This window comes from Pan paniscus, chromosome 10, assembly GCF_029289425.2.
Source record: "Pan paniscus chromosome 10, NHGRI_mPanPan1-v2.0_pri, whole genome shotgun sequence".
Lineage (NCBI taxonomy): Eukaryota > Metazoa > Chordata > Mammalia > Primates > Hominidae > Pan > Pan paniscus.
In genome coordinates, this window is record NC_073259.2 from 13318156 (window position 1) to 13460690 (window position 142535).

Genomic DNA, 142535 nt, shown 5'->3' on the forward strand with positions numbered 1-142535 from the left:
TGTGATCTCGGCTCACTGCAACCTCCACTTCCCAGGTTCAAGTGATTCTCCTGCCTCCCACTCCTGAGCAGCTGGGATTATAGGCGTGCGCCACCATGCCTAGTATTTTTAGTAGAGATGGGGCTTAGTAGAGATGGGGTTTCACCATGTTCGTCAGGCTGGCCTTGAACTCCTGACCTCAGATGATCTGCCTACCTCGGCCTCCCAAAGTGCTGGGATTACAGGCGTGAGGCACCGTGCCCAGCCGACAGGGTCTGATTTCTAGAAAATCCAAATCCTGAAAACACACTGACACCCACCCCCCACATCACACACACACACACAAACTAAGGTCCCTTGCAATCTCAATCACTATCCCTGCAAAATTCAAACTCGCAAGAATGAAAGCCACACTCCATTTTCTCCATTTGTTTGTAAGGTTGGTTCTGCACAGACAGATGAAACTATTCCACCCTGCAGAACTGCTCTATTTTCAGTGCATTTTATTTACCTGGATCCTAAGGACCACTGTCTTCACCGGATTAGTCACCTCTGGGTCAGGTCCTTCTTCCATTTGAGATTTGAAACCAAACAGCTTTGTTCCTTTTTAGTTTGTGCCACTTTCTAAGTTGTGTACCTAAGACATGTCACTTACCCTCTCAAAGTGTCAGCTGGTTTATACATAAAACGGGGGAATATGTGATGTAGCTATCATCATAGGCCTGAAATGTCCATTTCAGTTCTTACTAGTCTAAGCCTTCTCTAGCCTCTGTTCCATATTCTCTGCCAAGGGTTAAATCTCTATTTTCTTTTTTTTTTCTTTTTGAGATGGAGTCTTGCTCTGTCGCCCAGGCTGGAGTACAGTGGCGCGATCTCGGCTCACTGCAAGCTCTGCCTCCCAGATTTACACCATTCTCCTGCCTCAGCCTCCCAAGTAGCTGGGACTACAGACACCCACCACCAGCACGCTCGGCTAATTTTTTGTATTTTTAGTAGAGACGGGGTTTCACCGTGTTAGCCAGGATGGTTTCAAACTTCTGACCTCGTGATCCACCCATCTCGGCCTCCCAAAGTGCTGGGATTACAGGCGTGAGCCACCACGCCCGGCCAAATCTCTATTTTCATAAGATGCATCTGCAAGGGAATAAAATAGTCATCAGAGCCTAACTGCTTTTGGATAAGGTGAACTTGGAAGGGTTAGAACAGGAGCAGATTATTCTCTGTCGATAACTGTCCCTTTAACCTGTTCTGTTGACTTGCCTTGCCCTGACCCCAGAGGAAATCTCAAGCAGATCCCAGAGCCTTTCCAGTCTCTCTTGCTTCCTAACAAATAATTACCTTTATTTAGGTATTTAAAAATCCATTCTCGGCCGGGCACAGTGGCTCATGCCTGTAATCCCAGCACTTTGGGAGGCCGAGGCAGGAGGATCTCTCTCTCTCTTTTTTGGGGGGACGGGGGGTGGGAATGGAGCTTCCCTCTTGTTGCCCAGGCTGTAGTGCAGTGGCGCAATCTCAGCTCACTGCAACCTCTGCCTCCCAGGTTCAAGCCATTCTCCTGCCTCAGTCTCCCAAGTAGCTGGGATTACAGGCATGAGCCACCGAGCCAGGTCTTCTCTGTTTCTTTTTTTTTTTTTTCTTTTTTTTTGAGACGGAGTCTCACTCTGTCGCCCAGGCTGGGGCACAGTGGCGCGATCGAGGCTCACTGCAAGCTCCACCTCCTGAGTTCACGCCATTCTCCTGCCTCAGCCTCCCCAGTAGCTGGGACTACAGGTGCCTGCCACCATGCCTGGCTAATTTTTTTGTATTTTTAGTAGAGACGGGGTTTCACCATGTTACCCAGCCTGGTCTCGAACTCCTAATCTCAGGTGATCCAGCCACCTCAGCCTCCCAAAGTGCTAGGATTACAGGTGTGAGCCACCGAGCCCAGATTTCTCTGTTGCTTTTTTTTTTTTTTTAGAGAGGGAGTCTTGCTTTGCTGCCCAGGCTGGAGTGCAGTGGCATGATCTCGGCTCACTGCAAGCTCCGCCTCCCAGGTTCCCGCCATTCTCCTGCCTCAGCCTCCTGCGTAGCTTGGACTACAGGCACCCACCACCATGCCCGGCTAATTTTTTGTATTTTTTAGTAGAGACGGGGTTTCACCGTGTTGGCCAGGATGGTCTCAATCTCCTGACCTTGTGATCTGCCCACCTCGGCCTCCCAAAGTGCTGGGATTACAGGCGTAAGCCACCGCGCCCGGCTTTTTTTTTTCTTTTTTTGTATTTTTTAGTAGAGACTGGGTTTCACCGTGTTAGCCAGGATGGTCTTGATCTCCTGACCTCATGATCCACCCGCCTCGGCCTCCCAAAGTGCTGGCATTACATGCACGAGCCACCATGCCCAGCCCTTTTTTTTTTTTTTTAAGACAGAGTCTTGCTCTGTCGCCCAGGCTGGAGTGCAGTGGCTGGATCTTGGCTCATTGCAACCTCCACCTCCCAGGTACCAGCGATTCTCCTGACTCAACCTCCTGAGTAGCTGGGACTACAGTTGCATGCCACCACACCCAGCTAATTTTTTTTTTTTTTGGAGATGTAGTCTTGCTCTGTCACCCAGGCTGGAGTACAGTGGCACAATCTTGGCTTACTGTAACCTCTGCCTCCCAGGTTCAAGAGATTCTCCTTCCTCAGCTCCTAAGTAGCTGGGATTACAGGCATGCGACACCATACTCTGCTAATTTTTTTGTATTTTTAATAGAGATGGGGTTTCACCATGTTTGTCAGGCTGGTCTCGAACTCCTGACCTGATGATCCGCCTGCCTCGGCCTCCCAAAGTGCTGAAATTACAGGCGTGAGCCACTGTGCCCAGCCTAATTTTCGTATTTTTTAGTAAAGACGGGGTTTCACCATATTGGCCAGGCTGGTCTTGAACTCCTGACCTCGTCGTCCACCCGCCTCGGCCTCTGAAAGTGCTGGGATGACAGGCGTGAGCCACCGCACCCGGCCTTCTCTGTTGCTTTTTAAGATCTCTTCCCTGTGAGTGCCTATTCCCCGAATTTGCTTTTTGGGAACTTATCTCTTACAGCTGGCCTGTGGAACTCCCTCCTCAGCCCCCAGCTTCTGAGAGTCTGTGTTCCTTTCAAGAGGAGCTGCTAGGATGGAAGACCTGTAAGGCCATAGGCAGCAACTCTAATGTGCCCAGGACAGCTCAAAAGCAGCCCCTATCAAATGTTTACTCCCCTAGCTTACCTGCATCTGAGGGGACTACCAGCGACCATGACGAACAGAGACCTCCTGTCCACATTTAGCCACCGTGGACAGCTCTTGATTGCCTCTCACTTTTCAACATTGTCATGCTTGAGTCAGGTGTCGGATCCTGGGTATCCCCGAACACAAAAGTCAAACTTTGAGTGATTTTTTTTTTTTTTTTTTGAGACAGAGTCTTGCTCTGTCACCCAGGCTGGAGTGCTGTCGCGTGATCTCAGCTCACTGCAACCTTCACCTCCTAGATTCAAGCAATTCTCTTGCCTTAGCCTCTGGAGTAGCTGGGGTTACAGGGGTGTGCCACCACGCCAAGCTAATTTTTGTATTTTTAGTAGAGATGGGATTCCACCATGTTGGCCAGGCTGGTCTCGAACTCCAGACCTCAAATGATCCGCCCACCTCAGCCTCCCAAAGTGCTGGGATTACAAGCATGAGCCACCGCACTCGGTCTTCAGTGATTCTTTAAAATTCTCTTCTATGCCGGGCGCGGTGGCTCACGCCTGTAATCCCAGCACTTTGGGAGGCTGAGGCGGACGGATCACGAGGTCAGGAGATCGAGACCATCCTGGCTAACATGGTGAAACCCCGTCTCTACTAAAAATACAAAAAATTATTAGCTGGGCGTGGTGGCGGGCGCCTGTAGTTCCAGCTACTTGGGAGGATGAGGCAGGAGAATGGTGTGAACCCGGGAGGCGGAGCTTGCAGTGAGCCGAGATCACGCCACTGCACTCCAGCCTGGGTGACAGAGCAAGACTCTGTCTCAAAAATAAATAAATAAATAAATAAATAAATAAATAAATAAATGAAATGAAATAAAATAAAATTCTCTTCTCTTAGCTGAGATTAACAAAGTGGTTAACAAGTGGTTAACAAGTGGTTTCTTCTACCAGAGTGTGAGGCTGGTTGTGTGACCAGGTAAGAGTATAGTCGGAGGCCAGGCACGATGGTTCATGCCTATGATCTCAGTACTTTGGGAGGCCAAGGCAGGCAGATCTCTTGAGGTCAGGAGTTCCAAACCAGCCTGGCCAACATGGAGAAACCCTCATCTCTCCTAAAAATACAAAAAATTAGCTGGGCATAGTGGCACTTGCTTGTAATCCCAGCTACTTGGAGCTGAGGTAGGAGAATCACTTGAAACTGGGAGGTGGAGGTTGCAGTGAGCCGAGATCACACAACTGCACTCCAGCCTGGTGACAGAGTAAGACTCTGTCTCAAAAATAAATAAATAAATAAATAAATAAATAAATAAATAAATAAATAAAATGGGCTGGGCAGCGGTGGCTCACACCTGTAATCCCAGCACTTTGGGAGGCCAAGGCAGGAAGATCACCTCATGTCAGGAATTCGAGGCCAGCCTGGCCAACATGGTGAAACCCTGTCTCCACTAAAAATACAAAAATTACCCGGGCGTGGTGGCAGGTGCCTGTAATCCCAGCTACTTGGGAAGCTGAGGCAGGAGAATCGCTTGAACCTGGGAGGCGGAGGTTGCAGTGAGCCAAGATTGCACAATTGCACTCCAGCCTGGGGGACAAGAAAGGAGACTTCGTCTCAAAAATTAAAAAAAAAAAAAAAATAATAATAATAATGGAATCAGGGGTCTCACCGTGATGCCCAAGCTGTTCTTGAACTCCTGAGCTCAAACAATTCTTCTGCCTTGGCCTTCCAAAATACTAGGATTACAGATGTGAGACACCTCACCCGACCAAGTAGCATTTTCATAAAATATTTATGTATTTATTTATTTTTAACATGGAGTCTCACTCTCTGTCCCCGAATGGAATGCAGTGGCAGTATCTTGGCTCACTGCAACCTCTGCCTCTTAGGTTCAAGCGATTCTCCTGCCTCAGCCTCCAAGTAGCTGGGATCACAAGCATGTACTTCTACACAAGCTAAGTTTTGTATTTTTAGTAGAGATGGAGTTTTACCATGTTGGTCAGGCTGGTCTTGAACTTCTGATCTTAAATGATCTGCCCGCCTTGACCTCCCAAAGTGCTAGGATTACAGGCATGAGCCACCACGCCCAGCCCTACATTTTTTTTTTCCTGTCTCTCCACTGTATTTTGGAAAGCATTTTCTTATCAGTATATCTCACTATTTTGGACACTCTGCAACATGTAAATTGAACATTTTTCATATGGTTATTTGAAAAGTTTTTTTTCTTCATGGCTCCAAAAATAGATGTCAGGAAATGTGTTCTTTTTGTGGAATTCCTTTTGTGAATTGCCACCGGGTGCTCATATTTGTGGCCCACTGACATCCAAAAGATGGATGACATCTACCTTATCTGGTCGGTCATCTCTGTAACCTCCCTACCAAGGACTAATTGGTCTTTGAAACTCCTCAATGCACCGGGTGCGGTGGCTCACGCCTGTAATCCCAGCACTTTGGGAGGCCGAGGCGGGCAGATCACGAGGTCAGGAAATCGAGACCATCTTGGCTAACAAGGTAAAACCCCGTTTCTACTAAAAATACAAAAAATTAGCTGGGCGCGGTGGCGGGCGCCTGTAGTCCTAGCTACTCTGGAGGCTGAGGCAGGAGAATGGCGTGAACCCGGGAGGCGGAGCTTGCAGTGAGCAGAGATCGCGCCACTGCACTCCAGCCTGGGCGACAGAGTGAGACTCCGTCTCAAAAAAAAAAAAAAAAGAAGTGGCAGTTGTCTGGATATATTTTAAAGAAAGAAAAGCAAGACTTTCTGACAGATTGAGTTGAGCTATGAGAAAGGGAAGAAGTGAAAGACAGCACCCAGCTTTTTGACTCAAACCACTGGGCAGATGGAGTTGGCTTTACTAAGATAGAGAGGCCTGAGTGGGTCAGCGTTCAGTGAAGGGAGCCATAAACTGAGTTTGGGAATTTTAAGTTCAATTCACATAACTTATTAGACATCCAAGCAGAGATATTGAATTGGGAGTTTGACATACAAGACTGGAAATAAAAATTTGAAACTAATCTCCCTTTTGGGCAGTATTAAAAACCATGAGATCAGATGACCTGGATTAGAGCTACATGTAAAGGAGATAAGAGGTGAAGGGATTTAACCTTGAGTGTGATTGAAAAAGCACAGGGACAGAAATCAGTAGGGGAAAGAGGAGCAACAAAGAAAGCTTTGAAAGAGCAGCCATTGACTTGAGGAAGCCCCAGGAAAGGATGGTGTTCAGGAAGTGGGAGAATAAACTCTTTCAATGTGGAGAGAGATCCCGATACTTCAGAAGCCCCTGATCATTCAAGTAAGTAAGATGGGGACAGGCCAGGCACAGTGGCTCACACCTCAAATCCCAGCACTTTGGGAGGCCAAGCGGGGCAGATCGCTTGAGCTCAGGAGTTGAAGACCATCCTGGCCAAGATGATGAAACCCCCCATCTCCACCAAAAATACAATTAGCCGGGCTTGGTGAGGCACGCCTGTAGTCCCAGCTACTCAGGAGGCTGAGGCAAGAGAATCCTTCGAGCCCAGAAGGCAGAGGTTGTGGTGAGCTGAGATCCAGCCACTGCACTCCAGTCTGGGCTTCAGAGTGAGACTCCGTCTCAACAAAACAAAACAGCAAACAAACAAAACAAAACAAACCCACTACCTCACCACCACGATACCCTTAAAAGAAAATGGGGATGGGAAATTGGCCGTTTGATTTCTTTTCTTTTGTTTTTGTTTCTTGAGTCACAGTCTTGTTCTGTTGCCCAGGCTGGAGTGGCACAATCTCAACTAACTGCGACCTCCCCCTCCTGGGGTTCAAAAGACATGTCCGATTAGTTTTTTGTATTTTTAATAGAGACGGGGTTTCACCATGTTGGCCAGGCTGGTCCTGAACTCCTGACCTCAAGTGGTCCACCCACTTCGGCCTCCCAAAGTGCTGCGATTACAGGAGTGACCCTCCACGCCTGGCCTTTGTTTTGTTGTTGTTTGTTTGTTTGTTTTGAGACTGAGTCTTGCTCTGTTGCCCAGGCTGGAGCACAGTGGGGCAATCTCAGCTCACTGCAATCTTTGCCTCCCGGGTTCAAGCGATTCTCCTGCCTCAACTTCTCAAGTAGCTGGGACTACAGGCGTGTGCCACCAAGCCTAGCTAATTTTTGTATTTTTAGTAGAGACAGGGTTTCACCATGTTGGCCAAGCTGGTCTCAAACTCCTGGCCTCAGGTGATCTGCCCGCCTTGGCTTCCCAAAATGCTGGGATTACAGGCGGGAACCACCGTGCCTGGCGGCCATTTTACTTTTTTTGCAATGTCAGGGTCATTAATGTCTGACTCTGAAGAGGAATGTGTGGAAGTGGATGTGAAAGCCTGATTGGAGAATATTCAAGAGAGAATGAGGGGAGAAAAATCACCAACAGGCAAAGAACACATACAGAGAACTCTTTAAAATTTTCTTACACTTTATCACATTCTGTAAAAGAAATTGAGAAGAGGAGTGGTAGCAATAGAAGGATGTGGGTTACAAGAGAGTTTTTTTTTTTTTCTAACAAAAGAAAACTTGTGGCCTGGTGCGGTGGCTCACGCCTGTAATCCCAGCACTTTGGAATGCCAAGGCGGACAGATCACTGAAGCTGACAATTTCGAGACCAACAACAGCACAGTTAGCTGCCATCCCACCTCACCCACTGCCGTCTCTTAAAAATAAATAAATTATTTTTTTAAAAGAAAATGTACACCAATTAGCAGACACTCCGAATTTTATCCCACCCTAATCTCTGATAATCACTAATTTACTTTCTGTCTCTATAGGTTTGCCTATGCTGGACATTTCATATAAACAGAATCATACAGTATATGACTTTTTGTATTTCAACTTTCACTTAACTTGCTTTCCTTTTTCCTCTTTTTTTTTTTTTTCCGGTGTGGCAAGGTCTTGCTCTGTCACCCAGGTGGGAGTGCAGTGTCATGATCAGGACTCACTGCAGCTTTGACCTCCTGGACTCAAGTGATCCTCTCACCTCATTTTTTTATTTTTTGCGGGGAGGAGACCTCACTCTGTTGCCCAGGCTGGTTTCGAACTCCTGGGCTCAAGCAGTCCTCTCGCCTCGGCCTCCCAAAGTGCTGGGATTACAGGCGTGAGTCACCACACCCAGCCCCTCGCTTAGCTTGTTTTCAATATTCATCCATGTTGAGCATGAATCAGTATTTTATTTCCTTTTGTGGCTAAATAATAGTCTATTGTATAGATATAATACATTTTGTTTAAAGGGGCAATTGCTGGGTCATATGGTAACTTTAAATTTTAGAGAAACGGTCTTTTTCTGCCTCTATTGAGATGATTGCATGTTTTTTTCCTTTATTCTATTCATATGATATATTACATTGATTTTCCTATTTTGAACTAATCACATATTTCTAGAATAAATCCTACTTGGTTATGGTGCATAATCCTTTTCCTATGTTGCTGGATTTTGGATTGCTAGCATTTTGTTGAAGTTTTTGCCTCCATATTCATAATGGACATTAATCTATAGTTTTTTAGGGGCAATATCTGTCTGGTTTGAGTATCAGTGTGATGGTCTTTAATGTGGCAACTTGGGTAGGCTATAGACCCCACTTATTCAATCAAACACCAGGTGCCACTGGCATATTTCTTTTCTTTTCTTTTTTTTTTTTTTTTTGAGAGGGAGTCTCGCTCTGTCATCCAGGCTGCAGTCCAGTGGCACGATGTCAGCTGGCAGGATGTCAGCTCACTGCAAGCTCCGCCTCCCTGGTTCTTGCCATTCTCCTGCCTCAGCCTCTGGAGTAGCTGGGACTACAGGCACCCGCCGCCAGGCCCCGCTAATTTTTTGTATTTTTAGTAGAGATGGGGTTTCACCGTGTTAGCCAGGACGGTCTCAGTCTCCTGACCTCGTGATCTGCCCGCCTCGGCCTCCCAAAGTGCTGGGATTACAGGCGTGAGCCACCGTGCCCGGCCAGCAAATTTCTTTTCTTTTGAGACAGAGTCTTGCTCTGTCGCCCAGGCTGGAGTGCAGTGGCTGGGCTGGGATTATAGGCATGAGCCACCACGCCGGGCCTTGCTACTGGCATTTTTAGATGTAATTAAAATCCATATTAATTGTCTTCAAGTAAAAGGGATTATAATCTGAGAAAGCCTAATCCAATCAATTAAGGCTTTAAGAGGAAATTCTGCCTTGGGAGAGCAGCTCCATCTCACACCGAAGGGTTCCAGCCATCCTTTCGGACTTGCCAAGACAGTTCCAAGATTGCGTAAGCCAATTCCCTGCAATGAATTTCTTCTTATTTTTATTTTTATTTTTTTTGAGACAGAGTCTGGCCCTGTTGCCCAGGCTAGAGTGCAATTGTGCGATATCAGCTCACTGCAACCTCCACCCACCGGGTTCAAGCAATTCTCCTGCCTCAGCCTCCCAAGTAGCTGGGATTATATGTGCCTGCCACCATGCCTGGCAAAATTTTTTTTTTTTTTTGAGATGCAGTCTCACTCTGTCACCAGGCTGGAGTGCAGTGGCGCAACCTCAGCCCACTGCAACCTCTGCCTCCTGGGTTCAAGCAATTTTCCTGCCTCAGCCTCCCAAGTAGCTGGAACTACAGGTGCATGCCACCACACCCAGCTAATTTTTGTATTTTTAGTAGAGACGGGGTTTTACCATATTGGCCAGGCTTGTCTCGATCTCCTGACCTTAGGTGATCCACCCACCTCGGCCTCCCAAAGTGCTGGGATTACAGGCGTGAGCCACTGCCTCCCGGGTTAAAGCGATCCTCCTGCCTCAGCCTCCCGAGTAGCATGCGGCTACGGGCGCGTGCCACCATGCCCGGCTAATGTTTGTATTTTTAGTAGAGACGGGGTTTCACCATGTTAGCCAAGATGGTCTCAATCTGTGGACCTCGTGATCTGCCCGCCTCAGCCTCCGAAAGTGCTGGGATTACAGGCATGAGCCACCGTGCCCAGCCTCAAGTTCACTTTTTCTTTGCTCTACGTTTTCCACCAATGTACAACATTGCTAACTTAGGAAAATCAAATATATTCTCCCAGGGAAGATTGTTGACTATGCTCTGAAAGTCAAATTTAGCTGCAGCTTGATTTTATTCCACGGATCTTTTTATACAGAAACAACCAGCTATGCCTTGGGATCAAAATCCAGAACAATCAACTGGAAATTACAGTGAAGATGAACAAAACGGAAAGCAGAAATGGAGAGAAGAAGGAGGAGAAGCAGGCAGAAAGAGAGAACGAGAAAAAGAAGAAAAAAATGAAAAGGAGCTGCAAGATGAACAGGAAAACAAAAGGAAAAGGGAAAATGAGAAACAGAAACAGTATCCCGAGAAAAGATTAGTCAGCAAATCCCTCATGGATACTCTCTGGGCAAAGTTTAAGTTAAACAGGTGCCCCACTATACAAGAGAGTCTATCACTCTCATTTGAATTTGACATGACACATAAACAGGTATGACAGCATTAATAGACATTTCTTCATTGATAGACAAAGTCACTTGTATAGTACTATTGCTAATATAGACCAATATCCTTATTCCTGTATTAATCACCTCCCACACCTCATTTTTTTGCAGATAAGTCAATGGTTTTGTAAAACGAGGAAGAAATATAATAAAGAAATGTCCAAGAGAAAGCATAAGAAAAAACATACGGGGTAAGAAAGTGTTTCTTGTAAAATAAAAGGAAGTAGAAGGAATATATTGACTTCCGGAGTTGGTTTGTGTTTCCATCATTATTGGGTATGCCCATAAACTTTTTTTTTTTTTTTGAGACGGAGTTTCGCTCTTGTTACCCAGGCTGGAGTGCAATGGCGCCATCTCGGCTCACTGCACCCTCCGCCTCCCAGGTTCAAGCCATTCTCCTGCCTCAGCTTCCCGAGTAGCTGGGATTACAGGCATGCGCCACCACGCCCAGCTAATTTTGTATTTTTAGTGGAGACGTGGTTTCTCCATGTTGGTTAGGCTGATCTCGAACTCCCAACCTCAGGTGATCCACCAGTCTGGACCTCCCAAAGTGCTGGGATTACAGGCGTGAGCCACCACACCCGGTGCCCATAAACTTTAATGTTCCAGCCAGTGGCAGAAAAACCACTTACTGTCTATTTTTCACTCTACTCAAAACACACACAGGCACACACTCACATATGCATGCCACCATCTAACATGTAATCATATTACCAAATGTACAAATACAGACATTAGCTTTTTATTGATTGCAGTACAGAATTGATAATTTTGTCCTGTTTGTTCCTTTGATGCTAAATATATCTGATGATTGTCTTTCCTCTCTAGCTATTGGCAGAAGCTCATGTGATTTTTGGAAGGAATTAAGGACAGTATCAACAGCTTTTTTGTTTGTTTGCTTGTTTTTGAGACGGAGTCTTGCGCTGTCGCCCAGGCTGGAGTGCGGTGGTGCGATCTTGGCTCACTGAAAGCTCCGCCTCCCGGGTTCACGCCATTCTCCTGCCTCAGCCTCCCTAGTAGCTGGGACTACAGGCACCCACCACCATGCCCGGCTAATTTTTGTATTTTTAGTAGAGACGGGGCTTCACTTGTTAGCCAGGATGGTCTCGATCTCCTGACCTTGTGATCCGCCCGCCTCGGCCTCCCAAAGTGCTGGGATTATAGGCGTGAGCCACCACGCCCAGCCAATATCAACAGTTTTAACAGCACTAGACCGTATATAGAATTTTAATGTATTATTTATGTATATTTATGTAGAAATGTTTAAATATTATCTCACTTGATCATTGTTTTTTGTTTGTTTTGTGAGACAGAGTCTCACTCTGTCACCCAGGCTGGAGTTCAATGGCGCGATCTCTGCTCACTGCAACCTCTACCTCCTGGGTTCAAGCAATTCTCTTGCCTCAGCCTCCCAAGTAGCTGGGGTTACAGGCACGCGCCACTATGCCCAGCTAATTTTTGTATTTTTAGTAAAGACTGGATTTCACCATGTTGGCCAGGCTGGTCTCAAACTCCTAATCTCAGATGGTCCGCCCGCCTCGGCCTCCCAAAGTGCTGGGAATCCAGGTGTGAGCCACCACGCCTGGACTCACTTGATCATTAAGCAAAATATGGTGCACCCAGTTATCAATCCCAGGAGAGCAGAACTCTGAACACTGGTTACCAACACTGAGGGAATGACTCCCAGCACATGGAGGATTGCAAAGATCATCACTGTGCCAACCGACAAGAATAGCACTCCAAATGTCTCTACTCAATGCACCTCGGTATCAGAGTTGTGCAAAACAATGCAGTCAAGCCATGGGTGGAGCAATGCTTTACTTACAGAGCAAGATCAGCTTCCTGGCAGCCAGTGCAGGGAAATTGGCTATGCGCACCCCTCTGGCGCATTGGGCTTGCCACAGGGAAAGATAATCTCACAGAAGACAATAAGCCAGCACAGGTTACATGGGCTCTTTTTTTTTTTTGAGACAGTCTCACTCTGTCGCCCAGGCTGGAGTGCAGTGGCACAATCTCGGCTCACTGCAAGCTCTGTCTCCCAGGTTCACGCCATTCTTCTGCCCCAGCCTCCTGAGTAGCTGGGACTACAGGTGCCCGCCACCACGCCCCCCTAAGTTTTGTATTTTTAGTAGAGATGGGGGTTTCACCATGTTAGCCAGGATGGTCTCGATCTCCTGACCTCTTGGTCTGCCCACCTCAGCCTCCCAAAGTGCTGAGATTACAGGTGTGAGCCACCGCACCCGGCCTTTTTTTTTTTTTTTTTTAATTCGAGACAGAGTCTTGCTCTGTTGCCCAGGCTGGAGTACAGTGGCCCAATCTTGGCTCACTGCAACCTCCACCTCCCAGGTTCAAGCAGTTCTCGTGCATTAGCCTCCCTAGTAGGTGGGACTACAGATGTGTACCACCACACCCAGCTAATTTTTGTATTTTTAGTATACATTAAGTTTCACTATGTTGGCCAGACTGGTCTCGAACTCCTGGCCTCAAGTGATCTGCTTGCCTCCCAGAGTGCTGGGATTACAGGCATGAGCCACTGCACCCGTCCGGGCTCTTTTACCTCTTGGTAAGGAAGTATTCCAGGCCCAGGATCTATTCTTATGCGGCCAAGTGGGAATTAAAAGAGTTACATGCATGAGACGGCATTTCCCAGCAATCATTACTCTAAATTATAAATGAGGAAGCGTATATTTTCAGTTATAACTCGAGACATAGTCTAGGCTCTATCAATTTGTTTCACATGTAGTGTTGTTTACTCTTAGTGTCCTCTATTAAAATCCAACTGTGATAGTTTTTTTTGTTTGTTTTTCAAAGATGGGGGTCTCACTATGCCTCCCATGCTGGTCTCAAACTCCCAGGTTACAGTGATCCTCCCACCTCAGCCTCCCGAGTAGCTGGGATTGCAGGTGTACCTTACCATGCCCAGCTGGTGTGATGGTGTTTCTAATGTTCTTGCACCATTTCTGCCTCCATAACTTTCTTACCACTTTGAAATTTTAAAATGTATTTTAGAAAGATTACTTTGCCCTTCGATGAAAATTGTTTTCCAGATTTAACATATTTTGATGTATATATTAAATATATAGACGGCGGCTGGGTGCGTGGCTCATGCCTGTAATCCCAGCACTTTGGGAGGCCAAGGCAGGTGGATCACCTGAGGTCAGGAGTTTGGGACCAGCCTGACTAACATGGTGAAACTCCATCTCTACTAAAAAAACCAAAAAAAAAAAAAAAAAAAAAGCCAGGCTTGGTGGCAGGCGCCTGTAATCCCAGCTACTCGGGAGGCTGAGGCAGCAGAATTGCTTGACCTGGGAGATGGAGGTTGCAGTGAGCCGAGATTGTGCCACTGCACTCCAGCTTGGGTGACAAGAGTGAAACTCCATCTCAAAAAAAATTTAAAATAAATAAATATATAGACTGTGTTGCGAAACTCTTTTTTATTTTTATTTTTTTTTAAACAGATGGAGATCTCTGTGTTGCCAAGGCTGGTCTCGAACTCCTGCCCTCAAGTGATCTTCCTATTTTGGCCTCCAGAAATGCTGTGATTACAAGCATGAGCCATCGCACTGGCTAAGACATTTTACATGACACCATTCTCATCAATAAATGGAGTTCTGAAAGGATAAACAAGAAAACATTAACAGTCGTTGATTCCGTGGAGTAGAACTAAATGAGGGGTATGCAAAGGAGTTTTTATATGTTTTATTTTTACCCTACTGTAGATTTAAAGTTTTTATAATGGATGTTAATTGATTTTATTTAAGAAAAAAAATCGAGTCAAGGCCGGGCACAGTGGAGCACGCCTGTAATCCCAGCACTTTGGGAAGCCAAGACAGGTGGGTTACCTGAGGTCAGGAGTTCAAGACCAGCCTGACTAACATGATGAAACCCTGTCTCTACTAAATACAAAAAAATTAGCCGGGCGTGGTGGTGTATGCCTGTAATCCAAGCTACTTGGGAGGCTGAGACAGGAGAATCGCTTGTACTTGGGAAGTGGAGGTTGCAGTGAGTCAAGGTCGCACAATTGCATTCCAGTCTGGGCAACATGAGCGAAACTCTGTCTCAAAAAAAAAAAAAAGAAAAAGAAAATAAAAAAATCAATGAAGAAATTACCAACCTGTGGAAATGTTTTGAGACTGAAAGGGAAATCTATTATAGAAGCTAACGGGTTCAGTGCCTTCTGCAATTTGTCAATATATCTCTAAACATCCCCTCCAAACATGACTTTTCTCTACAAATGTGATTACACTCCTGGAAGGGCAATTTGTTGTTGTTGTTGTTTTTGTGATAGGATCTTGCTCTGTTGCCCAGGCTGGAGTGCAGTGGTGCAGTCTCGGCTCACGCAACCTCTGTCTGGGTTAAAGTGATTCTCCTGCCTCAGCCTCCCAAGTAGCTGGGATTATAGGCGTGATCTACAGTGCCCAGGCAAGGGTGACTGTTTTCTGATGTGTGACTTGAGTCAGAGGACTAAGGTCATTTAGATTTTTTTTCTTTTTGAGATGGACTTTCCCTCTTGTTGCCCAGACTGGAGTGCAATGGTGCGATCTTGGCTCACTACAGCCTCCGCCTCCCGGGTTCAAGTGATTCTCCTGCCTCAGCCTCCGGAGTAGCTGGGATTACAGGCATGCGCCACCACGCCTGGCTACTTTTGTATTTTTAGTAGAGACAGGGTTTCTCCATGTTGGTCAGGCTGGTCTCGAACTCCTGACCTCAGGTGATCTGCCTGCCTCGGCCTCCCAAAGTGCTGGGATTACAGGCATAAGCCACCACGCCTGGACCAATCTTTGTATTTTTTGTAGAGACTGGGTTTCATCATGTTGCCCAGGCTGATCTTGAACTCCTGGACTCTACCAATTGTCTCACCTCTGCCTCACAAACTGTTGGAATTATAGGCATGGGCCACTGTGCCTGGCTTCTAATATTCTTTAAATGCTTTTCACCTTAAACTAATTTTGTTGTTTATTATTAAGAACACTGATATACTCTGCATAGCTTGCCATCACACTTAGGATAAAATTATGATTCCTGACTATGGCCTGTAAAAACCTAAAAGATCTGGTCCCTGCTAAAGTCTCCAATCTCATCTGACCACATTCCCTGACTTGCTCGTTACACGCCAAACACACCTTCTTTTGTTTCTCAGAGACAGTAAGTTTCTTACCATCTCCAGACTTATGCTCTTGCTGTTCCCACAGCTTAGAATGGTCTGCTTCCAGATTTGAGAGTGGCTGCCTCCTTTGCAACATTCAGATCTCACTTCTAATGTCACCTATTCAAAAATGTTTTCTTTGACTACCTATCTGAAGTAGCCCTACACATACTCAGTCATTCCTGGTCATATTATTTATTTTTATTTACTTTATAGCACTCAGCATCATCTAAAATTACTATATTTATATATTGCTTCATCTCTCTACCCCCACCATAATGAGAGCTCTCTTAGTGTTGGAAACTTGTTGATCTCATACATTGTCATAATCACATGTATTTCAACTAGTTTCTGATATACAGTAAGTGCTCAATAAATATTATTGAATAAATATGGAATAAAAATTTATCGGCCTGGCGCTGTGGCTCATGCCTGTAATCCTAGCACTTTGGGAGGCTGAGGCCGGTGGATCACTTGAGGTCAGGAGTTCAAAACCAGCCTGGCCAACATGGTGAAACCCAATCTCTACTAAAAATTCAAAAAAATTAGCCAAGCATGGTGGCAGGCGCCTATAGTCCCAGCTACTTGGGAGGCTGAGGCAGGAGAATCGCTTGAACCCAGGAGGCAGAGGTTGCAGTAAGCTGAGATGGCACCACTGCAATCCAGCCTGGGTGACACAGCAAAACTCCATCTCAAAATAAATAAATAAATAAATGAATTAATTAAATTAAAATAAAGTGTATAAGTTAGTAGGGTTTGATACATTATTTCATGGGGAATTTAATATTTTTCTTTTTTTTTGAGATGGAGTTTCCCTCTTGTTGCTCAGGCTGGAGTGCAATGGCGTGATCTCAGCTCTCTGCACCCTCCGCCTCCCAGGTTCATGCAATTCTCCTGCCTCAACCTCCCGAGTAGCTGGGATTACAGGCATATGCCACCATGCCTGGCTAATTCTATATTTTTAGTAGAGACGAAGTTTCTCTGTGTTGGTCAGGCTGGTCTCGAACTCCCAACCTCAGGTGAGCCACCATGCCTCACCAATATTGTATTTTTAGTAGAGATGGTGTTTCACCATGTTGGCCAAGCTGGTCTCCAACTCCTGACCTCAGGTGATCCGCCCACCTCAGCCTCCCAAAGTGCTGAGATTACAGGCATGAGCCACCACACCCAGCCTGTGGTGGTAATTTTTGAGCTCCAGTTTCTATCCCCAACTTTTGAGACTTTCACTCTCCAACTCAAAAAAAGAACACTAGTTAGAAGATGAGAAAGCCCAGGCGCTAGTCTATAAGTGTGTTACTGGACACATCAGCCATTCTTACAGCCTTCCTGCCTATACATCTTTGGTAGTTAGATAAAATGCAGTCTTTTTACCACATTTTTGGATCACAGAAAATGACCGTGAAGCTAAGGAAGACAGGGAGAGTGGAATTTAAGATTAGCCATCAGCCCATCTTTTATTAGCCATTTCTCTAATCCAGTCCTGAATTTTCCTCTTTCCAGTAATATGTAGGGTAGCACTATGTTCAAAGCGGCCACTGGGGATTTAGGTATTTTAATATCTGTACTGTGTTTCTAGATAAGTAAAAGAACCAGGTGAATTTATCAGCCCTCAGTAAACCTGGGGGAGCCAGTTTATTGAACTAGTGCTCTTAAGTAGAGGACATTTCCAACTTTGGTAAGTTTATCTCCCATTCCCTATATCACGGAGTGAGAGAAATTTGGAGAAAATAATTTCTATTTCCTAATCTCAGTTTTTTTTTTTTTTTTAGATGGAGTTTTGCTCTTGTTGACCAGGCTGGAGTGCAATGGTGCAATCTCGGCTCACCGCAACCTCTGCCTCCCAGGTTCAAGCGATTCTCATACCTCAGCCTCCGGAGTAGCTGGGATTATAGGCATGAGCCACCACACCTGGGTAATTTAGTTATTTTTAGTAGAGATGGGTTTTCTCCATGTTGGTCAGGCTGGTCTCCAACTCCTGACCTCAGGTGATCCAACCCCCTCGGCCTCCCAAAGTGTTGGGATAACAGGCGTGAGCCACCGCGCCTGGCTGGCTCATTTCTTTTGATCACTTACTAATATTTCATTATGTAGATGGACCACAGTTTATCCATTCACCCTACTGAAGGACATCTTGGTAAATTTTAGCAACTGTGAATAAAACCGCTCCAGCCGGGCACGATGGCTTACGCCTGTAATCCCACCACTTTGGGAGGCCGAGGTAGATGGATCCCCGAGGTCAGGAGTAAGAGACCAGCCTGGCCAATATGGTGAAACCCTGTCTCTAATAAACATACAAAAATTAGCCGGGTGTGGAGGCGGGAGCCTGTAATGCCAGCTACTCCAGAGGCTGAGGAGGAGAATGGCTTGAACCCAGGAAGCGGAGGTTGCAGTGAGCCAAGATCGAGCCACTGCACTCCAGCTTGGACGACAGAGCTACACTCCATCTAAAAAAAAATTTCCTAACCCCCATTGTGATGATAGTAGGAGATAGGGCCTTTGGGAGGTGATTAGGCAATAAGAGTGGCATCTTATAAATGAGATTAGTGTACTTATAAAAGAGACACTGTAGAGCTCTCTCCCTGATTTTTCCTTGTGAGGATGCACCAAGAATACAGTCACCTGTGAACCAGGAAGCATGCCCTCCCCAGACAGTGAATTTGCTGGAGCCTTGATCTTGGACTTCCCAGTCACCCAGAACACGTGTTGGTGAGGATGTGGAGAAAAGAGAAAGTTTTTACATTGATGGGAAGGTAAGTTGGTGCAGTCATTATGGAAAGCAGTATGGAGATTCCTCAAAAAATTAAAAACAGAACTACTGTATAATCCAGCAATTCCAATTCTGGGTATATACCCAAAGGAAATGAAGCCAGCCCCTTGTAAAAATAACTGCATCCTGGCTGGGTGTGTTGGGAGTCCAAGGTGGGTGGATCATCTGAGGTCAGGAGTTGGAGACCAGCCTGGACATCATGGTAAAACCCTGTCTCTACTAAAAATACAAAAAAATTGGCTGGGCGCGGTGGCTTATGCCTATAATCTCAACAATTTGGGAGGCTGAGGTGAGAGGATCAGCTGAGGTCAGGAGTTCAAGACTAGCCTGGCCAACATGGTGAAAACTCCATCTCTACTAATAATACAAAAATAAGCCGGGCGTGGTGGTGCACATCTGTAATCCCAGCTACTCTGGAGGCTGAGACAGGAGAATTGCTTGAACCCAGGAGGCGGAGGTAGCAGTGAGCTGAGTTCAGGCCACTGCACTCCAGCCTGGGCAACAGAGTGAGGCTCTGTCTCCAAAAGAAAAAAAATACAAAAAAATTACTCGAGCGTGGTGGCGGGCGCCTGTAATCCCAGCTACTGCGGAGACTGAGGCAGGAGAATCGCTTGAACTTGGGAGGTGGAGGTTGCAGTGAGCTGAAATCACACCATTGCACTCCAGCCTGGGCAACACGAGCAACCCTAACTGTTTCTACATCCCATATATAAGAGAGATCAGCCAGGCGCAGTGGTTCATGCCTGTAATCCCAGCACTTTGGGAGGCCAAGGCAGGAAGATCACCTGAAGTCAGGAGTTTGAGATCAGCCTGACAAATGAAGAAACCCCATCTCTACTAAAAAAAAAAAAATACAAAATTAGCTGGGCATGGTGGTGGGTGTCTGTAATCTCAGCTACTCGGGAGGCTGAGGCGGAAGAATCGCTTGAACCTGGGAAGCAGAGGTTGCAGTGAGCCAAGCTCGCGCCATTGCACTCCAGCCTGGGCAACAAGAGCAAAACTCCGTCTCAAAACAAACAAACAAATACAAACAAAAAACATTATGTTGTATACCTTAAATTTAAACAATAATTAAAACAATTTTTTAATTTGGAACAAATACTAGAAAAAATAGTGATGTAAGACTGTTCCTTATTTTTATTTTCTTTATCTATTTATTTTTGAGACAAGGTCTCACTCTGTCACCCAGGCTGAAGTGCAGGGGCCTCATCTTGGCTCACTGCAACCTCCAACTCCCAGGTTCAAGTGATTCTCCTGCCTCAGCCTCCCAAGTAACTGGGATTACAGGCGCTCATCAACACGCCCAGCTAATGTTTTGGAATTTTAGTAGAGACGGGGTTTCACCATGTTGGCCAGGCTGGTTTCGAACTCCTGACCTCAAGTGATTTGCTCTCCTAGGCCTCCCAAACTGCTGGAATTATAGGCGTGAGCCACGGTTCCCAGCTAGTTTTAAAGATTTTTAGATGGTTAAGGGCCAGGCGCCGTGGCTCACACCTGTAATTCCAGCACTTTGGGAGGCCAAAGCAGGCGGATCACGAGGTCAGGAGATGGAGACCATCCTGGCTAACATGGTGAAACCGCGTCTACCAAAAAACAAAAAATTAGCCAGGGCTGGTGGCACGCACCTGTAATCCCAGCTGCTCGGGAGGCTGAGCCAGGAGAATCCCTTGAACCTGGGAGGCGGAGGTTGCAGTGAGCTGAGATCACGCCACTGCACTCCAGCCTGGGCAACAGAGTGAGACTCTGTCTCAAAATAAATAAATAAATAAATAAAAATATTTATACATGGTTAAAGTATGTATTGTGGGTGTATATTTTTATTCTTGCTAACATTTTACCAGAAATAAATTAAAACATAGTTAATTATCTTTCTTAAGTAAATTGAATGTATTAATATGGAAATTGGATCAGGAAAAAAAATCAATTCCCAATACCTTACAGTTCCCTGTAATACTCGGTATGAATAAAGACAGATTAGAGCACAGGACATTTGAGGATTTGGTAATTTACTTGGGAATTTACTCAGAACCATGTATTTTAAACGTCTCTAAGCCCAGGCATGGTGGCTCACATCTGTAATCACAATACTTTGGGAGGCCCAGGAGGGAGGATCGCTTGAAGCCAGGAGTTCCAGACCATCCTGGAAAACCTAGCAATACCTCATCTCTACAAAAAAAAAAAAAAGTTGCACTGCAGACTGAATGACAGAGCAAGGCCTGTCTCAAAAACAAAAAAAGAAAAACAAAATAAAGAAAACCCTCACATCAACCACGTTGGATAGTAATATAGCTGTTCAACAGATAATGGAACTAAGAAATTAGACAAGTTAAATTAATTCACCCAAGATTCAAGTAGTTGGAATAATGGTAAATCTGGAATTTAAACCCAGGTCTGACTAACCTTATCACTAGAGGCTGCCTTTTCAGATTCCCCAAAACCATATCATCCTATTTATAATTTGTAAGCGCTACAGTAGAAGAATGGGATTAATCTGAGAGAATTTTGCAAGAGGAAAATAGAATACAAAAAATTCTATCTACTCTGACCTTAGAATTCTCACTTTTCTTAGTTATAAAAAAAACAAAGATCTTAAGGAAAGACAATAATGCTTTTAAAAGCAGTGGGTATGAAACAAATTATGTCTTCAGAGGGTAGGCAATAAGTACAGATAGAGGAAAAGGGAACAAATAGGAGACCAAACGCGAGAATAGGTGAGGCCGTGGGTGAAATGGGAGTTCTTACGATACAGTAGACCAACCGTCATAGCCGAGAGGAGCCAAAGGAGACACAATGAGTAAATAGAAGAAGATACCTGGATGCGATTCTAGAACATAAAAAGAACAAGTTTTTAGGCCGGGCACAGTGGCTCACACCTGTAATCCCAGCACTTTGGGAGGGCAAGGAGGGAGGATCACTTGAGCTCAGGAGTTCAAGACCAGCCTGGCCAACATGGTGAAACCCTAGCTCTACTAAAAATACAAAAAATTAGCCTGGCGTGGTGGCTTGTGCCTGTAATCCCAGCTGCTCGGGAGACTGAGGCAGGAGAATCTCTTGAACCTGGGAGGTGGAGGTGGCAGTGAGCCGAGATCGCACCATTGCACTCCAGCCTAGCTACAGAGTGACCTCTCAAAAAAAAAAAAAAAAAAAGCACACATTAAAAAAACAAGTTTTTAATCTATGGTCTTTTTATGTTCCAGAATCCTAAACATTAATCAATATTAATAACAGGATTCCATCAAGATTAATATTGATTAATCAAAATTAATCAATATTGATTACCCAATATTGATTAATTAATTGTGACAAATGTACCATGCCTATGTAAATGTTAATAATGGCAGAACTTGGCCAGGCATGGTGGCTCACACCTGTAATCCTAGCACTTTGGGAGGCCAAGGTGGGTGGATGACAAGGTCAGTAGATCAAGACCATCCTGGGCAACATGGTGAAACCCCGTCTCTACTAAAAATACAAAAATTAGCTGGGTTTGGTGGCACATGGCTGTAATCCCAGCTACTAGGGAGGCCTGAGAATTGCCTGAACCCGGGAGGTGGAGGTTGCAGTCAGCAGAGATCACGCCACTGCACTCCGGCCTGGCAACAGAGCGAGACTTTGTCTCAAAAAATAATAATAATAATAATGGCAGAACTAGGCCAGGCGCGGTGGTTCACACCTGTAATCCCCATCACTTTGGGTGGCCGCGGTCGGTGGATCACTTGAGGTCAGGGGTTCGAGACCAGCCTGGCCAACATGGTGAAACCCCGTCTCTATTAAAAATACAAAAATTTAGCTGGGCGTGGTGGCAGGTGTCTGTAGTCCCAGCTACTCAGGAGGCTAAAGCAGGAGAATTGCTTGAACCTGGGAGATGGAGGTTGCAGTGAGCCCAGATCACATCACTGCACTCCAGCCTGGGCGACAAGAGTGAAACTCTGTCTTTAAAAAAAAAAATTATCAACTGGGTACAGTGGGTCATGCCTGTAATCCCAGCACTTTCGGAGGCCAAGGTGGGAGGATCGCTTGAACCCAGGAGTTTGAAACCAGCCTGGGCTGGGCAACATAGCAAGATCCCATCTTTACAAAACATAAAAAAATTAGCCAGGGCACGTGCCTGTGGTCCCACTGCACTCCAGCCTGGGCGACAGAGCAAGATTCCATCTTAAAAAAACAACAAAAAAAGACTCATCACTTTTGTCTAGCACCAGGGTCAGCAAACTATCTCCAAAGGGCCAAGTAGTCAACACATAAGAATTTGCAGGCCAGGCACGGTGGCTCACGCCTGTGATCCCAACATTTTGGATAGCATAGTGAGACCCATTCTCTACAAGTGTTTTTTTTTTTTTTTTTTTTTAATTAGCCAGGGGTGGTGGCACACACCTGTAGCCCTAGGGAGGGAGGCTGAGGCAGGAGAATTGCTTCAGACCAGGAGTTTGAGACTGCAGTGACTTATGACAGCATCACTGCACTCAAGCCTGGGTGACAGAGCAAAACCCTGTTTCTTTTTTTTTTTTTTTTTGAGACGGAGTCTTCCTCTGTCGCCCAGGCCAGAGTGCAGTGGCACCATCTTGGCTCACTGCATCATCCGCCTCCCAGGTTCAGAGATTCTCATGCCTCAGCCTCTAGAGCAGGTGGGATTATAGGTGTAGGCCACCATGCCCAGCTAATTTTTGTATTTTTAGTAGAGATAGAGTTTCACCATGTTGGCCAGGCTGGTCTTGAACTCCTGACCTCAGGTGATCCTCCTACCTCAGCCTCCCAAATTGCTGGGATTACAGGCGGGAGACACCTTGCCTGGCCAAAACCCTGTTTCCTTAAAAGAAAAGAAAAAAAAACAAAAAAGACACAGAAATTTGAATTTCGTATACTTTTCACAAGTTATAAAATATTATTTTGATTTTTCCCCTAATCATTTAAAGGTGTGAAAATCATCCTTAGTTGGCTGGGCGTGGTGGCTCACGCCTGTAATCCCAACACTTTGGGAGGCCGAGGCAGGTGGATCACCTGAGGTCGGGAGTTCAAGATCAGCCTGACCAACATGGAGAAACCCCGTCGCTACTAAAAATACAAAATTAGCCGGGGTGGTGGCGCATTCCTGTAATCCCAGCTACTCGGGAGGCTGAGGCAGGAGAATCGCTTGAACCTGGGAGACGGAGGTTGCAGTGAGCCAAGATTGCGCCACTGCACTCCAGCCCAGGCGACAGATCGAGACTCTGTCTCAAAAAAAAAAAAAGAAAGAAAGAAAGAAAGAAAAATGTGGTACTTAAATTCAGCCTTAAAAGATGAGCAGAGGCCGGGCTCCGTGGCTCACAGGCCCGGCCTTTCCTTCCTTCCTTCCTTCTCTCTTTCTTTCTTTCTTTCTTTCTTTCCTTCTTTCTTTCTTTCTCTCTCTTCTTTCTTTCTCTCTCTCTTTCTTCTTTCTTTCTTTCTTTTCTTTCCTTTCTTTCTTTCTTTCGATGGAGTCTCGCTCTGTCACACAGGCTGGAGTGCAGTGGTGCGATCTCAGCTCACCACAACCTCCGCCTCCCAGCTTCAAGCGATTCTCCTGCCTTAGCCTCCCAAGTAGCTGAACTACAGGTGCCACCATGCCCGGCTAATTATTGTATTTTTGGTAGAGACAGGGTTTCACCATGCTGTCCAGGCTGGTTTCAAACTCCTGACCTCTCGATCCTCCTGCCTCCGCCTCCCAAAGTACTGGGATTATATGCGTGAGTCACTGCGCCCGGCCGGTGATATAATTAATTTTTTTCCTAGCTGAATAGCAATCTCTGCTCACTGCAACCTCTGCCTCACGGGTTTCAAGCGATTCTCCTGCCTCAGCCTCCTGAGTAGCTGGGATTACAGGCAAGCGTCACCATGCCTGGCTAATTTTTGTATTTTTTTTTTTTTTTTTAGCAGAGACGGGGTTTCACCATGTTGGTCAGGCTAGACTCGAACTCCTAACCTTGTGATCCACCCACCTCAGCCTCCCAAAGTGCTGGGATTACAGGCAGGAGCCACAGCACCTGGCTGAACTCTTTCTTTTACATAATTAAACTTATTTGCTCCTGGTGGCAGGGACCTCTTGCCCCCTCTTCCTCCAACCCCTTTACAATAACTGAAATACTCTGATGTCCTGCAATATTCTTACTATTTATTTATTTTTTGTAAAAAGCTTTTAATACTACTCGACTGCAGTAGTGAGAAGGGGGGGAAAAGTAGAGCAAGGAGTTTGATCTGTAACTGACCCTGAACAATCAATTGGGATAACTCACTGCCTAGATAATTCACTATTTAGTTGCTGTATTATTAGGGTGAACAGCTTTATTTTATCCCACATCAGCTAACTGGAGCAACAGCTAAGGTCAAGATAAGAGAATTGTCATAGGTGCTGGACTTTTCTCTCCTCAACATCATCACTTCACCTTCCTCAACTCTCCCACATGTTCTTCTTCCTCCTTCTCTAACACCTACTGAGAAATTGAGAAGGCGATTCTCTTCTGGCCAATAATATTATACTATTCCAGAGCAAGGTTCTATATGCTAAACTTTGGAAGGCATTCTTAGATATTCCTCCTCCCTGCGGGCTAGACTTACTAGGGGTTAAAAAGAAATCCCTTTTTACATTGGGTCAAAGGTCCCCTGAGGGTAGGGTGGGAAGGAGGAAGTCATAAATACCCTGGCAACAATAGTGTTGGTCAAGGTCAGGACCATTTTTTTTTCCTCCTATTTTTCAGGAACCAAAAAACGGTCAGGACTATTTTTGACAATTCAGTTTGATGGTTTGGTCTTCTGAACTCTCCAGTAGACCTTAGAACTTGGTTATACATAGTAATTCAGTCCTTGAATATTAAAAGCCTTTAGTTAGAGTAAGATCTGACAAATTCAAAGCTGAGCCGTGAGTCAGAAATTTTTTTCTCAGCACCATAGGAAAAAAATCATAATAAAAAAATTAAGAGAAGAAATGTGTTGTTTTGTTTTGGGTTATTTTTTTGAGACAGAATTTCACTCTTGTTGCCCAGGCTGGAGTGCAATGGCGTGATCTTGGCTCACCGCAACCTCTGCCTCCTGGGTTCAAGCGATTCTCCTGCCTCAGCCTCCTGAGTAGCTGGAATTACAAACACATGCCACCATCCTCGGCTAATTTTTGTATTTTTAGTAGAGACGGGATTTTACCATGTTGGTCAGGCTGGTCTCGAACTCCTGACCTCGTGATCCACCCGCCTCGGCCTCCCAAAGTGCTGGGATTACAGGCGTGAGCCACTGCACCTAGCTGCTTGTGTTTTTATAGGTATAACAGGCAAAATAAGTGAAGAATATGCTGTATAATTCCATCTGTAATCTTCAAACTAGCAGTTTCCGTAGCTGTGGTGTTCTTCTTTCCATCATTGGTAATTGGAGAGTAACTCTACCTCCCAGAGGAAGGAGGACTGTTGTAAATTAAAGGCTCATTGTTCAAGCCTCATTGAATTGTCAGTGTAGGGGACCTGAGGCAAAGAGCATTGTTGTTTTCAAGAGTTATTCTGTATATCACATTGATGTGCAGTTCAATATTTAAATGTAAGGAAATGACTCCTACCCTCTATTTGTTTACAAAACCCTAGTTCTCATTTATGCCCCCCTTCCTTCATCAACAAATAATGATTTTCTACTTTTTGCCTGGTTCTCTCTAGAAGAGTAGTTCTTAAACAATTCAGAAAAATCACCTGGTTTCAATGGTAGGCTGTCATGAAAAAAAAAAAAATCACAGGGAGAATTTTAAAACAGATTCCTGATCCCTACCACCAAAGATTCCTATTCAGTGGTGAAGCCCATCAATCAGCATCTCTAACAAGCTTCCAAGTGGTGCTGAGGATGCTGGTGAATGATCCATTCATACTCTTCTAGGGCTGTAGATAATAAATTAAACAGGCAAAAATAAAAATAGGCTGGCGCGGTGGCTTATACCTGTAATCCCAGCACTTTGGGAGGCCAAGGTGGGTGGACCACCTGAGGTCAGGAGTTCCAGACCAGCCTGGCCAACATGGTGAACCCTGTCTCTACTAAAAATACAAAAAAATTAGCCAGGCATGGTGGTGTGTGCCTGTAATCCCAGCTACTCTGGAGGCTGAGGCAGAAGAATCGCTTGAACCCAGAAGGCGGAGGTTGCGGTGAGCCAAGATTGCGCCATTACACTCTAGCCTGGGCAACAAGAGGGAAACTCCATCTCAAAAAAAAAAAAAAAAAATTGCCCTCACAGAGCTTATATTCTAGTGGTAGTAGAGGGATAAATCAGATAGGTAGCTAGGTAGCTAGCTAGCTAGATAAATAGATAGATAGACAGTATATTACCTGTGTCGCCTGGCCAAAGGGTAGGTTCACATTTGGCATGTGTGTCAACTCAAGCTGCACTTGACCTTTTCTAATCATCTCCAACACTACCTATTGCCCTATCCAAATCCTATCACTTGAATTATTCAAAAAGTCTCCCATCTTCATTTTGGTGGGATTTGGTCAGCTCCTTTACTGCAACCTGTTTTATCAGGAAGGTCTTTATGTATTTTGTGCTGACCTCCTATCTCATCCTGTGACTTAGAACACCTTAACCATCTGGGAATGCAGCCCAGTAGGTTTCAGCCTCATTTTACCCAGCTCCTATTGAAGATGGAGTCGTTCTGGTTCACACGGCTCTGATAGTAATCTGCTCACTAAGTGTTAGTTGCCGTGTTCTCTCCCACAACTCGCTCCTGTTGCACCCCTGCCTTTGAGTCCCGTTAAACAACAGTATTGGAACCCATCATTTTCTCTCATGCCTTTACCCAAACTGTTAGTTTTCTGGTATTCCCTTCTCTCCACATTTTTCCTTCTCAGATCACTGAGGATCGTCCAGTCTTCCCTGCCCATCCCTCCCCTACCCCAACCTCCATTATTTGTACTCTCTTAGCATCCAGTGCATTTTTTTCCTTACTTATTACACAACATTACACTTACAATTAACATTATAATTGTCTTTTTGGTCTATTTGATCTACTCTACTAAATCTTTTTTTTTTTTTTTTTGAGACAAGGTCTCACTGTGCCTCCTCGGCTGGAGTGCAGTGGCGTGATCTCGGCTCACTGCAACCTCCGCCTCTGGAGTTCAAGTGATTCTCCTGTCTCAGCCTCCCTAGTAGATGGGATTACAGGCGTGCACCACCACGCCCAGCCCAGCTAATTTTTGTATTTTTAGTACAGACAGGGTTTCACCATGTTGGCCAGGCTGGTCTTGAACTCCTGATCTCAGATGATGCACCTGGCTCGGCCTCGCAAAGTGCTGGGATTACAGGTGTGAGCCACCGTGCCCAGCCGTTAGCTCATTTTAACACATCCTTAGTCCAGCCTGTTCCAAAAAATCTAAAGTCAGATAGCTTCCTAAACCTCAACTTTATTCCAATTGCTTTCCTTGGCGAAGAATGTAGTAAGTCGGCCTTCCAGCCACCAGCCCCTTCCCTTTGGTCTTTCACTCCGGAGGCTCTTACCCTAGACACAATGGGACAGGGAGCGGGGGATGGGGGAATTCAGCCCAGGCTTTTATGCAAAGACCCCCTTCTGCAAAGAACAAAGCTTCTGGTACCTGCCCTTTCGAGAGCTGCGGGCAAGCTCAGCCTCGGTGAGTCTTGGTGGCCTTGACAGCCCCCACTTAACAAACTGTGCTGATTAAGAGAGACAGGAGGGAAGTTTTTCCCTTTTTTTAAAGAAATCATCCTATTTCCTATGAGACATAGACTATCTGCCTGAAGCATGATGTACTAGCCCCACTCACCGGCTCCCTGATGCCCCTATGCTTAATCTTCTCCGGAATGGTGGTCTGAGAAGAAAAAAGATTACGCCCAATTTCATTTCCTTGTTTCACATCCAGCAATACTTTTCGAGTCTTTGCATTGTGAACAAAAGTCAGCTTGTGTGGGAGCAAAGCCAGCTGCTCTGGGTGCAGACCCAGGAGCAGAGTGCAGAGGAGAATGAGTCAAAGAGTTTTGTCTTCAAAAATTACATAATCGGGATTTGCTAAGAGTTTACTTTTCGGTATGGAAGATTGGAAAAGAGAAAGAAATCTTAGGTTTCTTGAATGTTGGGTTTGGGAATAGGAAGGAAAATCGAAAACTGTAGACTTTGTCCATAAATGTTAGTGCTGGAACCCCACTCTAAAAACTTTGTTCCTTTGGAAAACACCTCCCTTCCCCCAGAAACACACACACACCTACACAAGATGGGCACGGAGTAGTCTTGAAAGACATGACAGATCACCAGACCTGGGAAGAAGCTAAAGAGCCAGAGGGAAAAAACCTGGGAGGAGGGATAGACAAGAGACCAAACTAAAGGAAACTAAGATAGGTGCTGAAAACAAGTACCATTTTCAACATTAACTGATGCCTTGGCTTCATGCTATAATGCCATGTTGTGTTTCACTATAACCTCAGAGTGAATGAAAGAGGAAAATGGAGCTAGTTGAAATTTTTGCCTAAACTAGCCAGATTTTGAGACACTAAGTTATCTCAAATCAAGAAATCACCCTAATGAGAATTTCAATAACCTCAGGAATTTAAGGTGCATGCATCCCCCGCCCCCTTTTTTTTTGAGACATAGTCCCGCTCTGTTGCCCAGGCTGGAGTACAGTGGCGCGATATCGGCTCACCACAACCTCCGCCTCCCAGGTTTGAGGGATTCTCCCGCCTCAGCTTCCAGAGTAGCTGGGACTACAGACACCCACCACCACGCGTGGCTAATTTTTGTATTTTTAGTAGAGAGGGGGTTTCGCCATGTTGGCCAGGCTGGTTTCAAACTCCTGACTTCAGGTGATCCGCCTGCCACGGCCTCCCAACTTGCTGGGATTACAGGGGTGGGCCACCGCGCCCGGCCTTTTTCTTAATTTTTAAAAATATTAAAGTTTTATCCCATTCCTGTTGAACCATATTCCTGATTTAAAAGTTGGAAACGTGGTGAACCTAGAAGTATTTGTTGCTGGGTTTGTCTTCAGGTTCTGTTGCCCGGTTTTCTAGTTCCCCACCTAGTCTGGGTTACTCTGCAGCTACTTTTGCATTACAATGGCCTTGGTGAGACTGGTAGACGGGATTAACTGAGAATTCACAAGGGTGGGTCGGTGGGGGGTGTGCCCGCCAGGAGGGGTGGGTCTAAGGTGATAGAGCCTTCATTATAAATCTAGAGACTCCAGGATTTTAACGTTCTGCTGGACTGAGCTGGTTGCCTCATGTTATTGTGCAGGCGACTCACTTTATCCCAATTTCTTGATACTTTTCCTTCTGGAGGTCCTATTTCTCTAACATCTTCCAGAAAAGTCTTAAAGCTGCCTTAACCTTTTTTCCAGTCCACCTCTTAAATTTTTTCCTCCTCTTCCTCTATACTAACATGAGTGTGGATCCAGCTTGTCCCCAAAGCTTGCCTTGCTTTGAAGCATCCGACTGTAAAGAATCTTCACCTATGCCTGTGATTTGTGGGCCTGAAGAAAACTATCCATCCTTGCAAATGTCTTCTGCTGAGATGCCTCACACGGAGACTGGTAAGAAAGAAATTTATCCTTGAAAGGCCAAGTTCCTTAAGGAAAAAGAGAGAAGGAGAGGGGGTTAAGGGATCATTTCCCTCTTGAGCAATGATGGACCATTACTATAAGAAAGTGTTATTATCAACTAATCCTCTGGAAACCCCTTTTTCAATTATAACGTGGTGGCACCTGCCCTTTGAACTATGTCCCAGGTCTCAGGAGTGTGCATTTGAGTTTGAAGCACACAGAATTCGGCAGTTGAACAGTGCAGTAAATTTGAGAATCTATGGGCTTAGGCATGGTGGAAACAAAAATGTATCGTTATAGTTAAATGAAGGTGATGTGTACATCTTCACATAGCGCTGGACACAGCTATAGCAGATTTATTGCTAATTAGCCAGAAGACCTAACGTCATAGCTCAGGGATGAGCATGATGTTTTTGTTTTGCCAAAAATGGCATGGCAAATCACGATGAGATTTCTGTAATACATAATTTGGGTAATTCTTTCTATGTCAGTAACGGCTGTCTCTTCTCCATTCTCTGGGTTTGTGGATGTTACTGGGCAGCTCTGAATTTGGGAGCACCTCCCATGTCTACTTCTCCTAAGTCCTGGGAAGTGTTGACCCAACTTTATGGTAAAGATAATTCCAGAAAGTTTAATCTACTGACAGTCAAACAGAATGTAGCTAGAAGTCCAGCTTGGCTTCAAAACCTGTGCTAGTACTCATGCTTCTGACTGGTAGCTGCAAGGGGTGGGGGATACTCGGGATACTCATAAAGCCGCTACCACTTTTTTGAAAATCAATTTTTCAGTAGTTTTCAAAAACTTGAGAATGAACCAACTTTACCAAGAATGCCATTGGTAACACTGAACGCTGTAAAATAGCTTAAAAAGCGCATTTACATTATAACTACAGTTGTAAAGAGTAGGTTGTGGAAAAGGAATAAGTAAACATGATTGCTATATTTGAGCCTCAGATTTGAATGTCACCCTGCTTTTCCTCTTTTTTAGAATCAGGGACTCACTCTGTCACATAGGCTGGAGTACAATGGTGTGATCATGGATCACCGCAGCCTCAACCCTGAGATCAAGTGATCCTCTTGCCTCAGCCTCCCAACTACTAGGGCAAGAGGCGTGTGTCACTATGCCCAGCTAATTAAAAAATTCTTTTTGTAGAGACAGGGTCTCACTTTGCAGCTCGGGCTGGTCTTGAACTCCTGACCTCAAGTGATCCTCCACCCTCAGCTTCCCAAGTCGCTGGGATTACAGGCGCTGACCCACTCTGCATGGCTATTCACCCAGTTTTTCTAAACTATGCATTAATGTTCTTGCCTTTATAATTTCTTTCTTTCTTTCTTTCTTTTTTTGAGACAGGGTCTCATTCTGTTGCCCACGCTGGAGTGCAGTGGTGTGATCTTGGCTCACTGCAACCTCCGCCTCCTAGGTTCAGGTGATTTCTCCTGTCTCAGTCTCTCGAGTAGCAGGTATTACAGATGTATGCCACCACGCCTGGCTAATTTTTGTAGTTCTTAGTAGAGAAGGGGTTTCGCTGTGTTGGTCAGGCTGGTCTCAAACTCCTGACCTCAAGTGATTCACCTGCCTCGGCTGGCCACCGCGCCTGGCCACCTTTATAATTTCAAATGTTAAAAATACATTGCTGGGTTTGGGAATGAGCAAGTGGGGATGTTTTCTTTAGCACACATCAAGTGACAGTTTATATGGGTAGCTAATATTTAGGATTTTCCCCAATTCTAATCATTAGTTGAAAGGCTTCCTCTGCTTTTCAGATCTACTTGCAAGAGAGAAGAGATTGTGAATTTTTGCTGTTTTAGAGCCTGTCCCTTTGTTATGTGACTGCAGGGGTAGAATTGAGAGTTGAACACTGGGAAAACCGCAGAGCAATTAGGTATATAAGTGATGACTAAATCTAGATATTCATTTCTAGTTACAAAATCAGTAAATGCCAGGCCCTATGCTAGAGAATTTCAATTGGTTACCTCATTTTAATTAAAAAAATAATTTTAGAGATGAGGTCAGAGCTAGTAAAGGGAAGGCCTGGATTGAAACAGAAGCTTATCTGGATTCACATATCCTGCTGGTCCTAGCATTGAGAACTGGGCAGTCAGTTGCTGGTTTTGTTTTTTATTTTTTTGAGACAGTCTCACTCTGTCACCCAGGCTGGAGTGCAGTGGCACTCTCGGCTTACTGCAATCACGGCCTCCTGGGTTCAAGCGATTCTCCTGCCTCAGTCTCCCCAGTAGCGGGATTACAGGCATGCGCCACCACTCCTGGCTAATTTTTGTAATTTTTAGTAGAGATGGGGTTTCACCATGTTGGCACGCTGGTTTTGAACTCTTGACCTCAAGTGATCTGCCCCCCTTGGCCTCCCAAAGTGTTGGGATTACAGGCGTGAGCCATCCCACCTAGCTGAGGTGCTGGTTTTATAGAATCCCCAGAATCATGTCATTTAAGCAATCATGTAGGTGTTGATGAAGATCATAAACAAAGTGATTTAGGGTGAGATGCAATACGTGAAAATTGGTGAATCTCCATTCTGAACTATTAACACCCAGTGTGGGAGCTTTTGAGCATGAGTTTAAAGCAAAAGGTGGTAGCGCCGGCCTGATGAGGTGGCTCACACCTGTAATCTCAGTACTTCGGGAGGCCGAGGCAGGCGGATCACGAGGTCAGGAGTTCGAGACCAGCCTGACCAACATTGAGAAACCCTGTCTCTACTAAAAATACAAAATTAGCCAGGCGTGATGGTGCCTGCCTGTAATCCCAGCTACTCAGGAGGCTGAGGCAGGAGAATCGCTTGAACCCAGGAGATGGAGGTTGCAGTGAGCCGAGATTGCGCCATCGCACTTCAGCCTGGGCAACAAGAGTGAACCTCCATCCTAATTTTAAAAAAAAGGGGTAGCGCCGCTCAGCAATGCATTGGCCACCATTATAGATCTCTCCCATGCAGTCTATTATATACAAAATGGAGATACTGATAAGACTTCTTGGAGTAATAATACTATACAAAGCTTGCCAAAGTGCCAGGGCTGGTTAAGAAATTGCTTCTTATTACTTAGATCTGGGGTTCTGGGAATTATCAAAGTACTTTGAAAACAATTTTTTTAAAGGATATTTTAATATTTGAAAAATTTTAGACAAAAGTGTCCTTTTATTTGTTCCCAACAGTCTCTCCTCTTCCTTCCTCCATGGATCTGCTTATTCAGGACAGCCCTGATTCTTCCACCAGTCCCAAAGGCAAACAACCCACTTCTGCAGAGAATAGTGTCACAAAAAAGGAAGACAAGGTCCCGGTCAAGAAACAGAAGACCAGAACTGTGTTCTCTTCCACCCAGCTGTGTGTACTCAATGATAGATTTCAGAGACAGAAATACCTCAGCCTCCAGCAGATGCAAGAACTCTCCAACATCCTGAACCTCAGCTACAAACAGGTAGGCTTGTTTTGTCCTTGCAATAAGGTGAACAAAAATTGGACTAATTTGCATGGCTAAGATCTCTGTGGATGCATGTAGATGTGTGTACTATGTGTCCGTACATCACCTCTTGCAAATAATTTATGAAGATGAAATGCTTTTGTAACTTCCTTCACCTCTTTCTTTCCTTAAATATTCTATTATGTGAATAATTATGTCATAATTTAACCACTTTCTTGCACAGACCAATATTGTGAAAATCTTTGCAACGTTTCCTTAATAAAAAAGAAGTATCTAACTCCACTTTCCAGGGTAGGAGAAACCCTAACTCACACTGGTTCTCATTAAAATAAAAACTTTTTTTTCCTTTTTTTCTTTCTGCCAGCAACTCCAGCTTGTTTTGTTTTTTATCTGTGTGCATTCAATAAGGCCAATCATTGTTTATTACTTGTTGGCCATTTTCCTTCATTAATTGGCTTATCCTCTTCTAGGCTTTATTTCCTTCTTTTCTTTTGTTTATTTTTGAGACGGAGTCTCACTCTGTCTCCCAGGCTGGAGTGCAGTGGCCTCATAATGAGACATCATAATGACATTAGCATTACTTGGTTTAAGTACAAATGGATGAAACCTCCACCTCCTGGGTTCAAGGGATTCTCCTGCCTCAGCCTCCCAAGTAGCTGGGATTACAGGCGCCCGCCACTACACCTGGCTAATTTTATTGTATTTTTTAGTAGAGATGGGGCTTCACCATGTTGGCCAGGCTGGTTTTCAACTCCTGACCTCAAGTGATCCACCTGCCTCTGCCTCCTAAAGTGCTAGGATTACAGGTGTGAACCACCACACCCGGCCCTTGCCCTTATTTTCTATCCAAAATGTTCATTTCTCTCTTTTTTTCTGAGACAGTCTGGTTCTGTTGTCACCCAGCTGGAGTGCAGTGATGCAATCTTGGCTCACTGCAGCCTTCACTTCCCAGGTGCAAGCGATCCTCCCGTCTCAGCCTCCTGAGAAGCTGGGACCACAGACGTGCAGCATTACACCCGGCTAATTTTTTGTATTTTTGTAGACACGGTGTTTCCTCATGTTGGCTAGCCTGTAGCGAACTCCTGGGCTCAAGCAATCTGCCTGCCTTGGCTTTCCAAAGTGTTGGGATTACAGGCATGAGACATGGCACCTGGCCAGGAATAAAAGTTAGCAATATACTTTGATTCAAAGTACCTCTGTATTACGAATATTTTACAGTTTCTGTCATTTTTTCCTGCAGGTGAAGACCTGGTTCCAGAACCAGAGAATGAAATCTAAGAGGTGGCAGAAAAACAACTGGCCGAAGAATAGCAATGGTGTGACGCAGGTAACAGGAAACTTCATTGTGTTTCTTTCCTTTCAGTGATCTTTCAATCTTGTCCATCCCTGAAACACAGAACTCCAGTCACAGACAGTTCTTGTTGTCCTTTGTACCCTTTCTGTTAATGCCTCCTTCTCTTTCAGAAGGCCTCAGCACCTACCTACCCCAGCCTCTACTCTTCCTACCACCAGGGATGCCTGGTGAACCCGACTGGGAACCTTCCAATGTGGAGCAACCAGACCTGGAACAATTCAACCTGGAGCAACCAGACCCAGAACATCCAGTCCTGGAGCAACCACTCCTGGAACACTCAGACCTGGTGCACCCAATCCTGGAACAATCAGGCCTGGAACAGTCCCTTCTATAACTGTGGAGAGGAATCTCTGCAGTCCTGCATGCAGTTCCAGCCAAATTCTCCTGCCAGTGACTTGGAGGCTGCCTTGGAAGCTGCTGGGGAAGGCCTTAATGTAATACAGCAGACCGCTAGGTATTTTAGTACTCCACAAACCATGGATTTATTCCTAAACTACTCCACGAACATGCAACCTGAAGACGTGTGAAGATGAGTGAAATTGATATTACTCAATTTCAGTCTGGACACTGGCTGAATCCTTCCTCTCCCCTCCTCCCATCCCTCATAGGATTTTTCTTGTTTGGAAACCACGTGTTCTGGTTTCCATGATGCCTATCCAGTCAATCTCATGGAGGGTGGAGTATGGTTGGAGCCTAATCAGCGAGGTTTCTTTTTTTTTTTTTTCCTATTGCATCTTCCTGGAGAAAATACTTTTTTTTTTGTTTGTTTTTGAGACGGAGTCTTGCTCTGTCGCCCAGGCTGGAGTGCAGTGGCGCGGTCTTGGCTCACTGCAAGCTCCGTCTCCCGGGTTCACGCCATTCTCCTGCCTCAGCCTCCCAAGCAGCTGGGACTACAGGCGCCCACCACCTTGCCCGGCTAATATTTTGTATTTTTAGTAGAGATGAGGTTTCACTGTGTTAGCCAGGATGGTCTCGATCTCCTGACCTTGTGATCCGCCCACCTCGGCCTCCCTAAGAGCTGGGATTACAGGCGTGAGCCACCGCACCCTGCCTAGAAAAGACATTTTAATAACCTTGGCTGCTAAGGACATTGATAGAAGCCGTCTCTGGCTGTAGATAAGTAGATCTAATACTAGTTTGGATATCTTTAGGGTTTAGAATCTAACCTCAAGAATAAGAAATACAAGTACAAATTGGTGATGAAGATGTATTCGTATTGTTTGGGATTGGGAGGCTTTGCTTATTTTTTAAAAACTATTGAGGTAAAGGGTTAAGCTGTAACATACTTAATTGATTTCTTACCATTTTTGGCTCTGTTTTGCTATATCCCCTAATTTGTTGGTTATGCTAATCTTTGTAGAAAGAGGTCTCGTATTTGCTGCATCGTAATGACATTAGTACTACTTTAGTTGGTTTAAGTTCAAATGAATGAAACAACTATTTTTCCTTTAGTTGATTTTACCCTGATTTCACCGAGTGTTTCAATGAGTAAATATACAGCTTAAACATAAATCTTTGTTAAATTTTTGGTTGGGGTGGAGAAGGAAATTAGCTGAGGACACTGCTATCTTAGAAATGCATAGAAATAGCTGAGCGTGGTGGCCTATGCCTGTAGTCCCAGCTACTTGGGAGGCTGAGGCAGGAGAATCGCTTGAACCTGGTAGGTGGAGGTTGTAGTGAGCCAATATCACACCACTGCACTCCAGCTTGGGCGACAAGAGCAAAACTCCCATCTCAAAAATAAATAAATGAATAAATAAATAAATAAATAAATAAAAAATAAATATGCCAGTTTTAGAAAAAAGGGCACTTACGTGCATTGTAGGTAATCTACAAATGTAATGGGTTATTTCAGTGTATGAATCTGTAATTGATGCTAACATTTAAAGTTTCATCAGAGGCCTATATGTAAGTAAATTCTAAGGCTAGTGGAAACCGATTTATGTTCTCACCTTAACAGCAGCTACGCAGGCATCTGTGAATTACACTAATAATCCTTTACTGTCCTTTTCCCATCTTGTGCCTGCCCTAAATGTATCTGATCTGCAAGCACTTCCCTTCACTCTGAAGCAGCATGATGCAGGTTATCAGAGTGGTTTTTCCAGTCTTTTCTCTCATTTCCCTAATTGTCCAATGTTGATCTCTAAGACTATCCAGTCTAATTATCTAGATAATTGGCCAAGAGAAGAAGTAAGGTATAGTTCCAAGTGTTTGGGTTTTTTTTTGTTTTATTTTGTTTTTTTTTAAGACTGGAGTCTCACTCTGTTGCCCAGGCTGGAGTGTAGTGGAGCGATCTCTGCTCACCGCAACCTCCGCCTCCCGGGTTCAAGTGATTCTCCTGCCTCAGCCTCCCAAGTAGCTGGGACTACAGGGGCGAGCCACCATGCCCAGCTAATTGTATTTTTAGTAGAGACAGGGTTTCACTATGTTGGCCAGGCTGGTCTTGAACTCCTGACCTTGTGATCCACCAGCTTTGGCCTCCCAAAGTGTTGGGATTACAGGCGTGAGCCACTGCGCCTGGCCTATCGTTTGTTTTTTTAGACAGTCTCGCTCTATTGCCCAGGCTGGAGTGCAGTGGCACAATCTTGGCTCACTGCAACCTCCGCCTCCTGGGTTCAATCAATTCTCCTGCCTCAGCCTCTGCCGAGTAGCTGGGACTACAGGCACCTGCCACCAAGCCCAGGTAATTTTTGTTTTTTTGTGGTGCGATCTCGGCTCACTGCAACCTCTGTTTCCTGGGTTCGAGCAATTCTCCTGCCTCAGCCTCCTAAGTAGCTGGGATTACAGGCACCCAACATTACACCCGGCTAATTTTTGGTATTTTTAGTAGAGATGGGGTTTCACCATGTTGGCCAGCCTGGTCTCGAACTCCTGACCTCAGGTGATCTGCCTGCCTCGGCCTCCCAAAGTGGTGGGATTATAGGTGTGAGCCACTGTGTCTGGGCAATTTTTTTTTTTTTTTTTGAGATGGAACTTTGCTTTTGTTACCCAGGCTGGAGCACAATGATGCAATCTCTACTCACTGCAACCTGCACCTCCCAGGTTCAAGCGATTCTCTTGCCTCAGCCTTTCGAGTGGCTGGTATTACAGGGATTTGCCACTATGCCCAGCTAATTCTTTGTATTTAGTAGAGATGGGGTTTCACCATATTGACCAGGCTGGTCTCGAACTCCTGACCTCAGGTGATCCACCCTCCTCGGTCTCCCAAAGTGCTAGGATTACAGGCATGAGCCACAGCCTTCTTTTTTATTTTTTTAAGACGGGCTTATTCTGCTGCTCAGACTGGGGCTTAATGGCACCATTTCACCTCACTGTAGCCTCGACTTTCCGGATTCAAGCAATTCTCCTGCCTGAGTCTCTCAAATAGCCCAGACTATAGGTGCACACCACCATGCCAGCTAACTTTTGCGTTTTTAGGAGAGACGGGGCTTCCCCATGTTGGCCTGGCTAGTCTCAAACTCCTGAGCTCAAGCAGTCTACCAGCCTTGGCCTCCCGAAGTGCTGAGATTACAGGCATGAGCCACCAGCCTAGCCCTGTATTATGTTTTCCGAACTTTTTTTTTTAATCACCCAGTATTAATCTTCAACCTCTTGGCATGTAAGAATTTAGAGATCTATTTGGAATACTCTTTAAAGTAACAATAACAACTACAGTCAAAAGCAGTAAGATTAGTGGGCCAGGTGCCGTGGCTCACACCTGTAATCCCAGCACTTCGGGAGACCAAGGCAGGTGGATCACCTGAGGTCAGGAGTTCAAGTTTAGCATGGCCAATATGGCGAAACCCTGTCTCTACTAAAAATACAGAAATTTGCCAGAGGTTTTGGCTTGCGCCTGTAATCTCAGCTACTTGGAAGGCGGAGGCAGGATAATCGCTTGAACCCGGGAGGTTGCAGTGACCCCAGATAATGCCACCCCACTCCAGCCTGGGCGACAGAGCGTCACTGTCTCAAAAATAAACAAATATAATAGGAGATTAGGCAAAAAGGATAGTACAAGGCTCTGTTTAACATTTCTTCCTTTCTCTAGAAAATTTTCCTTTCTTTTCCCAAAAGGAGGTGTGTGTTTCTTCCAATACTATATTTTAGTAGCTTTACCATATTTTAGTTTTTAAAATTAATTATTTTGATTTCTCAGCTTTCATTTTCATTTCAGTTTGTACCTGAAGGAGAGAAGCATGGATTGAATTTGCCTGGGTTTTCTGAATTTCATAATATAAATTTAAAACTCAGAAGTGGGAGAAATACAGGCCTTGATTAGTGAATTTCAAGCTCAGTTCTCGGGGTGAAGGACAAGGTTAATTCTACTGTAAATAATCCTACCATTCAGAAAAGCTGGTGTGTCCAAGGAAGAAAAAACAGGCTGTGACTACAAACCTAAAAGTAAAGGCAAACAACTGCCAGACAGAGGCAGGAAAGTGGGGGAGAGCCCTTGGTAAATATTGCATGCCTCCTGGGGCCCCCATGGGCTTTGACTGAAGGGGGAGATGAAGGGAATTTGTTAAAGAAAGAAGTCACTGAGACAGACAAAAGCTTCCGGCACAGGAAGTTAGTTCGACTAAGGATACCGAAATGTAGGAATTTGAATGGGTTCCTGGGTGTGAGGTTGAAGTGAAACTTGATTGAAAAGAAGCTGCTGGTGGTGAGTCTCTCCTTAAGCTATTCCTGGCTTCTGGGTAGTTGGTGTAAACTCTGTGGTCCTTGAATAAAGTGTCCTTGAGAATTTTAGGAGGTTAAGCATCTGGGAAATTACTTCAATGCAGTGGTAGCACTACCTCTGATGATACTACCAAGCAAACTATTAAGAAACAAAAGCTCACAGATCAAATTAAGATGCTAGAATCGTATTAAATCAATTAAATACATGGAACAAAACAGGCAAAAAGATGGGATACATTAATCCATTTAGGATAAGGTGCATGTGAAGTAGAAAGGGTAGCAGTGTTTATATGTCCTCTGATACACTGCTGTAGTCACAGGAGCTAAGGACAAGAACCAAGGGTGAGAATTTGAGATTCAATTAGGGCCAGGCATCTTCAGAACAGATGTACCTGGACACATAGGTGTGAATGTGCTCTTATCAGAGAGACAAAGGGGCAGTTATTCCTGGCCACGAAAGTAGTTCTTGGCTCATTGAGCAGCTATGAAATCTATTTGCAGGCCAGGCATGGTGTCTCAAGCTTATAATCTTAACACTTTGGGAGGCCGAGGTGTGTGGATCACCTGAGGACAGGAGTTCAAGACCAGCCTGGCCAACGTGGCGAAACCCCGTCTCCTAAATAAAAAGTACCCGGGCATGATGGCAGGGGCCTATAATCCCGGCTACTCAGGAGGCTGAGGCAGGAGAATTGCTTGAACCTGGGAGGCGGAGGTTACAGTGAGCCGAGATCGCACCATTGCACTCCAGCCTGTGAGACAGAGCAAGACCCTGTCTCCATTAAAAAAAAAAAAAAAAAACTGAAAATTAAAATGAGTTCCGTTTGGAGGTAAATACCTTTAAGAGTACTTTAGATTTACATAGCACTGGGCTGGGCACGGTGGCTCACGCCTGTAATCCCAGCACTTTGGGAGGCTGAGGCTGGTGGATCACAAGCTCAGGGGTTTGAGATCAGCCTGACCAACATGATAAAACCTTGTCTCCACTAAAAATACAAAAATTAGCTGGGCATGGTGGCACATGCCTGTAATCTTAACTACTCAGAAGTCTGAGGTAGGAGAATCACTTGAACCCGGTAGGTGGAGGTTGCAGTGAGCCGAGATAGCGCCACTGCACTCCCACCTGGGCAACAGAGCGAGACTCCATCTCAAAAAAAAAAAAAAAGATTTACACAGCACTCAACAACAGGAAAATATTTATAAACTGTATTACACTTGAACCTTAAGCTATACTCTGAGGTTAACTACCATTTGTGGGTTAAGAAGCTAAAGCTCTGTTTTTCTTTAAGACAAGTGCAGTAGTGAGAAGTGGGGAAGAGTAGAACAAGGAGTTCGATCTGTAATTCACCGTGAACAAACAATTGACGTAACTGACTACCTTCAGACGAGGCTGGAAGTTTTTATTTAGTGACCGACTTTTGGTCTTGCTTCCCAGGTTGGAGTGCAATGGCGCGATCTTGGCTCACTGCAACCTCCACCTTCCGGGTTCAAGCGATTCTCCTCCCTCAGCCTCCTGAATAGCTGGAACTACAGGCACCCACCAGCATGCCTGGCTAATTTTTATATTTTTAGTAGAGACGGTGTTTCACCATGTTGGCCAGGCTGGTCTGGAACTCCTCCTGACCACAGGTGATCCACCGGCCTCAGCCTCTGAAAGTGTTGGAGTTACAGGCATGAGCCACCGCACCCAGCCACATTATATGTTTAAATTTTGATTTAAATTTAAAATTTGAATTTTAACTTTTAAACTAAAATTTAAATTAAATTAAAAATTAAATTTAAAAATTAAAAATTAAAATTTAAATTTAAATTAAAAATTAAAATTTAAATTTAAATTAAAAATTAAAATTTAAATTTAAATTAAAAAAATTAAAAACCTGTTACCCAGACTGGAGTGCAGTGGTGCATTCATGGCTCACTGCAGCCTCAATCTCCTAGGCTCAAATGATCCTTCCGCCTCAACCTCCTCAGTAGCTGGGGCTATAGGTGCACACTGCCACACTCAGCCAATTTTAAAAATCTTTTTTGTAGAGACAGGGCTTTTGCTATGTTGCCCAGGCTAGTCTTGAATTCCTGGGCTCAAGTGACCCTCTCACCTGGACCTCTCAAAGTGCTGAGATTACAAACATGAGCCACTGCATCTGGCCTGGGTAATAATTTTTATAGAAGAAAAAAGCTAAGAGCTTAAGCAGCATGCCAAAGGTGGTACTGGTTGTATGTGGTAAAATCTGGATTCAAGCCCTTAATTGCTTGACTCCAAAGCCCCAGATATTGCTCTCTGTTGCATTATGTTATATAGCTTTGCAATAACCCCAGAAAGTTACATAGTTTGATGTGGAATAAACTCCCCTCTTCCTTCGAGTCTGATGTCTTATCAGACACCATATGTGAGAACTTGGGAGTGAACTCAAGCTTCCCTGAAGAATGTTAACATCAAATTCGATCAGACCCAACCCCAAAGGTGGGTGTTTTGACCTCAACTACTGAACTTCAAAAATACGTATAAACTCAAGAGTTTGACAGACACTTTGAGAGCTTAGGCAGTAGCAGGGTTAAACTTTGTTGATTGTTTCTCAGAAAATCAAGAGTGCATGCTATAGGCGGGGTGTGGCAGCTCGCACCTGTAATCCCAACACTTTGGGAAGCTGAGACAGGTGGACTGCTTGAGCCCAGGAGTTTGAGACCAGCCTGGGCAGCATAGTGAGACCCCAACTCTAGAAAAAATACAAAAAAAAAAAAAGTAGCCAGTTATGGTCATGCACACCTGTAGTTCTAGCTACTTTGGAGGCTGAGGCAGGGTGATCCCTTGATCCCATGATTTTGAGACTGCAGTGAGCCTGTGTGACAGATGAAGACTCTTGTTTGTTTTTTGTTCTTTTGTTTTTGTTTTTTTAATGAGTGTGCTCTCTAATATGCTGCAGTCTGCACTCAAGCCCTCTTCTAGCTTCTGAGAGCTCAGGCTACAATAGGAAGATACTCTGTTAGCCTTGAAGCTAATCTTTATTTTATTTTATTATTTTATTTTTTGAGACAGAGTCTCGCTGTGTCACCCAGGCTGGAGTGCAGTGGCGCAATCTCGGCTCACTGCAACCTCTGCCCCCCAGGTTCAAGCAATTCTGCCTCAGACTCCCAAGTAGCTGGGACTACAGGCACACGCCACCATGCCTGGCTAATTTTTGTATTTTCAGTAGAGGCAGGGTTTCAGCGTGTTGGTCAGGCTGGTCTCCAACTCCTGATTTCATCATCTGCCTGCCTCAGCCTCCCAAAGTGCTGGGATTGCAGGAATGAGCCACCATGCCCAGCTTTTTTTTTTTTTTTTTTTTTTGAGATGGACTCTTTTTCTGTCTCTCAGGCTGGAGTGTAGTGGCTCACTGCAACCTCTGCCTCCTGGGTTCAAGCAATTCTCCTACCTCAGCCTCCCGAGTAGCTGGGATTACAGGTATGTGCCACCACACCCAGCTAATTTTTGTATTTTTAGTAGAGATGGGGTCTCAAAAACAAAAAAAAGGGAGAAAGGATGGTAGTATAAGACGGTATACTAGAGAAACACTAAAATAGGATAGGCAAAATATGAGCCTTTAAAAGCTTTAAGGAGTAACATACTTAGATTTGCATTTTAGATTGTTCTCCCTGTACTACAGGAAGGTATTGGAAGGGAGCAAGACCAGAGATTAGTCTATTTTAATGATTATGCCTATTTATAAGAGCCTAGATTAGGATTCACTGGGAAACAGTGTGTTACATACGACAGAAGCAAGGAGATGATCAAAGAATGATTTCATAGCCAGATGCGGTGGCTCATGTCTGTAATCCTAGAACTTTGGGAGGTCAAGGTGGGTGGATCACTTGAGGTCAGGGAGTCCAGGACCAACCTGGCCTATGTGGTGAAACCCCTTCTCTACTAAAAACACAAAAAAATTAGCTGGGCATGGTGGCGGGTGCCTGTAATCCCAGCTGGCTTCAAGCAATCCACCTGCCTTGGCCTCCCAAAGTTTTGAGATTACAGACATAAGCCACTGTTCCTGGCTCAAGTATACCACCCTAATCAAAATGATTTTTGGAGTTTTTTTTTTACTTCTTCAACAGCTATGTTAGAGATCATGGATTTTTTTTTGTTTGTTTTTGTTTGTTTGTTTGTTTGTCTGGCTCTGTTGCCCAGGCTGGAGTGCAGTGGCGTGATCTCTGCTCACTGCAACCTCCGCCTTCCAGGTTCAAGTGATTCTCCTGCCTCAGCCTCCTGAGTAGCTGGAATTACAGGCATGCACCACCACACCTGGCTAATTTTTTGTATTTTTAGCAGAGACGGGGTTTCACCGTGTTAGCCAGGATGGTCTCAATCTCCTGACCTCGTGATCTGCCTGCCTCGGCCCCCCAAAGTGCTGGGATTACAAGCGTGAGCCACCGGCCCGGCTTTTTTTTCTTTTTAGATGGAATCTCGCTCCTGTCTGGAAGGCTGGAGTGCAGTAGTGTAATCTCGGCTCACTGCAACCTCTGTCTCCTGGGTTCAAGTGATTCTCCTGCCTTAGCCTCCCAAGTAGCTGGGATTACAGGTGCCCGCCACCACGCCCGGCTAATTTTGTTTTTGTTGTTGTTTTTGTGCAATTGGTTGTCAGCCCATTTTACACATTCTTCTAGAATTGGCCATTTCTCCAAGAAGCATTAGTTACTTTTAGCAAGGAATAATATTTAGAGATAAAAACTGATCGCTGGTATTGCTATAATTAAGGGCAGTTGCAGATATTGACTTTATGTGCAGACAATTGAAAAGCCAGAAAAATCTCAGAAGTCTTTCTGTGACTTCTCCTCACATATTATCCAAAATTGACATAAGCCCATGATTAAACTAACAATTTGGCAAAGCGAATGAGATCATTACAATTTGCCTCCCACCGCTGGGTATAGTGGCATACATCTGTTATCCCAGTATTTTGGGGGCCGAGGCTGAAGGAATACTTGAGGCCAGGAGTTTGACACCAGCCTGGTCAACATAGTAAAACTCCATGTCTACAGAAAAATTTAAAAACTTAGCCAGGTGTGATGGTGCGTGCCTTTGGTCCTAGCCAGTCAGGAGGCTGAAGCTAGAGGATTGTCTGAGCTCAGGAGTTTGAGGCTACAATGAGCTATGACTGCACCACTGCACTCCAGCCTGGGTGACAGAGGGAGACCCTGTCTCTAAAAAAATAGTAATAAAATAAAATAAAAAGATTTACCTCCTAACTAAAAGACATGGCCTTCAGAAGAAGTTAAGATAATTGTATGTGAATGGAAAACGAACAGTTTCTGCTACAGCAACCAGTGTATATCTGCTGTAGTACAGCTACAACTAAATCAATTTTACAAGGTAGAGAGTCCAGGAAGACTACGAAATATATATAGAAACTGCATATGTGATTAAGAATTCTAGTTTAGATCACTATATTATTAGTTAGAAAAACAGGCCGGGAGCAGTGGCTCACGCCTGTAATCCCAGCACTTTGGGAGGCTGAGCTGGGCAGATCATGAGGTCAGGAGTTCAGACCAGCCTGACCAACATGGCGAAACCCTGTCTCTATTAAAAATACAAAAAGTAGCCGGGTGTGGTGGTGGGCACCTGTAATCCCAGCTACTTGGGAGGCTGAGGCAGGAGAATCGCTTCAATCCAGGAGGTGGAGGTTGTAGTGAGCAGAAACCATGCCACTACACTCACTCCAGCCTAGGTGACAAGAGCAAGGTTCTGTCTCAAAAAAAAAAAAAAAAGAAAGAAAGAAAAACAAGGCACAAAACCATATGAATGATTTATTCTATTTGAATTAAAAAATTTAAGCCACATAGATACAAACATTTTCTGGGAGGATAAAAACATACGCCCAAAATTTACATTTCAGATGAATAGATAAATAATAAATTATTTAGGAAATAGAAGTAACAATTCTCAGTTTGGGGGAAAGTTGATAGAGTCCTGCTTCACTCTAGGTTACATGAAAGCTGGGTGCCATGGCTCACACCTGTAGTCCCAGCAATTTGAGAGGCTGAAGTGGGAAGATCACTTGAGCCCGGGAGTTCTAGACAAGGCTGGGCAACATAGCAAATTCCCATCTCTACAAAAAATAAAACAAATTAGCTGGACACAGTGGCGCTTGCCTGTAGTCCCAGCTGCTTGGGGAGCTGAGGAGGGAGAATCAATTGAGCCTGATGGTTGAGGCTGCAGCGAGCTGTGATTGTGCCACTGCACTCCAGCCTGAGCGACAGAGAAAGACCCTGTCTCAAAAAACAAACAATCAAAAAACAGTAGGCCGTGAGAGGTTGCTCACACCTGTAGTCCCAGCATTTTGGGAGGCCTAGGCGGGTGGATCACTTGAGGCCAGAAGTTCAAGACCAGCCTGGCCAACATGGCAAAATCCAATCTCTACAAAAAAATACAAACATTAGCCGGGCGTGGTGGTGCATGCCTGTGGTCTCAGCTATTCGGGAAGCTGAGTCAGGAGAATCACTTGATTGAACCCAGGAGGCAGAGGCTGCAATCAGCCGAGATCATGCCACCGCATTCCAGCCAGGGAGATAGGTGTGAAACTCTGTTTCAAAAAAAAGAAAAAAGAAAAGAAAATACACACATTAAAATCTCAGCTCCACCATTAAGACCTTGGGCAAATTATTTTGCAGGCTTTTAGGTCTTCCCTTTTGTGTAAATAGAAATAATACTTGAAGTGATTTCTGTCATCTAATATGTATTTTGTCTAGCTCATAGAACATATACAATTAATGTCAGTTACCTGCATGGCAATGTAAAATGTGATCATCCTTTGATACACCCCCTAGGAATGTATGCCAAGGCATTAATCAAACAACCACATAAAGATACTCATTACAGCACTGTTGGTAATAGCTAAACAATTTTTTTATTTTTATTTTTATTTATTTATTATTTTTGAGGCGAAGTCTCAATCTGTCACCAGGCTGGAGTGCAGTGGCGCGATCTCGGCTCACTGCAACCTCCACCTCCCGGGCTCAAGCAATTCTGCCTCAGCTTCGTGAGTAGCTGGGACTACAGTTGCGCACCACCAACGCCAGCTAATTTTTGTATTTTTAGTAGAGACGGGGTTTCACTGTGTTGGCCAGGATGGTCTCGATCTCTTGACCTGGTGATTTGCCCGCCTCGGCCTCCCAAAGTGCTGGAATTATAGGTGTGAGCCACTGCGCCCGGCCAAAAATATTTTTTTAAATCTAAATGTATATCAATAGGACTTTCCTTAAATGTGTTATGATATATTGGAGTACTTATGTAGCCATAAAAAACAAAAAAGATGGCCAAGTGCAGTGGTTCATGCCTGTCATCCCAGCACTTTGGGAGTCTGAGGCTGGTGGATCACAAAGTCAGGAGTTTGAGACCAGCCTGACCAACATGGCAAAACCCCGTCTCTACTAAAAATACAAAAATAAGCTCGGCATGCTGGCGAGTGCCTGTATCTCAGCTACTTGGCAGGCTGAGGCAGGAAAATTGCTTGAACCCGGGAGACGGAGGTTGCGGTGAGCTGAGATTGAGCCACTGCACTCCAGTCTGGGCAACAGAGTGAGACCCTGTCTCAAAACAAAACAAAACAAAAACAAAAAGGATGAAGCAGATTTAAATGTATGGGAAAATTCCATTATTAAGGTAAAAGAGCAGATTCGTTTATAGGTTAAGGTGATCCCATTCATGTCATATATGGAGATAAATTAAGTGTGGAAAGATAGATACAGATATAGAAATAAAAGTAATAGTTATCTCTAGGAAATAAAATTAGGAGGCATTTTTTGCTTTTCCTCTATTTTTAGAACATATCTGACAAAAATAATAGATAAATCTATTTGGAAAGCATAAGAGTAGCCTCTATGGAACTAAATAATTGGTAGTAAAAGTAACATTTCCGTGAACATTTTTGAAATATGAAAATAACTCAAGTACTTGTACTGATACCTTTAGGACATGCTAGAATACTGGAACTCTTGCTTTTGAAACACAGATTAGACTGTCGCTCTTTGGGCAAAGCCATTAAGTCAATGTCAAGCTCACTGAGAGAGTCACACCCCCCTCTAGTGGTCTACCGTGGCACTGGGCTCACCAATCTCCCAACTGTTTTACAATGATAGGGAACTTTCCTTAACCATCACATGTTCAGGGACAAGGGAATGGATGCCCAGACATATTCTTCAATTACATGTGGTTCAGGATAGAAATCAATTGAGAATGATGGATCAGATATACTCAGATGTACTTGATGAAGTAGAAGGTCCTCTAAATGGAATAAACTGGAGGCCCTAGGGGGAAAAAATGGATTGAAAACCTTAGCAGAATAAGTGACACTGCTTTTAGAAGTGATTCATAGTGGTTATAAACTAAGCCAGCAGGCAGACATGGAAATGTTCTTGGAAGAGTGTGTTTAGATATTGTAATGATGATACAAATTTGCTGAGGACATTGGAAAAAAGAAATCTGTTGCTGTGGAGTTTAACTAAAAGTGTATCAGTCTCTTTCATCTTTTTTTTTTTTTTTGAGTCCTGCTCAGTCGCCAAGGCTGGAGTGCAATGGTGTGATCTTGGCTCACTGCAACCTCCACCTCCCGGGTTCAAGCAATTCTCCTGCCTCAGCCTCCTGAGTAGCTGGGAAGTAGTTGGGATTATAGGTGCCGCCACCATGCCCAGCTAATTTTTAATTTTTGTATTTTTTAGTAGAGACGGGGTTTCACCATGTTGGCCAGGATGGTCTCAATCTCCTGACCTCGTGATCCGCCCACCTCGGCCTCCCAGAGTGCTGGGATTACAGGCGTGAGCCACTGCGCCCGGCCTCTCTTTCTCTTTTGTCACCTATTTAGCTTTAGAAAATTGGGTAGCAAGCCCGCAGGTGTGTATGAACAGGGCCACGGTTGAACAAAGACTGACAGAAGGCAAGCTGAACAGAGTGTCGGAGTCATAGGATTGGCTTCAGCTTCCCTCACAGTTTACAAGAGATCCTTGTGGAGATTCATGGTCAAGATCATCTATTAGCTGAGGAAAATTCAGAGTTTATTAGAATCAGAACATCTAGCACAGCTATAGTATGGGACAGGTGCGGGACATCCAGCAACATGGCACCAGGGAGGTAGGCTCCTGGGATCTACCGCCAGTCTTTAGGAGTAGTTCACAGCCCAACACTTGTGGGGGGTGACGTGAGCTAGTCATTTTGGATTGAAAGCTTGATGTTGCAAATATTATGTTGTAGAAATTCTGGATTCTCTTGTGTTCTTCTGGGCATTTTGTATTTTTGTTCTAGTAGGCAAAAACGTTATCTTCCCAGCAACGAGCAACAGCTGATCTCTCTATCCTGAGCTAGGGTCTTCATCTGCTGCTTTTTGGCCTGGAGACACCTGTGCTTGCAAAATTCGCTGGTCAGTCAGGAATTTGGGCAGAAAATATGATCAGACTTTTAGGAATGACTTTCTCTATGGTTTTTTCCCCCCCTTTTTAGTTGTTTTTGGTAGGATTCACTCCTTTTTTTTTTTTTTTTTGAGACGGAGTCTCGCTCTGTCGCCCAGGCTGGAGTGCAGTGGCGTGATCTCGGCTCACTGCAAGCTCCGCCTCCTGGGTTCATGCCATTCTCCTGCCTCAGCCTCCCAAGTAGCTGGGACTACAGGCGTCCGCCACCATGCCCGGCTAAATTTTTTTTGTATTTTTTAGTAGAGATGGGGTTTCACCGTGTTAGCCAGGATGGTCTTGATCTCTTGACCTCACCATCCACCTGCCTCGGCCTCCCAAAGTGCTGGGATTACAGGTGTGAGCCACCGTGCCCAGCCAATTCACTCCTATTTTTCAAACTGCTCTGTTGGTTTTGGGCACTTCCAGCCATAAAATTTCAGCTTTCTGCACACGGCCCTGGGTTCATTCCCCAGCACCATCAACAACAACAACAAAAAAATAGATTTCAGTTTTCTGTCACCTGAGCTGTGGAGGAATGAGGAATACATTCATTTTTTAAATCTTTTTTTTTTTTTTTTTTTGAGACAGAGTCTCGCTCTGTCGCCCAGGCTGGAGTGCAGTGGCGCGATCTTGGCTCACTGCAAGCTCCGTCTCCTGGGTTCCTGCCATTCTCCTGCCTCAGCCTCCCAAGTAGCTGGGACTTACAGGCACCCGCCACTACGCCCGGCTAATTTTTTTTGTATTTTTAGTAGAGACGAGGTCTCACCGTGTTAGCCAGGATGGTCTTGATCTCCTGACCTTGTGATCTGCCTGCCTCGGCCTCCCAAAGTGCTGGGATTACAGGCGTGAGCCACCGCACCTGGTCAATCATTTTATTTTTAACATTACTTATTTTTATTTTTTACTTTTTTTCAGTTTACATTTACATGAGCATTTATTTTTTATTTTTTATTTTTTTTGAGACAGTGTCTGGCTGTGTCACCCAGGCTGGAGTGCAGTGGATCGATCATAGCTCACCTCAGCCTCGAACTCCTGGGCTCAAGTGATCCTCCTGCCTCAGCCTCTCCAGTGGCTAGAATTACAGGCATGCACCACCACACCTGGCTAATTGTTTTTATGAAATAAAATTTTTTTAAAATTTATTTTTGTAGAGACTGGGGTCTTGTTACGTTGTCCAGGCTGTCCTTGAACTCCTGGCCTCAAGCTATTGTTCTGCCCTGGCTTTCCAAAGAGCTGGGATTATAGGCATGAGCTACATGGGCCGGTCCAAACTTAGTGTACTCTTTTTTGTCTTCTCCCAGGCTGGAGTACAGTGGTGCTATCATAGTTCACTGCAGTCTCCAACTCCCGGGTTCAAGCAGTCCTCCCACCTCAGCCTCCCGAGTAGCTGGGATTATAGGTGTGCACCACCATGCCCAGCTAATTTTTTTTTTGAGATGGAGTCTCCCACTGTTGCCCAGACTGGAGTGCAATGGTGCGATCTCGGCTCACTGCAACCTCCGCCTCCCAGGTTCAAGCGGTTCTCCTGTCTCAGCCTCCCAAGTAGCTGGGATTACAGGCACATGCCACATTGCACTCTGCTAATTTTTGTGTTTTTAGTAGAGATGAGGTTTTTCCATGTGAGCCAGGCTGCTCTAGAACTCCTGGGCACAAGTGATCCGTCCACCTTGGCCTCTCAAAATGCTGGGATTACAGGCGTGAGCCACTGCCGCTGGCCTGACTGTAGGATTTATGAGGCTTTACCTTGTCTAAGTTTATGGGTTTCTGCTCCTACCAGGAAGGTCCTATTCTTTCCCTGCTTTTCTCAGTGTTCCTACCTTTCAATAATAAAAAAACAATTGGCCGGGCGCGGTGGCTCACGCCTGTAATCCCAGCACTTTGGGAGGCCGAGGTGGGCGGATCACCTGAGCTCAGGTGTTCAAGACCAGCCTGGCCAACATGGTGAAATCCCGTCTCTACAATACTACAAAAATAGCCAGGCACGACAGCGGGTGCCTGTAATCCCAGCTACTGGGGAGGCTGAGGCGGGATAATTACTTGATCCCTGAAGACTGAGGTTGCAGTGAGCCGAGATCACACCATTGCACTCCAGCCTGGGCAACTGAGAAAGACTCCATCTCAAATAAATAAATAGTTAATTAATTAAAAAAACAATTGTAATGTGAAAGGCTTGGTCGCTCGAATCTGAAGTCCAAGCTAGTCAGGAGGCTGAAGCCGGACAGTTGCTTGAGCCCAGGAGAATAGCCCGGGCAATACAGTGATATCCTGTTCCCCTCCTCCGATAAAAAATAATTATAATCCTTGGGAAGACAAATTTTAGTATAATATACTTTTTTTGTTTTTTGAGATAGGGACTCTGTCACTCAGGCTGGAGTGCAGTGGTGCGATCTTGGCTCATTGCAGCCTCAATCGCCTGGACTCAGGTGATTCTCCCACCTCAACCTCCCAAGTAGCTGGGACTACAGGCATGTGCCACCATGCCCAGCTTGTTTTCTTTTGTTTTTTGAGATGGACTCTCCCTCTGTCGCCCAGGCTGGAGTGCAGTGGCGCGATCTCGGCTCACTGCAAGCTCCGCCTCCCGGGTTCACTCCATTCACCTGCCTCAGCCTCCTGAGTAGCCGCGACTACAGGCGCCCGCCGCATGCCCCACTAATTTTTGTTTTTGTATTTTTAGTAGAGACGGGGTTTCACCGTGTTAGCCAGGATGGTCTCGATCTCCTGACCTCGTGATCCGCCCGCCTTGGCCTCCCAAATTGCTGGGATTACAGGTGTGAGCCACCGCGCCCGGCCGAAGGATTTTAAGTAGGATAGTGATATACAAGTCCGACTTCTGTATCTGCAGATGCAAAGAACTACAGATGGAAAATATTTGGAAAAAAAGACAATATAACAATAAAAAACAATACCGTTTAACAATTATTTACATTGTATTAGGTATTAAAAGTAATCTAGAGATGATTTAAAGTGCATGAGATGATGTGCATAGATTATTTGCATTTAAATCATCACAATAATAATTATATGCATTTTTTTTTGAGACCAAGTCTTGCTTTGTCACCAGGCTGGAATGCGGTGGCGTGATCTCAGCTCACTGCAAACGCCGCCTCCCAGGTTCAAAGGATTCTCTTGCCTCAGCCTCCTGAGTAGCTGGGACTACAGGTGCATGCCACCACGCCCAGCTAAGTTTTGTATTTTTAGTAGAGACGGGGTTTCACCATGTTGGCCAAGATGGTCTGGATCTCTTGAACTCGTGATCTGCCTGTCTTGGCCTCGCAAAGTTCTGGGATTACAGGCATAAGCCACTGCACCCAGACTATATGCATTTTATATAAGGGACTTGAGTATCCCTGAATTTTGTTATCTAAGAAGGGGTCTGGGAACCAGTCCCCTGGGGATGGCAAGGGACTGCTGTATGTCACATGGATGCCCTGACAGCAGTGTGGGATGAATTGTAGAGAGCAAAGACTGGAGGAGGAAGGAAGTGGAAAGGAACACAAGAAAAACAGAAAAAAAAAAAATAACTAGTTCTCACTGGGGAAAGAAAGCAACATAATTCATCAAGTATGAAAAGCAAGGCACGAAGGCTTTTTCACTTAATCTGCATAGTAAACACATATTGCTATTCTCCTTTTTTTTTTTTTTTTTTTTTTTTTTTTGAGACAAAGTCTCACTCTCGTCCCCCAGGCTGGAGTGCAATGGCGCAATCTTGGCTCACTGCAACCTCTGCCTCCTGGGTTCAAGCGATTCTCTTGCCTCAGCCTCCCGAGTAGTTGCGATTACAGGCACCTGCCACCACGCCCGGCAAATTTTTGTATTTTTAGTAGAGACGGGGTTTCACCATATTGGCCAGGTGGTCCCAAACTCCTGATCTCAGGTGATCCGCCCTCCTTTGCCTCCCAAAGTGCTGGGATTACAGACGTGAGCCACCGGGCCCGGCCAAATATTGCTATTCTCTTATGTCTGAGACTCTAAGAACAGAGTCTCATACAAGTCTCAAGGTCACAACAGGTACTGAGTAGCCAACTCAGGATTTAAAGCTGATTTTGTTGTTACAGGAACGGCAAAAAATAAATAAATAATGTGCTTGTGATGTCGTGTACATTCAGAATTTTTATTTTAAAACAAAGAATCAAACTAACAATAATGGAAAATCCATATGGAAATATTCACAATCTTCTCAGTGAGAAATAGGAAAACGACTTCCCTGCCTTACTGCCAAACTGAGGAGCCAGAAGTTGACGTGAAGTTGGAAGGTCACCTTTCCAGCTAAACCCCACTCCATAGCTATGTGCATTTTTATTCAAAGTCTCCACGACCAGAGGGAACAGTGAGAACTGAGAACCAAAATACTGTCACTGGCAAGGGTTTGGCTAAAGGGTCTGAGATGTGTAAGCATCAAGAAGGGGAGAGAGATTGAGCAACATATGAAAAAGGGGCTGTAGGAACAAACACAGAGAAAATAAGTCAACAATAACGTACTTCCACCCAGAGCAAAGCGACAGTGCACACACATTCATCCTCTCAAGTGTGGGCTGCACTGCACATTGACTCATACTGTCTAAACCTGGTTTATTGGAAAGATTCAAGTCCCCTGAGGGCATTCGGCATAGGACCACAGTGACATGGTAACAGACATACGCAAGCGTGCTGTGAGCCTAAAGCAACAATCCACTTTAGATAATAATCTCTCAGAAAAAAATTCTCTCCCAGAGCTGAGGTTACAAATTCCAAGTTTGCTATAAACATTCTTTGGGGAATTCCTTTAAAGGTATGAGTTAAAATAAAACAGAAAATCAACACCTAAAATCTCCTAAAGAACAAAGTGGAGAAATAATGAATCTCTACCAAGAACCAATTATTTTAGGTTTCTCATTTGGATGGCTCTCCCACGAGATAGGTGGAGGGATTACTTCAAAAGTAATGAGACTACTACAAGAAGGAGTTATTTCATCCAGTGAGGGGAACAGGCTTTCTAGAAATCACTTTCCCTTCCCTCGACTCCATCCAAAATTAGAACCCATCAACCGCCATTAACTACAATGCCCATATTAGTTAATAATCCTAGATTTCAAGTACTACTACATGTAAACTATTATCTTAAAGATAAAGTTCCAAAGGAAATGAGTAGCTTTATTAAATAGGCATACAACTTTTCTGAGAAATCAAAGAGTTTCCATCTGAAGGACAGAAATTGTTAAGAGGTAACGTACAGACCTCAGGCACCACATCATTTACCCTCCAATAATGAACAACATTTCTCCCTGAATTCTTATTGCACCTTAACCTCTCCAGCATCAAATCTTTTACTCTATAACCTCTCTTTAAACACCTCTCTCTAATCTCAATTTCCTTCTGTTTTTATTATTTGGCAAAATTACACTTAAAAAATAAATATTTTTGTAATTTAACCAGAGGATAAAATAAATAAAACTAGTTAATTTGCCGTGTAGAGCTGTATGGAAGTGAGGAAGGTGCTCTTACATAAACCCCCTCTGCCTTCCACACTCACATGCATCTGCTTCCTGGTAAGTCTGAGGTTGGGGCAACTGCACCTTTCTTTTCCTCTCCTATATCCCCTAGTGCGGCAATATCAGAACCCAAGGGAGGAAAAGCTGGCAAAGTTGTCATATGCCAAGCGGCCAATCCCTCCTGAAATGAAGGTAGGTTCACTCGGTCTCTCCTAAGCAGAACAGCATGTCCAGGAAATAAAATATTTAAAAAGCCATTGAAGATCTAACAAACCGCAGCCTTGGGGTGCTCATGGAGTGCGTGGGATGAGAAAGGAATCAAGTAGCAGCATTCAGAAGCAGTCCTGGGTTCATCCTGATGAGGTCTCTCCCTTGTTGAGGGAGAGGTGGCTTTCCCATGCCGGGAGGGAGGTGGAAGGAGGCATGACTTAGACATTGGTGGTGGTCTCCTTAGCAGGCTCAATGCTGTTCATCTCCATGACGCCGTCCTTTCCAGATCTATCTGCACCGTGTGCCTGCCCTTCAAAGGCCCGTGTGATATCCTCAAAAGTCCTGCCACGGGTCTCAGGGACTTTGAAGAAGGTAAAGGCCAAGAAGGTAATGAGGAAGCCGGTGAAGATAATAAAAACGTAGGCTCCTAAATAGTACTAGTGAAAGGACAGAAAAAAGAAAGGTTGATATAAAAATCTGGTCATTGACAAATTCAATTTCCTTCACATTCATATTTCCAATAGGCTTCAAGCTATAACCCTTCCATATTTAATGAAAACATAAAGGTTTCTTCAGAGATTTACTTATGATTCTATTGCTAACTTACTATATTTCTCTGTATTTTTCTTTCTGTCATTCTTTTTCATTAAAGTTAGATGCTTCCAAATGTCTACTGAGTATTTTTGGACTTTTGAGTATTATTATTATTATTATTTGGAGATGGAGTCTCACTCTGTCACCCAGACTGGAGTGCAATGGCAGGATCTCGGCTCACTGCAACCTCCTCCTCTTGGGTTCAAGCGATTCTCCTGCCTCAGCCTCCTGAGTAGCTGGGACTACAGGTGCCCACCAGCACGCCTGGCTAATTTTTGTATTTTTAGCAGAGATGGGGTTTCACCATATTGGCCAGGCTGGTCTCAAACTCCTGACCTTGTGATCCGCCCGCCTTGGCCTCCCAAAGTGCTGGGATTACAGGCGTGAGCCACTGCACCCGGCCTTGAGTATTATTTTTAAAATCTGTGTTGCTGAGCTGGATGTGGTGGCTCATGCCTGTAATCCCAGCACTTTTAGAGGCTGAGGCAGGTGGATCCCTTGAGGCCAGGAGTTTGAGACCAGCCTGGCCAACATGGCAAAACCCCGTCTCTACTAAAAATACAAAAAAAAAAAAAAATTGCTGGGAGTGGTGGCGGGTGCCTGTAGTCCCAGCTACTCAGGAGGCTGAGGCAGGAGAATCGCTTGTCAGTGAGCTGAGATCGGGCAACTGCACACCAGGGCGAGACTCAGTCTCAAAAAAAAAAAAAATATATATATATATATAGATAGATAGATAGATAGATAGATAGATACATAGATAGATACATAGATACATAGATAAGGCGAGTTTACTTACAGCAGCGGAGGGGAAGAGCAATCCGACTAGGAAGTTGGAGGTCCAGTTGGAGCAGCCGGCCACTGCCATCGCAGCTGGGCGGGGGCCCTGGCTGAAGAGTTCGGCCACAATAAACCAGGGAATGGGGCCTGGTCCAATTTCAAAGAAGGCTACAAAGACCAAGATAGCCCCAATACAGACAAAGCTCATCCCATTATAGTGATTCTGTAAGAGGAAGGAACACAGAAGATTAAATTTAAAGACACTATAACCCAGGATCTAGGTTCCCAGAGGCAACTAATGGCAAGCTCCTCCTGTCCTGATGTACAATACAAAGAGTGGCTGTGGAATCAAAAGGCTTGGATTTATTTTTATTTTTATATTTATTTTTTGAGACGGGGTCTTACTCTATTGCCCAGGCTAGTGTGCAGTGGTGCTATAACAGCTCACTGCATCATCCACCTCCTGGGCTTAAGCAATCCTCCTACCTCAGCCTCTCAAATAGCTGGGACTTGAGGCATGTGCCACCACACCTGGCTAATTAAACAAAAGTTTTTCGTTGTTTTTTTGGCTGGGCACTGTGGCTCACGCCTATAGTCCCCAGCACTTTGGGAGGGTGAAGTGAGTGGATTATTTGAGGTCAGGAGTTGGAGACCAGCCTGGCCAACATGGTGAAACCCTGTCTCTACTAAAAAACACAAAAATTAGCTGGGTGTGGTGGCGCATGCCCGTAATCCCAGCTACTAGGGAGGCTGAGGCAGGAGAATCAATGAAGCCTGGGAGGCAGAGATTGCAGTGAGCTGAGATGGCGAAATTGCACTCCAGACTGGGTGACAGAGCAAGACCCTGTCTCAAAAAACAAAAACAAAAAAATACTTTTTCTTTTTTTTTAGAGACAGTTTCTTGCCATGTTGCCTAGGCTGGTCTTGAACTTCTGGGCTCAAGCAATCCTCTCACCTTGGCCTCCCAAAGTGTTAAGATGACAGGAATGAAGCACTGCACCCAGCCAGGCTTGGATTTTTGAATCCCATCTATGTGATCTCATATATGTCACTTTGTACTGAGACCCCGTCATCATCCATAAAGTGTGATTACCTTGATATTATTTTAAGAATTAAATTAGGCAGGGCACAGTGGCTCATGCCTGTAATCCCAGCACTTTGGGAGGCCGAGGCAGGTGGATCACCTGAGGTCGGGAGTTCGAGACCAGTCTGACCAACATGGAGAAACCCTGTCTCTACTAAAAATAAAAAATTAGCTGGGCGTGGCGGTGCATGCCTGTAATCACAGCTACTCGGGAGGCTGATGCAGGAGAATCACTTGAACCCAGGAGGTAGAGGTTGTGGTGAGCTGAGATTGCACCACTGCACTCCAGCCTGGGCAACAAGAGCAAAACTCCGTCTCAAACAAACAAACAAAAAAAAGAATTAAATTAGATAATTTATTTGATAAACCATAATAATGTTCTCTAAATGTAAAGATTCTAACAGTTTACCTCCAGTTCTCTGATGACCCATGTTTCTTAAAAACTCTGGGCATCTTGCTTCTCTCCTCTGACTTTATTGACAAACTGCAACCTTAACAACCCACCCCTTGTGTCACAGAAGTCAAGTGTAACCTCTCTTCTTTCCCCCTCCCTTGCTTTTCTTCACTCAAAGAGCACTTACCTTTAATAACAAAGAAACAGTCATGAGCATGGAACAAAAAGCCATCCCTCCAAGGCCTATCATATGCAGAGTCCTTCTTCCTGCCCTTTCCACCAGAAATAGCTGGAAGACGAATATGACATGAAACTTCAGTTTTCCTTTCCATGAAAACAGCATCTGAGCTACTTGAAATCTGCCTTACCAACAGCAGGACACTTGTTATGGATACCCCTCCTGTGATTTATGATTTTATATACATACATATTGTGTTCCATTCATAGGTCCTGGCTCAAAATCCCCATAGCCCTTGGTAGAGTCTTTTGTCATAATGTTGGGATGCTTCAGGCCTTAGGAGCAGGTCTCAGATAACAGAATTCTTCTCTGACTTTCTCCTGCCCTCCCACTTGGCAGGAGGCTAATCTGACTGTGGGTCATAAAACCCTCATTTCAGAGAGGGTCCTGCCCCACACCCTAGAGAAAGAAATGCTACAGAGAGGCCAACAAATCATCTAAGCAGACAGGCCCAGCTGGGTTCAGATCATTCCCTTTTTGTCCAATCACATGTCAGAACAGTTGTCCATGCTTCAATCATGGAGAACCAATTAAGTCTGCATAAAAGGCCCAAAAGGCAGGGTGTGGGGAGCTTCCAGATATCTGAACCCGTGGAAGCTGACAGGAAGGTCAGCAACAACTCATCTATGTGCTAGGAGTGCACCCCAAGCCCACAGAGACAGAAGCTCCCATGCTCAGGATCCCTCCAGACCTCACCCCGTGAATCTCTTCATCTGGTTGTGTATTTCTGTGCTTTAAAATATCCTTTAAATCAAACTAGGAAACAATTTTCCTGAGTTCTGTGAGCCACTGTAGCAAATTAATCAAACCCAAAGAGGGTGTCGTGGGAATCCTGATCTACAGCTGGTGAGTCAGAAGCACAGGTAAAACAACCTGGAGCTTGTGACTGGCATCACGAGTGGGGGGCAGTCTTGGGAATTGGGCCACCAACCTGTGAGATCTGATGCTATCTCCAGGTAGTGTCAGAATTAAATCACAGGACACCTAGATAGTGCCCACTACGGAATTGATTGCTTACTTGATGGGGACAAATCCTTATATATTTTGGGGGTCACAGAAATCTTCTGTTATTATTGTTGTTTTAGTGTAAAAACAGAGGAATAACAGTTTGAAAGTTTTTCCAAACACCTCTCCTCCAATTCCAAGTTCAAAGCATACTGTATAGTCCCTTCTATACTTCCTCTTTTCCCATCCATCCCATATTTGCTTGAAGAATGAAGACTACATTCAGCATTGAATGTATCTCTTTTTTCCAAAGGAAAATTAAACAACAGTCCGGGCACGCTAGCTCACACCTGTAATCCCAGTACTTTGGGAGGCCTAGGCAGGTGGATCACCAGAGGTCAGGAGTTCAAGACCAGCCTGGCCAACATGGAGAAACCCCATCTCTACTAAAAATACAAAAATGAGTTGGGCGTGGTGGCGCACGCCTGTATCCGAGCTACTTCGGAAGGCTAAGGCAGGAGAATCACTTGAACCCAGGAGGCTGAGGTTGCAGTGAGCCGAGATTGCACCACTGCACTCCAGCCTGGGCAACAGAGCAAGACTCTGTCTCAAAATTAAAAAAAAAATAAATAAATAACAAAAAATATGTAACTAAATAACAGTGGAGCCATGCAATCCATCTTTGAACATCTGTAGCAAGGATTCATTTCTCTCCCCCAAATTATCAAACCATCTAACTTACAGAAACTAAAGTGAAGATAGTATTAACCACACCCGCGCTGATGGTGGCATAGATGGGCTGTTGAACACCTGCATCCTTGAAGATTCCTGTTGAATAATAGAACACCTAGGAGAAAAGAAAACATGCAGCTTTGATAAAATTCTGCACACCACTTACACAGAACCCTCAAAAAATACTTAAGGCTGAGCGTGGTTGTGCAGGCCTGTAATCCCAGCACTTTGGGAGGCCAAGGCAAGCAGATCGCCTGAGGTCAGGAGTTTGAGACCAGCCTGGCCAATATGGTGAAAACCTGTTTCTACTAAAAATACAAAAATTAGCCAGGCACGGTGGCACACACCTGTAGTCCCAGCTACTTGGGAGGCCAGACAGAACGAGACTCTGTCACCATAAAATAAAATTTAAAAAATACTTAAAAGTCCCAGGAGGTAAGAAGTCCTTTTACTACAATTTTTGTTCAATCCTAATATCCCTTCTGCAAATGAATTATCTTCTGAATCTTATCTCCTTTCTCTTTTTCTTTTTTGACGGAGTCTCAATCTGTCACCCAGGCTGGAGTGCAGTGGCACGATTACAGGCTCCTGCCACCGCGCCCAGCTAATTTTTGTATTTCTTTTCTTTTCTTTTTTTTTTTTTTTTTGAGATGGAGTCTCTCTCTGTTGCCCAGGCTGGAATGCAGTGGCACGATCTCGGCTCACTGCAACCTCTACCTCCCGGGTTCAAGCGATTCTCCTGCCTCAGCCTCCCAAGTAGCTGGGATTACAGGCATGTGCCACCAGGCCTGGCTAATTTTTTGTATTTTTAGTAGAGGCAGGGTTTCACCATGTTAGCCAGGATGTTCTTGATCTCCTGACCTCATGATCCACCCGCCTTGGCCTCCCAAAGTGCTGGGATTACAGGCGTGAGCCACCAAGCCTGGCCAATTTTTGTATTTTTTTAGTAGAGACATGGTTTCGCCATGTTGGCCAGGTTGGTCTTGAACTCCTGACCTTGTGATCCACCCACCTCAGCCTCCCAAAGCGCTAGGATTACAGGCGTGAGCCACTGCACCTCGCCCTCCTTTCTCTTTTTAAATGTTCTCAATTTTAGCTACTAATGTCCATTGTTGCTTCTAACTATGCTTATTCCCACTGTTCCATTTCCTCTTGCTTATGTCTACTTCACCAACTTATATGAAGGTGTAGGCTGGGTGCAGTGGCTCACGCCTGTAATCCCAGCACTTTGGGAGGCTGAGGCGGGCAGATCACGAGGTCAGGAGATCGAGACCATCCTGGCTAACGTGGTGAAACCCTGTCTCTACTAAAAATACAAAAACAAAATTAGCCAGGCGTGGTGGCGGGTGCCTGTAGTCCCAGCTACTGGGGAGGCTGAGGCAGGAGAATGGCGTGAACCTGGGAGGCAGAGCTTGCAGTGAGCCGAGATGGTGCCACTGCACTCCAGCCTGGACGACAGAGCGAGACTCCATCTCAAAAAAAAAAAAAAGACAGTGTAATTCCTACTAACTGGTTTCTTTTTTATAAGTTGAGACAGCAACTCGCTATGTTGCCCCGGCTGGTCTTAAACTGTTGGTCTCCAAGTGATCCTCCTGCCTCTCAGCCTCCCAAGTTGCTGGGATTATAGGCATGTGCCATCAGGCCCAGCTAAATGCTTTTTTAATTGACTCTTCCCCAAACCCTCAAAACACTGATAGGCACATTGATGTCTCAATTTGATAGTGAACTAATTGAATAACCTTATCCTGCTCCTTGAATAAGCAGAGATTGGGCTGTATTTCCTAGGCCTAGGCCCTTTTGAAGTGTTTTATGAAATAATACCAGCTACTATTGCAATTTAATATATATTAAATAAATTACTATGTTTGTTATTTACTAGGCACTGCGCTAAAATGTAAGGTTGCTGGCCGAGCACAGTGGTTCATTCCTGTAATCCCAGCAATTTGGGAGCCCGAGGCTGGTGGATAACCTGAGGTCAGGAGTTCAAGACCAGCCTAGCCAACATGGTGAAACCCTGTCTGTAATAAAAATAAAAAAATTAGCTGGGTGTGGTGGTGGGTACCTATAATCCCAGCTGCTTGGGAGGCTGAGGCAGGAGAATCGCTTGAGCCTGGGAGGTGGAGGTTGCAGTGAACTGAGATTGTGCCACTGCACTCTAGCCTGGGCAACAGAGCGAGACTCCATATCAAAAAAAAAAAAGAAAAAAAAGTAAGGTTGCTACAACTATCATAGCTATGAGAAACTGGCCATGCGCAGTGACTTACGCCTCTAATCCCAGCACTTTGGGAGGCCAAGGTGGGCAGATCACCTTAGGTTGGGAGTTCAAGACCACCCTGACAACATGGAGAAACCCCATCTCTATTACAAATACAAAATTAGTAGGGCATGGTGGCGCATGCCTGTAATCCCAGCTACTCGGGAAGCTGAGGCCGGAGAATCAATTGAACCCAGGAGGTGGAGGTTGCGGTAAGCCGAGATCGCACCAGTGCACCCCAGCCTGGGCAATAAGAGTGAAACTCCGTCTCAAAAAAAAAGAAATATTGAAATATTGGACTCAGACCTCAAGTTAACAAGGGAACATTATCTAGCTTACCCAGGTTCACTTCAGTTTATTTCACCCAGAGTAGTTGCCTCCATAGCAATATTTATTAGTCTTTTTGATAATATGGACCTCTACACTGGGATTTACCTTCTCAAGAAATAACTATTTAAATCCCTAAGATGTAAGATGTAAACTATGTATATTTATATTTTCTAAAATAAGATTATAATTGGCCAGGCGCAGTTGCTCACGACTGTAATCCCAGCACATTGGGAGGCTGAGGCGAGTGGATCATCTGAGGTCAGGAGTTCAAGGCCAGCCTGACCAACAAGGTGAAACCCTGTCTCTATTAAAAATACAAAAATCAACCGGGTGTGGTGGCAGGTGCCTGTAGTCCCAGCTACTCGGGAGGCTGAGACAGGAGAACTGCTTGAACCTGGGAGGCAGAGGTTGCAGTGAGCCGAGATTGAGCCACTGCACTCCAGCCTGGGCAATGGAGTAAGACTCTGTCTCAAAACAAAACAAAACAAAACAAAACCTCAACATATTATATGATGACATCAAGCTTGTGGGGAAAGATATTAGGTTGGTACAAAAGTAATTACTTGAGCAGTTTAAACAAGCTATAAATAGTTATCACAATTATCTACCTTATCACAATGTCTACACATCAAAAACCTAATGTACATGTACACATCTCAATAAAACTTCTTGGGCCAGGTGAGGTGGCTCACACCTGTAATCCCAGCACTCTGGGAGGCATAGGCGGGCAGATCACTTGAGGTCAGGAGTTCGAGACCAGCCTGACTAACCTGGAAAAACCCTGTCTCTACTAAAAACACAAAATTAGCCAGGCGAAGTGGTGCACGCCTGTAATCCCAGCTACTCAGAAGGCTGAGGCAGGAGAATCACTTGAACCCAGGAGGCGGAGGTTGCAGTGAGCCGAGATCGTGCCACTACACTCCAGCTGGGGTGACAGAGACTCTGTCTCAAAAAAAAAAAAAAGAATACATCGTTTGCACAAAAGTAGGTTGGAAAAGTGATTTCCAAGCCTGCTATGCATCAGACTGATTGATTGATTGATTGATTTTTAGATGGTGCGTACCACCACGCCCGGCTAATTTTTATATTTTTAGTAGATACAGGCTTTTGCCATGTTGGTCAGGCTGGTCTCGAACTCCTGATCTCAGGTGATCTGCCAGCCTCAGCCTCCCAAAGTGCTGGGATTAGAGGCATGAGCCACCGCCCCCGGCCCAGATTTATTTTTTTACAGGCAATTTCCAGCCCTCTTACACGGAGACTCTGGATTCAGCTGACTCAGGAATCCCATCCCCCATAATTCCGGTGCAGCTAACTTTGGGTGATGATTATATGTGGAGCAAAATCCGCTCATTGACTAAATTGGGAGCCACTTTAGTCCAACAATAATTAACGTACAGGCTGGGCATGGTGGCTCATGCCTGTAATCCTAGCACTTTGGGAGGCCGAGGCGGGTAGATCACTTGAAGCCAGGAGTTCAAGACCAGACTGGTCAACATGGTGAAAGCCCGTCTCTACTAAAAATACAAAATTAGCTGCGTGTGGTGTCGGCCGCCTGTAATTCCAGCTACTTGGGAGGCTGACGCAGGAGAATCACTTGAACCCAGGAGGTAGAGGTTGCTATGAGCTGATATTGCGCTACTGCACTCTAGCCTGGGCGACAGAGCAAGACTACCTCTCAAAAAAAAAAAAGAGCGAGCCAGGCACGGTGGCTCATGCCTGTAATCCCAGCACTTTGGGAGGCCGAGGCGGGCAGATCACAAAGTCAGGAGATTGAGACTATCTTGGCTAACACAGAGAAACCCAATCTCTACTAAAAATGCAAAAAATTTCCTGGGCATGGTGGCACGTGCCTGTAGTCCCAGCTACTTGGGAGGCTGAGGAAGAAGAATCGCTTGAACCCAGAGGCAGAGTTGCAGTGAGCCAAGATTGCACCACTGCATTCCAGCCTGGGTGACAAAGTGAGACTCCTCTGTCTCACAAAAAAAAAAAAAAAGAAAAAAAAGAAAAGAAAAGAAAGAAAGAAAGTATGCACATACCACACTCTGAAGTGGGAGGAGTCTGTTCCTCAGAATGCTCATGGATCATCTGTAATTTCCCACAGGTGATTTTTTTCTGACCCTGTTTTGCAGGGCCCAGACTGTGGTGAGGCAGCTAGGGAGTTGCCTCAGGTGCATTCTTTTATTCTTTCTTTTTTTTTTTAAACAGGCACAGAACTAACGCAAGGTACATTCTTTAAAGAGGTGCTCATTCTCAGGGCTACACTTGCACGTAGCTGCCTCACCTGCCTAGTCCCAGTTCTGCTGCTCTGGAAAGTCTCGGGAGCACATTTTTCTCCAGTAATACGTGTGGCCTACATTATCATTTCCAAATGAAGAAATTTGAGACTGGGATTCATCAAAATCACCTAGGAGGCTTTTTCTAACTACTGTGTATTTCCTCCCAAGTTTTTTTTTTTTTTTTTAAGACAGGGTCATGCTATATTGCCCAGGCTTGACTCCCTGGCTTAAGTGATATTCCCACCTCAACCTCTGAGTAGTAACTGGGACTACAGGCATGAGCAGCCACCACACCTGGCTCCTTGTACATTCTGATAAAACAGCTTCTAACCCCTCACAAGAAGCACTGCCACTTCAAATACAAATATCTGGTGTGTTAGGTAGGAGAAAAGGCCAAGAACCAACTTAGTATTAAAATGCTCAAAATACTAAGTTTTGCAAAATGCTTTGTTACAAAAAGATTTAATCCCATTGATCAAAGACTAATGGGAAACCCTCAGGGGATGAAGTACAAGGGTGCTCTTCATATCCGTATTTTATCCACAATTGACTAGAAGGCACAGGAGTACTCTCTTCCCACAATCCACACTCAATAGCAGGAAGCTGATATTTGCATGGAATACAAGGGCTACCTGCCAAATGCTAGCTTCTGTTTTGCCACCCTCTTTAAACAATCATGCTCCCTATTCTAGTTGTAAAAACATAGAGACTGGTAAAGTCAGCTCAGTCTGAATTGCCAGTGTCCTTCCAGGCTCGCTCTTTTTTCTTTCTTTCCTTCCTTCCTTCCTTTCTTTCTCTTTCTTTCTTTTTCCTTTTTCTTTTCTTTTCTTTCCTTTCCTTTCTTTCCTTTCTTCTCTCTCTTTCTTTCTCTCCTTTCTCTTTCTCTCCTTTCTCTCTCTCTCTTTCTCTCTCTCTCTTTCTTTCTCTCCTTTCTCTTTCTCTCCTTTCTCTCTCTCTCTTTCTCTCTCTCTCTTTCTTTCTCTTCTTTTCCTCTTTCTCTCTCTCTTTCTTTCTTTTTCTTTCTTTCTATAAGGAGTTCTGCCCTGGTTGCTCCGGCTGGAGCGCAATGGCGCAATCTCCACTCACTGCAACCTTCGCCTCCCGGGTCCAAGCGATTCTCCTGCCTCAGCCTCCTGAGTAGCTGGGACTACAGAGGCACACCGCCACCATGCCCGGCATTTTAAGTGAAATATTGTAAGACACGTTTGACCCCAAAGTATCACACTCACAGCATTGATCCCAGAGAGCTGCTGAGAGAGCTGGAGCACAATGGAAATGATGATGGGCTGTCGGTAGCTGGACACTCTAAAGAGCTCCAGCACGGTGACTTGCTTTTCTTGTGACATCCTTGCACTCTCATCTTTCATCTCCTGGATGTCTTGGGATACATCCTGGGTGCCCCACAACCGCTGGAGGACTGGTGAAAAGAAGAAAGAGGAAAGGATAAAGAGAATGTGCTGCCCCAAATTCATTCTTCCTGTAAGGCAGCCAGGAAAGGGCCGCACGAGATGAGGTGATGGGTAGCATCCATTCCTGAACCTGCCCTCTCACCTCATTCTTTAGGGGCTGAAAATTTTACTCAAGAGTAATCAGAGCCCAGCACGGTGGCTCGTGCCTGTAATCCCAGCACTTTGTGAGGCCGAGGCTTGTGGATCACCTGAGGTGAGTTTGAGACCAGCCTGGCCAACATGGTGAAACCCCATCTCTAATAAAAATACAAATTAGTCGCTGCTTTGTCTATCGAGTAGCCATTCTTTTATTCCTTTACTTTCTTAACAAACTTGCTTTCACTTAAAAAAAAATACAAATTAGATGGGCTGGGCGCGGTGGCTCACACCTGTAATCCCATCACTTTGGGAGGCCAAGGCAGGCGAATCACAAGGTCAGGAGTTTGAGACCAGCCTGGTCAACATGGTGAAACTCCATCTCTAATAAAAACACAAAAAAAATTAGCTGGCGTGGTGTCGCGCGCACCTGTAGTCCCAGCTACTCGGGAGGCTAAGGCAGGAGAATCACTTGAACCTGGGAGGCAGAGGTTGCAGTGAACCGAGATTTCGCCACTGCACTACAGCCTGGGCAACAGAGCAAGACTCTGTCTCAAAAAAAAAAAAAAAAAGTACAAAAGTAGCCAGGCATGGTGGTGGTGGCACATGCCTATAATCCCACCTACTCCGGAGGCTGATACAGGAGAATCGCTTAGAACCCAGGAGGCGGAGGTTGCAGTGAACCGAGATCGCACCACTGCACTCCAGCATGGGCGACAGCATGAGATTCTGTCTCAAAAAAAGAAAAAACAAAGTAGAGTAATCAGAACCATCTTCACTTGGATTCTGACGGGTAGGGAAAGGGTATGACAGAAAATAGATCCAGTACCCTCACCCTTAAAACAAACCACAACCATATACTTCGTATACTAAAGAGTGAAAGATACTCACTCTGCGTAGCATTCTCCTCTTTTTTTCTGTTAATGAGCAAAAATCTGGGACTTTCAGGGCAACATGGAAGGGCTGCACTTTGCAGGATAGCAGGAAGGATGGTAAAGCCTAATAGCACCGGCCATAGCTCTTCAGACCCAAGGATGAGTTCCAGACCAAAGATCTAGAAACCACACAAAGATAATGCTATAAACCCCATACTTCACAGGCCACAAGTTCATTGAAACACAAAAAGTTGGCTGGGCGCAGTAGCTTACGCCTGTAATTCCAGCACTTTGGAAGGCTGAGGCAGGTGGATCAGGAGTTGAAGACCAGCCTGGCCAAGATGGTGAAACCCCGTCTCTACTAAAAATACAAAAATTAGCCAGGCGTGATGGTGGGCACCTGCAATCCCAGCTACTCAGGAGGCTGAGGCAGAGAATTACTTGAACCCAGGAGGCGGAGGTTGCAGTGAGCCGAGATCGCGCCACTGCCCTCCAGACTGGGTGACAGAGTGAGACTCCGTCTCAGAAACAAAACAAAACAAAAGTTCAGAAAATCATACATTATTTTACCATTGAAAAAAATTTAAAAATTGCTGGGCACAGTGGCTCACGCCTATAACCCAGTATTTTGGGAGGCTGAGGCGGGTGGATCACCTGAGGTCAGGAGTTTGAGAACAGCCTGGCCAACATGGTGAAATCCTGTCTCTACTAAAAATACAAAAATTAGCTGGACGTGGTGGTGCACACCTGTAATCCCAGCTACTTGGGAGGCTGAGGCATGAGAATCACTTTAACCCAGGAGGCAGAGGTTGGGCCGAGATCATTCCACTGCACTCCAGCCTGGGCGACAGAGTGAGACTCCCTCTCAAAAAAAAAAGAAAAAGAAAAAAGGAAAAAAGAAATTGTGCTTCTTTTCCTTTCTCTACTCAACCTGCTTCTTCAGCTACTATCTATTATCTAAAGCTTCCATATGTAATTGAACATGTGCCAGATATTCTTCAGTGCTTTACCTATGTTAACTTTTTTAATGACCCATGAAACTAACACTCATTAAGTATGAGAAGTTCTAGAGTACCTGGGCCACCAGAATTCCAATAACTATGCCCAGCTGGTTGAGAGTGCCAAAGGCACCCCTCAGGGCAGTAGGCGAGATCTCTCCAATGTACATGGGCACAAAACCTGTGCAGAGTCCGCAGAAGAGGCCAATAACCAAGCGGCCCAGGATCAGCATTTCAACTGACTCAGCTATTTTACACAGTCCCATAAGGCAGCCACCAGTGGCAGCCAACAGGTTGACAATCAGCATTGAATTGCGCCTGTAAGGTTAATCAAAGACAACATGGAATTAGCAAAGTGAGAGGCTCCTAACTTCTCCTCTTCTGTACTCATTATTCTGCTCTTCTCCAGGCTTATATCAACTCCTTTTTTGGTCTAACTTTTCTTTTTCACTTTCTTTTCTTTTCTTTCTTTTTTTTTTTGAGACAGAGTCTCGCTCTGTTGCCCAGGCTGGAGTGCAGTGGCGCGATCTCCGCTCACTGCAACCTCTGACTCCCAGGTTCAAGCAATTCTCTGCCTCATACTCCCAAGTAGCTGGGATAACAGGCGCCTGTCACCATGCCTGGCTAATTTTTTTGTATTTTAGTAGAGATGGGGTTTCACCATCTTGACCAGGCTGGTCTTTAACTTCTGACCTCATGATCCACCCACCTCGGCCTCCCAAAGTGTTGGGATTGCAGGTGTGAGCCACCACGCCCAGCCCTTTTTTACTTTCTATTATCAGAACATTTCTAGTTGGGAGCCAGGCATGATGGTGCCCACTGGTAGTCCCAGCTACTCAGGGAGCTGAGGTGTGAGGATTGCTTGAGACTGGGAGGTCGAGGCTATAGTGAGCTATGATTGGGCCACTGCACTCCAGCGTGGGTGACAGAGCAAGACCCTGCTTCTTGGGCAGAGGGAGGGCAGAGGGGGAAGAACATTAGCAAGTAAAATAGGTTGCCTTATCAATTTTTAAATGTGAATTACACTCTTGCATTTCTAGAATATCTAATTGGCAAATTAAAACAGTTCCTTTGTCAGTCATAACTGAAAATATATTCTACCTTCTAAAATAGATTACTAAGCTAGTATAAAATAAGAAGATTCAGTTTTCAGCCAGGCGCAGTGGCTCATGCCTGTAAGCTTAGCACTTTGGGAGGCTGAGGTGGGCGGATCACGTGAGGTCAGGAGTTCGAGACTAGCATGGCCAATATGGTGAAACCCCATCTCTACTAAAAATACAAAAATTAGCCAAGCGTGGTGGCGGGCACCTGTAATCCCAGCTACTTGGGAGGCTGAGGCAGGATAATTACTTGAACCCGGGAGGCAGAGGTTGCAGTGAGCTGAGATTGCACCATTGCACTCCAGCCTGGGTGACAAGAGCAAGACTCCATCTCAAAAAAAAAAAAAAAAAAAAAAAAAAAAGACGATTCAGTTTTCTTTTTTTGGCCATTATCCACATTTGCCATAGACTAAAGATAATTCCTACCAATCCTGTGTAGAGGTAACAAAAACATTTATATGAGACCCCAGTTTTTTTTTTTTTTTTTGAGAAAAGTAATCAACTTTGGACCTTGTAAATTAAGTATGTTCCTGGAAACCCCATAGTTGAGCTTACTAGGGAATAATTCTGAACTATCCCTAACTGGACTGCAAAGGCCAATCACTCACACAGTTCATCTCTTGCACAGCTGGGTGGGAGCTCTCCAGGGTAGTAGAGCTCCAAGCAAGGGCAGTCATATTCGGGGCCAGTTGGGCTAGTTTCCCTTGATTAGAATTCAAGGTGTTCTTATTCAAAGGCATCATCACCTCCCTGCCCTAACTCTCCACACTTGTCCCCAATGCATCTGGTAGAGCCCACTTCCTTGCCCAGTTTCTAGTCAATACCTGCCAAAGCGGTTAACAAAGAGTCCGACGGAAAAGGAGCCGATCATACCCCCGATGGAGAATATGGCCACAGACAAGGACCAGAGATTCGTGAGCAGCACCTCAGAGGGAGGGGCATTTGCCTTTTCCGTCAAAGTTTTATTGATAAATTCCTTTATGATCTGCAAAATAAAAGGTGGGAGGACAGACTATTACAGTTGGATGAGAACAAAAGATACAAATATGCTGGGCGCGGTGGCTCACGCCTGTAATCCCAGCACTTTGGAAGGCCGAGGCGGGTGGATCACCTGAGGTCAGGAGTTGCAGACCAACCTGACCAACATGGTGAAACCCCGTCTCTACTAAAAATACAAAATTAGCCAGTTGTGGTGGCGCATGCCTGTAATCCCAGCTACTCGGGAGGCTGAGGTAGGAGAATCACTTGAACCCGTGGGGCGGAGTTTGCGATGAGCCGAGATAGCGCCATTGCACCCCGGCCTGGGTGACAGAGCGAGACTACATCTCAAAAAAAACAAACAAACAAAACAAATATTAGGGATCATTTCCTCCCTAGAGAATCAAGGGAATAAATAGACGGGAATTGAAGAGGCAGATAACATATTGGAATTAATGTTAACTCTCCCTGGAATAGTAATTTTTCATTTGTCCTGAATATCCCAGTAGGTGGCAGCACTGATGTTCACCCCAGCCCTCTGCTAAGCGAACCTGGCCAGCTTGGTAACTAACCCCTAAGGGATAATACAGGAAGTGTATTACTACAGGGTGAAAGAGTGGAAGGAAGAATAGCACTGACCAGGGTATAAGGAGTAAATGAGCTTTTTCCTTTGATTAAATGACCCCACTAATTTTCCCCACCAATATTGTCTCCATCTTCAGTCTTGGACAGGATAGATACAAAGTTTAATTCCCCTAGTTGGGGGAGGGACCCTCACTAACTGTGTTGCTCAGGATGGTGTTTAACTCCTGGGCTCAAGTGATCTTTAAGCCTCAGCCTCCGGAGTAGCTGGGACTCCAGGCAGGTGCCACCATGCCTGGCCTTAAATTCTGAATTCTTGAAACCCTACTTAAAGGAATAATTTCCCTATTCCAGATTCTAATTCTTGTGGCCTGGCACTCACCGTCTCAGGAGCATTGATGACCCCAGTGTTGTAGCCAAATTGGAAAGAGCCGATTGTAGCAACTGCGATGGCAAAGATCAGAGCTGGGGTGACCTGGAGAGACAGAGGACAGAGAGGAGAGAATAGTCCTTAAAACTTGTAATTGATGACTGTTTCTTATTAATTATGGAGCTGTGTTAGGAGAATCTGACCTATGAGTGGTATGAAAAGGACAAACATCAAATGAAATTTAGGTAATTAATCGGGAAGACAAAGTAATAGATTATACTAAAGAACTTATCTGGAGATAAGAATGTGAAGTTAACTTGGTAAAAGTGGAAAAGAAAATTGGAGAAGGAAGAAGTTAAGAGAAACTGGGTTGGTCAGTTTGGAAATGTTTAAAAACCTGCATCAGGTGAAGGTAGGCATAGAATTCCACTCACGAACTGGGAGGGCAGAGGATAACACAGCCTTGGGTAAGATTACTAAGAATTGATCATTTTGGAAACAAATACAGTGCAGTCTGATCTGTACCCCAGACTCCACGGAAGCCCAGTGGTGGTGGTAGGGGGAGGTGGTAGTAGTTTGTGTCTTCACTGCTGGGTGGCTCTTTGAGTCTCTTATCTCTCAGGACCATGTAACCTACTGGATCTACTCACTGCATCCTGGTCCCATTTCAGTCTTCTGGTTTATTAAATACTGTTCTGCTATCCCTAACCTAACCCCCGGGTGGGGGAAGAAAGAACACTCGGCTCACTACAAACCTAACAAATAAGACATTTCTGGCCGGGCACAGTGGCTCATGCCTGTCATCCCAGCAGTTTGGGAGGCCGAGGCAGGTGGGCCAAGGCAGGTGGATCACCTGAGATCAGGAGTTCGAGACCAGCCTGGCCAACATGGTGAAACCCCATCTCTACTAAAAATACAAAAATTAGCCGGGCATGGTGGGGTGTGCCTGTAATCCCAGCTACTAGGAGGGGCTGAAGCAGCAGGATCGCTTGACCCTGAGAGGCGGAGGTTGCAGCGAGCCGAGACCGTGCCACTGCACTCCAACCTGGGCAACAGAGCAAGACTCTGTCTCAAAAAAAAAAAAAAAAAAAAGAGAGAGAGAGAGACATTTCTTAGTGGGGAGAACCAGTCATCTTCACCTTGCCTGGAATAATTCAGCTGGGCAAGTGGATATTATTTTAGATTTCCACCTTGGGGCAGCTCAATTTCTATACCTGAAGCCATCTTCTATGTCCTTTCCCGCACCCCCACCAATCCCTTCAACCTTTTCTATCTTAAATTCCTTTCCTTTCAGGTCAGACAGGGTAGATCACAGGCTGGGAGCTTCAGTAGAACTGACCTTGCCTGCGGCCTCCCAGATGTCTCAGTCACAACTAAGCATCGATACCCTGGAGGGCCCTGCCAGTACAATGCTGTCTGTTAAATCTTTTTCCTTTTAGTAAAAGTCCCTTCTTTCTCCTCTCATCATTCACTATCTTTGAGAGCCTTTTTTTTTTCATTAGTCTCATAACTTTCCATCCCTTCTCTTATTTTCCTTCATTTTCTTTCTTTTTTGTAGAGATGGGATCTCACTGTATTGCCCAAGGCTGGTCTCAAACTCCCGGCCTCAAGTGATCCTCATGCCTCAGCCTCCCAAATGCTGGGATTATTTTTAAAGGTTACAATTGGAATTAAACTGAGTCTCGAGAATCTAAAAAATGTGTTGACCTGGGCACAGTGGCTCACATCTATAATCCCAGCCCTTTGGGAGGTTGAGGCGGAAGGATCACTTGAGCCTAGCAGTTTGAGAGACCAGCCTGGACAACACAGTGAGACCCCTTCTCTCTCTCTCTCTTTTTTTTTGAGACCCCTTCTCTATCAAAAAAAAAAAAAAATTAGCTGGGTATGGTAATGGTAGGCGCCTATAGACCCAGCTACTCGGGAGGCTGGGGTGGAAGGATCACTTGAGCCCAGGAGATAGAAGCTGCAGTGAGCTATGATCGTGTCATTGCACTGCAGCCTGGGCAACAGAGTGAGACCCTGCCTCAAAAAAGAAAAAAAATAGTGTGTTGAGCATATTGAGACAAGTGTTCCTTGGGCAAGTGGGACCTAGGAGGAACCTGATGCTCAAAAACCAGTTCTGGACTGGGCTGGCCCGGAAAGCAACAGAGATGTCTAAGGTAGATAATCCTTCACTCTGGCCACTAGAGAAGAGTTGCTCCATATAACTGTTTGCTGATGTGCTTCGAGAGACTGGTTGGTTGAGCTGGGTCTTCAGTGTACTTTGGGAGGAGCCTGGCTCAGTCAGAGTCACAGCTCTGGTGATGAGGCATGAGGGATTAAGTATGTCAGGATGGGCCAGTGAGGCTAGATGCCCTCAAACACCTATGCTGTGTCATTTGATTCCTTTTGAAATCTTTCTGTATCTCTATTAAAAAAAAAAAAAAGAGGAAATGTGAGGTGCGATGGGTAAATTTCAAAACAGAGTAAGTTAGTGAGAATGTTATAAAATTTATACCTACAGCCTGACCAGTATGGTGAAAGCCCGTCTCTACTAAAAATACAAAAATTAGCCGGCCGTGATGGCGCGCGCCTGTAGTCCCAGCTACTCAGGAGGCTGAGACAGGAGAATTGCTTGAAACTGGGAGGCAGAGGTTGCAGTCAGCCGAGATTGCGTCACTGCACTCCAGCCTGGGTGCCAGCGAGACTGTCTCAAACAAACAAACAAACAAACAAAATTTACACCTAATACTTTAATGTAGGTCTGCCTAGAAAAAAAGGAATGAATAGAATAATGTCTGAGGTTGCTTAGTTCCAAATGCAGTTATCTGCAGAATGTAAATTTCAATTCTAGAATCTAAATCTGCAGAATGTAAATCTCAATCCTAGAATCTAAATCTGCAGAATGTAAATCTCAATCCTAGTTTCATGCAGCTTTGTGGGATGGATGCTTGCTAGTATGATAACCAGGTGGAAAACAAACATAAAATCTAAAGTCAGGGAACACAAGGCTTTAAACGCATTGAGGTAAAGACAGGGAAAACTGTCTCTTTCATAAAACAATGTAAATGGCATTTCAAGACACACACAAAAAGCTAGTAACTGCTCTAAAACTTTGCTTGCATCTGTAATATTCCTCATAAAGAACGACTTTTTTTAAAGCAACTTTTTAATCTTCCTTTATTAGGTTAGTGTAGGCAGAGTTCACTTTGAGTTTGATAACACTGTAGAAAATAAGTCCTCAGGATTAAGAAAGAAAACATTTGAGAAATGTTGATTTTCCTGTGTAAACTGGGTTTAAATCATCCATCCATCACTCCCGTTGATCCTGAAGGGCCTAATCCCAGCTCTCAGGCCCGTCCCACTTTCACGAAGGTCTTCCTTCCTCTTTCCTCTCCCTTCTTCAAAAATGAATCCGTTCCACATCAGGGCTAGGTGAATTATCCTAAATCAAAATTTGAATCGTGTCAGTGTCCTACTCAAATATCTCCAACGATTATTGAATAAAGCCAGGCCAGTACTGTCCAATACAAATATAATGTGAGCCACAGATGTAATTTTTTTTTTTTTTTTTTTTGAGACGCAGTCTCACTTGGTCACCCAGGCTGGTGTGCAGTGGCATGATCTCGGCTCACTGCAACCTCTGCCTCCCCGGTTCAAGCAATTCTCCTGCCTCAGCCTCCTGAGTAGCTGGGACTACAAGCGTGTGCCACCATGCCCGGCTAATTTTTTGTATTTTTAGTAGAGACAGGGTTTCATCATGTTAGCCAGGCTGGTCTTGAACTCCTGACCTTGTGATCTGCCTGTCTTGGCCTCCCAAACTGTTGGGATTACAGGCGTGAGCCACTGCGCCCAGCCCAACCACAGATGTAATTTAAAATTTTTCTGCTGGGTATGGTGGCTCACACCTGTAAGCCCAGCACTTTGGGAGGCTGAGGAGGGCGGATGGATCACTTCAGTTCAGGAATTCAATACCAGCCTGGCCAATATCACCAATCCCCATCTCTACTAAAGACACAAAAAAATTAGCCAGGCGTGGTGGCACACGCCTGTAATCCCAGCTATTTGGGAGCCTGAGGCATGAGAATCACTTGAACCCGGGAGGCGGACGTTACAGTGAGCCTAGATCGTGCCACTGCACAACAGCCTGGGTGACCAAGTGTTCAATTTTACAAAAAAAAGAAAATTTCAGTAGCCACATTAAAAAAATAAAAAGAAACATATTGGCCAGGCACGGTGGCTCATGCCTATAATCCCAGCATTTTAGGAGGCCGAGGCAGGTGGATCACAAGATCAGGAGTTCAAGACCAGCCGGGCCAATATAGTGAAACCCCATCTCTAATAAAAATACAAAAATTATCCGAGCATGGTGGCACGTGCCTGTAATCCCAGCTATTCAGGAGGCTGAGGCAAGAGAATCGCTTGAACCTGGGAGGCAGAGGTTACAGTGAGCCAAAATCGCGCCACTGCACTCCACCCTGGGTGACAGAGTGAGACTCCATCTCAAAAAAAAAAAAAAAGTTAACGTGTTAACTAACTTGTGATAATAATTTCACAATATACATGTATATCAAAACATCATGTGCACATACTTTAAATGTATACAATTTTATTTGTCAATTATACTTCAGTAAAGCTGAAAAGATATTTTAAAAACTGTAATAAAATAAATGTAAGATAAAGTATTAAAAGATGGTTAACATGGGCCAGGCGCAGTGGCTCACACTTGTAATCTTTGGGAGGCCGAGGCAGGAGGATCACCTGAAGTTGGGAGTTCAAGACCAGCCTGACCAACATGGAGAAACAACATCTCTACTAAAAATACAAAACTAGCCAGCCATAGTGGCGCAAGCCTGTAATCCCAGCTACTTTGGAGGCTGAGGCAAGAGAATCGCTTGAACCTGGGGGGCGGAGGTTGCGGTGAGCCGAGCTTGCACCATTGCACTCCAACTTGGGCAACAAGAGTGAAACTTCGTCTCAAAAAAAAAAAAAAAGATGGTTCACGTGGTAACCATTTTTCTTCTTTTTTTTTGAGATGAAGTCTCACTCTGGCTGGGATTACTGGCATACACCACCACGACTGGCTAATTTTTTATTTTTATTTTTTTTGAGATGGAGTCTCACTCTGTTGTCCAGGCTAGAGTGCAGTAGCGCAGTCTTGGCTCACTGCAACCTCCGCCTCCTGTGTTCAAGCAATTCTCCTGTCTCAGCCTCCCAAATAGCTGGGACTACAGGTGCACACCACCACGCCTGGTTAATTTTTGTGTTTTTAGTAGAGGCGGGGTTTTACCATATTGGTCAGTCTGGTCTCAAATTCCTGACCTCAGATGATCCACCCACCTCGGCCTCCCAAAGTGCTGGGATTATAGGTGTGAGCCACCATGCCCAGCCTACCTTTTTTGTTGTTGTTGTTATGTGTTTTTACCACAATTTTTTTTTTTCCGAGACAGAGTCTCGCTCTGTCGCCCATGCAGGAGTGCAGTGGCGAGATCTTGGCTTATTGCAACCTCCACCTCCCAGGTTCAAGTGATTCTCCTGCCTCAGCCTCCAGAGTAGCTGGGACTACAGGCGCCTGCCACCATGCCTGGTTAATTTCTGCATTTTTAGGAGAGACAGGGTTTCACCATATTGGCCAGGCTGGTCTTGAACTCCTGACCTTGCGATCCACCTGCCTCGGCCTCCCAAAGTGCTGGGATTACAGGTGTGAGCCAACGTGCCCGGCCCACAATTTTTTTAAAAAAATGGAATTTGCCTTACTAGAATTTTGAACTTGGAAGACCAGGTACCCCTTTCTTCTTTCTTATTTCCCCCATTTCCCCCTTTTGCAATGGGAATGTCTAGCCTATGCCTGTCCCACAATTATATTATGGAAGCACATAACTTGTCTGGTTTCCCAAACTCAGTTTGGAAAAAAATTTGCCTCAGGATTAATCATACCTCTTGTCTCACCCATACCAAATTTAGATGATATTCAGATGAAATTTTGGATTTGGAACTCATGCTGGAATGGGTTAAGACTTTAGGGCCTACAGGGATAGAGATAAATGTATTTTGGATGTGAGGTCATACATTTTGGGGGGCCACAGGGCAAAGTGTTATGGACTAAATTGTGTCCTAAAATTCATATGTTGAAGCCCTAACCCCTAGTAACTTAGAATGGAACTGTATTTGGAAATGGGGCCTTTAAGGAGGTAATTAAGGTTCCATGAGGTCACTAGGGTGGGGCTCTAGTCCAATAGGACAGGTGTTCTTATGAGAAGAGGAAGAGGCATTAGGCCTGTGAATAGAGAAAAGGCCATGTGAGGACACTGAGAAGACAGCCATCTGCTACTGAAGGGAGAGGTCTCAGGAGAAACTAACCCTACTGGCACCTTGATCTTGGATGTCCAGCATCTAGAACTTTGAGAAAACAAATTCCTGTTGTTTAAGCCACCTGTTTGTGGTATTTTGTTATGGCAGCCTTAGCAGACAATAAATATATACTGTCAAGTAATAAGGGAGCATTTTGAAGAAGAAAATATCAAGGTAAGGTGATAAAGGGTTGGGGCTGGGGAAGATTAAGATAGAGTGGTTAGGGTTCCTCTCTCAGTAGAGATGATACTTGAACAGAAACCTGAATCACACGAGAAAGTCAACCTTGGGAGTATCTGAAAACAGCATTTCAAACAGAAGGCATTTCAAACGCAGACACCAAAAGGAGGACTCGTGCTTGGCAGGGTGTCAAAAGGCGGATTTGGCAGGAGTGGAGTGAAGCGGGGGCAGAGTGGCAGGAGAAATGATGTTGAAGACAGCTAGGAGTCTGCTCATGCAGGACGCTGTAAGCAGTCATGAACGTTCTGGTTTATATTCCGAATGTGACAGACAGCCAGGAAGCTACGAAGCCATTTTAGTTTTTTGAGCAGAAGCATGACATGAGTTGATTTGTGTTTTTAAAAAAGTATGTGCTGTTGAATGGAGAAGATGCTGAAGGAGGGTGCTGTGGTTTAAATGTGTGTTCCCTCCAAAATTCATGCAGAAACTTAATCCTAACTGTGGTGATATTAAGAGGCAGGACCTTTTGGGAAGTGACTGAGTCATGAGGGCTCTGCCTCCATGGAGGGATTAATACCCATACAGAAGGGGCTGCGGAGGCCAGGCTCGATGGCTCATGCCTGTAATCTCAGCACTTTTGGAGGTCAAGGCGGGAGGATCGCTTGAGTCCAGGAGTTCTTATTTCCCCCTTTTGGACCAGCCTGGGCGACACAAGGAGACCCTGTCTCTACAAAAAAAAAAAAAAAAAAATACAAAAAATTCGTGGGGCATGGTGGTTTGCACTTGTAGTCCCAGCTACTCGGGTGGCTGAGGTGGGAGGATCACTTGAGCCCGGGAGGTCAAGCCTGCAGTGAGCTGTGATTGCACCACTGAACTCCAGCCTGGGAGACAGAGCCAGACCCTGCCTCGAAAAAAAAAAAAAAAAAAAAAAGTGCGGTGGGGGGACTTCAGAGAGTTTGCTCCTTTTTTTTTTTTTTTTTGCCCTTCTGCCTTCCACCATGTGAGGACACAGCACTCGTCCCCCTAATGAGGACGGAGCAACAGTCGCCATCTTAGAAGCAGAGAGCTGCCCTCACCAAACATCAAACCTGCGGGTACCTTGAACTTCCCAGCATTCAGAACTGTGAGAAATACATTTCTACTGTTTATAGATTACTCAGTTTTTGTTTTTGTTTTTGTTTTTTTGAGACAGAATTTCGCTCTTGTCGCCTAGTCTGGAGTGCAATGGCGTGATTTCGGCTCACTGCAACCTCCGCCTCCTGGGTTCAAGCGATTCTCCTGCCTCAGCCTCCAGAGTAGCTGGGACTACAGGCACCCACCACCACACCCACACCCAGCTAATTTTTGTATTTTTAGTAGAGACAGGGTTTCACCATGTTGGTCAGGCTGGTCTCAAACTCCTAACCTCAGGTGATCCGCCCACCTGGGCCTCCCAAGGTGCTGGGATTACAGGCGTAAGGCACTGCACCTGGCCTGTGTTGTTTTGTTACAGCAGCATGAACAAACTTAGACAGAGGGTAGGGATAGGAGCATAGAGTGGGTTGCTGTTGGATTTGAAATATATTTTCAAGGTGCAACCTACTGGCGGTCTAGATGTTGGGCACAAAAGAAAAAAAGGAGTCAAGAATGATCCTAAAGGTTTTGGCTGGACCAACTGGAGAACTGGAATTGCCATTTACCTCAGTCAGGAAAGCAGACAGAGACTTGAGGGTCAAATCAAGACTTTTATTTCAGATGCGCTAAGTCTGAGATGTTGTTAGGGTATGCACTAAAAATAGCGTTCCCTTTCTCTTTCATCCCAGATGCCGGGAACATAAAGATAAAAAACATGTTCCTCCCTTTAAGTTCTCATGGTGGTGAAGCGGATGGAGAGAGACATATAAACAAGTGTTTCGCTTTGTTTTTTAATTAATAGGATTTATTGGGGGTGGGCAGTTTTAGGTTTACAGAAAAATTGAGCAGAAGGTACACAGAGTTCCCATGTACTCCCTTAACACCCCTAATACTAACATTTGCATTAGTGTGATACATCTCTTATATTATTATCATTATTACTTATTGTTATTATTTTTTTCTTGCACTCTGTCACCCAGGCTGGAGTTCAGTGCCGTGATCTCGGCTCACTGCAACCTCCACCTCCCAGGTTTAAGCGATTCTCCTGCCTCAGCCTCCCGAGCAGCTGGGATTACAGGTACCCATCTCCATGCCTGGCTAATTTTTGTATTTTTAGTAGAGACGGGGTTTTGCCATGTTGGCCAGGCTGGTGTTGAACTCCTGACCTCAGATGATCTGCCTGACTTGGCCTTCCAAAGTGCTAGGATTACAGGCGTGAGCCACCTCACCGAGCCACATCTGTCATGTTAATAATTGATGGGCTAATATTGATATATTATTATTACATAAATTCCATAGTTTATATTCAAGTTCATTCTTTGTGTTGTATATTCTATAGGTTTGATAAATGTATGATATCATACGGAACAGCTTTACTGCCCTAAAAATCCCATGTTCCAGGCTGGGTGCAGTGGCTCACGCCTGTAATCCCAGAACTTTGGGAGTCCAAGGTGGACAGATCACGAGGTCAGGAATTCGACACCAGCCCAACCAACATGGTGAAACCCCATCTCTACTAAAAATATAAAATTAGCCGGGCGTAGTGGTGCATGCCTGTAATCCCAATTACTCAGGAGGCTGAGGCAGGAGAATTGACTGAACCCGGGAGGCAGAGGTTGCAGTGAGCCGAGATTGCACCATTGCACTCCAGCCTGGGCAAAAGAGCGAAACTCTGTCTCAAAAGAAAAAAAAAAAAAAATCCCATGTTCCACCTCCCTTCCCTACTCCTCCAACCCCTGGCAATCACTGATCTTTTTGCATAGTTTTACCTTTTCCAGAATGTCATACAGTTGGAATCATACATTATGTAGCCTTTCCAGATTGGCTTATTTCACTTAGTGATATTCATTGAAGGTTCCTGCATGTCTTTTCGTGGCTCATTTCTTTTTATCACTGGATAATATTCCATTATGTGGATGCACCACAGTTTATCCCTTCACCTACTGAAGGACATCTTGGTAAGTTTTAGCAACTACGAATAAAACTGCTCTAAACATTCGTTTGCAGGTTTTCATGTAAATGCATGATTTCAACTCATTTGTGTAAGTACCAAGGAGGGTGATTGCATGATGACAGACAAGGGTTTTAAAAGTCATCTTCACTTGATCTTAGCCAAAAGGCCGAGAAGCGAGAAAAGTCTTCTTCTATACAAGTGCCAATATATAAGCAACACAGATAATTGCTTGCATGAAGTGAAGACAATTCGTTGAGTTCCTTAACTTTTCTCTAGCAGTGCTCTAAAGCTATAAATGTCCTTCTTTCTCTGTGTAGCTATTAGTGGGACACAATCACCAGGATACCAGCCCCCTCCCCCCACTCACAGGAAAACAGCTACATGATGGCTGAAGTGCTTAGCTGACTCACATCTACTCTTTCTTTTTCTCTTTTTTTTTTTTTTTTTGTTTTTTTTTGTGATGGAGTTTCGCTCTTGTTGCCCAGGCTGGGGTGCAAAGGTGCGATCTCGGCTCGTCGCAACCTCCGCCTCCCGCGTTCAAGCGATTCTCCTGCCTCAGCCTCCCGAGTAGCTGGGATTACAGCCATGTGCCACCACACCCAGCTAATTTTATATTTTTAGTAGAGATAGGGTTTCTACATGTTGATCAGGCTGGTCTCGAACTCCCAAACTCAGGTGATCCGCCCGCCTCAGCCTCCCAAAGTGCTGGGGTTACAGGTGTAAGCCACGGCGCTTGGCCACATAAATGTTTTAATATAGGCATGCAATGTAAAATAATCACCTCATGGAGAATGGGGTATCCATCTCCTCAAGCATTTATGCTTTGAGTTACCCCCTCATCTTTTTAGACCCTCAGACAACTTAGTCAGCTGACCAATCCTTCCTGAGAAATAAATGTTCTTTTTTACCCTTTTTTATGTCTTCCTGAGGAAGGCTGACGGTGAATGAAGCACATTAGACTGAGAATAGCTGCTGAGTAGAAAGCCGGTGAGAAAACAGAGAATTTCCTGGAGGCATGGGAGGGGCACGCTGTAATGAGTGGGAATGTCACAGGCACTGTTACAAAAAGAGTGGATAAAAGCCTGAGAATGCGGCTGTAAAGGCTACTGGAAGGCTCCTCGGGCAGGGGACAGGATGTGAGCCCCTGGAATAGACTCATAAAAGAAAATGTTAGCACATACCATTGAATTCACTGAGACACATGAGAAAATATGGGAAAGTCGGAGAGTGGAAGAAAATGTAAAGACCCCCCTCCTCCCCAAAGAGGACGTTGTGTAGTGGGGTAGAGTGGAAAATCAATCCAAGAAAAGTAGCAAACGGACCCAAAGATGAAGAGGAAGAAAAGAAACAGCAACACGAAAAAAAAAAAGCCACCAGATTTGTTGCAACGTTGACGTAAACCTGGCCCTCTTCCTGAACCGGTGACCCAGGGTTTCCGCTTCCCTTTGCTGTCATCTTGCTCAAGTCTAGAAGCTGAAATATCATCATCAACTCGACATGAGGGGATAACCTCTGGATCCACTCATCAGATGCTCATCAGACGTTCCAATTACAAAACTGAACCTCTTCTTAGTGCTGGGGCGGTTAGAATGCAAACATTTCAAGAAAAAAAACACATTGTTTTCTAGTGGTGATAGAATTGAGGGTGAGTCCTTCCCTCCTTTATTTGTGTCTCTTCCTTTGTTTTTTCTTCTTTACTGAAGTGCACATGCAATAAAGCAGATAAAAATGCACTAATCTGGAGTTTACAGTTGGGTGAATATTTATATCTGTATGCACAGGCATAAACATTAACCAGATCAAGATCTAGATTCTTTAACATTTCTTGCTCCTCAAAAAGTTTCCTAGTGCTGGTTCCAGTCTATAGCCTCCTTCTCCAGAAGAAACTGCTATTTTTACTTCTGCCATCATCAATGAATTTTGTTGTTCTTGACCTTTAAAAGGAACCATACAGTATGTACTCTTTTGTGCTCAGATGTTTTTTCACTGAGCATCGTGTCTACGAGTACTATTGTGGTTGTGTTGGTAGTTCATTCCTTCTTACTGCTGAGTAGTATTCCACTTTTGGCTATGACAACATTTACTTATCTATTCTCCCACTGATGTACGCATCATTGTTTCCAGTTCGAGCTATTATAAACATTCCTGATATTTGCTGAGTGTATGAATTCTTTTCTCTCGGTTGTATACTTGTTGTATGCTTAGGAATGAGATTGCTGGGTTGCTATTTTTTGCCAGTAAATAGTAAACTCCTTTTTTTTTTTTTTTTTTTTTAGACAGGGTCTCACTCTGTCACCCAGGCTGGAGTTCAGTGGCACAATCTCGGCTCATTGCAGCCTCCACCTCCCAGGTTCAAGCAGTTTTCGTGCCTCAGCCTCCCGAGTAGCTGGGATTACAGGCAAATGCCACCACATCCAGCTAATTTTTACATTTTTAGTAGAGAGGGGTTTCACCATATTGGCCAGGCTGGTCTTGAACCCCTGACCTCAGCTGATCCACCCGCCTTGGCCTCCCAAAGTGCTGGGATTACAGGTGTGAGCCACCGCACTGGGCTGTAAATCGTAAATTCTAAGCAAAAACAAGTGAGCTACATTTTTGTCTTAATATGTATATGGTATTTTAATAATCTTTTTATCCATTATTTCAATTGATCCTCAAAACTTTTGTGGGAAGTAAGTAAAGTAGTTAACATTATCCCCATTTTATAGGTGCAAAAACTGAAAGAGAATTTAAATGATCAATTTAAGGTCAGAATATTAATAAGTTGTGAATTACGACTAGAAACTGCATTTTCTGATCCCTAGCCAAGTTCATTTTTCCTTATACATTCTTTCTATTTCACTAGCCTCGTGAATGGAGAGGTCACCCAATCATCCCGTTTGCCCAGGACTATCTCAGTTTTAGCACTGAAAGTACCTGGGCAAACCTCTATGGTTGGTCATTTTACAAAACAAAGAAAGGGGTCAATGGATATCACAGCTTGCAAATGGCAGAGAAAAAAAAAACCAACTTGATTTAGTCTATTCATGCTCCTCCATTCCCAAAGGAAAGTTATTTTTAATCAAGGAACAATAAAATATCCACACATTTATGTACTATGTATGGCAACTGTATTGCTTGACTTCGGAAATCATCTAGACTAGTGCTACTCAAATGGTGGTCCGGGGACCAGCAGCATCAGAATCTCCCAGGATCCTGTTAGAAATGCAAACTCAAGGCCAGGCGTGGTGGCTTACGCCTGTAATCCCAGTACTTTGGGAGGCCGAGGCGGGTGGATCATGAGGTCAGGAGATTGAGACCATCCTGCCTAACACGGTGAAACCCCGTCTCTACTACAAATACAAAAAATTAGCTGGGCGTGGTGGCAGGCGCCTGTAGTCCCAGCTACTTGGGAGGCTGAGGCAGGAGAATGGCATGAACCCGGGAGGCAGAGCTTGCAGTGAGCTGAGATCGCGCCACTGCACTCCAGCCTGGGCGACACAGCGAGACTCCATCTCAAAAAAAAAAAAAAAAAGAAATGCAAACTCAAGGCCAAGCGTGGTGGCTCACGCCTGTAATCCCAGCACTTTGGGATGCCAAGGCGGGTGGATTTCCTGATCTGAGGAGTTCGAGACCAGTGGGGGCAACCTGGCAAAACCCCATCTCTATCAAAAATACAAAAAATTAGCTGGGCGTGGTGGTGCATGCCTGTAAACCCAGCTACCCAGGAAGCTAAGGCAGAAGAATAGCTTGAGCCTGGGAGGTCGAGGCTGCAGAGAGCTGAGATGGTGCCACTGCACTCCAGCCAGGGTGACAAAGGGAGACCTTGTCTAAACAAAAAAAGAAAGAAAGAAAGAAAAAGAACTAGAAATGCAAACTCAAGCCCCTCCCATCCCCCCAGACCTACAGAATCAGAATTACTGAGAGTAGAGCTCAGGAATTTGTGTCTAACCAGCTCTCCAGGTGGAGGTCAAAGGAAACGGTGGAAAAAGGAAGCTAAAGTTTGAGGGAAAACTGATCTAACCAATTTTATTTACAGATATTTGGATATTTATATAATTTAAAGATCTCTGAGCAGAATTATTCCATTGCTTTAACTTACTCAATAACCCTTCCCTACATGAAACAAATCTCATTATTGGTTAAAAAAAAAAAAACTTTATCCTTATTAAATCTCTTATCTAACATTCTGGTCCTAAATAAGAGTGGATAATATCATTTCATGTTGGTTTTTTTCTTTATTGGTCTTTTTCTAAGGGCATTCCAAGTGTATTTCATGTATCACTTAAAGTATGGTGTCCAGAACTAATCTTAGTGAAAAAACTATAGTATATCAAAAGAAAGACCTTGTGGTTACAATGTGAATATTCATAATATTTTTTTTTTTTTTGAGATGGAGTCTCGCTCTGTCACCCAGGCTGGAGTGTAATGGCGTGATCTTGGCTCACTCCAACCTCTGCCTCCTGGGTTCAAGCGATTCTCCTGCCTCAGCCTCTGGAGTAGCTGGGATTACAAGCGCCCGCCACTACACCCGCCTAATTTTTTTTGTATTTTTAGTAGAGACAGGGTTTCACTGTGTTGGCCAGGCTGGTCTCGAACTCCTGACCTCATGATCCACCTGCCCTGGCCTCCCGAAGTGCTGGGATTACAGGCGTGAGCCACCACGCCTGGCCCTGAATATTCATAAATTTTAAAAGAAAATATACCTGTGGCGGCCGGGCGCAGTGGCCACACCTGTAATCCCAGCACTTTGGGAGGCTGAGGTGGGTGGATCACCTGAGGTTGGGAGTTCAAGGCCAGCCTGACCAACATAGAGAAACCCCGTCTCTACTAAAAATACAAAATTAACCAAGTGTGGTGGTGCATGCCTGTAATCCCAGCTACTCAGGAGGCTGAGGCATGAGAATCGCTTGAACCTGGGAGGCAGAGGTTGCAGTGACCCAAGATCGTGCCATTGCACTCCAGCCTGGGCAACAAGAGAGAAACTCTGTCTCAAAAAAGAAAAGGAAAGAAAATATACATGTGGCTGATCTGAGTACAGTGGTGTTTGTACCACTGTACCAATTATGAATTTCTTTGTTCCTTTTCCACTCACACTGCTTCACTTGACTAGCTTTAAGAAGAAAAAAAGAACTATACATGTTTAAGAATCATGAGACCTAGAAACAAAGAAAGAAAGAATAGTTCATCTGAATCACAAGGAAGGGAAAACGGATGACAGGTTAATTTACAACAGAAAGGATTTGCTGAATGAGTTTTGCCAGCAGGGACTGGATTTGGGCTCCCAATTTGTGTTTTCTTAGGGTTTTGTGTAACTTGGCTGGTATCAGTCTTCATAGTTTCTCTGTACTCTGTTCTAGGACTCAATCTAAAAGGTTACCTTCCAGCTCCAATCTGGCTTCTCTTAGCCCATCTATTCTAGCTCTCTCTTTTCCTTCCCATCATTCTTCTCCAGAGAGAGGTTGCTATGGGGATGGCATCATCATAGAAAGCCAGCTGGTAGAGAGAAGCAGTGACAGAAGCAGAAACAAAAGGGTGCAGAAAGAAAAATAAAAGACGAAGGTAAAAACAATAGGCGCAGACATAGGTGAGAATTGAGACGGTCAAAAGAGGAACTACACAGGTGATAAAATGCCATCAACACATTTACTTCTAGAAATGGATGGAGGCATTGCCCACAGTTAGAGGAACACAGCAGAGGAACCAAGGCAACAGACACGAGCAAACCCAGGGACCTGAAATAGATGTAGAGACACAGGAGGAGAGAGACACGGTCAGATGACAAACCCAATTTGCAGGATTCTGCAGAAAGCAGCTGCAGACAGAATCTAGCTAAGCATAGAGACTGTTTCAAGGCAGCGTTTTATTTATCCTCATCTGCCTCCCTGAGTCATTTCTATTTCCAAGGAATGAACCAGTGGGAGGTTATAAAGGGGTTACCTTCACTTCCTTATTGTTTTCCACTTTGTTTTCTTGCCTGTCATCTTCTGACGTGCACAGAAAGGAACCTCCCTAGGACAACCAAAAGACAGGAATATGTCCCTTAGACACAACTCTTATGTCTTGACTGTTCTCCTGCCATCTCTTCAATATTTGTATCTCAGATTGTCTTTTTTTATTGTTTTTTTTTACAGTTCCCTTTCTTGTTCTTTTATTTTCTTTTTCCATTTGCCCCAGGTAGCCACCAACTTAATGCTCCTTACATCTGTTCCATTCTCTTTTCCAGTCTCTATTACCTAGTCATCCTTGTCCCCGCCCATCCTAGCCACAAATTTTGCTTTTTCCAATTCCATTTTTTTTTTTTTTTTTGAGACAGAGTTTTTGCTCTTGTTGCCCAGGCTGGAGTGCAATGGCGCAGTCTCAGCTCACTGCAACCTCCACCTCCTGGGTTCAAGCAATTCTCATGCCTCAGCCTCCCAAGTAGCTGGGATTACAGGTGCCTGCCACCATGCCCGGCTAATTTTTGTATTTTTAGTAGAGATGGGGTTTCACCATGTTGGCCAGGATGGTCTCAAACTCCTGACCTCAGGTGATCCACCCGCTTCGACCTCCCAAAGTGCTGGGATTACAAGCATGAGCCACCGCACCCGGCCTCTTTTTTTTTCTTTTTTTGAGACAGAGTCTTGCTCTGTTTTCCAGGCTGGAGTGCAGTGGTGCGATCTGGGCTCACTGGACTCCGCTTCCCGGGTTCAAGTGATTCTCCTGCCTCAGCCTCCAAGTAGCTGGGATTACAGGAAACTGCCACCTCACCCGGCTAATTTTTGTATTTTTAGTAGAGACAGGGTTTTGCCATGTTTGCCAGGCTGGTCTGGCACTCCTGACCTCAGGGTAGTCAGCCCACCTCCGTCTCCCAAAGTGCTGGGATTACTGGTCTGAGACACTGCGCCCGCTTTCACTGAGTTCTTATTTGGACCTCTCAATCTTCGGGCAAGATAACATCTTGATAAAAACATCCATACGTTGGGCATGGTGGCTCATGCCTGTAATCCCAGCACTTTGGAAGATCGAGGTGGGAGGATTGCTTGAGTCCAGGAGTTCAAGACCACCCTGGGCAACATGGCAAAACTTCATCTCTACAAACAATACAAATAATTAGCCAGGTGTCGTGGCGCCCACCTGTGGTCCTAGCTACTTGGGAGGCTGAAGTGGGAGGATCATTCAAGCTCTGGAGGTTGAGGTTGCAGTGAGCCATGATCATGCTACTACACTCTGCCTGGGCAAGACAGCAAGACTGTCACACACATAAGTAAATCAAGAAATAACAGCTTTCTAAACCCAGAAAGAATTGAATGAGCTTTTTTTTAAAGGTGATGAAAAAAATTAAAATGTATGTGGATATATATTGAAAAAGTCTGGGCTGGGTGCAGTGGCTCACACCTGTAATCCCAGCAATTTGGGAGGCTGAGGCAGGCGGATCATGAGGTAGGGAAATGGAGACCAGCCTGGCCAACCTGGTAAAACCCCGTCTCTACTAAAAATACAAAAAAAAATTAGCCGGGCGTGGCGGCGGGCACCTGTAGTCCCAGCTACTCGGGAGGCCTTGAGGCAGGAGAATCGCTTGAACCTGGGAGGTAGAGGTTGCAGTGAGCCGAGATCAGGCCACTGCACTCCAGCCTGGGTGACAGAGCGAGACTCCATCTCAAAAAAAAAAAAAAAAAAAAGGAAACAGTCTACAAAATGCACAACACTCTGCTGTAAGATGCAGGGAACCCAAAGTCCCTGACCTCAAAAGTTACAATGTGGTGCTGGAGGGGACAAGACAAGAAAGTGCTAAAAAAAAAAAAAAGAGCCAAGAATCATGAGATTTTATTCACGTGGAAACACCCAGAAAGGCTTCTTGAAGTTGGTATTTGGAAGGGATCTTGGAAGATGGGTAGACTAAGAGATAAGAGATAAAGATTAGAAAAGAGCATTTCAGTAAGGTGGAATGGCCTGGGCACATGTCTGGTGGTAGGCAGTTTGTGGGAAGGCTGGGGAATGGTGCTTAGTCCAGTTTAGCTGAGGAATAAGGCACTTACAGGAGTCTAGGAAGAGATAATGCTGGAAAAGCAAGTTCGGGGATGCTGCAGCAGTCTTTGAATACCAGTAGTTCTACTTCAAGTGTAAGCCCTCAGGTGAGGAATGAACTAATTTATTTATTATTATTATTTTTTTGAGACGGAGTCTCGCTCTGTCGCCAGGCTTGGAGTGCAGTGGTGTGATCTCGGCTCACTGCAACATCCGTCTCCTGGGTTCAAGCCATTCTCCTGCCTCAGCCTCCCAAGTAGCTGGGATTACAGGCATGCACCACCACACCCGGCTAATGTTTGTATTTTTAGTAGAGACGGGGTTTCACCATGTTGGCCAGGCTGGTCTCGATCTTTTGACCTCGTGATCCACCCACCTCGGCCTCCCAAAGTGCTGGGATTACAGGCGTGAGCCACCAGGCCAGGCCATTTATTTATTATTTATTTATTTTTAAGGCTAGTCAAGTGAAGCTGTGAGAGTGGAGAAGGAACAAAGAAAATTGTTACTGGTTGTGATCAGTTAGTTGTAAGGACCACTGCATTTAGACCAGCTATGAAGGAAAATCTTAGGGCTTTTTTTCTCCATCACAGCACCTACATACTGCTTGTATTCCAGATACATCAAATTTGTCTCTTTTATCCTAGATGCTTTGCCTCAGTTAAAATGTTTTTTCTTGGTCTGTGCTTTTTTCACTTTTGCTTTTCCATTGTTTTCCTCGACCTCAACCCTGAACCCCAATTTGGTTGCTTCAGAGGCTTTCTGGAGAGAAACACCCTTGGTACAACAGCAGAAAGCATTTTCTGCAAGCAATCTTCCCTCACCTGTGTTTTTAGAACAAAGACAAGGTTGGAAGTTAGAAAACGTAAGTATCAGCACAGACTGTGGTACAGACTACGCTACAGACTGTGCTGAAAACTTAAGTCATTAAACCTGTGTCTCAGTTCTCTAATTCTAGAAGGTGGTCTTATGGCTGAAGAAGGATACTAGCTATTTTATTCTGTGCAGTCTCAAGGGTTCTACAAATACACTGCCCAAACAAATACTTCCTGATCCATGCATCTGAAGTAGTCATCACCCCGGAAGAAAGGTGAAAAATTATATAAATATTTCAACTACAAATCAGGTATTCACTTATCAATCCTCTTTCAAATATATACTTGAAACTGCCAAGTTTTTGGAGCCTTTCCCTGGTTCATGTTTGGGTCTGGAACATATAGACATAGTGAATATATAATTGAATAAATGACTAGCTGACTGAATAAATCTCTAGCTCTAAATATAAAAGCATTGAGATCAGGAAACGTTACTGTCCTCTATCTTTAAAATAATGAAAATGTAATAAGTAAGAAAGCATTAGGAAAAGATTATTTTTGCCACTAGATTCTAAGTGGTTAACATAGAATTTGAAGAATCAGAAGCATGTGAAAACAGTGACTTAGTTGTATCTGGGTATGGCTGAGAAAGAATTTTTCTCCCCTTTCATCTTTTAATCTCCATTAGACATTGCTCCTCTCAGGTAGCCTGAGAATGAAGCTATTTACTTTTGTCTCATTAGCTCTTCTTTGATCCTGACAGCTGCAGTCAATACAAAAGAAATGCCACAGCCCCAGGAAAAGATTCCAATGTCCCCACGTGGAGGACGTGCAGAGACAGCATCATTCTTTGTCTCCCACATTCTTATCTACCTGGTGACAGGACAGTGACTTCTGCCCCCTTCTCTCTCACTAATAAGTAGCTAGTCAACATGATTAGTATAGCCTCATTCCAAAATAGCTACACGTCTCACTAGGGGTCCTAAAAGATAAGAACAGAGCTTCTAGTTTAAGTTGTATTGTATTTACTTAGTTTTTAGAGATGACAGAAGAAAAACAGGATTACTTACCTCCTCAAGAAAAACCTTACAACTGTAACAAATGAATAAACGTGGGGAAGAGAAACAGAAGGCCAGAAAGGAAAATGAGATATGGTGAAAGTATAATTTTTCTTTAAATAACAGTATATGAACATAGTGTCCAAATTTAATCATCGGGCACTGTTAATATTAAAAAAATTATGTAGATTGAGAATGGTGACAGAAAAATGTAAACTTTTCCAATTTACAAAAGTGGAAAAAAGCAGTGCTTCATTTTTTCCCCATCTAGAAAGATTATTCACAGATGATTTCTATGTAATAAAAGAAGAGAGCAGTGATTAGTTGGAAGTAGAATTATTTCAGTAAGTTTAAAACTTTTCTAACTTTTTCCCATAAAGTTAATAAAATCAGAGAAATACCATAGTCCCAAATATAGGTATTACTGACATTTGGGGCCAGACAATTCTTTGTTACAGAAGCTTGTCCCATGCATTACAGAATGGTTAGCAGAATCCCTGGCCTCTCCCCACTAGAAATATGTAATCCCTTTCTTGTAATCACGACAACAAAAATATCTCCAGATATTGCCAAATGTCCACTGGGAGCAAGTCACCACTGTTTGAGAACCACTGCCTTAGACACCACGCACCTTGATTTCAGCAAGACATCTCAGAAAATCTCCAATGAGATCCTGTGCAAAAGGCTGAAATACCTCACCCATCTGACACTCAACTGTTTGGGAAACTCATTTATTTTGTATATAGGCAGGAGGAAACAGAGAAAAAAGAAAGGTTTTCTCACTAAAATTCAAAGCACAACTCATAGAAAGGCTTTGGTCTCTCTCAGGAAGCACATACTCTCTCTCTCCTTTTAAATTATTACAAAATATCCCAAACATACAAAGCAAAATGTTAATACCTGATAGCTTCAATTGGTTATTTGATTTCTGAATCCAACAACGGATTAGATGAAAATAAGAAGAGACATTGTATGCCACAGGTAGGAACACTGACACACTAATGACAATAAGAAAGAAAACAGGGCTGGGCATGGTGGCTCATGCCTGTAATCCCAGAACTTTGGGAGGCTGAGGTGGGTGGATCATGAGGTCAGGAGTTTGAGAGCAGCCTGACCAACATGGTGAAACCTCGTCTCTACTAAAATTACAAAAATTAGCTAGGCATGGTGGTGCGCACCTGTAATCCCAGCTACTCAGGAGGCCGAGGCAGGAGAATCGCTTGAACCCGGGAGGTGGAGGTTGCAGATCATGCCATTGCACTCCAGCCAGAGCAACAGAGAGAGACTCCATTTCAAAAAAAAAAAAATTAGCCAGGCGTGGTGGCGCACCTGTAGTCCCAGCTACTCAGGAGGCTGAGGCAGGAGAATCTCTTGAACCCAGGAGACAGAGGTTGCAGTGAGCCAAGATCTCACCACTACACTGCAGCCTGGGTGACAGAGCAAGATGCTGTCTCAAGAAAAGAAAAAGAAAGAAAGAAAACAGATGAATTATAAAAGGCAAACATATTTCTGAAAGAATGGCAAATCCGAGGGATGACAGTCCTACATTTTGTATATGATTATTCTGGTCACGTTAGTCCTTGGCATCCTACCTTATATGGCATATGACCAACCAGGATGATGACATGTCTAGAAACAGGTCATGAAGAACAGCTGGAGAAACTAGAATTGATTGTTTAGCTTAGAAAATAAAAGATGGAGAATGTGATAACTTTCTTCCAATATTGAATGTGCTTAGAAAAGTGTGTACTTTTCAGGAACCCCGAATGTAAATGAGCATCAAATTTATATAACATTTATAGTCACCTTAGTGTAACTGCAAGAACTTTCTGATAACTAGAGCTATCCAAAATATAATGGGTTGTCTCGTAAGTTAGTTAAGTTTTTCACTGATGGCTTTCCCCCTGACTTCCAGAGTCAATATCACTTGATCTTGGCCAAAAGACTGAGAAGTGATTAGAGTCATATATCTATAGCCTGTCTTATTTGTATCTGGGTGGTCAAAAAGCCTCTCAAATTAAGCATAGCCAAAGGAGAAGTCCTGTTTATCTTTCAAACTCCCAAATCTTTTCCTTCTCTAGTCTTTTACATCTCAGTAAATATTTTATCACTGTTCACCAAATTGCAAAAGCTAGGAGTTATTCAGGATTTTTCTCTTTCCCACACCTTCCATATCTAATCCACCAACAAAAACTGTTACCTTTATCTCCAAAATACTCTTAGATTCCTTCCACTCGCACATGTCTGCTACACCATACTTGTCAAAGCCATTATAAACTGTCCCTTGATCTACTGAAGTAGTCTCCTAATGAGTCTCACTGATTCCTCTCTCTTCTTTTGTTTTTTGTTTGTTTGTTTGTTTGCTTTTTGAGATGGAGTTTCACTCTGGTTGCCCAGGCTGGAGTGCAATGGCCCACGAGTGCAATGGCTCACAATGGAGTGCGATCTCGGCTCATGGCAACCTCCGCCTCCCGGGTTCAAACAATTCTCCTGCCTCAGCCTCCTGAGTAGCTGGGATTACAGGCATGTACCACCACGCCTGGCTAATTTTGTATTTTTAGTAAAGATGGGGTTTCTCCATGTTGGTCAGGCTGGTCTCAAACTCCTGGCCTCAGCTGATCTGCCCACCTCGACCTCCCGAAATTCTGGGATTACAGGCATCTCACTTTATTATTTTATTTTTTATTTTTTGAGATGGAGTCTCGCTCTGTCACCCAGTCTGGAGTGTAGTGGTGGGATCTCAGCTCAATGCAACCTCCGCCTCCCATGTTCAAGCAATTCTCTGCCTCAGCCTCCCGAGTAGCTGGGATAACGGGTGCCTGCCACCACGACCAGCTAATTTTTGTATTTTTAGTAGAAACAGGGTTTCACCATGTTGGCGAGGCTGGTCTTGAACTCCTGACCAAGTGATCCACCCACCTCGGCCTCCCAAAGGGCTGGGATTACAGGCATGAGCCACCGCATCCAGCCAGGTATCGCGCTTTATATATAGCTTGGGAAATCAATGAGCATCATCTGTCCAGTCTTCATCACTTCCCAGAGTAACCCCTTGATTCCCACTCTGGACATTAGGCGTTCCATCTTTACATCCTCTTAAGACAGTTATGTCAATTTCAATTTCTTTTCAGGGAGGGCAGGTAAAACAAAAGCATGCTTCCTCTATTTGTTTTCATTTTTATTTCTTGGAGATGGGGTCTCCCTATGTTGCCCATAGACTGGTCTCAAACTCCTGTGCTCAAGCCATCTTCCTGCCTCAGCCTCCAAAAGTGCTGGGATTACAAGCATGAGCCACTGCGCCCAACTCTCTGTTTGTTTTTTGATGACCACCCCCTTGCTCCCCAAATGGCTGTATCAGCAAATTTGGGAGCTTAAGAAGAAATCTAAACAGGCCATTACTACCCCTGCAGCTGCCTGTTCTCCTCAACCAGTGTGATGCCCCACTTACCCTAAACGTTTACACATGTACCACTGCTTCTTCCACAAATGCTCCTTTTTTTTCTTTTTCTTTGTTTTTGTTGAGACAGGGTCTCACTCTGATGCCCAGGCTGGAGTGCAATTGCACGGTTTCAGCTCACTGCAACCTCCGCCTCCCAGGTTGAAACGATTCTCCTGTCTCAGCCTCCTGAGTAGCTGGGATTACAGGCTTACTCCACCAGCCTGGCTAATTTTTGTATTTTTAGTAGAGATGGGATTTCGCCATGTTGGCCAGGCTGGTCTCGAAATCCTGACCTCAGGTAACCCGCCTGAGCCTCTCAAAGTGCTGGGATTACAGGTGTGAGCCACCGTGCCTGGCTTACAAAAGCTCCCTCTCAATGCACCAGCCTCACAACATGAAGCAGACTTTTAAAAAATCATTTTATAATTATAATTAGCCATATCATATTGTAAACATTTTTATATTTTTAATGCAAAACCAGACATGTAAAATTCTGACTAATTTGATTACACGTATTTAACAAAGTCATTTTCCAAAACTTCAGCTTTCATGGGTTTTGTTTCCTAAAACTGGTTTTCTTAAAAACGTGCCTGCCCAGTCGTAGTGGTGCGTGCTTATAATCCCAGGTAGTTGGGAGGCTTAGGCGGGAGGATCACTTGAGGCCAGCAGCTCTGGGCTGAAGTGTGCTTTGCACGTCAGGTGTTGACACCAAGTTTGGCATCAGTATGATAATCTCCCACGAGCGGGGGACCACAAAGTTACCTAAGGAGAAGTGAACTAGCTTCTCCACAGAGCATGGCCCATATAAGTCCCGTGCTGATCCGCAGTGGGATGGCGCCTGTGAATAGCCAGTTATTGCACTCCAGCCAGAACAACATAGCAAGATCCTGTCTCAAAAACTAATGTGTGTGGTTTGCTCATTTTTCTTTTCTACTTTTCACTACTTTCTTCTACTTTGCAAAAGAAAAGCTACCTCTAATCCATGTTAAACTTTTACTGTGGTGCAAGATGCACAATTTAAGAGTGCATAGCTGCTGAGGAAGAGCACTATTGACGGCATCGATGGAAATGATTAAACGGAGCACCACCCTACTTTAGCCAAGTGTGATTATCCATGGATGAATGACATCAGTATCTTCAGGGAGGCTGTTAGACATACAAATTCTCAGCTCCACCCCAGGCCTGCTGAGTCACAATTTCAGCAGAGTGGGATCAGGAAATCTGTATTAACAAGCCTTTGAAGTGGGTATTAATGAATGCTAATTTTTTTTTTTTTTGAGACAGAGTCTCGCCCTGTCGCTCAGGTTGGAATGCAAAGTTTTAGAAGGATCAATTGGTAAACAAACCCTAAGTAAAGTTCCAGAGTATATTTGTCTTAGAATTAAGAAGATGGTTGGGCCAGGCACGGTGGCTCATGCCTGTAATCCCAGCACTTTGGGAGGCCAAGGCGGGCGGATCACGAGGTCAAGAGATTGAGACCATCTTGGCCAACATGGTGAAACCCCATCTCTACTAAAAATACAAAAATTAGCTGGGTGTGGTGGCACGTGCCTGTAGTTCCAGCTACTCGGGAGGCTGAGGCAGGAGAATGGCTCGAACCCAGGAGGTGGAGGTTGCAGTGAGCCGAAATCTTGCTACTATACTCCAGCCTGAGTGACAGAGCAAGAATCCATCTCAAAAAAAAAAAAAAAACAAACAAAAACCATAAACAAAAACCATTCATAAAACACATATAGGCCAGGCACGGTGGCTCACGCCTGTAATCCTAGCACTTTGGGAGGCCAAGGTGGGTGGATGACTTGAGGTCAGAAGTTTGAGACCGGCCTGACCAAAATGGTGAAACCCCGTCTCTATTAAAAATACAAAATTACCCGAGCGCAGTGGTGCACACCTGTAATCCCAGCTACCTGGGAGGCTGAGGTAGGAGAATCACTTGAACCTGGGAGGTAAAGGTTGCAGCGAGCCAAGATTGCGCCATTGCACTCCAGCCTGGGCAACAAGAGTGAAACTCCATCTCAAAACAAAACAAAACAAACACATATATTCCTTTCTAAAAATTAAATAGTTCTCTTGATCTTACCTTCAGCTTGAGAGGATAGAACAGTACCCTATATCTGCGCTCCCTTTTATTTATTTTTGACAGAGAGTCTCCCTATGTTGCCCAGGCTGGTCTTGAACTCTTGGGCTCAAGCAATTCTCCTGCCTCAGCTTCCCAAGTAGCTGGGATTACAGGCAGGTGCTGCTGGGCCTGGCCCATATGGTCCTTTTTAAAGCAAAATTCCAGGTCAGGCATGGTGGCATGAACACTTTGGGAGGCCAAGGCAGGAGGATCACTTGAGGCCAGGAGGTTGAGACCAACCTGGCCAACATGGTGAAACCCCGTCTTTACTAAAAACAACAAAAAAATTAAAATTAGCCTGGTGTGGTGGCTTGCACCTTTAATCCCACCACTTGGGAGGCTGAGGCAATAAGAACTGTTTGAGCCCAGGAAGTGGAGGCTGGAATGAGCCGAGATCGTGCCACTGCACTCCAGCCTGGGTGACACAGCAAAACTCTTATCTGAAAAAAAACAAAAACAAAATTTCTCCATTTCCTTAAATAATTCCCTATTGAACCTATACCAGTAAGGCATTTGCCCCATTTCTCTATTTGAACCATTCCTGTCAGTCATCAACAAACACTATTTTATGAAATCCAATGGTCAATTCTCGAGCCTTCTTACTCAACCACTCAACATCTGACAAGAACTATCATTCTCTCCTTGTTCATATAAATGGGTTGTATTTTATTACTGAGTTGTAAAAGGACTTTACATATTCTAGATACAAGCCCCTTATCATACATATGATTTGCTATAATTGTCTCCCATTCTGTGGGTTGTCTTTTCACTTCCTTGGGTATCCTTTGAAACACAAACATTTTAATTTTCTTTTCTTTTTCTTTTTGAGATGGAGTTTTGCTCCTATTGCCAAGGCTGGAGTGCAATGGCATGACCTCAGCTCACCACAACTTCCGCCTCCCGGGTTCAAGCGATTCTCCTGCCTCAGCCTCCCGAGTAGCTGGGATTCCAGGCATGTGCCACCACACCCTGCTAATTTTGTATTTTTAGTAGAGATGGAGTTTCTCCATGTTGGTCAGGCTGATCTCAAACTCCCAACCTCAGGTGATCTGCCTGCCTCAGCCTCCCAAAGTGCTGGGATTACAGGCGTGAACCACCCTGCCCAGCCCCAAATTTTAAATTTTGAATATATCCAATATATCCAGTTTTTCATTTGCTCATGCTTCTGTTGTCATAGCTAAGAAATCATTACCCAATCCAAGATCACAAACATTAACATTTATGTTTTCTTCTAAGAGTTTTATGGTTGTAGTACTTTCATCCATTCTGAGTTAATTTTTGTATATAGTATGAGGTAAAGGTCCAGTTGCATTTTTTGGCATACAGTTATCCTCTTGTCCCTTCACCATTTGTTGAAAAGACTATTCTTTCCCCCATTGAATAATCTTGGCACCCTTGTCAAAAATCAGGTGAACAGGCTGGGCGTGATGGCTGGTGCCTGTAATCCCAGCACTTTGAAAGGCTGAGGAGGGCGGATCACCTGAGGTCAGGAGTTGGAGATCAGCCTGACGAACACGGTGAAACCCTGTCTGTACTAAAAATACAAAAAGTTAGCTAGGCGTAGTGGCGCATGCCTGTAATCCCAGCTACTCAGGAGGCTGAGGCAGGAGAATCACTTGAACCCAGGAGGCAGTGGTTGCGATGAGCCAAGATGGTGCCACTGCACTCCAACCTGGGTGACAGAGCAAGACTCCGCTGTCTCAAAAAATAAAAAAAAAAAGGAAATAAATTTTGGAAAGGAAGTGATAGTCAATGTGAGGTGCAAAATATACAGGTTTTGCAAGGAGCGCATTTATTATACATGACCAGGGCTAGGGTATTAACCATGGGAATAAATGACTGAGGTGGACTGGAAAACAAGATGGTTGGAAATTAGTGGACAAGAAACTGAGGGCCAGTTGTCTCCATACATCATGGAATAGCCAGGACTGATGACAGTAGGAATGGTGAAAACCAAGAGAATGAATCAGGCTTCTAAATTTTCAGGGAATGTGGGGGAAGTGACCCAGGAGTTCAGCAGATTATTACAATATCCTGATGGCATGCACTGAAAAGAAGCTGAGTTTTTAAGGGATTAGCAACAGTTTGAAGTAGGCAAAGAGCAGCATCATAAGAGTTACAAACGAAATGCTGAACCTACCCTGTAGTACTTTCAGAGAAGTGAGATCCTCTAACTTGAAAGATCAAGAAGGGGATCATGGGAAACGTGGCATTTATATGGACCTTGAAAGATGAAAAGAATTTTGAGAGAAATAGACTTGGAAAGATAATTCCAGGCAGAGAGATGCTATTACCAACCAAAGAGCTGACACTGCTCCACCCACGCCTGGTGCTTTTGCAAATCCGCCTCCAGAGCCCGTTGCTGTGGTGCTAATAGCATCCTTGGTGTTACCAGAGCTGGTTAGCAGTTGGCCACCAGGTGGCAGTGTATATCTTTGCGCCATCCCTCCCAGTACTGGCCCTGGAGAAAAACTGGAAGTGAGAATTAGCACAGGTACAGCTGAGGTGAGATCAGTGGCTTGTGGATTGTGTATTTAGTTAGGCCTGAAGAAGCAAAGCCCTTAGAGAAGAGGATAAATTTGGGAACATTTAGGGAAAATATCAGGCAGAAGATAAAAGGAAAGGAAATTGCCTCAGGGCGAGAGTATAATGAGGTCTAAAAAGTAGTAGGGGGCTCTTGGAGGGACAGCCATGTCCTCCTGGCCATTCCTTTAGGAACTAGTTGGTCAGGATAGCCACGCTGCCCTAGGCTTTACAAAACTCCGGAAATACACTCTTGGAACCAGAGGTGACAATTCACTGAATGAGGATTACCCCAACCAGCCACAGCAGGAAATCCTTGGAGAAGGTGTGCGCTGATTGGATCAGAGGCACAAAGGAAAAGAATCCCAGCATGAAGGACCAGTTGGAATGCCAAGACTCCATAAACCACTGCAAGAAAAATGCCTTATGGTGAGGGTTCTGGGATTTGGGATCATTTCCAGATGAGAATCCACAGATGACTCACTGCCTCACACAGTCCTTCTGAGGTTGTTAAACAGATTGTTTCCATCAGTACTGAGTCAGGAATTGAGGCTGCTCACCACTGCACTTACTTGTCAACTTTTTTTTTTTTTTTTTTTTTTTCCTGAGACAGAGTTTCACTCTTGTGGCCCAGGCTGAAGTGCAATGGCGCAATCTCAGCTCACTGCAACCTCTGCCTCCTGGGTTCAAGCGATTCTCCTGCCTCAGCCTCCCGAGTAGCTAGGATTAGAGGCATGCACCATCATGCCCAGCTAATTTTTTATTTTTAGTAGAGACGGGGTTTCTCCATGTTGGTCGGGGTGGTCTCGAACTCCAGACCACAAGTGATCCACCCACCTCGGTCTCTCAAAGTGCTGGGATTACAGGCGTGAGCCACCTCGCCCGGCATCAACTGTTTTCATAAATTAATTATCAGTTGTTTAAAGAAAGAAGTAGCCAAAAGGAAGAACCAAAGAGAGAGGGGAGATGTGAAGATTTGTAGTGCAAGGTGAAGAAAAGGCACCAGAGCAACATTGGAAGAGAGTTTGGGAGCAATAGTCTTTTTTTTGGTGGGGGGGAGGCTTGTTTATTCCCCATAATAATTTTCAAAAACTATGTATTTCCCCTACACATTTTTAAGTTGACATCTAAGAAAATTTTTTTATGTTTAAGTAGCTTCCAGGGATTAATTTCTGCTGTCTATTATCTGGTATACATGCTTTCAGTACCACTGCTAGCTTTTCCATTGCTTTTGTGCAAATTAGGCAAAGGTGCCCTTTTGGGAAAAAGCAGGTTTTCTAGGAACGGTACTCTTGTGTAAAGAAAAAATGTGCCCCTTCCTCTGGATGAGGAGGAGAGCCTGGCCAGTGGATTGCAGGCTGTATTTCAGCCTCTACTTACCCCACAAAACCGCACAACTAAGTTTCAGCCCTTCACTTGTCCCGAAAACTATACAAACCATACATAAAAGCTTTGTAAACTTTAACTGAAAAAACAGGCCATGCGCGGAGGCTCACCCTTGTAATCCCAGCACTTTGGGAGGCTGAGGCAGCAGATCTCCTGAGGTCAGGAATTCCAGACCAGCCTGGCCAACATGGTGAATCCCCATCTATACTAAAAAGACAAAAATTAGCCAGGTATGGTGGCGCACGCCTGCAATCCCACCTACTCGGGAGGCTGACGCAGGAGAAATGCTGGAACCCGGGAGGCAGAGGTTGCAATGAGCTGAGATTACGCCACTGCACTCCAGCCTGGGCGACAGAGCGAGACTCCATTTCAAAAAAACAAAAACAAAAACAAAGGCCAGTATGGTGACTCAGGTCTGCAATCCCAGCACTTTGGGAGGCCAAGTCAGGTGGATCACGAGGTGAGGAGTTTGAGACCAGCTTGACCAACATGGTGAAACCCCGTCTCTACTAAAAATACAAAAATTAGCTGGGCATGGTCGCGCATGCCTGTAATCCCAGCTACTCAGGTGGCTGAGGCAGCAGAATTGCTTGAACCCAGGAGGCGGAGGTTGCAGTGAGCCGAGATCACGCCACTGCACTCCAGCCTGGGCTACAGAGCCAGACTTCGTCTCTCAAAAAAAAAAAAAAAAAAAAAAAAAGAAGACACCAAACTGCGTGCGGTGGCACATGTCTGTAATACCAGCACTTTGGAAGGCCGAGACAGGTGGGTAACTTGAGGTCAGGAATTTGAAACCTGCCTGGCTGAGAGGTGACAGCGTGCTGGCAGTCCTCAGAGCCCTCGCTTGCTCTCAGCGCCCCCTTTGCTTGGGTTCCCAATTTGGCGGCACTTGAAGAGCCCTTCAGCCCACCGCTGCACTATGGGAGTCCCTTTCTGGGCTGGCCAAAGCCAGAACCTGCTCCCTCAGCTTGCAGGGAGGTGTGGAGGGAGAGGCACCAGCAGGAACCGGGGCTGCACGCAGCGCTTGCGGGCCAGCTGGAGTTCTGGGTGTGCGTGGGCTTGGCGGGCCCTGCACTCGGAGCGGCCGGCGGGCCCTGCCGGCCCCGGGCAGTGAGGGGCTTAGCACCCGGGCCAGCAGCTGCGGAGAGTGTACTGGGTCCCCCAGCAGTGCCAGCCCACCGGCGCTGCGCTCGATTTCTCACCGGGCCTTAGCCGCCTTCCCACGGGGCAGGGCTCGGGACCTGCAGCCCGCCATGCCTGAGCCTTCCCACCCCCTCCATGGGCTCCTGTGCGGACGAGTCTCCCCGACGAATGCCGCCCCCTGCTCCACGGCGCCCAGTCCCATCGACCGCCCAAGAGCTGAGGAGTGCGAGCGCATGGCGCGGGACTGGCAGGCAGCTCCACCTGCAGCGCCGGTGCGTGATCCACTAGGTGAAGCCAGTTGGGCTCCTGAGTCTGGTGGGCACTTGGAGAACCTTTATGTCTAGCTCAGGGATTGTAAATACACCAATCGGCACTCTGTATCTAGCTCAAGGTTTGTAAATACACCAGTCAGCACCCTGTGTTTAGCTCAAGGTTTGTGAGTGCACCAATTGACACTCTGTATCTAGCTGCTCTGGTGGGGCCTTGGAGAACCTGTGTGTGGAAACTCTGTATCTAACTAATCTGATGGGCACGTGGAGAACATTTGTATCTGGCTCAGGGATTGTAAACGCACCAATCAGCGCCCTGACAAAACAGGCCACTCGGCTCTACCAATCAGCAGGATGTCGGTGGGGCCAGATCAGAGAATAAAAGCAGGCTGCCCAAGCCCGCATTGGCAACCAGTTTGGGTGTCCTTCCAAACTGTTCAAGCTTTGTTGTTTCACTCTTTGCAATAAATCTTGCTACCGCTCACTTTTTATGTCCATGTTGCTTTTATGAGCTGTAACACTCACCGCAAAGGTCTGCAGCTTCATTTTTGAGCCCAGCGAGACTACGAGGCCACCGGGAGGAACGAACGACTCCTGACGCGCTGCCTTAAGAGCTGCGACACTCACGGCGGAAGTCTGCAGCTTCACTCCTGAGCCAGCAAGACCACGAACCCAGCAGAAGGAAAAAACTCCGAACGCATCTGAACATCAGAAGGGAGGGACTCCAGACGCACCACTTTAAGGGCTGTAACAGTCACTGCGAGGGTCTGCGGCTTCATTCTTGAAGTCAGTGAGACCAAGAACCCACCAATTCCAGACACACTGCCACCATTGTGAAACTCCATCTCTATTAAAAATACAAAAAAATTAGCTGGGTGTGCTGGTGCATGCCTGTAGTCCCAGCTACCTGGGAGGCTGAGGCAGGAGAATGAACCCAGGACACAGAGGTTGCAGTGAGCTGAGACTGTGCCACTGCACTCCCGCCTGGGCGACAGAGTGACTCCATCTTAAAAAAAAATAAAAAATAAACCTTGGAATACAGACATAGCTCATTCAATTCATTGACATATAAACTAAATGACAAACATACTGTTTATGGAGAAACCTGTGAGCCACATCTTTTGGCTTTGGAAGCCAAAAGCCTAACTTCCTTTTTTTTATTTCAGATGAAAAACTTATCTCCCTATATCAACCATCTTCCTTTTTTTTCTTTTTTTTTTTTTTTGAGACGGAGTCTCACTCTGTTGCCCAGGCTGGGGTGCAGTGGCATGATCTTGGCTCACTGCAACCTCCACCACCCGGGTTCAAGCGATTCTCCTGCGTCAGCCTCACGAGTAGCTGGCACTACAGGCATGTGCCACCATGCCTGGCTAATTTTTTGTGTTTTTTAGTAGAGCCAGGGTTTCACTGTGGTAGCCAGGATGGTCTTGATCTCCTAACCTCGTGATCTGCACACCTCGGCCTCACAAAGTGCTGGGATTACAGGTGTCAGCCCCCGTGCCCGGCCACCACATTGTTTTGATTACAGCTTACTGCTGAATTTTGAGAGTGCTTTACATTCTCTAGAAACAAATCCTTTGGGATATGTGGTTTGCAAATATCTTCTCTGAATGTAGCCTATCTTTTCACCATATACGTGGGGCCTTTTGCAGAGCAAAAGCTTTTCATTTTGATAAGCCCAAATTTATCAATTTTTCCTCTTGTGGTTTGAGCTTTTACCGTCTTTTGTTGTTGTTGTTGTTGTTTTTTGACATGGAGTCTCACTCTGTCGCCCAGGCTGAGTGCAGTGGTGCAGTCTCAGCTCACTGCAACCTCCGCCTCCCGGATTGAAGCCATTCTCCTGCCTCAGCCTTCCAACTAGCTGGGACTGCAGGTGCCCACCACCATGCCTGGCTAATTTTTTGTATTTTTAGTAGAGACGGGGTTTCACCATGTTAGCCAGGATGGTCTCGATCTCCTGACCTCATCATCCGCCGGCCTCGGCCTCCCAAAGTGTTGGGATTACAGGCGTGAGCCACCGTGCCCGGCTGAGCTTTTACTGTTAAGTCTCTTTTACTATAACACGGGCATGCTCACTTGTTTATGTAATGAACATGGCTGCTTAAATGCTATGACGTTGGAACTGAGTAGCTGTAGTGGTGACTGAGCCGCTATGGCCCACAAAGCCTCTATCTGCACAAAAAGAGTCAGCCGACCCAGGCTCTAATCAGATAAGCCTCCATCCTCTTAGGGTATTTTCATATGCCTTTCCCTCTATCTGAAACACTCTTTCTCCAGATCTCCTCATGGCCGGCTCTTTATGTCATTCTGGTTTCTGCTCAAATTTACCGTAAAGAGGCCTTCCCTGACCACACTACAGGTATATCTCGCTTTATTGCATTTTGCTTCATTGCATTTTGCTCCTATTGCGCTTTTTTACAAATTGAAGGTTTGTGGCAATCCTATGTTAAGCAAGTCTATTGGCCTCATTTTTCCAACAGCATGAGCTCACTTTGAGTCTCTGTGCCACATTCTGGTAATTCTTGTAATATTTCAAACATTTCGTTGTTATTATATCTGTTATAGTGATCTGTGATCAGTGATCTTTGATATTACTATTGTCATTGTTTTGGCATGAACCATACCTATATAAGACAATGAATATACAAAAATTAGCCAGGCAGGCTGGGCACGGTGGCTCCCACCTGTAATCCCAGCACTTTGGGAGGCCAAGGTGGGCGGATCACGAGGTCAGGAGATCGAGACCATCCTGGCTAACATGGTGGACCCCATCTCTACTAAAAATACAAAATATTAGCCAGGCGTGGTGGCACATGCCTGTAGTCCCAGCTACTCGGGAGGCTGAAGCAGGAGAATCTCTTGAACCTGGGAGGCGGAGGTTACAGTGAGCCGAGATCGTGCCACTGCACTCCAGCCTGGGCGGCAGAGTGAGACTCTGTCTCAAAAAAAAAAAAATGAAAATAAAAATAAAAAAAGACAATAAATCTAATCAATAAATACTGTATGCATTCTGACTGCTCCACTAACTGGCCATTCCCCATTTCTCTCTCCTTCTCTCTCTTCTCAGGCCTCCCTATTTCCTGAGACAATAATATTGAAAATTAGGCCAATTAAAAACCCTAAATGGCATCTAAGAATTCAAGTGAAAGAGTCAAACATATCTCACTTTAAATCAAAAGCTAGAAATGATTAAGATTAGTGATAAAGGCATGTCAAAAGCCAAGAGAAGCCAAAAGCAAGGCCTGTTGCACCAAACAGTTAGCCAAGCTATAAATACCAAGGAAAAGTTCTTGAGGAAAATTAAAAGTGCTACTCCAGTGAACACACAAATGATAAGAAAGTGAAACAGGGGCCAGGCATGGTAGCTCACGCCTGTAATCCCAACACTTTGGGAGGCCGAGGCGGGTGGATCATCTGAGGTCAGGAGTTCGAGACCATCCTGGCCAACATGGCAAAACCCTGTCTCTACCAAAAATACAAAAATTAGCCAGGCATGGTGGCGTGTGCTTGTACCCAGCTAATCCCAGCTACCCAGGAGGCTGTGGCAGGAGAATCGCTGGAACCCAGTGGGCAGAGGCTGCAGTGAGCTGAGATTGCACCACTGCACTCCAGCCTGGGTGACAGACCAAGACTCTGTCTCAAAAAAAAAGAAAAGAAAAGAAAAGAAAAGAAAGTGAAACAGATGTATTGCTGATATGGAGAAAGTTTTAGTGGTCTAGATAGACCACTAAACATTTTCTTAAGCCAAAGCCTAATCCAGAGCAAGGCCCTAACTTTCTTTAATTTTTTCTTTTTTCTTTGAGATGGAGTCTTGCTCTGTTGCCTAGGCTGGAGTGAGTGCAGTGGCATGATCTCAGCTCACTGCAACCTCCACCTCCTGGGTTCAAGCTATTCTCCTGCCTCAGCCTCCCAAGTAGCTGGAACTATAGGCGCCCGCCACCACGCCCAGCTAATTTTTATATTTTTTAGTAGAGACAGGGTTTCACTATGTTGGCCAGGCTGATCTAGAAATCCTGGCCTCAGGTGATCCACCCACCTCAGCCTCCCAAAGTGCTGGGATTACAGGCATAAGCTACTGGGCCCAGCCAACTTTCTTTCATTTTATGAAGGCTGAGAAAGGTGAGGAAGCTGTAGAAGAAACGTTAGAAGGTAGCAGAAGTTGGTTCATGAGGTTTAAGGAAAGAAGCTGTCCCTATAACTTAAAAGTACAAGGTAGGTGAAGCAGCAAGTGCTGATACAGAAGCTACAACTAGTTATCCAGATCTAGCTAAGATAATTGATAAAAGTGGCAACACTATACAACAGATTTTCAGTGTAGATGAAAAAGCCTTATATTGGGGAAGATGCCATCTAGGACTTTCGTGGTTTTTTTTTTTTTTTTGAGACAGAGTTTCACTTTTGTCGCCCATGCTGGAGTGCAATTGCTCAATCTCGGCTCACGCCTGTAATCCCAGCACTTTGGGAGGCTGAGGCAGGCAGATCACAAGGTCAGGAGATTGAGACCATCCTGGCTAACACGGTGAAACCCCGTCTCTACTAAAAACACAAAAAATTAGCCGCGCATGGTGGCGGGCGCCTGTAGTCCCAGCTACTCTGGAGGCTGAGGTAGGAGAATGGCGTGAACCCGGGAGGCGGAGGTTGCAGTGAGCCGAGATCGCGCCACTGCACTCCAGCCTGGGTGACAGAGTCAGACTTCGTCTCTCAAAAAAAAAAAAAAAAAAAAAAAGACACCAAACCGCGAGCGGTGGCACATGTCTGTAATACCAGCACTTTGGAAGGCCGAGACAGGTGGATAACTTGAGGTCAGGAATTTGAAACCTGCCTGGCTGAGAGGTGACAGCGTGCTGGCAGTCCTCAGAGCGAGCCCTCGCTTGCTCTCAGCGCCCCCTCTGCCTGGGTTCCCAATTTGGCGGCACTTGAAGAGCCCTTCAGCCCACCGCTGCACTATGGGAGTCCCTTTCTGGGCTGGCCAAAGCCAGAACCTGCTCCCTCAGCTTGCAGGGAGGTGTGGAGGGAGAGGCACCAGCAGGAACCGGGGCTGCACGCAGCGCTTGCGGGCCAGCTGGAGTTCTGGGTGTGCGTGGGCTTGGCGGGCCCCGCACTCGGAGCGGCCGGCGGGCCCTGCCGGCCCCGGGCAGTGAGGGGCTTAGCACCCGGGCCAGCAGCTGCGGAGAGTGTACTGGGTCCCCCAGCAGTGCCAGCCCACCGGCGCTGCGCTCGATTTCTCACCGGGCCTTAGCTGCCTTCCCACCGGGCAGGGCTCGGGACCTGCAGCCCGTCGTGCCTGAGCCTTCCCACCCCCTCCGTGGGCTCCTGTGCGGACGAGCCTCCCCGACGAATGCCGCCCCCTGCTCCACGGCGCCCAGTCCCATCGACCGCCCAAGAGCTGAGGAGTGCGAGCGCATGGCGCGGGACTGGCAGGCAGCTCCACCTGCAGCGCCGGTGCGGGATCCACTGGGTGAAGCCAGCTGGGCTCCTGAGTCTGGTGGGGACTTGGAGAACCTTTATGTCTAGCTCAGGGATTGTAAATACACCAATCAGCACCCTGTGTTTAGCTCAAGGTTTGTGAGTGCACCAATGGACATTCTGTATCTAGCAGCTCTGGTGGGGCCTTGGAGAATCTGTGTGTGGAAACTCTGTATCTAACTAATCTGATGGGGATGTGGAGAACATTTGTATCTAGCTCAGGGATTGTAAACGCACCAATCAGCGCCCTGACAAAACAGGCCACTAGGCACTACCAATCAGCAGGATGTGGGTGGGGCCAGATAAGAGAATAAAAGCAGGCTGCCCGAGCCAGCATTGGCAACCAGGTTGGGTCTCCTTCCACACTGTGGAAGCTTTGTTCTTTCACTCTTTGCAATAAATCTTGTTGCTGCTCAGTCTCTAGGTCCAAGCTGTTTTTATGAGCTATAACACTCACCGCAAAGATCTGCAGCTTCACTTTTGAGCCTAGCGAGACCACGAGGTCACCGGGAGAAACAAACGATTCCAGACGTGCTGTTTTAAAAGCTGTGACACCACGAAGGTCTGCAGCTTCACTCCTGAGCCAGCAAGACCATGAACCCACCAGAAGGAAGAAACTCTGAACACACCTGAACATCAGAAAGGACAGACTCCAGACTCACCACCTTAAGGGCTGTAACACTCACTGCGAGGGTCCGCAGCTTCATTCTTGAAGTCAGTGAGACCAAGAACCCACCAATTCCAGACACATGGCCACCACTGTGAAACCCCATTTCTATTAAAAATACAAAAAAATTAGCTGGGTGTGCTGGTGCATGCCTGTAGTCCCAACTACCTGGGAGGCTGAGGCAGGAGAATGAACCCAGCAGACGGAGGATGCAGTGAGCTGAGATTGTGCCACTGCACTCCAGCCTGGGCGACAGAGGGAGACTCCGTCTCAAAAAAAAAAAAAAACACAAAAAACAAAAAAAAACATTGGTGATTCATGGGAGGAGGTCAAAATGTCAACATTAACAGAACTTTGGAAGAAGTTGATTCCAACCATCATGGATGACTTTGATGGGTTCAAGACTTAAGTGGAGGAAGTAACTGTAGATGTGGTAGAAATAGCAAGAGAACTAGAATTAGAAGTGGAACCCGAAGATGAGACTGAATTGTTGCAATCTCATAAGAAAACTTGAATGGATGAGGAGGTGCTGCTTATGCATAAGCAAAGAAAGTGCTTCTTGGCTGGGCTCAGTGGCTCACACCTGTAATCCCAGCACTTTGGGAGGCTGAGGCAGGCAGATCACAAGGTCAGTAGTTTGAGACCAGCCTGGCCAATATGGTGAAACCCCATCTCTACTAAAAATACAAAAATTAGCTGGGTGTGGTGGCGTGCGCCTGTAGTCCCAGCTACTCGGGAGGCTGAGGCAGAAGAATCACTTGAACCTGGGAGGTGGAGGTTGCAGTGAGCCGAGATCGTTCCACTGCACTCCAGCCTGGGTGACAGAGTGAGACTCTGTCTCAAAAAAAAAAAAAAAAAAAAAAGGAAGTGTTTCTAGACATGGAATCTACTCCTAGTAAACGTGTTGTGAATATTGTTGAAATGACAGCAAAGGATTTCAAATATTACGTAAATTTAGTTAATAAAGCAGTAACAAAGTGTGAGAGAACTGACTCGAATTATGAAAGAAGTTCTACTTGGCTAAAATGCTATCAAACAGCATCACATGCTACAGAGAACTCCTTCGTGAAAATAAGAGTCTATAATAGATGCAGCAAACTTCACTGTTGTCTTACTTAAATAAATTGCTACAGCCACCCCAGCCTTTAGTAACCACAACCCTGATCAGTTGGCAGCCATCAATGCTGAGGCAAGACCCTCCAGAGGCAAAAAGATTATGACATGCTGAAGGCTCAGATGATTGTTAGCATTTTTTAGCAAGAAGGTATTTTTAAATTAAGGTATATACATTTTGTTTAGACACAATGCTATTGTACAGGAAATACACAACAGTATAATGTAACATAACTTTTATATGCACTGGGAAGCCAAAGTATTTCTGACTCACTTTATTGGATATTAGCTTTCTCTCAGTAGTCTGGAACCAAACCTGCACTGTCTCTGAGGTATGCCTGTATTTAGAATAATCAAAATCCTCCCCGTCAATTCCACCATTTTCTATCCCCTTATCTTGCTTTATTTTTCTTCTTAGAATTTATCACTTCCTTCTCTATCAGGGTAGTCGTAGGCACCAAGAGTGCCTGTAGTATAATAGCTACTCGAGAAATATTTCAGTGAATAAATGAGTCATAAAGAACTACTACATCTTCCCAGAAAAAAGCTACATATTAGCCTGTAAATTGTTTTGTTAGAGAAAAAATACTTGAATAAAAGAATATGTCTGGTCAGGCACAGTGGCTCGCTCATGGCTGTAATCCCAGCATTTTGGGAGGCCGAGGCAGGTGGATCACTAGAGATCAGGAGTTCAAGACCAGTCTGGCCAACATGGAGAAACCCCATCTCTACTAAAAATACAAAATTAGCCGGGCATGGTGGCTCATGCCTGTAATCCCAGCTACTCGGGAGGCTGAGGCAGAAGAATCGTTTGAACCCAGGAGGCGGAGGTTGCGGTGAGCCGAGATCACACCATGGCGCTCTAGCCTGGGCAACAAGAGTGAAACTCCATCTCAAAAAAAAAAAAACAGTGTTGACTAAGTATGCTCTGCTTCTCTAAGTGTCACATTAAAATGCTCAGAAAAAATCTGGGAGTCGGAGATGCAAAGCATTCAAGATGCGGGTAAGTTCCCAGAAAATAAGCTTAGTGAGTCTTTCCAGAGGTGAGCACATGTGGCAAATTAGGCATTACGTAACTTAACCACCAGATGCTGCCTATCCTACCCTCCAGCCCAATCCAAAGGCTCATATGTTGCTGTACATTTTCTTGATCTTTATCACAGTATGCAAGTACAATGACTCAGTTACACTCTATAGTCTGCTCTAGAAAAAGTTATTATTACTGTGTACATTCATATATTACTCTATGTTACTCTTCACGCATATATAGCCATGGTTCTTTCCAAGGAAATTCCCGCAAAACCAGTTGCATAGGATTATTACGGAGGCCTGTTTGCAATTACAATGCTGATCATAAATATTTTATCATTCGTCTTGTTCTTGATAATATTAAAGCACAAAAGGCTGCAAATGGCAAAGAGTAATTGCTTATGAATAAAAAGATTTTGGGAATGTACCAAGTCTGTTGGCTGTAACAGTCTCTCCCACCACCACTTATGTATATTACACATTATCAAGACATGAAAAGTTTAGGAAGATGATAGGTACTGTGATTATCAACATAACTCTGACAAACCAATTTGATATCTGACATCAGTTTTAATACTCACATTCTGTCTGTTGTCCATCTCTCTGCTATCCTAGGAATTGACTCCCTCTCCAATTTCTCTTCAAGGTACTGCTTCCTGTAAATTGTAATTGTCTAGTTATTCATTTACTCCATCTACTTAAGCTCCTTGAGGGAAGAGGCTGTGATTTAGCCCCCTCGCCAATGGACACTCCAATAAATACTTCTGGAAGAAAAGTGAAAATTTATATAATTCTATTGATGTTTTAGATTAACTCAATTCTGGGATCCTCAACAAAGTTTATTCTACTCATTCAGTAGCCATTGAGAAGCATTTTTTCAAATAAGGGTTCTGGGGAGAGACAGCTGAAGGTAAGGTAAAAATGTCTCTCCTATATTTTGAGTTGTTTCTCTGTCACCAACTAGCAGTTTCTCCATCTGCAAAATGAGCAAGGATTGGATTAGGTAATCTTGCTGTCATAAAATTCTGTGATTTAATGTGGTTTACCTTGCCATATAAAATTTAAAACACTTAGAACAAGCCACCTCTCCTCATAGCATCACCTTAGCCTAAACTGCTTCAGTGAGCCACAGTGAAGTTGGAAGTCGTGATTCTGCTTTAACCAGTTACCAAATGTGAGCCTGTTTCCTCCTCTACCAGCTCTCCTGACTTGGACTGATAGTTCTGAAGGTCTGCTGAGATACGTTATGTTGAACACCTGTATTATTTCCTGAGTCTATTAGGAGGAGGAGAATTAGGACAGACTGTCCCTTCCACTATTCCACATCCTCCTTATTTCATTTTCATTTCTCTCTGCTACCTTCCCCACCCTGCGCCTCACTGTTTTTGTTCCTGTATCAGCTAGTTCTTATCTTCTAGGTCATTCACACTTGGAAAAAACAAATAAAGTCAAACCAAAAAAAAACCTCAGAACTCTTTTAACTCAAATAAATATACTTTTCAAAAAAAGTAAAGTAGTATGGTCAGCCCAGCTCCAAGAACCCAGTGAAGCCCCCACCCACCTGAAGCCAAAATGTTCAGCAAGTGGACCAAAGCCAAGACCACCAAGAAGCGACCACAGCACAGGGGGCCACATCCAATGTCTTTGTGATGTTCGACCAGTTCCACATCCAGGAGTTTAAGGAGGCTTTCAACATGATTGACCAGAACCATGATGGCTTCATTGACAAGGGGGACAGCACGACATGCTGGCTTCACCACGGAAGAACCCCATGGATGAATACCTGCAGGGCATGATGAGCGAGGCCCCAGGGCCCATCAACTTCACCACTTCCCTCACCATGTTTGGGGAGAAGCTGAATGGAACAGACCCCCAGGATGTGATCCAAAACGGCTTCACCTGCTTCAACGAGGAATCCTCAGGTTTCATTCATGAGGACCACCTCCAGGAGCTGCTCACCACCATGGGTGACAGCTTCACAGATGAAGAAGTGGATGAGATGTACTGGGAGGCACCCATTGATAAAAAAAGACAAGTTCAACTAGGTGGAGTTCACCTGCATCCTCATACATGGCGCCAAGGGCAAAGATGACTAGGCCACCCCAGCCCTCGCGACACCCTGGCCCCCCCGCCAGTCATCCCCCCACCCCCGGCACACACTGGTCTGTACCAGCTCTCTGCCCACGACCTTCTCTCAGGGGATCCTCCCTTTGAGGGCTTCGGGTCCCAGCTCCCAGTGGAGAAATCACGCCAAGAGAAGTGCAGTGCAGGACTGAGGCAGGTGTTCTCACTGTGACCCTAGGGCCCTGGGCTGGAGTCTCTGACCCCTCCAAGGAAAGACCGCCTTATGAAGAGATGGGCCTCCAGGACCTGGAGGTACTGAGAGAAAGCCCCCAAGACAGCCATTCCTGGGCTGCTCCCCAAGGAGGAAGGGAAACTGTGTGCCCCCAGGAGGAAGGGACCCTTAGTCCTGAGATCCAATACCACTTCACATGCATCCCCACCCAAACACAAGTTCACCAAAGTCCCCTCTCAGAGGACAGGACACTAGACTCCTCCCCTACACCCTGTTGAGCCACCAGCGCACCCACCCAGAGCAGCCACCCATCGTGGGAGTGTGCTCAAGAAGCCATCTGTCCCAGGGGAGGCAGAATCTCCAACAGAGGGCTGAGCACGGAAAAAAAAAACAAAAAAAAAGAAAAAGAAAAAAAAAGTAAGGTACTATTTATTTATCTGTAAAATTAACTCAGATTAATTCTTCTTAAAAATCAATGGAAATTCTAAATTTAGTCTGTGTATTAAACTGGGACAAAACTAATAACAGTATTTTACCAAGGACACTTGGCCTTACTCCCCTTCTGTCACACTTCAGACATAAATCACTGAATGAATCCAGCACTGAATAAATGAATGATCCATAATTTCCTAAGACAATTCCAATTTTCATCTTGCACAAATCTACAAAGCTGATGCACCCGCACAGCACTTGAACTCCTGGTAGGTATCTTTCAAGGCCAAGGCAGTTCCTCCTCCCGAATCCAGTTCCCTCCGCCTGGATCATGCTCCCAAGGCTCCCTCATTTCATTCAGGTCTCCTGCCAAAAGACACTTCCTCACAAAGGCCTCTCAGACCGACCCCTTTCCCACTCCCAACTTTACAGTCCACTCCCCTAGCCCTACTACATTTTTATTCATGAAGATTTACGGCATTTTGTTACGTATCTATACATTTTCTTGTCTGTCTCTTCCCTAGAATATACAGTCCAGCAAGGCAAGGGCTGGGGTGGCTTCGTTTGCTGTGGGATCCCAGCACCTAGAGCGGAGCCCAGGACATAGTAGGTGCTCAGTAAATCACAAATCTCTTCTCCAAGGCTCCAAGGCTAGTTTCCCAGAGCCGCGGCTCTCTTCTTTCTTAGCCCGGCCCACCTCCGAGTAGCCGCCCACCTCTACTCTAGCTCGGCCACCTCTACCCCAGCTCAGGTCCTCATTCCCGCACCCCCCGGCCGCAGGGACGGCGCGGCGCACCCACCTCCCAGACCCCGCGACTGCGGTTGGGCCCCGCGGCTTCGCTCAACCACGCACCTCCCGGGCCGCTGCGCCCCCGCGCTGGCCCCAGGCCGCCGCCGTGCCCGGCAGTGACAGCGACCGCGCCGCTGCGCTCCCGCCGGCCCCGCCTGCAGCCGTTGGGACCCACTAACTGCCTCGAAAAGCCTAGGATTCGACTTTGAATGGTCCGTTAATGTGGTTACAAAACGTGACTCGGTTCATCGGGCGCCCTCTGTAAGCAAGACAAGCACCCACCTGCGGTCAGAGCAGGAATCCCGCTCGCGGTCGGGGTTCTCCGGCCCCTCCCGGCTTCTCACCTGCGCACCGCACGGTCCAGCCCCGGCGGCTGCTGGGGATCCCTCCGAGCGCCCCCTCAGGCGTCTTCCTGCGACCGGGCGGGGGAACTCTTTACGGGGAAACAGTTTTGGGACCCACCACCCTTGGCGCCGCCGTTAGGAGGGTGTGAACGTATCTATTTTCAAAGATACCCGAGCCCCTCACCGCCTGCAGCAGGGAGATAGTGCCTGGGCTATCCCCGCGGGCGGGCCGGCTGGGCTGGGAAGGCCCAGGGCGAGATCCTGTAAAGAGTTATTTCGGGCCGCGCACGGTGGCTCACACCTGTACTCCTAGCACTTTTGGAGGCCGAGGAGGGCGGATAACTTGAGGTCAGGGGTTCGAGACCAGCCTGGCCAACATGGCGAAACCCAGTCTTTACTAAAAATAACAAAATTAGGGGGCTTGGCGGTGCGCTCCTATAGTCCCAACTGCTTGGGAGGCTGAGACAGGAGAATCGCTTGAACCCAGGAGGCGGAGGTTACAGTGAGCTGAACTCCGCCATTGCACTCCAGCCTGGGTAACAGCTCAAGATTCCGTCTCAAAAAACAAACAAACAAACAAACAAACAAACCAGTTATTTCGGACTCAGGAGCTCTTTTTGGATGAAAAGCCCCGTGGTCGTTCTCTCCACCTCCTGGAAAAGACTCTCTAGGTTTTCGGCTTTGGAGTAATAAAGATCATCCCCTGCTGCCCCATTGGTACCATCCAGGGTAAGGCCCCTGCAGACAGCACGAAGGTGTTTTGGAGAGATTGTTCTCCCCTAGCCCAAGCATAAGGCTTACCTTGGAATTACCTGGAGCCTTACCACGACAGCATGGCCTTCAGTACAGGGTTGACAAGTCAATAGCAAACAAGGGCCATTAAAAGGGTCTATACTGCACTTCTCAAATGAGGATATCTCAGTCAACAATAAACATGTCAAAAGGCATGCAACTGGATTGTTGATCAGGGAACTTCACATTAAAACTACATGAGATACCAATTCGTGCCCACTAGAATGACTAAAATAAAGATGGGAGTTGGGGTGTGGAGAAAAAAGGAAGTGAATGCCAAACCTGGGGAATGTGGAACATTCAGAACTCTCACACATTTGTTAATGGGGTACAAATTGATAAATTGTTTGGCAATATTTATTAGAACATATGGCTACCCCACGATCCAAGAATTCCACTCCTAGGTATACACTCAACAGAAATGTATACATATATTCACCAAAAAGTAGGTACTAAAATGTTCATCTCAGCCTGGCCTTTGCATTGAGTATTTTAAAAGTATATTTAGGCAGGATGCAGTGGCTCATGCCTGTAATCCCAGCACTTTGGGAGGCCGAGGCAGGTGGATCATGAGATCAGGAGTTCAAGACCAGCCTGGCCAACATGGTGAAACCCCGTCTCTACTGAAAAGACAAAAACTAGCCGGGCGTGGTGGCATGCGCCTGTAATCCCAGCTACTCCGGAGACTGAGGCAGGAAAATTGCTTGAACCCGGGAGGTGGAGGTTGCAGTGAGCCGCGATCACGCCACTGCACTCCAGCCTGGGCCAGAGAGCAAGATTCCATCTCAAAAAAATATATAAATATATATATAAATATATAAAATATATACATATATAAATATTTATATAACTATATATAAATATATAAATATATATTTATATATAAATTATATATAAATACATATATAAATACATATATAAATATATATTTATATATAAATTATATATATTAAATATTATATTTAATATTATATCTAAATTTAAATATTTAAATATTTAAATATTATATTTAAAATTAAATATATATTTAATTATATATATTATATATAAATATATATTTATATTTATATATGTATTTTTATATATTTATTTATATATATATAGTTTCTTTGGGAGACCAAGGCAGGCAGATTACCTGAGGCTAGGAGTTCAAGGCCAGCCTGCCCAACATGGCAAAACCCCATCTCTACTAAAAATACAAAAATTAGCCGGGCATGGTGATGCACGCCTGCAATTCCAGCTACTTGGGAGAATGAGGCCTGAAAATTGCATGAATCCAGGAGGCAGAGGTTGCAGTCAGCCAAGATTGCACCACTGCACTCCAGCCTGTGTGACAGAGTGAGACTCCCTTTCAAAAAAAAAAATTAAAAACAATTATTGCTATGAATTGAATGTTTCTACCCCCTCAATATTAACATGTTGAAATCCTAAACCCCAATGTGATGGTATTAGGGTATAGAACCTTTGGAATGTGATTAGGTAATAAGAGTGGTGTCTCATCAATGAGATTAGTGTACTTATAAAAGAGACACCAGGGCCAGGCTCAGTGGCTCAAGCCTGTAATCCTAACACTTTGAAAGGCCGAAGCAGGTGGATTACCTGAGGTCAGGCGTTCAAGACCAGCCTGGCCAACATGGTGAAAGACCCCGTCTCTACTAAAAATACAAAAAATTAGCCGGGTGCAGTAGCGCATGCCTGTAATCCCAGGTACTCTGGAGGCTGAGGCAGGAGATTCTCTTGAACCCAGGAGGTGGAGGTTGCAGTGAGCTGAGATCGTGCCACTACACTCCAGCCTGGGCTACAGAACAAGACTTCATCCCAGAAAAAAAAAAGAGAGACACCAAGCTGGGTGCGGTGGCTTATGTCTGTAATCCTAGCACTTCGGGAGGCCGAGGTGGGCAGATCACTTGAGGTCAGGAGTTTGAGACCTGCCTGGCCAGCATTGTGAAACCCATCTCTACTAAAAATACAAAAAAAATTAGCCAGGCATGCTGGCACATGCCTGTAGTCCCAGCTACCTGGGAGGTGGAGGCAGGAGAATGGCTTGAACCTGGGAGGCGGAGGTTGCAGTGAGTCGAGATCGCGCCATTGCACTCCAGCCTGGGTGACAGAGCAAAACTCCATCTCAAAAAAAAAAAAAAAGAAAGAGAGACAACAGGGAGCTCTCTCCTGGATTTCTCCTTGTGAGGACGCAGCAAGAGTACAGTCACCTGTGAACCTGGAAGCATGCCCTCCCCAGACAGTGAATTTGCTGGGGCCTTGATCTTGGACTTCCCAGCCACCCAAATCAAGTGTTGGTGCTGAAGTGGAGAAAAGAGAAAGTGTTTACATTGGTGGAAATGTAAATTGGTGCAGCCATTATGGAAAGTAGTATGGAGATTCCTCAAAAAATTAAAACAGAACTACCCTATGATCCAGCAATTCCACTTCTGGGTATATATCCAAAGGAAATGAAACCAGCACCTTGTAAAAATAACTGCATCCCATATTCATTGCAGCATTATTCACAAGATATGGAAACAATCTAAACGTCTGTGGAGAGATGAATAAGTAGCTTAGCCAACTTAATGGGACCTAAGCTCTGTCAAAAATTTTAAAACTCACTGATGCCAGGAAAGTTCTGGGTGCAAAGAAAAAAAAAATTAGGCGAGTATGGTGGCATACGCCTGTAGTCGCAGCTACTCAGGAGGCTAATATACGTATTTGACTGTTCCCATATCCCATATATAAGAGAGTTCATATAATTTTTTTTTCTGTCTGGCTTATTTCAATTAGCATGATATCCTCCATGTTGCTGTGAATAGCAAGATCTTGTTTTTTAAAGCTGAATAATTTTTTTTCTTTTTTTCTTTTTTTGATATGGAGTCTCGCTCTGTCACCCAGGCTGCAGTGCAGTGGCACAATCTCCGCTCACTGCAACCTCCGCCTCCCGGATTCAAATGATTCTCCAGCCTCAGCCTCCCAAGAGCTGGGATTACAGGCGCATGCCACTTGGCTAATTTTTGTATTTTCAGTAGAGACAGGGTTTCACAATGTTGGCCAGGCTGGTCTTGAACTCCTGACCTCAGGTGATCCACCCGCCTCGGCCTCCCAAAGTGCTAGGGCTACAGGCGTGAGCCACTGTGTCTGGCCAAAGCTGAATAATATTTTAAAATTTTGTTAACACAAGGTCTTGCTCTGTTACCTAGGCTGGAGTGCAGCAGCATGATCACAGATCACTGCAGCCTCAACCTCCTGGGCTTAGGAGAGAGAGTACAAAATTTTTTCTTTTTTTTTTGAGATGGAGTTTTGCCCTTGTTGCCCGGGCTAGAATGCAATGGTGCGATCGTGGCTTACTGCAACCTCCACCTCCCAAGTTCAAGAGATTATCTTGTCTCAGCCTCTGGAGTTGCTGGGAATACAGGCACAGGGCATCACGTCCAGCTAATTTTTGCATTTTTAGTAGAAGTGGAGTTCACCACGTTGGCCAGTCTGGTCTGAAATTCTTGACCTCGGGTGATCCGCCCGCCTCGGCCTCCCAAAGTGGTGGGATTACAGTCGTGAGTCACCACACCCAGCAAAAAAATTGTTTTACATTTTTGTTTTAAATTCTATTTATTTATTTATTTAGAGATGAAGTCTCACTTAGTTGGCCAAGCTGGAGTGCAGCTCACTACAACCTCCACCTCCCGGGTTCAAGCAATTCTCTTGCACCAGCCTACCAAGTAGCTGGGATTACAGGCACATGCCATCATGCCCAGCTAATTTTTGTATTTTTAGTAGAGAAGGGGCTTCACTATGTTGGTTAGGCTGGTCTCGAACTCCTGAGCTCGTGATATGCCTGCCTCAGCCTCCAAAAGTCCTGGGATTACAGGCGTGAGCCACCACGCCTGGCCTTATTGTTTTTTATTTTTTATTTTTTTGAGACAGAGTTTCACTCTTGTCGCCCAGGCTGGAGTGCAATGGCGTGATCTTGGCTCACGGCAACCTCTGCCTCCTGGGTTCAAGGAATCCTCTTGCCTCAGCCTCCCAGGTTGCTGGGACTACAGGTGGCAGCCACCACGCCTGGCTAAGTTTTGTATTTTTAGTACAGACAGGGTTTCATCATGTTGGCCAGGCTGGTGTCAAACTCCTGACCTCAGGTAATCTGCCTGCCTCAGCCTCCCAAAGTGCTGAGATCACAGGTGTCAGTCACTGTGCCAGCCCTGGGTTCAAGTGATTCTCCTGCCTCAGTCTCCTGAGTAGCTGGGACTACAGGCACCCATCACCATGCCTAGCGAATTTTTGTATTTTTAGTAGAGACAGGGTTTCACCATGTTGGCCAGGCTGGTCTTGAACTCCTAACGTCAAGAGATCTACCCACCTAGGCCTCCGAAACCGCTGGGATTACAGGCATGAGCCACCCTGCCCAGCCAGTTTTAAAGATTTTTAGATGGTTAAAGTATATACTGTGGGTGTATATTTGTACTCTTGCTAACATTTTACCAGAAAAAAATAAAAACATAGTGAAATATCTTTCTCAAGTAAAATGAATGTATTAATATGGAAATTGGGCCAGGCGGGGTGGCTCAGGGCGATAATCCCAGCACTTTCGGAGGCCAAGGTGGGCGGATCACGAGGTCAGGAGATTGAGACCATCCTGGCCAACATGGTGAAACCCTGTTGCTAATAAAAATACAAAAATTAGCTGGGCATGCTGGCACCTGCCTGTAATCCCAGCTACTCAGGAGGCTGAGGCAGAAGAATCACTTGAACCAGGGAGTCGGAGGTTGCAGTAAGCTGAGATCCTGCCACTGCACTCCAGCCTGGGCGACACAGCAAGAGTCCGTCTCAAAAAAAAAAAAAAAAAAAAAAAAAAAGAATTTGTCTTTCTTTTTTTTCCTCAAACTTACTCTAGAAGGTAGGGGTGTCTGAAGCCCATTCCTTTGGCCTTGGCTTTTCAGACAGCATTATCTTATAACTGTCCTTGAAGTGAGCTGCTTACATAGGAAAACTTCTTCTTTTCTTTTTAACCCTTGCCTTACCACATTCCGGGCCTTAGCTTTTACTTTTCTTGGAGTGAATAAATGCAGTACTCATTATTATTATTATTTTAACGTCTGCCTCAGCTTGAGGCCAGGAGTTCCAGACCAGCCTGGAAAACCTAGCAAGACCTCAACTCTGCAAAACAAACAAACAAACAAACAAAAAAAACAAAACAAAAGTTGCACCCCAGCCTGGATGACAGAGCAAGGCCATATCTCAAAAACAAAAAAAGAGGCCGGGTGCTGTGGCTTATGCCTGTAATCTCAGCACTTTGGGAGGCCAAGGGGAGCAGATCAACTGAGGTCAGGAGTTCAAGGCCAGCCTGCCAAACATAGGGAAACTACATCTCTACTAAAAATACAAAAAATTTAGCCAGGCATGCTGACAGGTGCCTGTAATCCTAGCTACTTGGGAGGCTAAGGCAGGAGAATCGCTTGAACCCTGGAGGTGGAGGTTGCAGTGAGCCAAGATCACGCCACTGCACTCCAGCCTGGGCAACAAGAGTGAAACTCTGTCTCAAAAAATAAATTAAAAAAATATAACAAGTTTTTTAGGCCAGGCACAGTGGCTCATGCCTGTAATCCCAACACTTTGGGAGGGCAAAGCAGGAGGAACACTTGAGCCCAAGAGTTCAAGACCAGCCTGGCCAACATGGTGAAACCCCATCTCTACTAAAAATACAAAAAATTAGCCAGACATTGTGGTTCCTGCCTGTAATCCCAGCTACTAGGGAGCCAGAGACAGGAGAATCATTTGAACCTGGAAGGTGGAGGTTGCAGTGACCCGAAATGGTACCACTGCACTCCAGCCTAGGCCTCAGAGTGACATCTCCAAAAAAATAAGAAACAACAGGCCGGGCATCATGGCTCACACCTATAATCCCAGCACTTTGGGAGGCTGAGGCGGGTGGATCACCTGAGGTTGGGAGCTCAAGCCAGCCTGACCAACATGGAGAAACCCCATCTCTACTAAAAATACAAAATTAGCCAGGTGTGGTGGAGCGTGCCTGTAATCCCAGCTACTTGGGAGGCTAAGGCAGGAGAACAGCTTGAACCTGGAGGCGGAGGTTGCAGTGAGCCGAGATCGCGCCATTGCACCCTAGCCTGGGCAACAAGAGCAAAACTCCGTCTCAAAAATAAATAAATAAATAAATAAATACATACATATTTTAAAAAGAAACAACAACAACAACAACAACAAAAACACACACAAAAAATCAAAGCTGAGGCAGGAGAATCGCTTGAACCCAGGAGGCGGAGGTTGTAGTGAGCCAAGATCACACCACTGCACTCCAGCTTAGGCAACAAAGCAAGACTCTTGTCTCAAAAAAAAAAAAAATACTGATTAATCAATATTAATCAATATTGATAACAGAATTCCATCAAGATTACTACTGAGGCTGGGTGTGGTGGCCCATGCCTGTAATCTCAGCACTTTAGGAGACTGAGGCGGATGGATCACGAGGTCAGGAGATCGAGACCATCCTGGCCAACATGGAGAAACCCTGTCTCTACTAAAAATACAAACATTAGCTGGGTCTCAAAAAAAAAAAAAAAAAAAAAAAAAAAAGAGAGAAATTGGCCGGGCGCAGTGGCTCATGCTTGTAATCCCTGCACTTTGGGAGGCTGAGGTGGGTGGATCACAAGATCAGGAGTTCAAGACCAGCCTGGCCAACACACTGAAACCCTGTCTCTACTAAAAATACAAAAATTGGCCAGGCGCGGTGGCTCACGCCTGTAATCCCAGCACTTTGCCAGGCTGAGGCGGGTGGATCATCTGAGGTCAGGAGTTCGAGACCAGCCTGACCAACAAGGTGAAACTCGTCTCTACTAAAAATACAAAAAATTAACTGGCGTGGTGGCAGGCGCCTGTTGTCCCAGCTACTCAGGAGGCTGACACAGGAGAATGGCGTGAACCCGGGAGGCGGAGGTTGCAGTAAGCCGAGATCGCACTGAGAGGTGACAGCGTGCTGGCAGTCCTCACAGCCCTCGCTCGCTCTCGGCACTTCCTCTGCCTGGGCTCCCACTTTGGCGGTACGTGAGGAGCCCTTCAGCCCCCTGCTGCACTGTGGGAGCCCCTTCCTGGGCTGGCCTAGGCCAGAGCCAGCTCCCTCAGCTTGCGGGAGGTGTGGAGGGAGAGGCGCGGGCGGGAACCCGGCTGCGCGCGGTGCTTGCGGGCCAGCACGAGTTCCGGATGGGTTTGGGCTCGGCGGGCCCCGCACTCGGAGCGGCCGGCCGGCCGGCCGGCCGGCCGGCCCTGGTGGCTCCGGGCAATGAGGGATTTAGCACCTGGGCCAGCGGCTGCGGAGGGTGTGCTGGGTTCCCCAGCAGTGCCGGCCCACCGGTGCTGCGCTCGATTTCTCCCCAGGTCTTAGCTGCCTTCCCATGGGGCAGGGCTCAGGACCTGCAGCCCGCCATGCCTGAGCCTCCCGGCTCCGCCTCCGTGGGCTCCTGAGCCTCCCCGACAAGCGCGGCCTCCTGCTCCACGGCGCCCAGTCCCATCGACCACCCAAGGGCAGAGGAGTGTGGGCGCAGGGTGCGGGACTGGCAGACAGCTCCACCTCCAGCCCCAGTGCGAGATCCACTGTGTGAAGCCAGCTGGGCTCCTGAGTCTAGTTGGAACTTGGAGAACCTTTATGTCTAGCTAAAGGATTGTAAATACACCAATCGGCACTCTGTATCTAGCTCAAGGTTTGTAAACACACCAATCAGCACCCTGTGTCTAGCTCAGGGTTTGTGAATGCACCAATTGACACTCTGTATCTAGCTACTGTGGTGGGGACATGGATAACTTTTGTGTCTAGCTCAGAGATTGTAAACGCACCAATCAGCGCCCTGTCAAAACAGACCACTGGGCCCTACCAATCAGCAGGATGTGGGTGGGGCCAGATAAGAGAATAAAAGCAGGCTGCCCGGGCCAGCAGTGGTAACCTGTTGGCCTCCCTTTCTACTGTTGCAGGCTTTGTTCTTTGTTTCCTTGCAATAAGTCTTGTTGCTGCTCAGTTTTTGGGTCTGCAATGTTTTTATGAGCTGTAACGCTCACCGTGCAAGTCTGTAGCTTTACTTTTGAAGCCGGTGAGACCAGAAGCCCACAGGGAGAAACGAACGACTCCAGACGGATTGCCTTAAGAGAGCTGTAACACTCATCGCGAAGGTCTCCAGGTTCATTCCTGAGTCAGGGAGACCACCAACCCACCAGAAGGAAGAAAGTCCAAACACATCTGAACATCAGAAGGAACAAACTCCAGATGTGCCACATTTAAGAGTTGTAACACTCACCGCGAGGGTCCATGGCTTCATTCTCGAAGTCAGTGAGACCAAGAATCCCCCAATTCCTGACACAGCGCCCCTCAACTCCAGCCTGGGCAACGGAGCGAAACTTACCTCTCAAAGAAAAATAAAAGATTTACTTGAGGCTAGCGTCGGCAGTGGCTCACACTTGTGATCTCAGCACTCTGGGAGGCTGAGGCAGGCACGTGGATCACTTGAGCTCAGGGTTCAAGACCAGCATGGTCAACATGGCTAAACCTCATCTCTACTAAAAATACGAAAATTAGTCCAGCATAGTGGCGCACGCCTGTAATCCCAGCTACGTAGGAAGCTGAGGCTGGAGAATCACTTGAACCCAGGAGGCAGAGGCTGCAGTGAGCTGAGATCTGGCCACTGTAGTCCAGCCTGGGTGATGAGTAAGGCTGTCTCAAAAAAATTTGCTTGAGACTTGTTCACCACTTGGAAGTTGTTTCTCAATTCAAGTTTAAAAAAAAAAAAGGACTAAGACTCTTAAATGCTCTCCTGGCTAGGTGTGGTGGCTCGTGCCTGTAATCCCAGGACTTCGGGAGGCCAAGGTGGGCGGATCACAAGGTCAGGAGTTCAAGACCATCCTGGCCAACATGGTGAAACCCTGTCTCTACTAAAAATACAAAAATTAGCTGGACATGGTGGTGGGCACCTGTAATCTCAGCTACTCCGTAGGCTGAGTGGGGAGAATCGCTGGAACCCAGGAGTCAGAGGTTGCAGTGAGCCAAGATCATGCCATTGCACTCCAGTCTGGGTGACAAAAGCAAGTCTCAGTCTCAAAAAACAACCCAAAACCACAAATGCTTTCTTTTTCTTTTTCTTTTTTTTTTTTTTTGAGATGGAGTCTTGCTTTGTCTCCCAGGCTGGAGTGCAGTCGCGTGATCTTGGCTCACTGCAACTCAGCCTCCTGGGTTCACGCCATTCTCTTGCCTCAGTCTCCTGAGTAGCTGGGATTACAGGCGCCCGCCGCCATGCATGGCTGATTTTTTGTATTTTTAGTAGAGACAGGGTTTCACCATGTTAGCCAGGATGGTCTTGATCTCCTGACCTCATGATCCGCCTGCCTCGGCCTCCCAAAGTGCTGAGATTACAGGCGTGAGCCACCACGCCCGGCCTCTTTTTCTTTTTCTTTTTTTTTTTTTTTGAGACGGGGTCTCTCTCTGTCACCATGCTGGAGTGCAGTCTCGGCTCACAGCCTCTGCTTCCCAGGTTCACACCATTCTCCTGCCTCAGTCTCCTGAGTAGTTGGGATTACAGGCGCCCACCACCATGCCGGGCTAATTTTTTGTGTTTCTAGTAGAGACAAGGTTTCACCATGTTGGCCAAGATGGTCTTGATCTCTTGACCTCATGCTCTACCTGCCTTGGCCTCCCAAACTGCTGGGATTACAGGCATGAGCCACCACGCCTGGCCCACAAATGCTTTCTTAAATCTGAATTAACTTTTGTTTCTTTTTTGTTTGTTTGTTTTGTTTGAGGCGGAGCCTTGGTCTGTCGCCCAGGCTGGAGTGCAGTGGCACAATCTCAGCTCACTGCAAGCTCTGCCTCCTGGGTTCACGCCATTCTCCTGCCTCAGCCTCCCAAGTAGCTGGGACTACAGGCGCCTGCCACCACAACTGGCTAATTTTTTGTATTTTTAGTAGAAACGGGGTTTCACCATGTTAGCCAGGATGGTCTTGATCTCCTGACCTCATGATCTGCCCGCCTCAGCCTCCCAAAGTGCTGGGATTACAGGCATGAGCCACCGTGCCCAGCCTGAATTTCCTTTTCAACATCACACTATGTGCTATAAGTTTGAACTCTTTCTTTCACATAATTAAACTTATTTACTCCTGGAGGCTGGGACCTCTTGCTCCTTCTTCCTCCAACCCCTTTGCAATAACTGAAATACTCTGATGTCCTGCAATATTTTAAGTATAATATTTATTTATTTTTGTAAAAAGCTTTTAATACTAGTGAAGTGCCGTAGTGGGGGGATGGGGAAGAGTGGAACAAGGAGTTTGATCTGTAACTGACCCTGAACAATCAATTGGGATAACTCACTACGTAGATAATTCACTATTTGGTTGCTGTATTATTACGGTCAACAGCTTTATTTTATCCCACATCAGCTAACTGGAGCAACAGCTAAGGTCGAGATAATAGCATTGTCATAGGTGCTGGACTTCTCTCTCAACATCATCATCAGTTCACCTTCCTCAACTCTGCCCACATGTTCTTCCTCCTTCTCTAACACCTACTGAGAAATTGAGAAGGCGATTCTCTTCTGGGCTGTTAATATGCTGTTCCAGAGCAAGGTTCTATTTTTGTTTGTTAAACTTTGGAAGGCATTCTTAGATGTTTCTCCTCTCCCTGCGGGCTAGACTTACTAGGAGTTAAAAATAAATCCCTTTTTACATTGGGTCAAAGATCCCCTGAGGGTAGGGTGGGAAAGAGGAAGTCATAAATACCCTGGCAACAATATTGTTCAAGGTCAGGACTATTTTTTTTTCCTCATATTTTTCAGGAACCAAAAAACGGTCAGGACTATTTTTGACAATGCAGTTTGATGGTTTAGTCTTTTGAACTCTCCAGTAGACCTTAGAATTTGGTATACATAGTAATTCAGTCCTTGAATATTAAAAGCCTTTAGTTAGAGTACAATCTGACAAATCCAAAGCTGAACCATGAGTCAGAAATTTTTTTTTCCAGCACCATAGGAAAGAAAAAATAATAACTAAAAAGAGCCAGGTGTGGTGGCTCACGCCTGTACAGCATTTCGGGAGGCCGAGGCGGGCAGATCACGAGGTCAGGCATTTGAAACCAGCCTGGCCAACACGGCAAAACCCCATCTCTACTAAATATACACAAATTAGCCAGGGGTGGTGGCAGGCGCCAGTAGTCCCAGCTACTCGGGACGCTGAGGCGGGAGAATCGCTTGAATCCAGGAGAGGGAGGTTGCAGTGAGCCGAGATAATGCCATGGCACTCCAGCCTGGGCAACAAGAGCGAAACTTCGTCTCAAAAAAAAAAGTTCTTGTAACTCTCCAATTTTCTGAATGTTAATGTTTTAGCTATTGGAAATGATTCATTAATTTGTTAAATTGGTAAGTTTTTTTTTTTCATGCTGCCAAGCACCGTAGTTTGAGCAGTGCTTCTCTAATTTAGTATATACAAAAATCAGAGATTCTTTCAAGCTCTATATCATGGGGAGGGAAAAAAGAAAAGTAAACAGACAAACAAACAAACAAAAATCAGAGATTCATAAAGGACAGATTTCTGGGCCCACCTACGAGATTCTTATTCAGTAGGTCTCGGGTGATGCCCAGCCCAATAAGTGATGCTCATCATGGAAAAAGGAGTCAATGGTGTCTCGCATATTTTTCTGTTAGTTGAATCTTTTATTCCACTTCAAAATTTCTTCTCATGGTAAGGTCATTGATGAAACAGCCATGAGCAAATTAATTAAACTGGTTCATAGATACATATGTGAAGATTTATTGTATTGTTCACTATGTAAGTTTGAAATTTTTCTTTTCTTTCCTTTTTTTTTTTTGAGATGGAGTCTCACTCTGTCGCTCAGGCTGGAGTGCAGTGGTGCGATCTCAGCTCACTGCAACCCCCACCTCCCAGGTTCAAGCAGTTCTCTGCCTCAGCCTCCTGAGTAGCTGGGATTACAGGCATGTACCACCACGCCCGAACAGCTTTTTTTTTTTTTTTTTTTTTTGAGACAAGGTCAGGCTGTCCCTGAGGCTGGAAGTGCAGTGATGCAATCATGGCTCACTGAAGCCTTGACCTTCTGGGCTCAAAGGATCCTCCCACCTCAGCCTCCCAAGTAGCTGGGACCACAGGCATATGCCACCTCGCCCAGCTAATTAAATTTTTAAAATTTAATTAATTAATTAATTAATTATTTTGAGACAGAGTTTTTCTTTGTTGCCCAGGCTGGTCTCAAATACCTGGGCTCAAAGCAGTCCTCTTGCTTTAGTCTCCCAAATTGCTGGAGTGCGTGAAGTACCGCAGCTAGCTAAAATTTTTCATAATAAAAAGGTTCTTTTTGTGTTTTTATAGGTAAAATAGGCAAAATAGTGAAGAATATGCTGATAATTCCATTTGTAATCTCTAACTAAACTAAGTAGTTTCAGTAGTTGTGGTGTTCATCTTTCCATCCTTGGTAATTGGAGAGTAACTCTACCTCCCAGAGGAAGGAAGGAAGACTGTTAGTTGTGAATTAAAGACTCATTGTTCAAGGCTCATTGAATTGTCAGTGTAGGGGACCTAAGGCAATGACCACTGTTATTTTCAAGAGTTATTCTGTATATCACATTGATGTGCAGTTCAATATTTAAATGTAAGGAAATGACTCCTACCCTCTATTTGTTTACAAAACCCTAGTTCTCATTTATGCCCATTCCTTCATCAACAAATAATGATTTTCTTTTTTTTTTTTTTTTTTTTTTTGAGACTGAGTCTTGCTCTGTAGCCCAGGCTGGAGTGCAATGGCGCGATCTCGGCTCACTGCAACCTCCGCCTCCCAGGTTCAAGCAATTCTCCTGCCTCAGCCTCCTGAGTAGCTGGGATTACAGGCACCCACCACCACGCCCGGCTAATTTTTGTATTTTTAGTAGAGATGGGGTTTCACCATGTTGGCCAGGCTGGTCTCCAACTCCTGACCTCTGGTGATCCGCCAACCTCAGCCTCCCAAAGTGCTGGGATTACAGGCGTGAGCCACCGCGCCCGGCCAAATAATGATTTCCTACTTTTTGCCTGGTTCTCTCTAGAAGAGTAGTTCTTAAACAATAGCATTCAGAAAAATCACCTGGTTTCAATGGTAGGTTGTCATGAAAAAAAAAAAATCACAGGGAGAATTTTAAAACAGATTCCTGATCCCTACCACCAAATATTCCTATTCAGTGGTGAAGCCCATCAGTTAGCATCTCTAACAAGCTCCCAGGTGGTGCTGAGGATGCTGGTGAATGAACCATTCATACTCTTCTAGGGTTGCAGACAAGACAATAAATTAAACAGGTGAAAAATGAAAGTAATTGCCCTCACAGAGCTTATATTCTAGTGATAGTAGGTAGATAAATCAGATAGATAGATAGATAGATAGATAGATAGATAGATAGATAGATAGATAGATAGAATGTATGTTACCTGTGTTGCCTGGCCAAAGGGTAGGTTCACATTTGGCATGTATGTCAATCCAAGCTGCACTTGACCTTTTCTAATCATCTCCAAGTCTACCTATTGCCTTATCCAAATCCTATCACTTGATTTATTCAAGAAGTCTCCCAACTGTCATCTCTGTTGGCACCCATGCCTTCCTATAATCTAGTCCCAATGTATTCGTCAGAATGATTTTTTTGTTGTTTTTTAAAGACGGTCGTATCAAGATACTCCTTAGCTCAAAATCTTCCTTCGGCTTTCTCTCATTCAGAGTCACGAGTCAAACTGCTGAATCACAGAATCCTTCCTCTGGCCCTGTACTTTACACTCTGTCTTTGCCTCCTTGGGTTCTCCCACAGCACCATGAAGTTGGCCCCTCATTGATCCAGGAAGAAGGCAGGAAATCTCCAGAATCAGGGCTTTTGCCACCAATGTTGTCTCTCTGGTTCTTCCTCCAGAAATCTACCTAGCTTTAACATTACCTCCTTAATGGTCCCCCTCCCTATCCTCCATGTGATTCTTCATTATAGCACTTAGGAAAGGTCAACTGCAGCTTCGGTTGGCACACATGCCAAATGTGAACCTACCCTTTTGGCAAGAGAAACAGGTAATCTCCACCCCAGCAGTCCTGTGACACAAGCAGTAATGAAAGAAATAAAGAAATGCACGTTTTTAAAAAGCATAATCATTTTTTGACACTCTGCTGGTTCACCAAGCCCTTGTTCATGTGCTGATCAAAAACTCACTCAACGGTGGAAAACAGAAGCATACAAAAGCAATACAATTACAAGAAAGATGCCATTGAATTCTAGATATATTTTGAAGGCATAGTTGACAAAGATGTCTTTAAGATTTTGGACTGGCCGGTTGCAGTGGCTCACACCTGTAATCCTAGCACTTTGGGAGGCCAAGGTTGGCAGATCACAAGGTCAAGAGATCGAGACCATCCTGGCCAACATGGTGAAACCCCGTCTCTACTAAAAATACAAAAATTAGCCAGGCGTGGTGGTGCATGCCTGTAGTCTCAGCTGCTCCAGAGGCTGAGGCAGGAGAATCACTTGAACCTGGGAGGTGGAGGTTGCAGTGAGCTGAGATCGTGCCACTGCACCCTAGCCTGGGCAACAGAGCAAGACTCCGTCTCAAAAAAAAAGAAAAAAAAGAAAAAAGGAATATCAGGAGAATATAGACTAATTAGAAGAGATTTAATTTAAAGCTTACAGTCCTTTTCTACCTATGGTCACCTACTTACTTCTCAGGTCTCTGGACTCTAATTTCCAATGACCGATTTGACACTCCATCTCCATATAAACCAAGATGATCAAATATATATATACACAGGTATCAGGCCTTGGGCTAGATATAATTAAGATGGCTACAATATGGACAAGACAGTGCCTCATGCATATTAATGTTACAGGAAAAGGGTCCCGATCCAGACCCCAGGAGGGTTCTTGAGCACAAGAAATAATTCAGGGCAAGTCCACAAGGCAAAGTGAAAGCAACTTTATTAAGAAAGTAAAGGAATAAAAGAAAGGCTACTCCATAGACAGAGTAGCCCAGAGGGCTGCTGGTTGCCCTTTTTTTTTTTTTTTTAAGACTGAGTTTCGCTCTTGTTGTCTAGGCTGGGGTGCAATGGTGTGATCTCAGCTCACTCCAACCTCTGCCTCCCGGATTCAAGCAATTCTCCTGCCTCAGCCTCCCGAGTAGCTGAGAGATTACAGGCATGCACCACCATGCCCGGCTAATTTTGTATTTTTAGTAGAGACGGGTTTCTCCATGTTGGTCAGACTGTTCTCGAACTCCTGACCTCAGGTGATACACCACCTCGGCCTCCCAAAGTGCTGGGATTACAGGCGTGAGCCACCGTGCCTGACCTGGTTCCCCTTTTTTTTTTTTTGAGATGGAGTTTTGCTCTTGTTGCCCAGGCTGGAGTGCAGGGGTGCAATCTCAGCTCACTGCAACCTCTGCCTCCCAGGTTCAAGCAATTCTCCTGCTTCAGCCTCCCGAGTAGGTGGGATTACAGGTGTACGCCACCACACCCGGCTAATTTTTGTATTTTTAGTAGAGACAGGGTTCCATTATATTGGTCAGGCTGGTCTCGAACTCCTGACCTCAGGTGATCCACCCGCCTTGGCCTCCCAAAGTGCTGGGATTACAGGCATGAGCCTGGTCGCCTGGTTGCCCATTTTTATGGTTATTACTTGATGATATGCTAAACAACGGGTGGATTATTCATTCCTCCCCTTTTGGGAGCATATAGGGTAACTTCCCCAGGTTGCCTTGGCATTCCTAAACTGTCATGGCGCTGATGGGAGTGTAGCAGTGAGGACTACCAGAGGTCACTCTCGCCGCCATTTTGGTTTTGGTAGGTTTTGGCTGGCTCCTTTACTGCAACCTGTTTTATCAGCAAGGTCTTTATGACCTGTATTTTGTGCTGACCTCCTATCTCATCCTGTGACTTAGAACACCTTAACCATCTGGGAATGCAGCCCAGTAGGTTTCAGCCTCATTTTACCCAGCTCCTATTGAAGATGGAGTCGTTCTGGTTCACACGGCTCTGATAGTAATCTGCTCACTAAGTGTTAGTTGCCGTGTTCTCTCCCACAACTCGCTCCTGTTGCACCCCTGCCTTTGAGTCCCGTTAAACAACAGTATTGGAACCCATCATTTTCTCTCATGCCTTTACCCAAACTGTTAATTTTCTGCAATTCCCTTCTCTCCACATTTTTCCTTCTCAGATCACTGAAGATCATCCAGTCTTCCCTGCCCATCCCTCCCCTACCCCATCCTCCATTATTTGTACTCTCTTAGCATCCAGTGCACTTTTTTCAGTACTTATCACACAACATTATAATTGTTTTTTTGGTTTATTTTGATCTACTCTACTAAATTGTTAGCTCATTTTAACACACCCTTATGCCAGCCTAGTCCAACAAATCTGAAGTCAGACAGGTTCCTAAACCTCAACTTTATTCAAATTGCTTTCCTTGGCAAAGAACATAGTAAGTTGGCCTTCCAGCCACCAACCCCCTTCCCTTTGGTCTTTCACTCCGGAGGCTCTTACCCTAGACGCAATGGGACAGGGAGCGGGGGATGGGGGAATTCAGCTCAGGCTTTTATGCAAAGTCCCCCTTCAGCAAAGAACAAAGCTTCTGGTACCTGCCCTTTCGAGAGCTGCGGGCAAGCTCAGCCTCGGTGAGTCTTGGTGGCCTTGACAGCCCCCACTTAACACACTGTGCTGATTAAGAGAGACAGGAGGGCAGGTTTTTCCCTTTTTTAAAGAAATCATCCTAGACATGGACTACCTGCCTTGAAGCATGATCTATCTAGTTCCACTTACCTCCTCCCCGACGCCCCCATTCTGACTCTTCTCCAGAATGGAGGTCTGAGAAGAAAAAAAGATATGCCGCATTTCATCTCCTTGTTTCACACCCAGCAGTACTTCTACTCTCAACAGTTGGAGTCTTTGCATTGTGAACAAAAGTCAGGTTGTGTGGGAGCAAAGCCAGCTGCTCCCAGTGCAGACTCAGGAGCAGAGTGCAGAGGAGAATGAGTCAGAGTTGTGTCTTCAAAAATTACGTAATTGCGATTTGCTAAGAGTTTACTTTCTGTTTGGGAAATTGGAAAAGAGAAAGAAATCTTACTTTTATTTCTTTTTTTTTTTTTTTTTTCGAGACAGGGTCTCACTGTCACCCAGACTGGAGTGCAGTGGCACAATCTCGGCTCACTGCAACCTCTGCCTCCTGGGTTCAAGCGACTTTCCTGCCTCAGCCCCGCCGAGTAGCTGGGATTACAGGCGTGTGCCACTACAGCCCGGTTAATTTTTTTGTATATTTTAGTAGAGACGGGGTTTCACCATGTTGGCCAGGCTGATCTCGAACTCCTGACCTCAGAGTTATTCGCCCACCTCGGCCTCCCAAAGTGCTGGGATTATAGGCGTGAACCTTCGCACCTGGCCAGGTTTCTTGAATGTTAGGTTTGGGAATAGAAAGGAAAATGGAAAACTTTAGACTTTTTTTTTTTTTTTTTTTTGAGATGGAGTCTCACTCTGTCCCCCAGGCTAGAGTGCAGTGGCACAATCTCAGCTCACTGCAACCTCTGCCTCCCGGGTTCAAGCAATTTTCCTGCCTCAGCCTCCCGAGTAGCTGGGACTACAGGTCCGTGCTACCACACCCAGCTAATTTTTTGTATTTTTAGTAGAGACGGGGTTTCATCGTGTTAGCCAGGATGGTCTCCATCTCCTGATCTCGTGATCCGCCCGCCTTGGCCTCCCAAAGTGCTGGGATTACAGGCGTGAACGACAGCACCCAGCTACTTTAGACTATTTATGTCCATAAATGTTAGTGCTGGAACCCAAATCTAAAAACTTTATTCCTTTGGAAAACATACCTCCCTCTCACCTCAAACAAACAAACAAACCCAAACACACAAGATGGGCATGGGGTAATGTTGAAAGACATGACAATATCATCATTCCTGATTTAAAAGTTGGAAACGTGGTGAACCTAGAAGTATTTGTTGCTGGGTTTGTCTTCAGGTTCTGTTGCCCGGTTTTCTAGTTCCCCACCTAATCTGGGTTACTCTGCAGCTGCTTTTGCATTACAATGGCCTTGGTGAGACTGGCAGATGGGATTAACTGAGAATTCACAAGGGTGGGGGGTGTCCCCCCAGGAGGGGTGGGTCTAAGGGTGATAGAGCCTTCATTATAAATCTAAAGACTCCAGGACTTTAGCGTTTTTCTGGACTGAGCTGGTTTCCTCCTGTTATTGTGGAGGCGACTCACTTCATCACAACTTCTTGATACTTTTGCTTCTGGAGGTCATATTTCTCTAAGATCTTCCAGAAAAAAGTCTTAAAGCCATCTTAGCCTTTTTTCCAGTCCAGCTCTTAAATTTTTCCCACTCTTCTCCAATAATGACATGAGTGTGGATCCAGCTTGTCCATAAAGCCTGCCTTGCTCCAAAGCATCTGACTGTAAAGACTGGTCACCTATACCTGTGATTTGTGGGCCTGAAGAAAACCATCCATCCTTGCAAATGTCTTCTGCTGAGATGCCTCACACAGAGACTGGTAAGAAAGAAATTTATCCTTGAAAGAAAGGCCAAGTTCCTTAAGAGAAAAGGGAAGGAGAGAGGGTTAAGGGATCATTTCACTCTTGAGCAATAATACCCCATTACTATAAGCAAGTGTTAATATCACCTAATCCTCTGAAAAAACCCCCGTTTCAATTGTAACTTGGTGGCACCTGCCCTTTGAACTATATCCCAGGTCTCAGGAGTGTGCACTGAGTTGAAGGACACAGAATTCGGCAGTTGAACAGTATGCAGTAAATTTGAGAACCTATGGGCTTAGGCATGGTGGAAACAAAAATGTATCATTGGCCGGGCGTGGTGGCTCACGCCTGTAATCCCACCACTTTGGGAGGCCGAGGTGGGCGGATCACGAGGTCAGGAGATCGAGACCATCCTGGCTAACACGGTGAAACCCCATCTCTACTAAAAATACAAAAAATTAGCTGGGCGTGGTGGAGGGCACCTGTAGTCCCAGCTACTTGGGAGGCTGAGGCAGGAGAATGGCGTGTGAACCTGGGAGGCGGAGCTTGCAGTGAGCCGAGATCGCGCCACTGCACTCCAGCCTGGGTGACAGAGCGAGATTCCGTCTCAAAAAAAAAAATGTATTATTATAGTTAAATGAAGGTGATGCGTACATCTTCACATAGCACTGGACACACAGCTATAGCAGATTTATTGCTAATTAACCGGAAGACCTAACATCATAGCTCAGGGATAAGCATGATGTTTTTGTTTTGCCAAAAATGGCATGGCAAATCATGGTGAGATTTCTGTAATTAATATATAATTTATGTAATTACCTTCTTGCTATGTCAGTAACGGCTGTCTCTTCTCCATTCTCTGGGTTTGTGGATGTTACTGGGCAGCTCTGAGTTTGGGAGCACCTCCTATGTTTACTTCTCATCAGTCCTGGGAAGTGTTGATGAAACTTTATGGTAAAGATAATTCCAGAAAGTTTAATCTACTGACAGTCAAACAGAACGTAGCTAGAAGTCCAGTTTGGCTTCAAAACCTGTGCTAGTACTTACGCTTCTGACTGGTAGCTGCAAGGGGTGGGGGATACTCAGGATACTCATAAAGCCACTATCACTCTTTGGAAAATCAATTTTTCAGTAGTTTTCAAAAATTTAAAAATGAACCAACTTTAGTTACAAAATCAGTATATGCCAGGCCCTATGCTAGACCATTTTAATTGGTTACCTCATTTTAATAAACGAAGGAATAATTTTGGAGATGAGGTCAGAGAGCTAGTAAAGGGAAATCTTGGACTGAAACAGAAGCCTATCAAAATTCACATATCCTGCTGGTTCTAGCATTGAGAGCTGGGCAGTGAGTTGCTGGCTTTATTTTTTATTTTTTAAGACACAGTCTCGGGCTGGGCGTGGTGGCTCACGCCTGTAATCCCAGCACTTTGGGAAGCCGAGGCGAGCGGATTGCCAGAGTTCAGGAGTTCGAGACCAGCCTGGGCAACACGGTGAAACCCCCATCTCTACTAAAATACAAAAAATTAGCTGGGCGTGGCGGCATGCACCTATACTCCTAGCTACTCGGGAGGCTGAGACAGGAGAATTGCTTGAACCCGGGAGGCGGAGGTTGCAGTGAGCTGAGATTGCACCACTTCACTCCAGTCTGGGCGACAGAGCGAGACTTCTGTCTCAAAAAGAAAAAAAAAGAAGATGCTTATCATGGGCCAGGCGCAGTGGCTCACACCTGTAATCCCAGCACTTCGAGAGGCCTAAGCAGGCAGATCACCTGAGGTCAGGAGTTCAAGACCAGCCAGGCCAACATAGTGAAACCCTCTCTCTACTAAAAATACAAGCAAATTAGCTGGACATGGTGGCGCGAGCCTGTAGTCCCAGCTACTTGGGAGGCTGAGGCAGGAGAATCACTTGAACCCAGGAGGTGGAGGTTGCCACCAGCCCAGATTGCGCCACTGCACTCCAGCTTGGGCAACAGAGTGGGACTTTGTCTCAGAAAAAAAAAAAAAAAAAAAGAAGGTGCCTATGGCCGGGCGAAGTGTCTCACACCTGTAATCCCAGCATTTTTGGATGCCAAGGCGGCTAGATCACTTGAGGTCAGGAGTTCAGGACCATCCTGCTCAACATGATGAAACACTGTCTCTACTAAAAATACAAAGAATTAGCTAGGCATGGTAGCGGGTGCCTGTAATCACACCTACTCAGGAAGCTGAGGCACAAGAATCTCTTTTTTTTCTTTTTTTTTTTTGAGACAGAGTTTTGCTGTTGTTGCCCAGGCTAGAGTGCAATGGCGTGAACTTGGCTCACCGCAACCTCCACCTTCCAGGTTCAAGTGATTCTCCTGCCTCAGCCTCCCAAGTAGCTGGGATTACAGGCATGTGTCACCACGCCCAGCTAATTTTGTATTTTTAGTAGAGACGGGGTTTCTCCATGTTGGTCAGGCTGGTCTTGAACTCCTGACCTCAGGTGATCCACCTGCCTGGGCCTCCCAAAGTGTTGGGATTACAGGCGTGAGGCACCGCCCCCGCCGAGAATCTCTTGAACCTGGGAAGCGGAGGTTGCAATGAGCGGAGATCACCCCACTGCACTCCTGCCTGGGCGTCAGAGCAAGACTCTGTCTCTAAATAAATAAATAAATAAATAAGAAGGTGCTTATTACTTAGATCTGGGGTTGTGGGGATTATCAAAGTACTTTGAAAACAAATTTTTTAACAGGATATTTTAATATTTGGAAAAAGTTTTAAAGAAAAGCATCCTTTTATTTGTTTCCAACAGTCTCTCCTCTTCCTTCCTCCATGGATCTGCCTATTCAGGACAGCCATGATTCTTCCACCAGTCCCAAAGGCAAACAACCCACTACTGCAGAGAAGAGTGCCACAAAAAAGGAAGACAAGGTCCCGGTCAAGAAACAGAAGACCAGAACTGTGTTCTCTTCCACCCAGCTGTGTGTACTCAATGATAGATTTCAGAGACAGAAATACCTCAGCCTCCAGCAGATGCAAGAACTTTCCAACATCCTGAACCTCAGCTACAAACAGGTAGGCTTATTTTGTCGTTGCAATAAGGTGAACAAAAATTGGACTAATTTGCATGGCTAAGATCTCTGTGGATGCACATAGATGTGTGTGGTATGTGTCAGCACACCCTCTCTTGCAAATAATTTAAGTATGAAGATGAGGTATGTTATGGCTTAACCCTTCACCCTTCACCTCAATAGAGTTTTAATTTTATTTTATTTTGAGATGGAGTCTGGCTCTGTTATCCAGGCTGGATTCACTGTGGCACAATCTCGGCTCACTGCCTCAGCCTCCCGAATAGCTGGGATTACAGGCGCCTGCCACCGCGCCTAGCTAATTTTTGTATTTCAGTAGAGACGGGGTTTCACCATGTTGGCCAGACTGGTCTTGAACTCCTAACCTGAGGTGATCTGCCTACCTTGGCCCACCAAAGTGCTGGGATTACAGGCGTGAGCCACCGTGCCTGGCCTCAATAGAGTTTTTAAAAAAATAAACAAAGTCTCCCAATTCCAAACAGTAGGAATAGATCTTCATCACACCAATTTGTACTTTATTTCTTATACTTGAGGTTAGATTCTAAACCCTAAAGATATCCAAACTAGTATTAGATCTACTTATCTATAGGCAGAGACAGCTTCTATCAATGTTGTCCTTAACAGCCAAGGTTATTAAAATGTCTTTTCTCAGGAAAGATCCAATAGGAAAAAAGAAAGAAACCTCTCTAATTAGGCTCCAACCATACCCCACCCTCCATGAGATTGACTGGATAGGCATCACGGAAACCAGAACACATAGTTTCCATACAAGAAAAATCCTATGAGGGATGGGAGGAGGGGAAAGGAAGGATTCAGCCAGTGTCCAGACTGAAACTAAGTAATATCAATTTCACTCATCTTCACACGTCTTCAGGTTGCATGTTCGTGGAGTAGTTTAGGAATAAATCCATGGTTTGTGGAGTACTAAAATACCTAGTGGTCTGCTGTATTACATTAAGGCCTTCCCCAGCAGCTTCCAAGGCAGCCTCCAAGTCACTGGCAGGAGAATTTGGCTGGAACTGCATGCAGGACTGCAGAGATTCCTCTCCACAGTTATAGAAGGGACTGTTCCAGACCTGATTGTTCCAGGATTGGGTGCACCAGGTCTGAGTGTTCCAGGAGTGGTTGCTCCAGGACTGGATGTTCTGGGTCTGGTTGCTCCAGGTTGAATTGTTCCAGGTCTGGTTGCTCCACATTGGAAGGTTCTTCACCTCTTTCTTTCATTAAATATCTATTACGTGAATGTGATATAATTTAACCACTTTCTTTTCTTGCATAGACCAATATTGTGAAAATCTTTCCAATGTTTCCTTAATCAAAAAGAATTATGGGCCGGGCGCAGTAGCTCACACCTGTAATCCCAGCACTTTGGGAGGCCAAGGCAGGCAGATTACCTGAGGTCAGGAGTTCAAGACCAGCCTCGCCAACATGGTGAAACCCCCGTCTCTACTAAAAATACAAAAAATTGCCGGGCGTGGTGGTGGTTGCCTGTAATCCCAGCTACTCAGGAGGCTGAGGCAGGAGAATTGCTTGAACCCATGAGGTGGAGGTTGCAGTGAGCCGAGATCTTGCCACTGCACTCCAGCCTGGGCAAAAGGTCAAGACTCCGTCTCAAAAAAAAAAAAAAAAGAATTACATAACTCCACTTTCCAGGTTAGGAGAATTCCTAACTTACACTGGTTCTCATTAAAATAAAAACTATCTCTTCTTTTTCCTTTTTTTCTTTCTGCCAGCAACCTCCAGCTTCTTTTGTTTTTAGCCCTTATTTTGTATCGAAAATGTTCATTTCTCTTTTTTATTTTTATTTTTTTTAAAACAGTCTTTCTCTGTTGCCCAGGCTGGAATGCAGCTGTGCAATCTTGGCTTACTGCAACCTCCACCTCCCAGGTGCAAGCGATCCTTCCATCTCCGCGCCTGAGTAGCTGGGACCATAGGCACACACCATTATGCCCGGCTAATTTGTTACTTTATTTTATTTTTTTGAGACGGAGTCTCGCTCTGTCGCCCAGGCTGGAGTGCAGTGGCGCAATCTCGGCTCACTGCAAGCTCCGCCTCCTGGGTTCAAGCCATTCTCCTGCCTCAGCCTCCCGAGTAGCTGGGACTACAGGCGCGCGCCGCCACGCCCAGCTAACTTTTTTTTTTTTTTTTTTGTATTTTTAGTAGAGACGGAGTTTCACCATGTTAGCCAGGATGGTCTTGCTCTCCTGACCTCATGATCCGCCCGCCTCGGCCTCCCAAAGTGCTGAGATTACAGGCGTGAGCCACTGCGTATGCCTGGCTAATTTTTTTAATTTTTGTAAAGACAGGGTTTCACCATTTTGGCGAGGCTGGTGCGAACTCCTGGGCTTAAGCAATTCGCCCACCTTGGCTTCCCGAAGTGTTGGGATTACAGGTGTGAGACATGGTGCCTGGCCAGGAATAAAAGTTAGTAGTACTCTTTCATTCAAAGTACATCCGTATTATTAATGTTTTATAATTTCTGTCATTTTTTCCTGCAGGTGAAGACCTGGTTCCAGAACCAGAGAATGAAATCTAAGAGGTGGCAGAAAAACAACTGGCTGAAGAATAGCAATGGTGTGACGCAGGTAACAGGAAACTTCATTCTGTTCTTTCCTTTCAGTGATCTTTCAATCTTGTCCATCCCTGAAACACACAACTCCAGTCACAGACAGTTCTGGTTGTCCTTGTACCCTTTCTGTTAATCTCTCCTTCTCTTTCAGAAGGCCTCAGCACCTGCCTACCCCAGCCTCTACTCTTCCTACCACCAGGGATGCCTGGTGAACCCGACTGGGAACCTTCCAATGTGGAGCAACCAGACCTGGAACAATTCAACCTGGAGCAACCAGACCCAGAACATCCAGTCCTGGAGCAACCACTCCTGGAACACTCAGACCTGGTGCACCCAATCCTGGAACAATCAGGCCTGGAACAGTCCCTTCTATAACTGTGGAGAGGAATCTCTGCAGTCCTGCATGCAGTTCCAGCCAAATTCTCCTGCCAGTGACTTGGAGGCTGCCTTGGAAGCTGCTGGGGAAGGCCTTAATGTAATACAGCAGACCACTAGGTATTTTAGTACTCCACAAACCATGGATTTATTCCTAAACTACTCCACGAACATGCAACCTGAAGACGTGTGAAGATGAGTGAAATTGATATTACTCAGTTTCAGTCTGGACACTGGCTGAATCCTTCCTCTCCCCTCCTCCCATCACTCATAGGATTTTTCTTGTATGGAAACTATGTGTTCTGGTTTCCATGATGCCTATCCAGTCAATCTCATGGAGGGTGGGGTATGGTTGGAGCCTAATTAGAGAGGTTTCTTTCTTTTTTCCTATTGGATCTTTCCTTTTTTTTTTTTTTTTTTTTCTGCCTTCAAGCATCTGTTTAACAAAGCACATCTTGCACCGCCCTTAATCCATTCAACCCTGAGTGGATACAGCACATGTTTCAGAGAGCACAGGGTTGGGGGTAAGGTCACAGATCAACAGGATCCCAAGGCAGAAGAATTTTTCTTAGTACAGAACAAAATGAAAAGTCTCCCATGTCTACCTCTTTCTACACAGACACAGCAACCATCCGATTTCTCAATCTTTTCCCCACCTTTCCCCCCTTTCTATTCCACAAAACCGCCATTGTCTTCATGGCCCGTTCTCAATGAGCTGTTGAGTACACCTCCCAGATGGGGTGGTGGCCGGGCAGAGGAGCTCCTCACTTCCCAGTAGGGGCGGCCGGGCAGAAGCGCCCCTCACCTCCCGGACGGGGCAGCTGGCCGGGCGGGGGGCTGACCCCCCCCACCTCCCTCCCGGACGGGGCGGCTGGCCGGGCGGGGGGCTGACCCCCCACCTCCCTCCCGGACAGGGCGGCTGGCCGGGCAGAGGGGCTCCTCACTTCCCAGTAGGGGCGGCCGGGCAGAGGCGCCCCTCACTTCCCCGACGGGGCGGCTGGCCCGGCGGGGGGCTGACCCCCCCACCTCCCTCCCGGAGGGGGCGGCTGGCCGGGCAGAGGGGCTCCTCACTTCCCGGTAGGGGCAGCCGGGCAGAGGCGCCCCTCACCTCCCGGACGGGGCGGCTGGCCAGGCGGGGGGCTGACCCCCCCACCTCCCTCCCAGATGAGGAGGGAGGACGCTCCTCACTTCTCAGACGGGGTGGCTGCCGGGCGGAGGGGCTCCTCACTTCTCAGACGGGGCGGTTGCCAGGCAGAGGGTCTCCTCACTTCTCAGACAGGGCGGCCGGGCAGAGACACTCCTCACATCCCGGACGGGGCGGCAGGGCAGAGGTGCTCCCCACATCTCAGACGATGGGCGGCCGGGCAGAGAGGCTCCTCACTTCCCAGATGTGATGGCGGCCGGGAAGAGGCGCTCCTCACTTCCTAGATGGGATGGCGGCCGGGCAGAGACGCTCCTCACTTTCCAGACTGGGCAGCCAGGCAGAGGGGCTCCTCACATCCCAGACGATGGGCAGTCAGGCGGAGACGCTCCTCACTTCCCAGACGGGGTGGCTGCCAGGCAGAGGCTGCAATCTCGGCACTTAGGGAGGCCAAGGCAGGCGGCTGGGAGGTGGTTGTAGCGAGCCGAGATCACGCCACTGCACTCCAGCCTGGGCGCCATTGAGCACTGAGTTAACGAGACTCCGTCTGCAATCCCGGCACCTCGGGAGGCCGAGGCTGGCGGATCACTCGCGGTTAGGAGCTGGAGACCAGCCCAGCTGACACATCGAAACCCCGTCTCCACCAAAAAAATTCGAAAACCAGTCAGGCGTGGCGGCGCACGCCTGCAATCGCAGGCACTCGGCAGGCTGAGGCAGGAGAATCGGGCAGGGAGGTTGCAGTGAGCTGAGATGGCAGCAGTACCGTCCAGCTTCGGCTCGGCATCAGAGGGAGACCGTGGAAAGAGGGGAGAGGGGAGAGGGGAGAGGGGAGAGGGGAGACGGGGGAGGGGGGAGGGGAGAGGGGAGAGGGGAGAGGGGAGAGGGGAGAGGGGAGAGGGGAGAGGGAGCTCTATCTACCACACAGTCCTGGATCTTTCCTGAGAAAAGATATTTTAATAACCTTGGCTGCTAAAGACAACTTGATAGAAGCTGTCTCTGGCTATAGATAAGTAGATGTAATGCTAGTTTGGGTATCTTTAGGGTTTAGAATCTAACCTCAAGAATGAGAAATAAGCTGGGCGTGGTGGCTTACATCTGTAATCCCAGCACTTTGGGAGGCCAAGGCGGGCAGATCACGAGGTCAGGAGATAGAGACCATCCTGGCTAACACGGTGAAACCCTGTCTCTACTAAAAAATACAAAAAAATTAGCTGGGCATGGTGGCGGGCGCCTGTAGTGCCAGCTACTCGGGAGGCGGAGGTTGCAGTGAGCCAAGATCGTGCCACTGCACTCCAGCCTGGGCGACAGAGTGAGACTCTGTCTCCAAAAAAAAAAAAAAGAAAGAAAGAAAAAGAAAAGGAAATAAAAGTACAAATTGGTGTGATGAAGATATATTCCTATTGTTTGGGATTGGGAGGCTTTGTTTATGTTTTTAAAAACTCTGTTGAGGCTGGGTGTGGTGGCTCACACCTGTAATCGCAGCACTTTGGGAGGCCAAGGTAGGCAGATCACCTCAGGTTAGGAATTCAAGACCAGTCTGGCCAACATGGTGAAATCCCGTCTCTACTAAAATACAAAAATTAGCTGGGCATGGTGGCAGGCGCCTGTAATCCCAGCGACTCGGGAGGCTGAGCCGAGATGGTGCCACAGCAATCCAGCCTGGATGACAGAGCCGGACTCCATGTCAAAATAAAATAAAAACTCTATTGAGGTGAAGGGTGAAGCTTTAAGTTGTTACATACTTCATTGATTTCCTCAGCCCTTTTTGGCTCCGTTTTACTATAGCCTGTATTTTGTTGGTTATGACTAATATTTGTGGAAAGAGGCCTTGTGTTTAGTGCATTATAACGGCATCAGTACTACTTCGGCTGGTTTAAGTACTAATGAATAAAACAACCATTTTTCCTTCAGTTGACTTTGGCCTGATTTCTCCTAGTGTTTCAATCAGTAAAAATACAGCTTAAACATAAATCTTTGTTACATTTTTAGTTGGGGTGGAGGAGTAAATTAGCTGAGAACACTGCTATCTTAGAAATAGATAGAAAAAGCTGAATGTGGTGGCCCATGCCTGTAGTCCCAGCTACTTGGGAGGCTGAAGAAGGAAGATCGCTTGAGCCCTGGAGGACTCACTCCAGCCTGGGCAACAGTGAGTCCCCTGCCTCAAAAAATGGATAGAATTGAGTAAGTGGCTGGGCGAGGTGGCTCAGTCCTATAATCCCAGCACTTTGGGAGGCTGAACTGGGTGGATCATGTGAGGTCAGGAGTTCAAGACCAGCGTGGCCAACATGGCGAAACACCATCTCTACTAAAAATACAAAAATTTGTTGCAAGAGGTTGCAGTGAGCTAAGATCACACCACTGCACTCCAGCCTGGGCAACAGAGTGAGATTCCTGACCTCAAGTGATCTGCCTGCCTCTGCCTCTCAAAGTGCTGGGATTACAGGTGTGAGCCACTGCGCTTGGCCTTTTTTTTTTTTTTAAGATGGTGTGTCACTAACATTTTAATAAAATTATTGGTTCTTACAAAGGGCAGATAATGAAGCTCCAATAAATTTGAGGAAATATTAAATAGTAATTCAGAGCCTAGAAATTTTGGAAAAAATATCTGGCTTCTCTTTGCTTTGGATTAAGTTCAGCTACAAAGCATGGGGGTAGTTTATATTTCTGTTATCCTGATGAGAAATCTGATGTGGTAGATACCACCCTCCACCTGCCGAAAGGATAATCTTGAGTAGATAATGGAACCAGTTTTACTGACCTAATGAGCATAGGAATTGTTCAGGGCCTTGGTGGCAGTTAACACGTGTGTGATGGCTGTGTGGGCAGCACTGATGGAATCTACAGGGCCTTCCCCAGTTTGGGGGATGTTAAGTATGACTGCAGGGTTACTGAGAGGCTGAGGAAAGATGCCTGACTTGAGGTCTGGGATCTGCGAGAGGGAAGATTTTGAGTTGCACATAGGCTTGAAGCATCTCATGTTGAAAGCATCAAGCTGGGGACTGAAGAAAGGAAGTAAGAGATGAGAGAAAAAAGGAGATTGGTGTCTGGTT

At 45.5% G+C, this 142535-nt stretch overlaps 4 protein-coding genes and 1 pseudogene across 13 annotated transcripts; 4 read left to right on the forward strand and 1 right to left on the reverse strand.

Annotated features, from left to right (window-relative positions):
* Positions 1-5488: 5488 nt before the first annotated feature.
* On the forward strand, positions 5489-15186 carry NANOGNB (NANOG neighbor homeobox). The gene is made up of 4 exons (XM_034935293.4): positions 5489-5660; positions 10247-10582; positions 10707-10786; positions 14054-15186. The coding sequence occupies exons 1-4, from the start codon at positions 5559-5561 to the stop codon at positions 14103-14105; spliced, it is 570 nt and encodes a 189-aa protein (XP_034791184.3). The 5' UTR covers positions 5489-5558; the 3' UTR covers positions 14106-15186.
* A 14448-nt stretch (positions 15187-29634) lies between these two features.
* On the forward strand, positions 29635-36584 carry NANOG (Nanog homeobox). Of its 3 annotated transcripts, none has more exons than XM_003811795.4 (4): positions 29635-30013; positions 33185-33447; positions 34691-34777; positions 34915-36584. In XM_003811795.4, the coding sequence occupies exons 1-4, from the start codon at positions 29863-29865 to the stop codon at positions 35329-35331; spliced, it is 918 nt and encodes a 305-aa protein (XP_003811843.1). In that variant the 5' UTR covers positions 29635-29862; the 3' UTR covers positions 35332-36584. The 3 variants fall into 3 exon arrangements, with proteins under 3 accessions (XP_003811843.1, XP_024780984.1, XP_054951316.1); XM_024925216.3 differs by having other exon boundaries at positions 34918-36584; XM_055095341.1 differs by lacking the exon at positions 29635-30013 and adding an exon at positions 31799-31904.
* A 16371-nt stretch (positions 36585-52955) lies between these two features.
* SLC2A14 (solute carrier family 2 member 14) lies at positions 52956-113535 on the reverse strand. 8 transcript variants are annotated; one of them, XM_034935275.2, is made up of 12 exons: positions 112999-113373; positions 109780-109854; positions 86111-86182; positions 70627-70719; positions 69509-69669; positions 67662-67902; positions 66603-66765; positions 65397-65584; positions 59318-59422; positions 57580-57681; positions 55934-56137; positions 52956-54980 (listed from the first exon to the last, which is right to left on the reverse strand). In XM_034935275.2, the coding sequence occupies exons 2-12, from the start codon at positions 109795-109797 to the stop codon at positions 54762-54764; spliced, it is 1566 nt and encodes a 521-aa protein (XP_034791166.1). In that variant the 5' UTR covers positions 109798-109854; positions 112999-113373; the 3' UTR covers positions 52956-54761. The 8 variants fall into 8 exon arrangements, with proteins under 8 accessions (XP_034791166.1, XP_034791167.1, XP_034791164.1 ...); XM_034935276.2 differs by lacking the exon at positions 112999-113373 and adding an exon at positions 112780-112910; XM_034935273.2 differs by lacking the exon at positions 112999-113373 and adding an exon at positions 112727-112869.
* LOC117975363 (myosin regulatory light chain 2, smooth muscle major isoform-like) lies at positions 110382-111294 on the forward strand (annotated as a pseudogene).
* Positions 113536-132288: 18753 nt separating the features above from the next.
* On the forward strand, positions 132289-138934 carry LOC100990900 (putative homeobox protein NANOG2). The gene is made up of 4 exons (XM_034935286.3): positions 132289-132368; positions 135124-135386; positions 137899-137985; positions 138121-138934. Exons 1-4 carry the CDS (start codon positions 132335-132337, stop codon positions 138535-138537), a joined length of 801 nt encoding a protein of 266 aa, XP_034791177.2. The 5' UTR covers positions 132289-132334; the 3' UTR covers positions 138538-138934.
* Positions 138935-142535: the final 3601 nt, after the last annotated feature.

Coding starts and splice junctions, on each gene's coding strand:
- NANOGNB (XM_034935293.4), top strand. CDS start 5,559: ATGCACCGGGTGCGGTGGCTCACGCCTGTAATCCCAGCACTTTGGGAG. Junction 5,661..10,246: donor AGACCATCTTGGCTAACAAG/GTAAAACCCCGT, acceptor CTTTTTATACAG/AAACAACCAGCTATGCCTTG. Junction 10,583..10,706: donor TTGACATGACACATAAACAG/GTATGACAGCAT, acceptor ATTTTTTTGCAG/ATAAGTCAATGGTTTTGTAA.
- NANOG (XM_003811795.4), top strand. CDS start 29,863: ATGAGTGTGGATCCAGCTTGTCCCCAAAGCTTGCCTTGCTTTGAAGCA. Junction 30,014..33,184: donor GATGCCTCACACGGAGACTG/GTAAGAAAGAAA, acceptor TGTTCCCAACAG/TCTCTCCTCTTCCTTCCTCC. Junction 33,448..34,690: donor TGAACCTCAGCTACAAACAG/GTAGGCTTGTTT, acceptor TTTTTCCTGCAG/GTGAAGACCTGGTTCCAGAA.
- SLC2A14 (XM_034935275.2), bottom strand. Junction 69,670..70,626: donor TCATCAATGCTCCTGAGACG/GTGAGTGCCAGG, acceptor TTTATTTTGCAG/ATCATAAAGGAATTTATCAA. Junction 57,682..59,317: donor CTATCTTCACTTTAGTTTCT/GTAAGTTAGATG, acceptor TTCGTCTTCCAG/CTATTTCTGGTGGAAAGGGC.
- LOC100990900 (XM_034935286.3), top strand. CDS start 132,335: ATGTCTTCTGCTGAGATGCCTCACACAGAGACTG. Junction 132,369..135,123: donor GATGCCTCACACAGAGACTG/GTAAGAAAGAAA, acceptor TGTTTCCAACAG/TCTCTCCTCTTCCTTCCTCC. Junction 137,986..138,120: donor ATAGCAATGGTGTGACGCAG/GTAACAGGAAAC, acceptor CTTCTCTTTCAG/AAGGCCTCAGCACCTGCCTA.